Raw genomic sequence first — 144179 nt, forward strand, 5'->3', positions numbered from 1 at the left:
AACCTTTCTCTAAAATCCCTTTGAAACATACTGTAAAACTCTTGGAGTTCTTAGCAAGCAGAACTTTCCTTTCTTCTATCACGGAGTGAACATTTACCCCAAAAATTACTATTATTTTTACTTTAGCAACTCGTTTTTCCTTATTGGGCAACATATGGTCAATTTTGCAAGGCAGTGAGGTTAAGTGACTTGTCCAGGGTCATACATCTAGGTAACTAAGTGTCTGAGGTCAGATTTGAATTCAGGTATTTCTAAGTTCAGGGCAGGTGCTCTCTCCACTGTATCACTTAACTGCCCCTCAGCAAGTATCTCTCTTTTTTTGAATTATAAAGATTTTATTTATTTTGAGTTTTACAATTTTTCCCTGATCTTGCTTCCCTCCCCCCACTCCACAGAAGGCAGTTTGCCAATCTTTACATTGTTTCCATGGTTTACACTGATCCAAATTGAATGTGATGAGAAAGAAATCATATCCTTAAGGAAGAAAAATAAAGTATAAGAGAGAGCAAGATCAGACAACAAGATATCAGTTTTTTCCCCTAAATTAAAGGTAATAATACTTGGTCTTTGTTCCAACTCCACAGTTGTTTCTCTGGATACAGATTGCATTCTCCATCGCAGACAGCCCCAAATTGTCCCTGATTGTTGCCCTGATGGAATGAGCGAGTCCATCAAGGTTGATCATCACCCCCATGTTGCTGTTAGGGTGTACAGTGTGTTTCTGGTTCTCAGCAAATATTTTTTAAGTACCCATTATGTTCCAGACACTATACTAAGAATAACAATAAAAAACATTCTCTTTGCTCTCAAAGAGCTCTTTTTATAATAGAAAGGGCAAAAATGAAAATAATTACATGTGTGCATAGATTTATAGATTCATAGTAAACACAATTAATAAGCTATCATAGGGAGATGACACTTGGCCTAGATGGGAAGAAAGGCATCTAGAAACCTGGAAGACCGCTAAGTGAAAGTTAAATTGAGTTCAGAGAAATCAGCAGAGAGAAGAAGAAAGGATTCCAGGCTTAAATGAAAATCCCACAGTCTGGGAATGAAAGGAGAACAGCAAGGAGGCCAGTGTCACAGGACTGTAGAGTGTAGTGAGATGCAAAAACACTGGGAAGGAATAAGATGTCAAATTCTGAATGCTTTAAAAGTCGAACAGAGGAATTTTTATTTGATACAGTGGGAGTCATTGAGATCTGTTGATTGGGAGGGAGGTTGGCATGGTTAGACCTACACTTCAGGGAAATCACTGTAGCAGCAAGGTAGAAGATAAAAGGGAGTGGGGAGAGACTTGAGCCAGGGAGACCAATCAAAAGGCTATCATAATAGTACAGGCAAGAAGTAATGAGGCTCAGGGGAAGGCAATGGCAGTGGAAGAACGTCAACATATAGATGAGATGTTTTGAAGGTACAAATGGCAGAAGTTGAAGACATGAATAGGTATTCTGAGAGGGAAGTTGTGAGCCTCAGGGATTGGAAAGATGGTGGTCATATCCAGGACAATAAAAGTGAAGTCTGAAAGACTTGAGAGGGAAATGGATATTTAGATCTTAGAATTAACTAGTCAAAACTGATAATTGAAATGGTGAGGGATGTTGAGATCAGTGAGAGGGTATAGGAGAAGAGATGAGGTCTCAGTTCAGAGCCCTGGGGGTATCTACTCATAGACATCTTTTTATTTTTAGTTTTTGTAAGGCAATGGGGTTAAGTGGCTTGCCCAAGGACACTCAGCTAGGTAATGATTAAGTGTCTGAGGTCACATTTGAACTCAGGTCCTCCAGACTCCAGGGTTGGTGCTCTCTCCACTGGGCCACCTAGCCACCCCCTGCCCCCATAGAAATAATCTTTAAGAGGATCCAGCAAAGGCATTTGAGGAGGAACAGACAGGGAAGAGAAGGAATAGAAGATAGAGTCAGAGTTACAGATAGCATGCTGCCATTTCCAGTTTCTTACATGTGAAGTCAAATATGTCTTCTTATAATGATAACCCTAATTTAATCCATTTAAATCCATACATTATACATTTCTATCTATGTAGTGATAATGGCATGGTGCTAAGAATAATAATAAAGATGATGATTAGCATTTCTGTAGCTATCAGGAGATAGAAAGAAGAAAAGAACTCCAGGCTTAAATTCAAAGAGTCTGAAAATGAAGGTTCCTCTGGGAAGAACAGCAAGGAGGCTCATGTCACAGGATTGTAGGATATCCAGAGTGGAGTGAGATGCAAGAAGACTGGGAAGGAATGAAGTCTTTTATGTATGATCTGATTTGAAATTCACAATAACCTTTGAAGTAGATGCAAATATTTCCCCATTTTATAGAAAAGGAAACTGAGGCAGGGGTAAAGTGGCATGTCTAGGATCACACATCTAGTAAGTGTCTAAGGCAAAATTTAAACTCGGTTTTGCTGATTCCAAGTCCAAAAATCTCTCCAATGTGCCAATATCAGCTCTCTTCTTAATTATTATCACCCGTGAATTTCTGATTCTCACTTCCTGTCTTTTCTTGTTGCTTGCTATGCTGTTTGTTTCCAGGCTTGTCAAATGTCTGTGGGTAGATTTTTCCTCCCCCATCCATTTTCAGTTTAAATTCCTATTGATTACCTATACAGGAATCCAGGCAACATTTTCTGGGTCTTTACTAGGTGTATTCTTTCCCTATCCAATAACTCATCATTCCATTTAGCAGGGATTCAGAAATCCATATCCTCAGAATTTCTTTACATGCAATGGCTTAACTTCCTTAAGTCTTCCTTAACTTCAAGTAGGAAGAGTGATGAAAATGCCACCTCTGCAACAGACTCTTCTCTTTGGGGTATGTTTTTGTTTTCTTTTATTGAGTTTTCCCCCAGGACTTTGAAACACTCAGCAATATCTCTACATTCTATTTTTGTTTGTTTGTTTTTATCCCACCCCCCAATAACCACCAGAAATGAGTAGTGGGGAGGTGATTCATCTTGGAAGGCTTTCAATCATTTCTCATATACCTGCTCTAGAGATGGGGTGGACTTGTCTTTCTTTCCATCAAATTATTGAGGTGCAACCTTTGTCCAATCACAACACTTATCTCTTCTACTGACCATACCCTTCCTTAATGGCAGCTTTGGGCTCAATACTATCAGTTCCTGAAGCAGAGAAACTGTTGATCTAGAGTTTATCTACTTCTTTTCTGTACAGAAAGGATGTCAGACCCCTAGACATGTGCAAGGCATGCCAGTGGACATGCATGCACCTATTATATGTGTCTTTCTTCTTCCTTTCCTTCTTGAGGTTCCATTCTTCTCTCTAGCCTTGCTGATTAGTAATAATTCCCTTATTGCTTCACATTTCTTTTCTTCCTCCTTGAGGTTTCCCTTCTATTTAACCAAATAACCCTTCTTTCTCCCTAAAAATCTGGAGAGGAAAAATATATTTTTTATCTTCATATACTCTTGATTATTGTGTGCTACCTGCAGAAACACACCTTTCTTAGGCTTCTTCCTCACTGGTCCATCCCTGGCAAAATCCAAAATCAAGTTAGTTCTTCTGTTGTAGCTCTCATAGTTAAACTTGGTGGCTAACTGCTTTGAGAAACTGCCCTTTTTTGAGAAATGTAAACCAGAAATGGTACAAGAGTCATCCACTTTTTTCCTCCCTTCAATACTCTTTGCCCTATACTTCTTTTGATTTCCTGGGAAGTCGGATTTTCGAATAAGCAAACAAAACACTAGAGAGTGTAGGAACAAATGGACTGTTCCTTAAAATAATTAGCAGTATCTATCTGAAACCATCAACAAGTATTATACTCAATGGAGAGAGGCCAGAGGCATTCCCAATAAGATCAGGGGTGAAACAAGGGTGCCCATTATCACCACTACTATTCAATATTGTATTAGAAATGTTAGCATCAGCAATTAGAGAAGAAAAAGAAAATAAAGGAATTAGAATTGGGAAGGAAGAGACAAAACTCTCACTCTTTGCAGATGACATGATGGTCTACCTAGAGAATCCCAAGAAATCATCTAAAAAACTACTGGAAACAATTAGCAATTTTAGCAAAGTTGCAGGTTATAAAAGAAACCCTCATAAATCCTCAACTTTTCTATATATGTCTAGCAAGAAACAGCAGGAAGAGCTAGAAAGAGAAATCCCATTCAAAGTAACCTCAGACAGTGTAAAATACTTGGGAATCTATTTGCCAAGACAGACTCAGAATCTTTTTGAAAACAATTATAAAACACTTCTCACACAAATTAAATCAGATTTAAATAACTGGGCAAATATCAACAGCTCATGAATAGGGAGAGCTAATATAATAAAAATGACAATTCTACCACAACTAAACTATCTGTTTAGTGCCCTACCAATCAAAATTCCAAAAAATTAATTCAATGAGTTAGAAAAAATTGTAAGCAAATTCATATGGAGAAATAAAAAGTCAAGAATTGCCAAGAGCTTAATGAAAAAAAAAATGCAAACGAAGGTGGCTTAGCACTATCCGATCTAAAATTATATTATAAAGCATCAGTCATCAAAACTGTTTGGTATTGGCTAAGAAATAGAGTGGTGGACCAGTGGAATAGACTAGGGGTAAAAGCAGGAGAGGGTTATAGTAATCTGCTGTTTGATAAATCCAAAGAGTCCAGCCACTGGGATAAAAACTCCCTTTTTGATAAAAACTGCTGGGATAATTGGAAGTTAGTGTGGAAGAAACTTAGATTAGACCAACACCTCACACCCTTTACCAAGATAGGATCCAAATGGTTACAGGACATAGACATAAAAAACAATATTATAAGCAAATTAGAAGATCAAGGACTAGTCTACCTGTCAGATCTATGGAAAGGGGAACAGTTTATGACTAAGGAAGAGTTGGAGAACATCACCAAAAACCAATTAGATGATTTCGATTACATTAAATTAAAAAGCTTTTGCTTTTTGTAACCAAGATAAAAAGAAATGTAGTAAATTGGGAAACGATCTTTACAACTAATGATTCTGACAAAGGTCCCATTTCTAAAATATACAGAGAACTGAGTCATATTTTTTAAAACAAAAAGCCATTCCTACAATTGACAAATGGTCAAAGGATATGCAAAGGCAATTTACAGATGAGGAGATCAAAGTAATCCATAGCCATATGAAAAAATGCTCTAAATCATTAATTATTAGAGAAATGAAAATTAAAGCTTCCCTGAGGTACCACCTCACACCTCTCAGATTGGCCAGTATGACCAAGAAGGATAATGATCATTGTTGGAAGGGATGTGGGAAATGTGGGACACTATTACACTGTTGATGGAGCTGTGAACTCATCCAACCCTTCGGCAGAGCTATTTGGAACTATGCCCAAAGGGCAACAAAAATGTGCATACCCTTTGATCCAGCAATACCACTACTGGGTCTATACCCTGAAGAGATGAGGGAAAAGGGTAAAAAACATTACTTGTACAAAAATATTTATAGCAGCCCTGTTTGTGGTGGCAAAGAATTGGAAATCCAGTAAATGTCCTTCAATTGGGGAATGGTTTAGCAAACTGTGGTCTATGTATGTCATGGAACACTATTGTTCTATTAGAAACCAGGAGGGACGGGGTTTCAGGGAAACCTGGAAGGATTTGCATGAACTCATGCTGAGTGAGATGAGCATAACCAGAAAAACACTGTACACCCTAACAGCAACATGGGAGTGATGTTCAACCTTGAAGGACTTGCTTATTCCATCAGTGCAACAATTGGGAACAATTTTTGGTTGTCTGCAAAGGAGAGTGCCATCTGTATCCAGATAAGGAGCTATGGAATTTGAACAAAGTACAAGGACTATTCCCTTTAATTCAGAAAAAAAAAACCCCAAGATGTCTTATTGTCTGATCTGGTTACCTCTGAGAATTCTGTTCTCTTTAAGGATATGATTTCTCTCTCATCACACCCAATTTGGATGAAGGTACAACATGGAAATAAAGTAAAGACTGATGGAGTGCTATCTGTGGGGTGGGGGTGGGGGGAGGGAAGCAAGATTGGGGGAAAATTGTAAAACTCAAATAATATCTTTAATAAAAATTTATAAAAAAGAAAGAACACTGAACTAAAAGTCATAGGATCTGGGTTCAAATTCCAACTTTTCTACTCACTGGCTCTTAAGATATAGAAAAGTCATTTCCCATCCCTGGTTCTCAGTTTTTCCATCTGTAAAATGAAGGGATTCGATTTAGTGACCTCTAAGATCTCTCTGAGATCTAAATTTCTACTCCTCTGACCACATTCTGCCCTCCAATTCTATGCAGGAAAAGACAAATATTTTCAAACAGCATTTTCAAATGGTTGAAGGTGCTTCTCATCTCCTCATGTCCATTTTTCTTTGGGCTGAATAGCACTTTTTCTTATGACATGCTTTACAGATTTCTCAGCATCACTTTATAGAATTAATCTTCAAAACTGCTTCTTATCCTCATATTAGATCTGCCTGGGGCTTCCCAGGGCTGTTCTGTAGCTTCAGAGTCCAGGGAAGTGCCAAATGGGAGCTCCTTGGATACCCAGACTGTGTTTGCCTTTCTTTATATTCTCACTGCCTGGTGTATAGCAAGAACCAAATGAATTATTGATACTGCTATTGGTATTGGTTTTAAGTCTTATTCTGATCACTGCCCACTTTAGTAGAGGCTTGCTCTGGTTCAGCTCTACAGATAAGCCCTAGTAGAATGGATGGATGGTTGCCAAGTACACAGGGTCAATTGCTCATTCAATATTCATAATATTCTGTGAAGTGGGCAGAACACATGGCATCACACCCATTTTATAGACAAAGGAGATGACATACTACTCAGATTCATGAACTAGAAAGCATCCAAAGCTAAATTCAAACTAAACTCAAAGTTGTCTGGACTTCTGGGCATGGCTTGGCCATAGGATACCTCTGAAATTAGCAAAAGGCTGATCTGAACTTTAGAAAAATGTTGCATGACTTTTTGGGGGAGAGATAGGAACAACAAGTTTGAAGTCATTGAGAATGATTAGGAAACTTTGGCAATAGTTTAGGTGAGAGGGAATGAGAGCCAGAGTTAGGATAGGGACTGGATGAATGGAGAAGGGGGGTGGGGAAGAGGGGAGATAAGGAGAAGGAGAGATTGTAGAGACAGAATAAGCAAAAGCTGAACCTTGACTGGGGAGACAGACAGGAAGGAGAGAGACAAAAGAAAAGCAAAAGAGATTTAGGATGACCTTGAGATTATGGAACTGGTGACTGGAAGGATTGTGGAACCCACAACAGCAGCTACTGAAAAACACCTGGACATGAATCGTATTTCTTATTTCCCAACAGTTGTATCTTGAAAACCCAGCAGGATACCCTTCAGCTTCCTTGATTTCTGGAATCTTGTTTCTCCCTATCTGTCTCCAAAAGCTTCCAGAAGTGTCCAGTTCACTAGAAATTTTGGAGAATTGTGAGGTACCAAAGTGGGGAGAAACCAAGGTGGACCCTGAAGACATCTGAAGGAATCTAACTGGGATTTTTTTTCCCTCAGATTATTGGCTTGATTTTCTTTGGACTTGGGGTGTGTTTTTCTTTCAGGATGGGCTTTGGGAACATCATGAGAGCTTTTCTATCTAGTATTTTTCTTTCATTCTTATTTAATGGCGAGGAGTCACTTTTCCTTGGTCTGCTCCAAACCCACAAAGATGGAAAAGGTTCAAGAAAAGCAAAAAATTTTCCATCTCTTGTCTGTGATTTCACTTCACTTTGGTTCCCAGATGCAGCAATATTCATTCATTCATTCATTTCTCAAGTAATTGTCAAATATACACTAGGTCAGACAGGTGTGCTCAATGTGCTTGTAATCTCACCAGGATCAAATATGGTGGAGGTAACAGGTGGAGGGAATTTGTGCATAAAGGAAGATTTAATCTGAATTTCAAAAGCAGCTGACAACAAGGTGAACCTAATTAGAAGTGCATTCCAGGAATGGAGGAGAAAGAAAACCAGGAAGCAGCCTGGGCAAAATTCCCTGGAAAGAAATTAAGGAAGAGCAAAAATAATCCTTTGCCTGGACCATAGAATCTATGAAGGGCAAGACTATTATCATGAGTTTGGGGGTTCAAATTCCAACTTTTCTACTCACTGGCTCTTAAGATATAGAAAAGTCACCTCCCAGCACTAGTCCTCAGTTTTTCCAACTGTAAAATGACGGGATTGGATTTAACAACCTCTAAGATCTCTCTGAGAGGGCCCACATTAGATCAAGTGGTGAATAGCTCTGAAGGCTAACAAAGAAATTGGTGGGGAGTCATAGAGCGCTCCTGAAGCTTTTTGTCCAGATAAGTGACATGACTAAGTCTGTGTTTTAGGACTATGACTTTGGCAGGGGTGGGGAAAATGGATTAAAATCTTGTCCATTTCCTCCCTAAATGCACAATTCTGCACTGCCTTAATCTGATAGCTCCCTCAAATCCATTAGGAAGTAGGTAGAGCACAAAGCATAAAAAATTACTTAGAACTTTCATGGATTGTGGTTTTGATGTTTTTAGTTATCATCATCATCGCATCCTTTTTACTGATATTTTACTTTTCCAAATACACGTAATGAAAGTTTTTCAACATTCTCCATATGCATATGTATATTTTAAGTTACAAAAATTTTTCCACTCTCCCTTGGTATCCTTTACCCTGCGGTCAGGTTAACATTATACATAACATTATACATACATATTTTTGATAAATGTTTTTATAGATTAATCATTTTTGGCATGAGGAATAAGGACTAAGGGAAAGAGACACGTAAGAGATGATTTTTATAAAATGTTCATCAGATTCTGAAGGGTTTTTTGGTTTGATTTTGTTTTTCTTGGTCTGGATGGAGATACCATTGTCCATAGCCAGTTTAATACAGTTGTCTTAGCTCTCTGAACTGCTGAAAGGAACTGCTTCCATCAAGGTTGATCATCTCACAATGTTGTTGTTAATGTATATATTGTTCTCTTGGTTCTGCTCCCTTCACTCAGCATCAGATCCCCCCAAGTCGTTCCATGCTTCTCTAGAGTCTGACCATTTATAGTTTCTTATAGAACAATAATATTCCATAGCATTCATGTCCCATAACTTGTTTAGCCATTCCTCAATTGATGGGCATCCCCTCAATTTCTAATTCTTTGCCATTATAAAAAGAGCTACTATGACTATTTTGGAACATGTGGATCTCATTTTTTATGATTTTTTTCTGGATATAGACCTAAAATTGGAATTTCTGGGTCAAAGGGAAGGAACAGTTTTATAGCTTTTGGGGCATAGTTCCATTCTGGATATGTTCACAACTCCACCAGCAATATATCGATGTCCCAATCCTTCCAAACCTCCCAATCCTCCACAACCTCTCCAACACTGATCATTTTCGCATTTTCTCATCTTAGCCAATCTATTAAGTGTGAGGTGATACCTCAAAGTTGGGGGGTTTTTTTGCATTTCTCTAATCAATTATGATTTGGAACATTTTTTATGTGATTATATATAACTTGAAAACTGTCTATTCATATCCTTTGATTATATATCAATGGGGAATGACTTGCAACTATATAAATTTGATGCAATTCTCTCTCTCTCTCTCTCTTTCTCTCTCTCTCTCTCTCTCTCTCTCTCTATATATATATATATATATGTATATATATATATATTAGAAATGAGACCTTTATGAGAACTGCTAGTTGTGAAGATTGTTTTCTAGCTTTCTGTTTTCCTTTTAATTTTCACAGCCTTGATTTTATTAATGCAAAAACTTTTTAATTTAATATAGTCAAAATCATTCATCTTGTTTGGTCATAAATTTGTGTAGAGATCTGATAATTTCTTGATCTATTAATTTATCTATGGTATTGCCCTTTATGTCTACATCCTGTATCCATTTTGACCTTTGTATAAGGTATGAGATCGGAATTCACGTCTTGTTTAAGCCACACTATTTTCCAATTTTCACAGCAATTTTTGTCAAAGAGTGGTTTGTCAAACAGAAGATGGCTCTAGTCATTTACTGCAGATAAATTTTATTACTATTTTTTTCTAGCTTGGTAAAATAGTAATTTGGTAGTTTAATTGGTATGGCACTGAATAAGTTATTTCATTTGAGTAGAATTGTCATTTTTATTATATTAGTTTGACCTAACCATGAGCAATTGACATATTTCCATTTATTTAGATCCAGCTTTATTTGGGTGAGAAGTGCTTTATAATTGTGTTCATACACTTTCTGAGTTTGTCTTGGGAGGTAGATTCCCAAGCATTTAATGTTGTCTACAGTATCTCTTGATTTTGGGTTTTGTTGTTCATATATAGAAATGTTGGTGATTTATGTGGGGTTTTTTTTATCCTGCTACTTTACTGAATTTGTTAATTGTTTCAAGGAGTTTTTAGATGATTTTCTCAGGTTCTCTAAGTATACCATTATATCTGGAAAGAGTGAAAGCTTTGCTTCCTCATTGACAATTTTAATTCCTTCCATTTCTTTTTCTTCTCTTACTGTGAAAGCTAGCATTTCTAATAATAAATTGAACAGCAGTGGTGATAATGGGCATCCCTGTTTCACCCCTAATTTCACTGGAATTACTGTTTATTCTTATTACATATAATATTTGTTGATTGTTTTATATATATATATATATGTACTATTTATTATTTTAAGTAAAACTTCATTTATTCCTCAACTTTGTAGTGTTTTAATAGGAATGGATATTATATTTTATCAAAGGCTTTTTTCAGCCTCTATTGAAGATAATCATATGTTTTCTGTTGGTTTTGCTATTGATATGTTCAATTATGTGGAGTGTTTTTCTAATATTGAAACATCCCTACCTACTTGGTGTAAATCCTACCTGATCTTGAAGTATTATCCTAGTAATAACATGCTGCAGTCTCATTGTTAAAATTTTATTTAAGATTTTTGCATCAATATTCATTAGGGAGATTGGTCTATAATTTTCTTTATCTATTTTGGTTCTTTCTGGATTAAGTATCAGCAACATGTTGGAGTCATAAAAGGAATTTGGCAGAACTCCTTCCTCTCCTATTTTATTAAATAGTTTCCTTAAATGTTTGGTAGAATTCATTTGTAAATCCACCTGCACCTGGAGACTTTTTCTCGGGAAGTTTATTGATGGTTTCTTCAATTTCTTTTTCTGAAATAGGGATATTTAAGATTTTATTTCCTCTTCTGTTAATTTGGACAGTTTGTATTTTTGTAAACATTCATTTCACTCTGGTTATCACATTTATTGGCATCTAGTTAGGCAAAGCACTCTGAAATATCACTTTAATTTTCTCCTCATTGATGGTTAGTTCACCCTTTTTTGCTCTTTTGATATTGGTGATTTGGTTATCATCTTTCTTTTTATTAATCAGATTAACCAAAGTTTTGTTTATTTTATTGGCTTTTTTCATAAAACCAACTCAGTTTTATTTATGAGATCATTGATTTCTTGCTATCAATTTTATTAATCTCTTCCTTGATTTTCAGAATTTCTAATTTAATTGGGGGTCTTTAATTTGTCCTTTTATTAACTTTTCTATATATTTTTTCATATATCCAATTTATGATCTCTTTCCTCTATTTTATTCATATAGGCATTTAGAGATATAAAGTTTCCCCTCAAAACTTTCTTGACTGCATTCCATAAATTTCAATATCTTGTCTCATTATTTTATTTTCTTGAATGTAATTATTGATTATTTCCATTATTTGCTATTTGATCCACTCATTTTTAAGATTGTTATCTAGTTTCCAATTAGTTTTTGGTTTATCTTTCCATGACCCTTTATTACATGTAATTTTTACTACATCATGGTCTAAGAAGTGTGTATTTATTATTTCTGTCTTTCTGCATTTGATTATAAGGTTTTTGTGTCCTAGTACATGGCCAAGTTTTTACTATGTACTGCTGAGGGGGAAAAAGGCATATTCTTTTCTATCCCCATTAAGTTTTCTCCAGAGTTCTATCACATCTAAGTTTTCTAAGATTTTATTCACCTTCTTACCTTCCTTCTTGTTTATTATGTGGTTAGATTTATCTAATTCTGAGAGAGGGAGGTTGAGGTTCACCATTATTAAAGTTTGTGTCTTCTTGTAATTCATTCAGCTTTTGTTCTAGGAGACATCTACCATTTTCTTACTCTATCAACTAAGGGTTCATTTTCAAGCAATTCTTGTATGAGCCTCAGATGTTTTCATGTTGGACCTGACTGGAACTTCAGGTAACAGACCTGGGACTTGGTGAGGATGGTGAAATGCTCAATTATCCTCCTATAGATCACCATATAATTTGGCATCTAGACAGCCATCTTCCCTAGTATCTAACCAGACCTGAGTCATTCCCTACAATACAAGGTACCTCTGGGAATATTCTTCCATTAGCTGACCTGTTCCTCTAATTTCTCAAAACTAAATCAAGTCAATGATATGAGAGACATAGACAGAGAGAGAGAGAGAGAGAGAGAGAGAGAGAGAGAGAGAGAGAGAGAGAGAGAGAGAGAGAGTCAAAGACAAACAGTTGGGAGGCATTCTAAATGAAAGGAAACATCACAGTTTTAGTACAATTCTTCATTTCCTAGATATCTAACAGTAGCCCACATTGATAAAATGCCTTATGCAAGGTTAACACTAGTTCAAAGTGATTCTACTAGAATTTGATTGCAGGTCCTTTGACTACAAATCCAGTTCCTATTTCCCTATAACAAGATCACTGAATCATTACAGGCAACAAGGTATACACCATGTTTTCCGGAGGTGAGTAGTGGTGATGGTAGGGTAACATAAATTCCCTAACACTAATAGTTTTTTTTTATATATTTCTTTTTTTAAATTTAAGGCAATGGGGTTGTGACTTGCCTAAGGTCACACAGCTAGGTAATTATTAAGTGTCTGAGGCTGGATTTGAACTCAGGTACTCCTGACTCCAGGGCCAGTGCTCTATCCACTGTACCACCTAGCTGCTCCTAGCACTAATACTTTTGAGGAGTGAGGTGGCATAACTAGAGCACCAAGTCTGAATTCACATCTGGTCTCATATATTAACTGAGTGACCCTTAGCACTTCAATTAGCCATGTTTGCCTCAGTTTACTCATCTATAAAATGAACTGGCAATGGAAATGGCAAACCACTTCAGTATCTTTGCCAAGTAAACTCCAAATGGGATCATGTAGGGTTGAATATAGTTGAACAGCAACCACACTTTGCTTCTTCTAGAGTTCTAGATTTCATTTTTTAGAATTTTCTAAAAGCAGATTCACTCACAATAAACTTGCAGGACACTCAAAAATCCAAAGTTAGTCCTGAGAACTTTTAACTTGTCATACTTTTCTCAGCTAACAAAGTTGATTTTTTAAAAATTCAGATGCCATCATAGATCCAACCATAAGCAATGCTGACTAGTTTGGCAGCATTATTCCCATGACCCACCAGACAGCTTCTGGGAAAGCAAAGTCTTTGGGTTCTGGAGGGGAAGTATAATTGAAGGTCTGAGAGGAAAGGTCACTTTGATGATCAGTCCATTGAGAGATGTGTTTGGAAGACTGTTGTCACAGTCCAGTATTGTTAAAATCCCATGGTGCCTCATCGATTTGTGTGTGTGTGTGTATGTGTGTGTGTGTGTGTGTGTATGTGTGTGTGGTTATACATATATGTTCTTAGAATAGTTTGCATTGCTTCTTTTCTCTTATCTATTACCACCTTCAAAACTATGTGATGTTCAAAAGTTAAATGAACTCATTATCACAATATCTTATCCAACATTTTGTTTTTTGTATCAGACCTGTGATTTCTTTAGTGGAGGAAACTCACAGAAGAAATTTGCCAGAGGACAAAAAAGGGAAAAAAAATACCAAGCCCTTTCTGCCTTCCAGTGAAGATAAGGACCTTCTTTGTCACTGGTTTTCTGAAACCCAAAGAGGGTATTTTCCTTGCCCAGATCCCACAAGTAACGAAAGGCAGACCTGGGATTGGAACTGGTATCTGGTGACTCTACGTTCCGGCTTCTTTCCATTGCAACATAAAGCAACTTCATTGTAAAGTGGAAGTCTTCACTTTGCTGACAATGTTTTTTCTTACTTTCTTACAAACGGAGACAGTGTCCTAAGACAATATCTAAGCTGTTTCATACATTTAAGGGATGGCTGGAGATTTTCCAATGAACCAGAGATATAGAATAAGCTAGTATAAATAACTGGGACAGAAACAGTATTTGAATTTTCCATTTTGGATGACCAGATTCAGAGGATTCTGAAGAGAGTGAGTCTCCATTATTTCCAGATATTTCTACCCAATCCCAGTTGATCTTCTCCTTGCGAATATTACCATTGAATATGCTATACTGACCTTGATTCAGAAGTCTAGTTACTTCTCACTGCTGGCATTTGGAAAGAAATCAAGGAATCCCAGAAAACGTCCAACATTCATATAATGGACGATGCCCTAACCAAATCATCTCAAAATATTCCCCCTTAGTGACCATGAATAATGAGCTGACATTTATGGAATCTGGCACATTTTCCTTTTAACTAGCAAGCATATCTCAATGGTTGATATTTAGAACTCTAAGCTATGTATTTCTGTCCAGTTTTCTGTCTCTAAGTAACCATTTCATAATATCTATATTTTTTTTAATCTTTTAGCATTTGGGTAAATGTCTCCACAACTTTCCCTGAGACTTGGATAGAAAAGAAAACCAGAAAAAGAAATGGTCATCCCATTGAGTAGTGTAATATTTACCTCCTTGCCATCAGGTCTAGTCATTTTAAGATACCTGCCTATCAACATATTTGTAGTGGTTTTCATCTTTTAAAAAATGTCAAAAAGAGGGAAAAGCAGTTTGTGTTGGAGCAATATAGTAATGATAGCTAAAGGAAGAAGAGGAAGGAAGTAGCTCTTTGAAGCCACATGAGAGCACCAGCAAACTTCATTTGATGTCTCACAGTTTATAAACACTCGCTTAAGTTATGCACTGAAGTGCCAAGGACTTTGCTGGATGGTTGACTTAGTTTTTACTTATTTAGGAAACTTAGGACAGATTATCTGCATGGCTTGATGACTTAAGGAAAGAGTGCAATTCCCTGTTCTTAGTTTCACTGGAAACAAATGCCTCTTTCATATTAATGACTGGTGGTTCTGATACGTAATTGAATTGTAGATTTAATCTGTGGCCGTCATTTAATGTTGCCTTCATTATCCAGGTAGTTATTGAGTAAATGAAGGCTCGTGTTATTTTCAACTTTTCTCTGCCCTTTTAATTCTCAGCCTTTCTATTTTATTTGATAGTGCTAATTAGCCCCTCCTCCTTTGGGATTTTGTGACACAACTTCCACCTGGTTCCCCTCCTAGCTACCTGTATGACTAAGCCTTTGGCCTATCATCCATACAGACCTCATCACTGGGCCTAAAACTCAATGCTCTGTCTTCATTTTTGCTCATACCATTTGTCCTGGTGACCTTCTTGGACCCCCATAGACCCCATCATGATGTTCATGAACTTTGTGCAGTAACTACCAGGTTTAAAGCCTACCTAGTCTCTCTTCTGAGGTCCAATATCCCCAGCTATCTATTGAACAATTTCAACTCCTACTCCTACAGATGTTTCAAACTCAAAATATTGAAAACAGAACTCATTATCTTGTAGTCTAAAAATGATCCTTCTTCCTCATTTCCCTATTTCTGTAGCTTCTGTAGTGTGTCAGCATCTTTGGAAACTGAATCATTATTCAACTCTTCATTCCTAAAATCTTAGTGGCTGCCAAATCTTGTCGATTCTGCCTCCATAATATCTCACTTTTTTCTCTTCTCTCTGCTCCCACAATCATTATTACATTGGGGTGCATACAACTATATAGAACCTAATCATGTATAAGTTGGACCACTGTACCAACCGTGACATTGGGCTCTCTGTCCCCAGTCTCTCTCTCTTCTTTGGACACATCCTCCACACAGCTGCCAATGGCACTTCTAAAGCACAAGTCGGACTGTGGAACTCAGGATCTAGGTTCACAAATGGTGGGTTCTTTAACTGTTAAAGCCCTTCTCAGCCTGTCCTCACTTTCTAGGCCTAATCTAAGCTATCTTCCCACACTCTGCAGTCCAATCACATTGACATTCTTGCTGTTTTTTCAAAACATAGTCCATCTCAGAACTTTCTGCCCTTGCAGCTCCTGCTTCCATGTTTGAAGGCTCTCCTCCATTTCACTGGTTAGAATCCCAACCTTCTTAATGGGCCTTCACCTTCCTAATTCACTCCCTATCCCCCTCACCTTAGCAGCTCCTCTAAAGTTTGTCATTCTTCCACAGAACTCCCATTATTCCAACTCCCCTCATCCTCTCAGCTGAAATTTTTGTCTCATTTAATTGGGGGAAAAAATGAAGTAATTTACTGAAAACTTAATCTTCTCTACTTGGTCAGCTCACATCTCTCAACTGCTTTCTATCTCCTTGTTCTTGTATGTCTCAGATAATGAGAATGTCCTTCACTTTTGAACTTTATTGATAGTCATATATTTATCCTTGTAGAATTATAGCAGAAGGATTATATGTTTTGAGAATTAGAGGAGGGCAGAATTGGTTGAATTTGAGGAATCTGTACACCAGTTCCAGAGATCCCTAATTCTCCTTAACATGGAACCACACTTAAAAAGATAAAATTTAAGAAAAAAAAGTTTCTATGGTGATATAAAATGATTAGAATCATGCCAAACCACCAATGAAACTTAAAAATTTCAGGTGATGTGAAAAATGAAAAGGCCATGATACATTACCGGTCTGCACAAAATGGGTCTTAAGGGATGCCATTTGAGAGGTAAGATGGTAGGGTGATTGTTCCTATGGAAAATGAGGATGATAGTTAATTATGTCATGGTGACATAAGTACAGTGCAATGATGGGACCTTGAAGATCTCCTGCCTATTGTATGGATCATATGGGAAGAGTTTATAGGGGGACATTTATAGCATTATGAAAAGCATGGATAAGTCACAACGTGCACCAATATAGGTAGGACTCAAGCAGATGAAATAAAGGATTCATTGAAATGTAAACATCAAACTCCCTACTAGGTTTATTCCAAGTCTTCTACTACAGGAATACTTTCAGAGGCATTACTATGATGAAGCAAAGTAAAGATGGAGACCAGTGCAGTGGCTAAGCAAAAGGACAATTTATTAAGAGAAGAGGGCAAAACTGTTCACCTCAGGAAATAAAGCAGGCTGGTCTACACACATATGACCCTTTGGTTCAAAATATTATTCATTCAATTCAATGTCAGATTTGATTAAAAAAATAGGATGTGACCTATTGAGGGAGGGAGGGAAAAAAGGAGGGAGGGAGGGAAGGAGAGGGGAAAGGGAGAGGGATAGATTGCATAGATGAGTTCTTTTAAGTGTACAATTTACACTGATTGAAGCCCCAGGTTCAAACAAGGGTAAGATAGGATGTTGAACAAACATCCTATTCATCCCACCAGCCATCCAGGAGACACATCTGGTCAGAGTCACAAACAACATAGAAATATTTTGTCTATTTTTCTATTTTTTTTCTATTAAGATCCCAGCAAACACATGGCCAGTATTTGGTGGATGGTAATCAACATACTGGCCATGTTCCCATACAGAAGTTAATCGAAGGAGGTCCATTCATTCTTGTCAGCATTTAAAAAGACACCTGAAAGCTGGTCCCTTTGTTATATTTTTACCTACAGGTAGTTTGGGAGTAAATACCTTTACCAAAATACCTATCATAGTTTCTGCATGTTCCTTATGGAACTGTCAAATAGAGTGGCCATTGAGGCCTGAAGGTTTTGCTTCATTCTGATTTTAAACATGTGAACATCCTAAAATTTCATAAAAGTCTTTTAAAATCACTAAACAGTCCATAAATATCTTTTCACAGTGTATTTATTCAGTGAGTCCTTTCAGATCAAGGTGCCTGAGAAGACACATACACACATTAGAGGGATAGCAGACCACCACATGTCTAAGAATGTCTGCCCTATGCCCACCCCTCTCCCAATTTCTGATGCTTCAGAATTGAAACTTAAGACTTATTCCATCATGGAGCAACTTTTCAATACAAGGCATTAGACAGACACATGTGCAACTCAAAACTCCATTTCTAGGAATCCTTATTTGAAAAAGTCACTACAAACCCCCTTCTCCCATATCCTGTCAACGTTTCACACTTTAGAAACTAAAACTTATTCAAACTTGTAGCTATCAGGCAATACGTTTTTACTACTGCCTTTTGGGATGGGTTGTAATGACTGAAATAGGTCATTTGGCATATTTTATATGAATCAAAGTGACAGCTTCAGAAGTCTTGGAGAACCATTACATCAGGAATAGGAAAAGAAATCTGCTGTTAAAAAGTGACTTTTGAAACACAATAGCTGGATTTAAAAGATTTTGAGCAACTGTAGCACTGTCATTCAATGCAGTAAGAACAAAATCACATTTTCTTCCTAATATTCATCCCCTTGCCACCCCTTCTGTCTTTCTAGGATGGTGGTGGTTCTGAATACTCTACACGATTGTCCCATTTAGTCATTCAATACATCTGCACTCCACAGAACAATCTAGATTAGCAGGAGATAATGTTCAATGTGACATTACTTTATGTAAACTCTTTAATAGTGAGATCATGTGGGGTAAGAATAGATATGCAGGCACTCTCTGCCTCACACATGTGTTAGGGCTAATGCTTCTCCAGATGTCTTGTCAAACTCCTCCATCAGTTCCCAGGTATATGAATCTAATAATGAGTGTGAGACCAGGCGATGCTACTGGATGGCTTTCACAGCAAATTCAGGTGAACAGTTCTTATTACACACATTTTTGTGAGTGAAAGTGATTATTTACATAGTTGTATTTTTTGTGGCACCAATAGAACCATTCAAAAAAAACTCAAGCTCACTACATCTGAGAAAAAAATGGACCTGTTTTTACCTATGAGGACTAACGTTGTGAGTCTCCTTTCTATTCACAATTATTCCACTTGAAATAAAATGAATTCATTCAATCCCACATCACTGGGATGAGTATGAAGTCATCAACAAGAGAACACAGAACACAGAGGAAGGCCTTAATGAGTCCAATCAAAACTCAATTATTTTGGAACTGATTGTATGAAATGTGAGGGACTCAGCCCACTGAACATTCCTCCCTCTTGAAGGTACCACTGCATTCATTCATTTTATATTTTTTTGCTACGTACATGTATTCCTTTAGTAGAACATAAGCTCTTTGAGGGCAGGGACTGTTTCACTTTTACCTTCATATGCTCAGTGCCAAGAAAAATGACTGCTACCTATTAGCTCCTCAATAATTTTGTATACAGCGGGATTCAATTTCTGGTTTTTGTTCATTGAACAATTCATTCAAAAGATCCAAGAAATGAATTGAATAGGGATAAATTATCCAATAGTACAAACATGCTTGTAACTTCCAGAAAAAAAAAAACAATGTCCTAAGGAATAGAGGGGCTGCCCCTGCCCTCCACAAGCATAGGTAATAGAGAGCTGGCTGGGGCTCACAGTTAAGAAGTAAGGTATGTTTGACTGAGAAGTCAAACGAGTTTAAGGCAATACTGCTCTTCAGAGACACTACTCTTTGTCTTAAAGTGCAACTTTCATCAGAAAAGTGACTCTTTTGAAGAGTGTCCTGGTTTCCTCTTCCCTGGCCGACTTCTCTAGACCTCTGTTTGACCATTTTGGAGGACTAGATTGGATTGGCAGCACCAAAGAACGCCTTAGATGTCAACAATTCTCCATCTCTCCCAATGGTTTCCCATTATGTCAGGAAAAAAGAGGAATTGACACTCTGCGCATTGCAGCATTAACAGGACAAGGCCCATCAAGCTCCCCTTTATCATAGGGCACAGAGGAAGAAAAGTATGCTGGTGTCAATAAAAGGGAAGCAAATATGGCTTCATGACCTGCAGGCACCACTGGAGACACAGGAAAGAGAAATCACTTTCCTTAGTCACTTTTCTGACTCTAAGTAGACAGTATAAATAAATAAATGTCATCTGGTCCTAAATGGGTTTACTCCTTTTATAGGGATACCAGTTAACTGTATGTGTGTGAATTTAAAAAAAATGCATTAGGATAAAATAGCAGCAAGCAGGGATACTCGACTATCACACTTGCACTTTGCCTGTCTTTTTGCTGCCCAAAATTGACCCATTTCCTTTCCTTGGACTTGGTCCTACTTTGTTTCTCAGTTGTAAAAAGAAAAATACCATTAAATGGCCCCTGTATAATGGGGTTCCACTATAATACAATGGGGGTTTCACATAGCTATGACTAATAGATTTTGCTTTTTATAAATTAGCACAGGAAACATGAATAATCATTGCAAAGTCAATTGACAAAGAGGCACAGGAAAAATCAAGCCCCTGAATATTAAACAAAAACATACACACCGAAAGCAGAATACCTCCATGATAACAGCAGGTTCTAAAATCAACTATTTGGCACGGAATTCAACATATAGGAGGTCTTCTGTATTTGAAAAAAATACAACAGCAAGAAGATTGGCTAATTTGGTTCCTGCTGAGAAACCCCAAACTAGCAAAATCCCTAAAATGTGGGAAGGTCTGAACAATCATCAGCAACTAGTGATCAGAAGCCATGGTGGTGTTTTCTGCTTTGTCACAGAGATACCGTACTTGATTCTAAACCAATATGGTAGCTGTGATCTGGGAAAGGGCCCCTTCCTTCTTTGGAGTCCTTCCTTTTCCACATGAAACTAGTCTATGCAGTATAGCATATGTCACCAAAGGGAAAGGAACATCAAAGTTTAAGGTTTACAATTTCAAATTTCTTTCCATAGATTTTGCATCAATTAGTTGACCCCAGAAGAGGGGGAAAACAGAGCTGAAAGGATCTTATTTTCCATTTGAAACCTAAATGTCTGATGAACTTCCTGCCATTTTGTCCAGGAGACAGTCCTAGTTGGTTGGCATTGATGCTGAATGAGGTCTCAGTAGGAGGAGAGGACAGCTGGAAGAATGTCAGCAGTAGGTCCTGTGGCTGGGCTGTAATCCCCCCCACAAAAAACCAAAACAAAACACAATCTTACTTTTTCTTAGTGTGGGGGGTAGCAATCCAAGACCCTGAACTACAGAGAAATGAAATCAGGGGCATGCAATATTCCATTCTCCTGAGACCAAGGGACAAAAGCTGATGGCTTGGTTAGTCTGGAGTACTCCATGTAAATCATAGAATTAAAGCATAAAATAATTTGCCTATACAGGTAAGCTTTGCACATATCCTAGGGAAGTGAAGAGACTGCCTCACTGCCCTGGGATTGGGGTAGAACACTGAGGGTTTTGGTACTTCTTATTACAGAGAGGTCTACAAGGGAAGTGGTGTGGGATTTAACTGGATGGACTTAAGTATTTAATCCATCTTTTAAAGGAAAATGAAAAACTCCTTTAAAAAGAGTTTTAGTTCTATATAACAAAGAGACTAATATTTGTTTCAATTCTTCTCTTTCAAAGCCTATTCATTTTATATTGTTCTAAATCGATGGTAAATTCGCTAGCCATCACAGCTGTTTTCTGGGCCTAACCCTAATGCAAGCAGCTGAGTCATGGGCAGAATCAGGGGAGGTGTCCGAGATGCCATGGTCTTCACATCTAAAGCAATCCCCCACTGATACTTCATGAAACTAAACACAACTGGGGGAAATATGAAGGAGACCAGAGAAGACAAGATTTTCCTCAGGAAAATTGTGACTGCTCCTTTGGTAAAAAAAAATAAACATTAATAAAATTTTCAAAGTGTAGATGATATTATTTGCCAAATTGTGAATTTACAAAACCTCCCAAAACAATGTGTTGTATATTTTGTTTCTTGAAAACCATCATAATTGGCTGCTTCCAGAACATGGCATACAAACCACTGGGAAGGTAAACATAATACCTAGATGTTTAGAGTTGGACAATTTCTAGGTTTAGGTATCGGTGGCCTCACTGCAGGTAACCCAGAACTTGGGAGGTTCCATTTTCCTTTCTGCTATCAAATCTTCTCTCCCATCATCCATTGATGTCATCTCCAGAGACCTCAACTGTTCCTGAAGGTTCAATACCACTCTTACTTCTCTCCCCTCAGCAGAGGTTCTGCTCCTGATTCAAGTACCAATTGGCTCTTAAACTCAAAACTCTCAAACTTATAGACAATCACAACCTTCACGTAAAATCAAAGCTTCCTTTAGTCTTTCCAGAAAGGGTGCTCTGATTGTGGGAGGAAAAGTACCAACTTTGAATTCCAAGCTATTTTTCATCCAAAACTTTTCTTTGCTGTCTGGAAAGCACTTGCCAACAGGCAGGGGGCATAACAGAAAAGAAAACTGCAAACAACCAGAATTGATGAGTATCTACCATTGGCTATTTTTCCATTTCCATCTAACAAGCATGGAAGGAAGGTAAGAGCTTCCATGAAAGCAGTATCAAGTCTGGAAGACTGAGTTTCTCTGGGGCATCAATTCATTCCCATTTTCTGAGCATTAAGTGCCCCAAGAAGACTGGTTCTGAATAGTTAGTTTATCCAGACTATTTACTTAGGTATCAGTAAGACTCAGAAGCCAGCAAATGTGGGAAGGTTTGACTGATTTTTATCATCTTTCAGCTCACGTGGAAAGTTGTCACCATCCATCATGATGTGGAAGCAATGAAGAGAAGAGGAACAAAGATCCAGCTAATTCTCACTAGCCAAAGAAAGACTGCATTCTGACATCAGAGAAAGCACTTTTAACAAAATATTTAAGTGAGACTAGAAGGAGAAAGAAACAGAAAAGGATCTTTGAGGGAATTATTAAATTTGAGCCTCAACTCCTCTTCGTGATGTGATAAACTTGGCCTTTTTAGGGAATGAGAAACAGTTTATAAGATATGTGTCAACTTTCCATTGTATCTGTGCAACATGGACAAAACTATCATGGTTGTATATTCATGCCAAGGACTACCCCCAAATAGCTTAAGCTTTGCCCACAGAGAATACACCAAACCTCATCTTTAGTAAACAGTCCAGCTGGGGCTAGAGATCTGTGATATTTTTCCTTTGGGGCTGGAATTTTCTCATTCAAGAAAAAAAGATTCCCATTGTGCCGTCATTTGTCCTTTGGATGGTACGTGGTTTTGGTTTGTTTATACTTCATAAAGGAAGATGTCATTTCTTACAGAGCAGAGTGAACTCTCTCTCACAATACACAAAAAACTAAGGTGATTTCTTCAAGAAATTTGTTCTGTGCAGCTGTAGTCAAAGCTTCCTTTTGCTGGAAAGTGGGGGATGGCAATGCCTACTCTTCTCTCTACTAGTTTGAACCAAAGTGGGATTTCAAATATCTCTGAAACTAATCCCTCACCCAAAGGAGTGGCAACACTGAGGCAGCAGCCCAGCTCTAGAGAGTATTATAAAGCCCAAGTGAGCTGGAGGGATTAGAACCTTTGAAATGAACAAATACTTTGAATGGCCAAAGGAGAATTGAGTGGAAATTGTTCTGGTGATGCAAACTTAGGAGAAAAACAAAACAAAACAAAATGAGGAAGGCATTGGACATAATTCAGTAACATAGACTACAAACAGTCAAATTCAAGGTCAGTTCTTGGTCTTTACTGCTTGGAACGGTGACCTAGAAAGAGAAATGGAGAGGAAAAAAGTCAGTGAATAATCTTTGGTTATAACCTTCCATTATTTAGGTCTAAAGTTAATAAGAACATTTTTTTTTCTCTGACTTCTAGTCAATTTGTTCATGAATCTTTAAGAATTAGCCACAGGTCTGGAACTATGCCCAGAGAACAATAAAACTGATAATACCATTTGACCCAGCAATATCAATACTAGGCCCTTATCCAAAATAAATCATAAAAAATAGGAAAAGTTCACATGTTTAAAAATATTTTATAGCAGCTCTTTTAGTAGTAGCAAAGAATTGGAAATTAAGGGGATGCCCATCAATTGGGGAATGACTAAGTTATGGTATATGAATGCTATGGAATGCTATTGTTCTATAAGAAATTACAAGTTGCCAGACTTCAGAGAAGTATGAAAAGAATTGCCAAGTGAAGGGAGGAGAACCAAGAGAACATTGTCCCCAATAAGAGCAACATTATGAAATGATCAACTATGGTGGATGTAGCTCCTCTAAGTAGCTCAGAGATCACCTGGAGAAACCAGCTATGGGCAAGGTCATACACATCCAGAGAAATAAAAAATGGAATCCGAATACATACTTTGTTCACTTTTTTAAAGTGTCTTTTATATTTTTCCTTCCTATCTCATGGTTTTCTTTCTTTCCCCTTAGTTCTAATTCTTCTTGCACAAAATGACTAATATATATATGAATATGGTAAATGCACATGTATGACTTTGACCAAACTGTTCACCACCATGGGGAGGGTGATAGGAAAATGTGTAACTCATAAATATGCAAAAAAGAATGAATATTAAAAAGCTACCTTAGAATGTAATTGGAAAAATAAAACCAAAATTTTCAATTAAAAAAAAAAGAATTAACCCCAGGATCACTGATTTAGAACTTAAAGGGACCTCAGAGGCCATTTAGTCCATTCCCTCCCATCACCAGTTTTTCACATGAGGAAAATGCGACCCAGAAAGGGTAAATAATTTGCTTAAGGTCACTCAAGAAGTAAATGGCAAAGCTAGGATTCAGATTCAGAGAATTTAACTTCAGTTTGATCACATACTGTACTATACTATTTTATTTCTCAAGTTAAGACCCATCAGATCTATGTTCAAATGACGGGAATCAGGCAAAAGTTGGTTGTCTTTTTTTGGTCATTTAACGGCTTCATTTGGCCTGAGCATCATTTCAGAGAGCTCGCACACCTTTTGTACCCACATTGAGATAGTCATCGATTTGGAGTGCAATAGAAGCCTTAAGGTCATTGAGTTCAAAATTATTTTATAAGTGAGATAACTGAGAGATCACATCAGTAATAAATGCAAATACTGGGGGTTTCAACTCAGCATCTAACAACAGTGTAACTGGTGAAATGGTTTTATGGGAAAAACAAAGGAAAACCCTTGTAATTCCTAGAAATTCTGAAAGGAGCACTTATCTCCAGAATTTATGACAAGGTCTTTCCACTTCCCCCATCTACAAAACTGGAAATAATAAAACTCTACCCAATAGAGGTAAATCACATTTTAAGACACACACAGGTTGGCTTTGTTACTATCATGTTCAGCTTTCTAGACACCTAGAAAAATGATATATTACCAAATTAGAATACCATATATGACTTTTTTTCTGATCTTCTCATTGTATAGTGATATTATCATATCTGTTGCCATTTCTGAAGTTTAGAAAAAAATGTATTAGTTGCTACTAACATTATCAGAAGAGTATAAAAATCAGAGCAAAACAGTTATCAGCAAATCAGGAGACATTCTGCTCCATGAGAGAAAACTCTTGCTCCTCTGTTCTTTATGGAAACAAAGATTAGGCTCTGTTGAATCCAGGCCAGAGTTTCATTGATGCTCAATAAAGCCTCATTGGTTATCCTTTCCTAAGGAAACAAACCCTAACTTTCAAGAGAACTCCAAACAATGCATAATCTCACCTTGGTGAACCCCTAAACAAAACACATCCTCCGTGGAGACCCCAACTGCTCCCAGGCCCTATAGAAACCATACCACCCCTGTTCTCCTATATCCAATACCCTATAAAAAGACTTGCTCTCCTGACTACCCACTGCTGGAGTCTGCTTGGACTCATTAATGGCAGAGGCTAACACCTGGAGAGATTTGGTCTGGTATGTAGCTTTCTTTTCATCTTGATTATTAACGACCAAAAAGGTCACATTGACCAAGTCTCCTATGGGTGTCTGGAGGCTAGTCTCCATCTTCCTCAGTTTTCTATGGATGTCAGGGGCTGACTGAAAAATGATCCTTCAGAAGATTCAGGCTCAATCTAATGAAATTCAAATTAAAATAGATCAAAGATATTTGGGTTTAAATAATCAACTTCATTAGTACAAGATGGGATTCATCATAGTCAAGATAGCAGAGAGGTGATAGGGAGTCTGACCCCAGTTTTCCTCAGAAACAATGTTAAATCAAGCCTCTAAAAGAATTCTGGAGTAACATAATCCACAAAAAAATGGAGTGATACGATTTTCTAGTACATGACATCTTTAGAAGGACCTCGGGAAAGTTCTGCCTCACTTGAGTAAAAGGTGAGTGCAATCCAGTGCAAGCAGTAGGAGTCTCTTAACCATGGTACAGATCAGCAACTGAAGTACCATGGTACTGACTCAATAGACCAGTGACATAGCAGGTCAACTGTGACTCTAACCCCAGAGCAGCAGGTAAACCACCTGTTCCAGAAAACAGGACAAAACAGGCATGACTAGGCCAGGGTACCCTAGCACAATGGGCAAACTACTAACCCCTAAAATCTTAGCACAAAAAGTCAGTGGACAGAACCTGGACCCCCAGTATAAGAAACTCAGGACAGTGTCTTGATCATAGAATCTTGACCACAAAAAGCTACTGTGGAGATAATAAAAGGTCAAAACATAAACTTAGAAGAGGCCAACAATGTCAAAATGTCTACATACAAAGCCTTAAAGGGGAATATGAATTGGTCTCAAGTTTAAAAAGTTCCATTAAAACAGCTCAAAAAGTATTTTAAAAATCAAGTAAGGGGGCAGCTAGGTGGCGTAGTGGATAAAGCACCGGCCCTGGAGTCAGGAGTACCTTGGTTCAAATCCGGTCTCAGACACTTAATAATTACCTAGCTGTGTGGCCTTGGGCAAGCCACTTAACCCCGTTTGCCTTGCAAAAAAAAAAAAAAATCTAAAAAAAATCAAGTAAGAGAGGCTGAAGAAAAACTGGAAAAAGAAATGAGATCTATGCAAAAGAACTACGGGGGAGTCAAAAACTAACTGTAAAAAAGCTGCTTAAAAATAGAATTAGCCAAATTGGGGGGAAAATCCACCAAAGGGAAAAAATAACTTTTGAAAGCAGAATTGGCAAAAGGGAAAAGAAGATATAAAAGCTAAAGGAAGAAAATAGTTCCTTAAAAATTAGAACTGGGTAAGTGGAAGTTAATGACTCAATAAGACATCAGGTATCAGATAAATGAAATCAAAAGAATGAACAAAAATAAAAGAAAAAGGTAAAATTCCTTATTGAAAAAAACAACTGACCTAGAAAATAGCTCAGGAGAGATAATTTAAGAATTATTGTATTAGATGAACATCATGATTAAAGAAGAGTGCTAGAATCTGGACAGCATCTTTCAAGAAATTATCAAGGAAAAATACCGATATCCTAGATCCAGAGGTATAATAGTCATTGAAGAATTTTTTTTTTTAGTTTTTTTGCAAGGCAATAAGGTTAAGTGGCTTGCCCGAAGCCACACAGCTAGGTAATTATTAAGTGTCTGAGGCTGGATTTGAACTCAGGTCTCCTGACTCCAGGGCCGGTGCTCTATCCACTGCACCACCTACCTGCCCCATGTATAATAGTCATTGAAAGGAACCACTGATAACCTCCTAAATGAGATCTCAAAATGAAGATTCCAAAGAGTACTGTAGCAAATTCCAGAACTACCAGATCAAGGAGAAAATGCTGCAAGCAGACAGAAAGAATCAATTAAAATATCAAGGAGCCAGAGTCATGATTACCAAGAATTTAGCAGCTTCTACATTACAAGACTAGTGGGATTGGAATATGACATTCCAGAAGAAAAAGCAGCTTGGATTACAAACAATAATCAACTATTGAGCAAAACTGAGCATAAGCTTTCAGGGAAAAATATGGATATTCAATGAAATAGGTGACTTTCAAAATTCTTAGTTGAAAAGATCAGAGCTCAACATAAAATTCAGTCTTCAAATTCAAGACTTGAGAAACATAAGAAGATTAACAGGAAAGAAAAAAACAACATGGAACTTAGTTAAGTTTAAACTGTTTACATGACTACATGGGAAGACTGTCATTCTTAAAAACTTATGCCCATTAGGACAGTTAGAAGAAGTATATTTAGACAGCGTGTGGGTGTAAGTTGATTTTGATGTGATGATAAAAAAAATTAAGAGGTGAAAAAAAAAGGATTGTCCTGGAAAAAGAGGAAAGGTGGAAGAAAAATGGATTAAATTATGTCACATGAAATAGTATAAAAGAGCTATTAGAGTAGAGGAAAAGAAGATGGGGGGGTAAGCATTGTTTTGTACCTTACTCTGATCAGATTTGGCTCAAAGATGCAACAACACACACTCAATTGAATAAAGAAACCTATCTTTACTTATAAGGAAGGGGGAAAATGGGATGCTAACAGAAGGGAAGACAGAAGAGAAATATTGCTAAGGAGGGACAAGATGAAAGACTAGAAAGAGAAAAGTATAAATGGGAAAAATAGTATGGAGGAAAATATACAGTTAATTAGTATATCTGTGAATGCGAATGGGATAAACTCTCCCATAAAACAGTAGCAGATAACAGAGCTGACTAAAAAACAGAATCTTACAATATGTTGTTTACAAGAAAAACATTTGAAACACAGACCACACAGAATAAAGATAAAAGATTATATTATGCATCAGTATGTTAAATAAAAAAGCAGAGGTAGCAATACTGATCTCAAACAAAGCAAAATCAATAATAGATCTAATTAAAATAGACCAAAAAGGAAACTACATTTTGCTAAAAGATAATATGAAGTTATATGACTACTAAACACATATGCAGCTAGTGGTATAGTACCTCAAAATCAAATGAATAAAGCAGAAATATTAAATACATTTTTTCAGATAGTGCACAATAAAAATTACAAGAAATGAAGGCCCACAGAAACATAAATCGAATATTAATTGTAAACTAATTCTAAAGAATGGGTGGGTGAGACATCAAATCATAGAAACAATCAATTATTTCATCAAAGAGAATGACAGATAAAGAGACAACATTATCAAAATTTGTGGAATGCAACTAAATCAGGACTTGGGTAAATTTTATATCTCTAAATTCTTACAACAAATAAAATAGAGAAAGTGTAGATCAATGAATTCGACATGCAATTTTAAAAGCTAGGAAAGGAATAAATTAAAACTCTCCTATTAAAAAACAAATAAAGAAGGAAACCAAAAAATTGAGAGAAAGCTATTGAACTAATAGAAAAATCTAAGAGTTTATTCTATAAAAAAATAATAAAATATATAATTTTATGGTTAATTTGGTTGAAAAATAAGAAAGAAGAAAGCCAAAATGAAAAGCATAAATTCACCACCAATGAAGAGGAAATTAAAACAATAATTAGGAGCTATTTTGTCCAACTATATACCAATAAATCTAAGTGAAATGAATGAATATTTACAAAAATCTAAAATGCCTAGCTTAATAAAAGAGGAGATAAAATATTTAAATAGCTCAATTTTAGAAAAAATAAATTGAACAAATCAGCAATTAACTCCCTAAGAAAAAATCTCCATGACCAGGAGGATTTACAAGTGAATTCTACCAAACACACAATGATCAATTAATTCTAAAACTTTATAAATTATTTATAAAATATGTTAAGTTCTATCAAATGCCTTTCATGACACAAACATTGTGCTGATACCTAAATCAGGAAGGACCAAAAAAGAGAGAGAAAATTATAATTTCCCTAATGAATAATGAAGTAAAAATTTTAAATAAAATATTAGCAAAGAGATTATAGCAACTGATCTTCAGAATCATAAACTAAAGTCAGTTGAGATTTATACCAGAAACGCAAGACTGATTCAATATTAGGAAAACTTATCAACCTAATTGACTACATCAATAACAAAATTGTAAGAAATCATGATTATCCCAATAGATGCAGAAAAAGTTTTTGACTAAATACAGCACTCATTTGTATTAAAAACACTCAATAACGTAGGAATAAATGGAGTTTTCCTTAAAATGATAAGCAGTATCAATCTAAAACTACTAGCAAGCAATAAGATCAGGGATGAAACAGAAATTCTCATTATCACCATTATTTTTCCATACTAGAAATGTTATCTACCAGAAAATACTAAATTTAGCAATGAGAAGAAAAATAAAATGAAGGAATTGGAAGAAGCAATGAGGAAAGAAAAGTATCACTCTTTGCAAATGACAGAATGTATACTTAGAGAAACCTAGAAAATCAACTAAAACACTACTTAAAATAATTAACAACTTTATCACAGCTGGATATAAAATAAACCCACATAAAGCACCAGCATTTCTATATATTACCAATAAAGTTCAGAAACAAGAGATAGAAAGAGAAATTCCATTTAAAATAACTATACACAATATAAAATATTTGGGAAGCCACTTACTAAGACAAACTCAAGAACTCTATGAGCACAATTAGAAAAATATTTTTCTACAAATAAAGTTAGATCTAAACAAGTGGAAAAGTGGCTCATGGGAAGGCCTAGTAATATAATAAACAAGACAATTCTGCCTAAATTAATTTACTTATTCAGTGTCGTACTACAAATCAACTATCAAAAATTGATAACAAAATTCATCTAGAGAATCCAAAAATCAAGAATATGAAGGGAATGAAAAAATGCAAAGGAAGGTGCTCTAGTTTTCTGAAACATTATAAAGAAGCAACATTAAAATGATTTGGTACAAATAGAGAAATAAAAGAAATGTAAGAAATAGAGATTGATTGCTGTCTTGAGGGTTGGGGGGGAAGAAAAGAAGGGAGAAAAAAAATTGGACCTCAAGATCCTATAAAAGTTAATATTGAAAACTAGTTTTACATGTAATTGGAAACAAAAATAAAATACTTTAAAAGTAAGTACAAGATAGGTGGAGGGATCTGAAAAAACTGTCTGCAGGGGTTTGGTGGCCCAAAGACATCATTAGTGAGTTAGACAGGCAAGCAATGTTAAGACTTTTGATGATAAAAGGCTCCAGTTTCATTAGTCCCAGGGAATTGCCATTCATGTTCAATCCCACTCTGCTTAGGCAGCATCTGGAGTAGTAAGACTGACATTTTAGGATCCCAGTGTGAGCTGGAGAGTGTCCTATAGAGGCTACACCAAATGGTAAAGATTCTTGAGATCATACCATCTAAGCCTCAGTTAAAGACACTTCAGATGTAGCACCTGGAGAAGAGAAGATTAGGTATGTGTAAGAGTTGTCATAAGGAGTGGACTGCCATGTTGAAGCATATTGATACTGGTTCTGTTTGGTCCCAGTGGGCAGAACCGGGAGCTCTAGAAAGAAGCAGCAAGTAGGGCTCTGTACTTTCACGGAAGGAAAGCAAGTTGCTAAAACATGCCTAACAAAAAGTCTAGGGTATATAGCCAAGAATGCACAACCTAGGAGCTGTTCAGCACATAGTCAGTTGACAAGAATTCCATCAGCACTTATTCTATGCAAGTAATCTAGAGACACGGTGGGTGAGGAGATTTAGATAGACATAGATCCTACATTCACTTATGTACACAAGAGGGTGAGAATGAACGTCAAAGCATTTAGTAACTATTTACTAGGTTTCAGACCTGATACACTCACATACTAAAACAGACCTTGGGCAGACACAAGAAATGGATGACCAGGTGGTCTGAGATGGAGAAAAGCTGGATGAGTTTCCTTTCAGGAAAGGCATAATTTTTTTAATGACTCTAAGTTTCTCCTTGAAACTAATGACCCTCCCCGTATTTTTAATTTTTTGGGGGGGTTGAATTTCTCTGGAGATACCATATGATTCAGAGTAATGAAATGCTGAAATCCTTGGTCAAGGATCACACCAAAGATAATGGGCAGGTTCATGACAGACTTGTGGCCACTACAACATGTCACAGTCAAAGAACCAAAGGGACTGTGAAGGTCAAGAAGGTGCTAAAAGGAGAATCAAGATTAAAAAAAAATGAAGTCCAACTAGTTAGTGAACCATGTGCTCCAATAACATCTTCAGAATATCAGGAAGAAATGGGAAAGACCATTTTCCCATCCTTGGTGTCTCTTATGGAAGGACTGAAATGGAGATCCTACAATATATCTGAGTCCCCATGAATGGACTAAGAATCTCATGATAAGCAAGTAAGAAAAAGTCAGTATTGGGGCGGCTAGGTGGCACAGTGGATGGAGCACCGGCCCTGGAGTCAGGAGTACCTGGGTTCAAATCCAGTCTCAGACACTTAATAATTACCTAGCTGTGTGGCCTTGGGCAAGCCATTTAAACCCAATTGCCTTGAAAAATCTAAAAAAAGAAAAAGTCAATATTGTCCCTGATAAGTTCATGGGCGCATAGGATGATGAAAAGCTTCCTACCTATCCAAGAGCTGCATAAGGGAAAAGAGTTTGGGGAGAAGAGGAGATCTATTTCTGGAGGACTCTAAAAGATGTGTGGATGTCTCCATGCCAAACTGAATACTGAAGGGATCCTTGTTCAGGTATGGGATGGACAATTTTGCCTCAAAGGCCCCTTTTCACTCTGGGATCTTGCCTTCTACTAAGCAATTTACTTTCTTTTAAATTCTCAAATATCCAGTACTAGACTAAAGATGTCTAGATCAGTTGATGAGAAAAATAGAACACTACTCTCCAAGCACAGTCCATGGTCCCTGACGGAGAAATGGGTAGAGCACTGGGCCTGGCCTCAGGAGGAACTGGGTTTAAATCTGACCTCAGGCATTTATAAGATATGCAATTTTGAGTAAGTCACTTCATTTCTGCTTACCTCAGTTTCCTCAATTGTAAAATGAAGATAATACTTGCACCTACCTCTCAGACATCTTCTTAGGATTAATTGAGTTAATGTTTGTAAAGTACTCAGCACATTGCCTGGAACACAGTAGGGTACTATAATAAAATACTCATTCCCTTGCCCCATCACTAAAAAATTCCTTTGTAAACTTTAAAGCATGGCCTAGGCTCTCCAGACTCAGGTGAGAAATCATCCTTGACAACCTAGTCATCCCATTCCCAAATGACTTCCCCGGGAAGTGGTTCTCCTTCTTGCTCATACCTTTGTGCGATGACTCAGATTTGGAAAATGGCCGTGTGGAACTATGATGGTTTGTGAAGTGGGTGTAGTCTACATCCTCAGCATCTATCATAGTGGGGGGTGGAGGCCTGGAAGAGAAACCATCATCAAACACTGTTAGTCCACTGTCCTGGCAATGGAAGAGGTCTGAGATGAGAACGTTCTAGACAATGGACTCCAGAGCACTTCTGACTTGCTCCATCTCCAAATCTAATTCTGTTTCCTAACATAAGGCTTTATCATTGGCCATCCTCCATGCCTAAAAGGCTCTCCCTCTTCATCTCTTGATTTCCTTCAAGTTCCAATTAAAATCCTGCTTTCCAGAAGAAGCCTTTTGCAATTCCTGTTATTTCTAGTGAATTCTCTTTATGGATGGTTGACAGTTTATCTTGTACATATTTGGGTGTGCATGTTGTCTCCTCCATAAGACTGGCAACAATTAGAGGACAGGGATTATCTTCTGCTTTTCTTTGCATCCTTGGTATAGTTCTTGGCTCATACATCCTAGCTTCTTGCTATGTGCTTAATGACTGACTGATTGACTTATTTCAACTGGAATCTTTCAAAGATCTTTTAGAGAAAAGAAGTAGGTAGTTTAATATTAAATTGATATTCTACAGGGGCAGCTAGGGGGCACAGTAAATAGAGCACCAGCCCTGGAGTCAGAAGTTCAAATCCAGCCTCAGACACTTAATAGTTACCCAGCTGTGTGGCCTTGGACAAGCCACTTAACCCCATTGCCTTGCAAAAACCTAAAAACAAAAAGATATTCTACAAATGACCGACTTGTGTATTATGCCTAGGGTGGATTCTCAGCGAATGGACTTGCCAAACATCCATTAGAATGTTCTAAGGTATTCCCCCTCTGCTTAAAAAAATAAAGGCAGATGCAGGAGACAAGGATGAATAGTATCATCAACTTCAACAAAACCTAATGGGGCATCAAATGTGTCCCTGCTGGGGATTACCCAAATAGCTTGTACTGAGGGAATATATGCACGGATGCCCACTGAGGTAAACTAGGAAATATGTCTGCCCCAAAACATTGACTTCCTTTGGTCCAGCCAGGGTCTCAAAATTTGAATCGTCTACCTCAGTGAATGATAATTTAGCAAGACTGATCAGATGAAGCAAATTCAAATCAAAAGGAAGGAAAGAAAGAAGGGAAAGAGAAAAAAAGAAGAGAAGAAATGGGAAGAAAATGAAGTGAAGGAAAGAAAAGAAGACATGAACGTAGAAAGGAAAAATTAGGAGATAGGAGGAGAAAGAAAAGGAAAGAAAGCCCATTTGTGGTGGACACGATGAATAAAGCATACTGTCCACTAGATGGCAGTGCAGTACTTAAATTCAAGGCGGTCAGCAAATCACTGAGTAGAAACTTTTGCTTCCTTGATCACCTACAATGACTTAATGACTTCTAGTGCTGGGTCCTGGCAGGTAGTCTAAGTGGCCCAAGTGTGATCTGTGCCCCGTGGATCTTACTGGTCCTGCAGGACAGGAGTCTGAGGCAGCCATAAGAGCAGCACAATGTGGGTTCATTTCCCAGAACTCCCAGAAATGGGACTTTGGAGGGCACACACTTTCCCTGCCGGTGTTTCAAATGTTGATTTTTCTTAACGCACTATTTATTATTAAGAACAATAAAGTATAAAAATCCAACAGCACAAATATCAAAAAATCTTGAGGAGGCCAAAAGGAAGGAAATGGGTAACGGTGGATTGGCAGTTCATGTTGGACCTGGGAAGGAGTTTATTTGGCTTCAAAAAGTTTCTGCACTGACCAGATATATTTTACCACAGCAAAGTAGTCCTTTAATCCCTTTGAGGGTAAGAGCTAAGACTGAATTCAGCATCTTAGACCTCCAGGTTGAAGAAAACCTGCCACCATTTAGTGCCTCTGTAACTTTGGCCAAGTCAGTTTACTTCCTCTTCCCTTATTCAATTTCTTAATCTGTAAAATAAGGGACAAGGTGACCTTCAAGATGTTTTTTAGCTCCCTAAAACCCATGAAAATACAGTCACTGGTTGCACTCCAGGAAGATTCTTTAAAAGGTCAAATCATATTTATAAAATGATTTCACTTCCTGGAAGCAAAAGGCCACCACAATAATATAATATCCCTTGCTAAGGGATATTATAAAGGCAAAAAAGCTTGGACCTTGGAGCAGAGGCTAAAACCTTGTTCCTGTTGTTTTCCCAATTACTAAATCTTTGAATTTCTAAAACGGAATGTTGTATTTCTGTTTTATTAATTTCTTGAGATAGAGTGGGAAGCTTTGAACCAGTTGGAAGAATTGGATTTGCAACCTAAGATGTCACAAGTGTCATTTCTCCCCTGATGGAAGAAAAGTCAGGAGGGAGGCAGGCCCAGATCCTCCAACCACTGTTTGCCATTAGTGTTTCTACTCACAAGACCTCAAAGTCTTTTGCTGATTGGAAAATGGTACAAGAGGGCTCTTCCGTCACTGGCCAAAAGTTGGAAACCCTAGAGCTGCCTCCTCACAAGCTTTACTGCAAGCAATGGCAGAAAGTTCATGGGGATTCTAAAGGTCCTGATAACTCAGTTTGATCAAACATCAGATGACATTTCAAAAAAATATCTCATCACTTACCAGGAAGGTGCACTTTAATATAGGATCACCATACATTTTACCTGGACTATTGAAATAGTCTCTAATGAGTCTCAAGTTCATTGTTCCTAATTTTCCTAAAGCAGAAGTCTCACCAAGCCCCTTCCCTATTCAAGAATGGCCAGGGACTCCCTCTTTTTTCCTAGGAAAGATGTTTCTTCAGCATTGAGAGACCTTTATGGTTTAGTTCTCAGCTTCATTTCCACATTTATTTTAGTCTGAATTCTAGCCTATATACTATTCTTCACATGTGATGTTTCATTTTTCATCTTTGTACCTTTGCCCAGGTTGCTTTAGAACCTAGAAGGCCCTTCCTTCTCCCCTCTACCCCTTAGCTCCCTTTAAATCTGGGCTCATGTGCCACTCCCAAATGAAGCTGTTTGTATTGCCCCTATTTGGTCTTGTTCACCATCCAGTTCTTCCAAGAAATTCTGTATGGACTTGTCTCTGTAGAGGTTAGCAGATTTCAGCTCCATAAGGGTTCTTTTCCACCTCTGCAACCCCGCCCTAGCCTTGTGATTTCATTGTTTGCAGGCATTGCTGGGTGAGGAAACTCCCATCTTCAATGCTCACTGGCTCTGGTTCAGAAACTTCATAGGGTTGCCCTAGGCCTCAAAACATTATAATCTCTTGCATTCATGAAGCCAGGATGTAGCAATGGAAGGCCTTGTCCATGAGTCAGCCCTTCTTCCTGGCATATAGCTGCCCTCAAAAATGTTTACTGAATTGTTACTGCTCTCCAAAAAGACTTGATTTCTCCACCTCCTAGAGTTTGGTTTTGAAATTAAGGATGCTCTGACATAATAATTTAGTTTCCCTTAATGTCTACATTTCTGTTAATAAGCATAGGAGACATAAGAGACAGGGTAGATAGAGCCAGCCTCAAAGACAGGAAGCCCTGAGTTCAAGGCCAGTTACCTGACCAGAGAGGTAGGTCATCTAATCTCTTAGTGACCTGGATGGTTTCGACAATTCTAAGATATGGACAAATGGCCCTGGGTGAGAAGAGTGTTTTCACATCAGGTGGAAGAAATCATGAGTTAGGATTAGAAAAATTCAAGTCAACTCCTGTCTATGAAAGTCCAATTAAACAAACCTTACCAGATAATTTCCGATCTCTACTATCAAATAGTATACTGATGTTATCAAGACCTTGAGAGGCCTTAAAGAGTCCTCTCCCTTCTCACTCCTCACTCCTTTCTCCTCCTCTCTCAGTCTTCTCTACCTTTCTACTCCCTCCAGAAAACACTAATCATTTATTGGGTGTTACAATGGCTAAAACATCAAGATAGATCTTTGGTCCCTGAAAGAAGAGGAACAAGTGATGTTCTCAGTTGCTGATTAGAGGCTGGAAGAATAAAGATGTTCTAGAATCTTCTTAATTTTCCTTTAAAAGAATAAAAACCACAGGGTTGAACATAGGTCTGAACATCAACTATAGTTGAAGCTAAGTTTCTAGGTTCAGAAGAAGTGCCTGGCCACTAAGAATTTCCTGAAGGCATCTCTTTACCTTCTGTCCTTAAAAATGGAAGATGTCCTTGGGAAAAAAACAGTATAAATGAACTTGGTAGAAATCACAGCAAGTGGGTGAGCTTAGAGAGGTCCAAGACTGGACATTATGGTATGAAAGGGAGCTTCCCAGCCAAAATGCCAACATTCCTTCTCATTGACACTGCTCATGTTTAAAAGATTGAAAGATGTTTTATTAATACTATATTAAACCCAGTCCAGAATTTTAATAATTCAGAGTATTTTCAAAGCATGATTACTGGCACTTGGGTCTTATTTCTCCTTAATAATCTCCCCCTCACTGAATCATTCATATATATACATATACATATATATATACATATATATATATTATATATATGTACATATACATATATATATATATTTATATATTTTTTTCCTTTCAGATGGCAATAGAAAGCATCTTAGAGTCTGAACACAGATCACTTCATTGACTCTGAAAAGCATTAGTGACTGCCCTCCTCCATCCATTCTAGCCCTCATGGAAAAAAAGACAGCTCAGAACAGCTGAAGTTACACGCCACAACCATTTAGGACAAGGAAGCAGGAAATGAGGAAGACATCTCCGGCAATCTGAGCCAGGGAGATTGAAATGGGCCCTTGTCTGGGCCAGGGAGCCTTGGGCAGACAGATGGATATAGACACATGAGCCCCAAGGCTGGGGAAACTCAAGAACGCCCAAGAGATTTGATGCTCTGGGTGACAGCCCAGGAGAAAACCATTTGGCTTCTTTTCCCCATGGACTCCACCATCATTTCAGTTCACCTTACTGGAAGGTCAAAGGCACATCCTTTCCCACAATCAATTTTCAAAGATCTGAAACCTCCTTGTTTTGGCCCATATACTCCCACCCAGAATGTTGCCTATGAAAACAAAAATGCTTCAAGACTGAAACCAAAACTCTTGGAGCATTTAGACTGACAGATTTGATTGCCAAGCCATCATCTGGGATCTGTGAATGACCCTGGAGAAGAAGAAATCTAAGGGAATAGAAAGTAGATTGACATTCAAAAAAGGGGAGACAGCAGAGACTGTGAGATTAACCTAGATACCTGACAAAAATTTCAAATGTATTATTAAAGGGAGGGTTAGAGAAGATTTAGAAAAGGAAACAGCAATCACAAGATGACCTGAGGGCTGCCTCAATAAGGGATCAGGCCAGAGTAGAATCAATTTACTTTTAGACCTGGATTTCTTAACTGGTAAGTTTGGGGATTGACAGACTGTTTCTAGAATTTCAGTAATAGATGTGATAAGGGCTGGACTACTCTTCTTATGGAAAAGAAGTAATGGAAGGGGGAATTTTAGCCCAAGCTATCGGCATGTATATATTCAGCCAACAGTCTACATTCTTACTGCAGAATCAAGAAATTTCTCATTAACTTAAGGTAATTTCTGCCTCTTGAGTTTTAAATTATAACACTTGCAAAGTGTGGGAGACTTTCCAAATGATGTTGTCAACAACAGCCTTTTCCTTTCTCCTTCAGAGACTCACCAAAGATACCAGTGTCACCAAGGCAACTTCTTCCCACTATAAGCATTTCCCAAAAGCCACAATCAAAGGCCCCATGTTCCTGGTCAGGAAAATGTCCAAAAGAGCCAAGGATCTTACCGAGATGGTTTCTCATTCTTTGACCAGGGAGTTTCATGGGCATCTCTTGACTTTGACCTCATTGGTTCTGTTGCTTTGGACTAGGAAATAAAAGGGAAGTTAGTTTTGCTTAAGAATGATAGAATTTCTTTATAAAAATACTTTAACTATATGAAAAACAAGTTTTCATATTTGCTTTTCAAAATGTTGAGTTCCAAATTCTCTCTGTCCTTTGCTCCAATATCTCCTTCATTGGGAAGGCAAATAAATGAGTATGTTATACATGTGTAGTCATGCAAAACACTTTAGCCTTGTTGCAAAAGAAACAATAACCCCCCAAAAGATAAATAAATGTTTAAAAAAAATTAAATCTCCTTTCAAACTCCAGTTCATTCTCCAGGCATAGACTATGTTTTTCTCTATGAGGCATTCAGAATTGTCTCAGAGAATTGTATTTCTGAGAATAGTGAAGATGTGCTGATCATTGTATGATGTACAATATTCATCTGGTTCTGCTCATTTTACTCATCATTGGTTCAGCTAAGTCTTTCCAGGCTTTTCTGAAAACATTCTGCTTGTCATCTTTTACTGTCACGATAGTTTTTCATCACTAGCATATACCACAATGTGTCAGTCATTCTCCAATTGATGGACATTTCCTCAGGTCCCAATTCCTTACCACCATAAAAAGAGATTCTCCAAGTATTTCTGTACAAATACTTCCTCTTCTAATTTGTTTTAAATCTCTTGGAAAAACAGATCAAGTAATGGAGCAAAGGCAATGCCCAATTCTAGAGTACTTTGGGCATAGTTCCAAATTGTTCTCCAGAATGGTTGGAGCAGTTCATCAATCAGCTGTGTTCCAATTTTACCCACATCCCATACATTTAGTATTTTCCTTTTCTGTCATGTTAGCCAATCTGCTAAGTGTGAGGTGGTACCTCAGACTCATTTTTAATTTGCATTTCTCGGGGTCATCGGGAAAATGGTCTAGAGGACTTTTTATACAATTATAGATAGCTTTAATTTCTTTCTTCATCTGAAAATTGCCTATTTGTAGCCTTCATTCATTTATCATTTGAGGAGTGACTTGCATTTTTATAAATTTGACTCAGTTTTCTATATATGTAAGAAGTGAGGCCTTTACCAGAAATACTTCCTGAAACTTGTAAAAAAAGTCCTAGTTTTTCTGATGATAGAATTTCATAATTGAAAGGGATCTTAGGCCTTTAGGTGGTCCATGGGCAGATCTGGAATCAGGAGGATCTGGAGTTTGAATTTGGTTTCAGATCCTTACTAAGCTTTGACCTTGGACAAATTATTGAACTGCTCTGTGCCTCAGTTTCCTGAACTATAATAATGTGTTCTTCACTTTCCTAGACTGTTGGAAGGATAAAGAAAGACAATGTATGCAAAGTGTCTCATGAAGCGAGCGTCACCATATTAATGATAGTGACTATTTCTGGAGCTTTGCCACACCCTTTATACATACCATCTCATTGGGTGCTCACAACATCCAGTTCTCCTGGAGAGAGGTACTATTATTCCCATTTCTTGGCTGTTGTTTAGTGACTTCATGCATGTCTGAGTCTTTGCAACTCCATTTGAGTTTTACTTAGCAAAGATACCTGGAATAGTCTGCCACGTCCTTCTCCAGTTCCTCCAGATGAAGAAACTGAGGCCAACAGGGTGGGGTGACTTGCTCAGGGTCACATAGTTATTGTCTGAGGCCAGATTTAAACTCATAAAGGGGAATCTTTCTGTCTTCAAGTCTGGCACTAAACCACTTCACTATCTTAACAAATAGGATAAGGTGACATGTCCAGGGTCACCCAGCTGGTAGATATCTGGATTCCAGAATCACCCAGCTGGTAGGTATCTGGATTTGAACTCAGGTCTTCCTGACTCCAGGTCTAATGCTTTATCCACCAAGTCATTTAGCAGACGGTATAAGATGACTAGGAGGGTAGAAAGGACGAACTTCAAAAGCCTGGCAGATTACTTTATGGAAAAGCCCGGAAGATTACTTTAAGGGCTAATAGAGTTGCCTGAACAGGATCAGGGTCGGGGTTAACTTGGTCCAACTCACACTTTAGGAAGATCACTTTGACAGCTGAGGAGACTGGACCGTCCTAGAGATATATGACCCAAGCACAACGGTGCAGGCAGAAATCAGCAAAGGTCTGCACTGGGGGAGTTGTAGCATCAAAGGAGAGAAGAGCCCTATACAATAGGTTACAAAGGGAGAAATGACAGGATTTGGCAAAGAATTGGATGTGGGAGGGAGAGAGTGAAGAGGTGAGAATGACTCCTAGCTTTCAAACCTGGGTCATTGGGAAGATGGTGGGGCCATCCATAGCTATAGGAAAGTTAAGACAAGAGGAGACTTTGAGGGGAAATATGCTTTTGATTTGTAATTGAAGGTGTTTCTGGAATGTCCACTTTTAGATATCAGTTAGAGACAGCAATCCAGAGGCCAGGAAAGAGCTTAATGATAGACAAATCAATTAGAAAGTCATCTGCATAGAGATGATGGGAGCTCATGAAATCACCAAGTGGAACTGTAGCCAGGGAACAAGAGAAGAGGGTCCAGGATGGAGCCAGAGATGAAGTTCCTTTCAAGCAGTTAGAGAAAACAGTCAGAAAGGAATTAAGAGAGCCCACTGAAGCCAAGATCATCAAGAAGGAAATTTGGGTTCATCTGTAAAAATGGCTTAAGTTTACTAAGAAAGGAATCAGCCCAGACAAATGCAACTACTTACCCTAGAAATGACTTGTTTCTTTGATACCAGAGTCATTGATTATTGAGTCATTCTTTGGAAAGGTCAGTGAAAAGCTGCAGTCCCCAGAAAAGGTAGATTGGAAGGTGATGGGGGTTCTTATCCCATAGAAAGGAAATTAAGAATATTTATCCTTAAGAACAGCAGAATTGAGGGGCGGCTATGTGGCCCTGGAGTCAGGAGTACCTGAGTTCAAATCCAGCCTCAGACACTTAATAATTACCTAGCTGTGTGTCCTTGGGCAAGCCACTTAACCTCATTTGCCCTGCAAAAAATCCTAAAAAATTAAAAATTAAAAAAAAAAGAATAGCAGAATTGGGTATACTGGAGTTGGGAGTTGGGGACATAATGGAAATGAGATTAAGGACACCAAAGACCCATCTTCAAGGTTTGTCTTCCAGAGGAGAGGAGAACTAAGAGAGATGGGTAGAATATGACAGGTAATGAATAAAGACCTGAAGTCAGCAGGAATGAGAGCTGTCCCAAAGGGATATGAGCCAACTCAAGAAAGGAGAGGACACCCTCACTGGAATCAATCAAATAAAGGATGGAGATTCTCTGTGGGGATGCTGTAAAACCAAGCTTAATTCATCCAAGAGTTCGACTAGATGAAGCTTGTGATATTCCTTTGTATAATAGATATACAACTTACAGACAATGTATGACTGTGAATGTCTTTTCTTTCTCTTCCTGATCACTGGACTAGCAGAAAAATGGAGGCCAGGAGAGAGAGAGAGTCAGGGATCATTGAAGAACCAAGGACTAGCCTTGGAACAGGAAGCCCTGTGCCCTGGAATCTTGCCTGTGAAGCTTACAACATCTGAGTTTCAATTTCCTCAAGAGATTTCGTAATAACTTTGATGCACTTCTCAAAGGCTGTGAGAATGAATTCAGATAAGGCAAGTGAAGAGCCAGGAATGAGACTCTTAGGGACTCCCCCAGGCCCTCTTTCATAGAAAACATGACCTGATCCCATAGCTCCTAGTATACTTCTCCCAATATTAGTGGTTCCTCAGTATATAATTATCCATCTACATATGGATTCCATCCTGATAGAATGGAAGCTCCTTGAGGACAGGAGGCATTTCATTTTTTCTCTGAATCCCCATCCCTAATATACAGTAGTGGCCTAGCACAAATGAATGAAGTGATTGATCAATGACTCTGCTGTCTCCATGACAGAATGTAACATCCTGGTTCACTTTTAGTCTTAGGGCATAGCATGCAGCAGTCCAATAAATGCTTGTGGATCAAGCAGCCATGGGTTCTTTGATGACTTTGGCTCCCAGGACATGAACACTTGTGTCTCCTGCTCTGCTGACACCCTACAGGCAGTATCCCAAATGAAAGGGGGAGGATTCAATTACCTTCCAGTCAGAATCCTGCTTCCTCTTTTCCAAGGAGGATTTCTCCCGTTCTTTTGCCTTCTTGTAAGCTTTCTTCTCTTCAGCCATGAGCATTCGGGCAATCTCCTGGAAGACAAAGCCAGGCATGGCTGGGAGAGGCCACCTGGCTGGAGCCAGGGTGTTCTGAGTTCTCACTGGAGCCTTGGGGACTTACCTCATCCTGTGCCACTTGGGCTGCTCTCTTGTCCACCTGATTGGCCTGAGAGAGAAGGAAATGTGAAAATGAAGTGAGCCTGGGCAGCCAGACAGTACAGGGAGGATGGCAGAGGTTGAAGATGCTCCTCCTCTCCCCATTCTGGATTTGGAGAAGTTGAGGTTTGAGAGGCTTGAGGTTAGTATCTCAGATCCCTACAGGGACTTTCATAAGGGGAACTGTAGTAATAACTTTCCTTTACCCAGAATCTCTCCTGACACATGGCTTATTGGTGGAAAATGACACGAAGATGCTATCAGAATCAGGATTAGGAAATGGAATAAGAGAGAACACAGGAGGGGGAGAAGGCCACACCCCTTTTGAACAGCAATGTTTTACTGACTTATCTATATGCAAGAAGAAACCAAGTACCCTCTCCCCTACGACAACTACCACCCTTTCCACCACTACTACTACTGCTTCTAATTTGCCACTACTACTACTATCATTACTACTATTACTACCACCATTATAACTACCACTACTACCACTACCACCACCAGCCCATCTCTTCCCCCCATACACACAAACACACAAACAGAGCTCCAACTTAACAGGGGTAGTAAGCAACAATGAATGATCAGTTTCACTGGGGTTTGCAAAAATAAATCTGTCTAAGGTTTCTGTCTCCATCTTCACTTACCATGATCTCTTCTTCCTGAAGTTTCCTGGCAATTTCTGCATCACACAATTCTTGGTCCCTGTGGGTCATTCGAGGCTGTGTATAGATGGCTTCTTTTGTCCCCCTCGGCTTCATTCCTAGAAAAACTCAATGTTGTTAGTCAGTCTGTTCATTTCCCACCCAGTGAGGAAAATGAAGATGAAGAAGTCTCGCCAGAGCACCTGGCATCCCCTGGCACTATGTACAATGCCTGTCTTTTTTAGTACTAGCACCAGGCTAGTTCTAGCTGTTTGCCCCAAACAAGCACGTAGAAGGGCAGATCCTCATCATTCTCGTGGCCACAGACTCTCCTGGACTCATTTGTAAGAGGGTTGCTTGGAAAGTTATTACCCTCTCACATTCTTTCTTAATGGATATGAAAGCTGCTGATGAATCGGCTGCAACAGGAGCATTCATTCTACCAATTCTGGACCATACAGAAATGGGAAGTGAAAAAAGAAGCATGAAAAAATGAAAGCTACTGCAAGATGAGGGAGTTAGGAAAAAAAAAAAAAAACTTTGAGGAACATTTCCAAATTTCCAAAAGGCTGGGGGATTTTATTTAATCTACCTGCCTCAGGGGGGGATAGAAAGTTACTATTAGAAGTCTCAAATGTAGGTGACACAAATTGCATCATGCAGAAGTGAAAAACCAAACTGTTGATTGTATAGTGAAATCTGGACCCTTCTTAAGGATTACAGCAAGTCCTCAGGTTTAGACACCTAGCTCAAATGTCATTTCCTCCAGGAAGCTTTTTCTAATCCCACTTCAAGCCCTGGGTTGTTATCATTCTACCCCAAAATGATTTTCTATATGTAATATGCAATAGGTTAGTGAACAGCTGCATTTTCCTACTTTTCTTGAAAAAGGGAGCTTGGAATTGTCAATGGGAGAAAGGCTGGCTTTGGAATAAGAAGCCCTGTGCACATGTAAAATGTAACCTCTTTGTAGGCAGGGACTATTTCATTTTTCATTTTCATATCCCTACAATCTTTTAGAGGCAGTTTGGTACATGGAATAAACAACCAACCCAAATTTTTCCTCTGACACTTTGTGGATTATATGATCAAGGTTAAGTCACTTAACCCTTTGGCAGCTTCAGTTAACTCTAAGACTCTTAGTTGTAGAACGATGTCTCATCTGCATTGGTAGAGAAGGTCCCCTCCTTTTTGCCTTACATCAATAAAATAACATATCTGGACAAAAAATAAAAATAAAAATTCCAAGTCCCTAGCACTATGCCAGGCATCATAGGAGGCATTTCATAAATACTTGAATGATAGGATATGGGAGAAAATTCACTTATTTTGTAATGATAAAAGTGATAATAAGCCAAAGCATTTTCCAGGTCAACCTTCAATCCTATCCTGGACATGGTGAGCTCCTTCAAAAGGACATCATCCTTTCCTCCACAGACAGGGAAGTCATCCCCCAGTATACGTGCCCCAACCCACCATGCTGCCACAGAAATCAAGTGACCTATTTTCCCCATGATATTTCTGCTCACCACCGGGGTAAGAGATAGCAGGGCCTAGGTTTCAAATTGTAACTCTGATATTTAACAGTAAGTCACTTGTTTTAGCATGTTAACCATCTTGAAACAGTGGGGCTATATGACTTCAAAAGACTACAATAAAGTTAAGAAGGAGGCCTCCAAAGGAATAATGCATCTCTGGGGACCAGACCTTATTGAATCAAAATCAATGGATTGTTTCATGACAATGAATACTGCCACAGAGAGGCAACATAGTATAGCCAAGGCTGTCCCACTAGAGCAATACTGTGGCAGTGAATTGCCCAGAAGTTGCAGTGACTTGGGGACAATACCAACTGATTTTCAAAGTGCCAATGCACACAGTTTATTGGATCTAGAATTTTGACCATTCTTGTCCCAGGCCCTGGCTAGGGCAGAATCCATCAGATGACGTTGATGCTCTAGAACTCTAATAACAGTCTCCCAGCCATTAAGAGGGCATCCAAGAAGGCAAACTTGATTCCAAGTCCTGACCTACCTGACCATCTTTCATTAGTTAGATCCTTCTGAAACCAGGAAAGGAGAAACATTAAGGGTTTCCTTGCTTATTTTGGGGAGAAAGGGATTTAACCTCATACCAGAATCCATTGAAAGAGCTGCAGAGGTACCAGGCATCTCTCTGACTCTACTTTTGGCTATGAGGCCCTAGCAAGGCAACAGGGCTTCTTCTGTGGGAGGAGAAGATAAGACCCAGAAACACTTTCCCCAACTAAGTTCATTTGCAGAACAAGAAAGGATAGTGTATTGATGAAAGTGACCTTGAAAAATATTTGATCCCAGGAATGTTTTCAAACCCAGCAGCTCACAAACATAGTGGCCTCTCCCAAAGTCACAGACTGCCTATATCACCCAGTCTCAGGGTAGACAGAGGCTTCTAGTTTCTACTGTCTTCCATTACCTGTTTCATTGAAATAGTGCTTTTCCTCACTCTGGGAGGAGAGAGGTGTTCTTGTCCTGTGACCTTCCCTCTTATCTCTTGATTCCCCCATCCCATGGTCTTTCTTATGCCTTTCTTCTTTCCTATGAGACTCTGGCCTCTGGGAGACCTTGGGTGAGAGTCGGTCTTGATGGTGGGATCGAGGATAGTCAGAACGCCTCACAGAACCATGGCCAAGGTTGGAGTCCCAGTCATCAGATTCAGTGCTCAGGAAAACCTCCCCACTGCTCTTGGGAAGGGAAAATTTGGGGACTCTGTCATGAACAGAAGGTTTCCTTTCATGGGGTTCCCAGCTAGTCTGGGGATTGTCCCTTGTCTTGCTAAGCCTGAGGGATGACACGGAACTGTCCACGATGCACCGTTCCTTGCATTCTTCCATGTCTTCTGAAAGCCTCATGGGTCTGTCCCTCCTCCGCCTCCCAGCTCTGTCTTCTTGGTGTCTTTGAGACCTTGAGGGATCAGAACCCAGCTCCCTGTTCCTCCTTGACCTTGGAGGGTCTGAGTATGGAGTGGGGAGGCATGACAAAGAGAGAAGCAAGTTAGCTCAATGTTAGCACACTGGAACAGCCTACACCAACTCATACAATAGGGGAGGAAGGGCCTTTGTTTAACATGCAACAGAACAAAGATGGCTTCATTGAGTTTACAAATCAACCAAGCACTGACACAGGCTGTCAAAGCAGAATGAAAGTCATGAGCATTAGCAGTGTTTGAAGGGAGGTTGGTGAACAATTCAGGAGAAAGCATACTAGACAGTGATGACAGAATTAGTGATAGGGTCTGGCACCTAGATGGGACCTTTGAGGCTTGACTATGGTTGTCTTGTTTTCTTTTGCGGGGGAGAGGACATGATCTGTGATTTCTTTCTTTGAGAAAACTGCCAATGAGGAAATGTCCTCTTAAAAATGCAGGTAATGTAGAATGTCCTATAGAAAATGTTAAAGAGTTGTTCCAATATGGCAATACCTTGGCCATCCTGGTTCTACGATGCACTCTGTCCACTATACCACACATTCATCTCAAGTTATAATACCTAGATATCCCTCCAGAGAGTGATTTCACCATTAGCCTTCCAACTTCAGCTCTCTGTCCCTTCTTTCCTACATGCACATAAACCTGGACATACCTAACCCCTGTTATGAAAAGGTCCCTCCCAGAGGCATCCAAACTCAGTGTAATACTAACTTAATTGGTTGTTCCAATGAGCAACTCATCCTAGGCAAGGAGAGAATCAAACTCCTCATGGAACCCACCAATAGGGAACAGTTCATGTTGGATGCCCCCAATACAGTAGATTTTCAATGCTTCTAACGTATGACTATAGCCTGTAGAAACAGGGATGAAAAACCCAATATTAAAGAGAAATGAACTGAAAATGAACATGGAATGATGGAAGGAGGGCCCAGGGACCATGAAATCTGAACAGGGCTTAGTGGGAATGGAAGTATTGTATATTAGAGGGAACGTCACTATATTTACTAAAAGTTAATAACGGTTTCCTAGATTCAATGTGTATCTTAAGCATGTTGATATCTAAAACTTTTATCAGTCTTTTAATCTTTTTTTCTCTTCAAATCTCTGATGTAATGTGAATGATGCTTGATGGCATGCTAATTTGACAAGTCACTTTCTCTATTCTCATGCAGATTAGAGGGCTGGTGGATAGAGATCCTCAAAGACAGGCCCAGCAGGGCCTATGTCCTGACTCTATGTTCTAGGTATGTGCCCCCAGCAGAATGCTTCCCCTCTCAGCAAGACTCAGTTAGGCAGAGCAGGGCAGGCTCAGATGTCCATTAGCAGAGAGGAAGATCCCCATACCAAGGGAAACTAGCCCACTTACAGGCTCCAAACTAAGAACTTAACCATGTGCAATTGGATGTTTTTGATTTAGAATGAAATTGGGTATATATGAAGTTACAGACAATTTTATGTGTAGATATATATATATATATATATATACATATATATATATATATATATACACACACACACATACATTTGTGTGATGTTTAAAAAGTCTGAAATAATTTCATTTTGTTAATGCTAATATTTTATTAATAAAAGCAATGGTCATTTGACTGCATGGCAGTGGGTTCACTGCCCTTAGAAAGATGAGTGTCCTATGGGTGTCAATCAACGCTGATTAGTTAGCAATTAATGAGAGAATGAATATTACACTGCATTCTAATCAGGGGCTATGGGATATAACTGATGATATCATTTACCTCTAAACTGTTTGACCTTGGGCAATCTAATTACAGAATTTATCCCCATCCAAATCTGTGTAGAGAGAACACCTTATATTAAATGCTTTGGAAGGTTATATTTGGAGAGGGAGTTTCTGAGCAAGATTGAGAAGAAGATTAATTCATTCTCTAATCTAGGTCGTACAGTAAATGGAGCACCAGCCCTGGAGTCAGGAGGACTTGAGTTCAAATCTGGCCTCAGACAGTTACTAGTTTTGTGAGCTTCATTGCCTCACATCCAGGATCATCTCCAGTTCTCCTGATCTACATCTGCCCACTGAATCCAGACAGCTCTAGAGGAGGAAGTGAGGCTGGGGACTTAGCACAACACCCCCTCACTCCAATCCCATTCACTTGCTTGTCATGGTGTCACCTCCCTGAAGTCATAGTCTTCTTCAAGTATGAAGACCAATATCATCACCATCATAATCACTCATCAATTTGTTATCAGTAATGGTCTTCAGATACTGGGGCTTGAAATGAGAGCTTAGGAAAAGGGGGGAACTCTGGATTTCCCCAAATCATTGGATAGTAATAATCATTTCTCTCAAATGCATACACAAATAGAAATAATTCAGGGCTTTCTTAATGGATCTGTTTCATGATCACAAAGACATAATAGGCCTACTTCTAGATCTGGCATTGACCATGGTCAAAGATTATACAGATTTTCTAAGGTGTGTGTGTGTGTGTGTGTGTGTGTGTGTGTGTGTGTCTGTGTCTGTGTCTGTTTACTATATTTTTCTTGACAAATAGCATACCTTATGCTTACATAGGCTGAGAAGAGTGTGGGGTAGTGGACAGAGAGAGCCTCAAAGTCATTTGGACTGCCTTTGCAAGTCCCACCACACACACATACAAATATACTGTGTATATTGATATGTAGGTATTAAAGCTATGTCGTATATAGGTGGACACACAGACAACTGCAAAGACATGTCACTATAAATCTACTTGCACATGAGACAATGTGCACACGAGCCAGTCTCCCCAAGGATTCGCCCTTGGAGCATTCTTTAAGTGGTTTCCATTTGGCAGCTGGTGTCTGGAGGATTCCCAGTTCCAATACAAGCTGCAAATGCTCATTGTGGAAAGAGGCTGCTGCATTTCTTGTAATATGCTGATCGAGGGGAAATGCAATCCAGCAGGAAGAACAAAGAAGAACCTTGGGAGATGGTTAGTCAATTAATCAAGCCAGGCATAGATCAAACTAAGCCAAGTCATCCACACAGGGGGAAAAGCCAAGAAGCCAGAGCAGGGAGGAAGCTGGGAGGGGTTGGAAAGGGCTGATCCCAAGGAAGGAAAGAGAACTGGAGGGGAAGATGAGCTAATGGGAGATGCCCATGGCCAGGATGGCAGGCTGACCTAGATTGAAGGCCAGAAACTTAGAACAGAGATGGGATCTCATTTCCTGGACAGGAACATAGCTGAGGCTAGAAAGCCAAGGAGCACAATGGAATCCAAGGTGTACCAGATTTGTCCAGAGATTGTTGGAGTTCAAAGTCCAGCTCTCCTGTTCCCTAGCTGTGTGACCCGAGACAAGTCATTCAACATTGCTAAAGTTTACACACACACACACACACACACACACACACAAAGTTAGACCTGATGGTATCTGAAGTTCCTTCCAACTCTCAATGTCTGAGATATGAACTCTGATTTCCTCTCTCAACTTTCTCTCATTGGGTTTCTGTATTCCTCAGTTTCTCCAGGTTTCTCTCTTTTCCTCAGAAGGATAAAACACAATATCCCTTCTTCACAAGGGGCTCTGCGAGGCAGCCTTGACCAAGGGATGCATTTTTGGTTTGTAGTTAGGAAGAATTGGATCTGAATCCTGAATCAAGGCCCTTACTGCCTGGTAGTTCTAGGAAAGGGGCTAAATGTGCTCTGTAATGAGAAAAGGTTGGGTGAGATGGGTTCTAGGACACTCATGGTTAACAAGATGCTCAGGAAGTCACTTCACTTTTTTGGGCCTCAATTCCACATCTGGAAAATGAGGCTGCTCACAGACCTGACTCTCCAAGGTTGGGCGTCTTGGAAGAGATGATGCTTCTATGTAAACTTTAAGGCATCGTAGAAAGGAGAGTTATTACTATCATTCATTAAACAAAAAAGGTATGAGATCATTAGACATGAGCTTTATTAACTACTAGCTGACTCTTGGCAGTCTTGGGGTACCAGGTGCTTGCCACTCCATGGTATGGGACAGGACTTTCCCAGCAAGGACTTAGGGAAATCTACTCTGGGTTCTGATGAGTCCCTGAAGGTCATCCTAGAAATATAGGTAAATTCCAACCTCTCCTTTTCAAACACACATGTCAGAAAAAGAGAAGCCCACCACCAGCAAACAGCAGGGAAGAAAGCAAGCACCCAAGGGTGTCTCACCTCTCTCCACCAGAAAACTTTTTTGATTAAACATCAGAGATCATTAAGACCAAGAAATGAAAAACAAATTTGCAAACTGGATATAATATAAAATCATCATTGATATAAAATAAATCAATCTAATGCATCCATATTACAGAAGAAGTAACCCAGGGGAAGCTGCTGGCCCCACATGTTAGTGCCCAGCTCATTAATACCATCTTGGTGTTTAATCACCATGGCACAGGACGGAGAAGGTCACCCACCTCCCTTGATACATACAACTCACCATTTCTGGCTTATATGAGCATGCTTAAAATATGAGTCATATCTCAAGAGGGTGGGAAGGAAGGGAGGGCAGGAAGAAGGCATAATGACCAGCATCCAACCCCAGAGGCTGCTGTGGCAAAGGGTTTTCTATTCCTCTGATCAGCAATTAGACCACTGCTTCATTGATTAGATTGAGACCAAAGGCAGCCCCCTAGCTTTCAGGATCCCAGGACAGGGGAGGGACCATCCTTCCCTAGGCCCTGAGGCCCACCCAAACCAAAAGGAAGTGCTGCTGGTCATGGCCCTAGGAGGATGGGGCACAAGGTTCCTGGAGACCATCATTACCTCCATTGGCCTCGTAATAGCCATCATCGTAAGTGCCAGGCCCAGAGGATGCTGGGGAATGCTTCTTTCGCCTTTTCTCTTCCTGTAGCTCTTTCTCTTGCAAGAGGCGAGCAATGTCCTGGAGAAGAAGAGGGGGGAAAGAAAAGAGAACTCAGGTGTGAGCCCAACTCTTGCTACTTCTATGGCACTTCAAGGTTTTCTCCCAGGCCAACCCTTTGGGGAGGGTGCAAGTATTATTCCCATTTTGTAGAGGAAGAAATTGAAGGAAAATAAAGCTAAAGAGTACCAAGAGGCATTTATGGGAAACTTTAATTTTGAAAACACAAATGCATTTATATCTTTCTATCTGTATATAATGTCATTTAAGACCTCCAAAATTGGTAAGTGGAACCCATTTCTCAGATGAGGATACCAAGAATCAGCCATGGCATCAACATTATATTGAACTTATATATTTTCAAAGTGCTTCACACATTTGATTGTCCCTTGGCCTTATCACAACCCCATGAGGCAGGTGTCATTTTACAGATTTGGATTCTGAGACTGAGAGAGATCCTTGAACTCACAACTTCTGACGGGAAGAATCTGAAGGCATGAGGGCACAATGTCTGATCCAGAGAGGCATTGTGCCAGGTTCTGGAGATTCCAACACAAGAAAGAAACAAGTTCTTTTGGCAGTGAGCTGACATTTTAGGGGAGCTGTTCTTCAGTCATTTTTTTCAAGGCTGTCTGACTCTCCATAACCTCATTGAAGGGATTGTTTTGGGTTTTTTTGACAAAGATATGGAATGATTTGCCATTCTTTCTCCAGCTAATTTTACTGATAAGGAAATTGAAGGAAACTGAGGCAAACAGGGTGAAGTGACATGCCCATTGGCTGTAGCTGGTAAGTATTTGATTCTGAAATTGAACTCAGGTCTTGACTCCAGTGCTCTATCCACTGAACCATCCAGTGGCCCTTAATAGGAGAGACAAGATTGTCTATTTCTCAATATAACATAAATTCAAAGTAAATAAGAACAAATAAAAATTCTTAAGTATGAAGTAATTTGGGAGAGAGGACACAGGCATTGGGGGAGATTGGGGAAGGCTTCCTGCAGGAGATGGGTCAGAGCTCCATCTGAAAGGAAAAGAGAAATCTCCAAGACAGAAGTGAGCTGAGAGAGGCCTGCAGACGTAAAACACTTCTGTGTTTGGAGTGGGGCAAACAATGTGAGAAGAACAGGGTTCCATAACGATGGAATTAGTTTGGAATTAAGTTTTGCAATGCTTCAAAGTTAAAAGGAAGTTTCCTTTTTAACCTCAGAAGCAATTGAAAAACTACTGGACATGTTTGAACAGGGGAGTCACAATCGGGTCTTAGCTGCAGTGAGTATAGTGGTCAGAGAAGACTGGAAGCAATGAGATTGGAGGCTGATGGGATCACCTGGATGGGAGATGATGACAACTTAAACAAAAATGGTGGCTACGAGTAGAAAGGTGACTAGAAATCAGATGATGAGGAAAGAGAAATGAAGAGATGTGACAACTGATTGGATATGTGACATAAAGAAAAATGTGAAGTCAAGGACAGAAAGAAAAAACTAAGATTCTAAGGTTGGTGAAGGTTTGGAAGAGGACAGGAAGCATGGGGAAGAGGGGAAACTATGAGGGGGGTCCTCCCTTCTCCATGGCGGGGTTGTGCTGTCCAGAAAACCTTCACTTTAAATGTCCCATCAGTAGTTGGCAAAATGGAAAGGAAGCTCAAGGGAAACATGTTTTGTCATTTATTCCTTCACCATTCACCTCATCCACTTTCTCTGGAGCTTTGTGGCCACCATTCCATTGTACAGGTCATTTTATTTGTATCTTTAATACAGCTATCACACTATAAACAAAAACCATATCCTCCCCCGCCCCGGGTTCCCACCAGAGATACTTTCTTAATCTTGTTGAAGTCATATTATTTCCATAGGAAGAAAAACAGGGAAAGATAATAAAATTGATCCAACTTGTCAACATCCCCAGCCTGTGTCTTTGTCATGGACTCCTTCCCTCTGGAGTCAAGAAAAACAAATATAATCTCTTTTCCATGGGACAGTCCTGGAAGTACTTGGAGGCAGTTGGCACATTCTCCTCAAAACATACACAATTTAGGGGTGGCTAGGCGGCACAGTGGATAGAGCACAGGCACTGGAGTCAGGAGTACCTGAGTTCAAATCCAGCCTCAGACATTTCATAATTACCTAGCTGTGTGGCCTTGGGCAAGCCACTTAACCCCTTTGCCTTGCCAAAAAAAAAACAAAAAACCATACACAATTCCTTTAATTGGTCCTTCTATGGAACAGTAAAGGCCCCCATAGGAAAATTCTCTGACATATTCTCCAACTTTATGGTATCATAAATCTTTAGTCCATTCATTTCCTTTTACAAATGAAGAAATGAATACCAGGAAGATGAATGACTTCCTCAAGGTCCCACAGCTAGTAAGTGGCAAAGTGGACTTCTTGTCGCTTGAAAAGCACAATGGAGCTCAGTTGTAATCCTCTGAAACACTCTGCTAGTTTCCAGATTGTGATCAAGACCTTTAGCCCTTCAAAGTTTTATCTTTCCCCTTAGTTAAATGGGAAAATAATGGAAGCCACCAGCTAGCACATGCTCCCAACCAGAGAAAGTTCTGCTATCTGGATGCTGTCACAGACTTTAACAAACCCATCATCCTCTGCCCAATTATACTGAAAAGACTCAGATTCTGTAGCTGAAGGAAAGTTTTTGAAAAACTACTTTTGTTTCTCTAAGGGAAATCAAGGATTAATTCAATAAAGAACATAAGTGTGTGTGAGAAGGAGATAGCAAAGACAAAGGAGAGAATTCCAATACTTAGCCAAAATAAGCAAATCTAAAATATGGGAAAAGGTCATGGGGAAGTGTTGGAGGATTGCATGCCTTTCTCTTGGATTTACAGGCATAAATCCCTCTGACCTCATTGTTTCTCCTAATGGGCACCCTGAAAGCATGGTCAGCTCTCCCTCCCTGAGTAAATTTGGGAGAAGATAAAGAGCTGCCAGTGAAGCCTTACCATCTTTGGAGTGTTGTGGCAAGAGACTCATTTCAACAGGAGACTGATAACTCCCCTCCCCCAAATTCCCTTAGATGTTTTATACACTTCTATTTCTCCAGGGTTTCTCCTCTTCATAGAATATGAATGTTCAAAGGAAGGAATCATTTCCTTTCTCTGCTTCCCTGGTGCCTAGGATATTGCCTGCTATAGATTGGCTAATTAAGAAATAGTTCTTGATGGACTGAAATGATAGACTGGTTTCATGAACAGTGGCTGATGGGGGAAAGGTCAAGAATCTCTGAAAGAAGAGATCTCCAAGACTTTGAATGGCTGTTCTCTCAGGAACTCAGAAGACAAAAACTCAATAGGAGCTGGAAGGAATCCCCAGAACTCAATACAAGGGCTGGTACATAGGAAGTTCCTAACAGAGGCTTCGTGCCAGCAGACAACACATATGTGAGCTACATGACATCCCATGTTGCCTTTCCCCATGACTGAGGGACATCTCTGAAGGACAATCCATTGGCAGAATTGTCTGAAAAATTGGACTTCCTCAACCATGGCCAAGGAATCTGAGAGCTGGAAGGAAGGAAACCCCTGTTATCATGGGGTTAAACCAATACTTGGAGAAAGATGTATCTTTGCTGGAAGTCATCCTGGGACAGGGAGCTCTTTACCTGTTGAGACAGCTCCATATTTCCTAGAGCAGCTCTCACTGTGGGAAAGATTGTCCAAAAACAATATCTCAGTCTTCTGTTTGATGTACTCAATGAACAATAAAATCTGAAGACTCAGGTGGGGAGAAGGAACCATCCATTTTCAAAAACAGCCAATGGATTTATAGATATTCATGACAAGGTGGACGGGTTGTAATATGTGGAAGTCAGCAAGAACTAACAATTATGTTTTTTAAAAAACAAAACAGCATCAAGAAGCTTTTCAAATGTTTTCATGGTCATTGAAGACAGAATGGAGAAGCCAATAAAAGTGAGGCAACTTCAACACCTGGAAGACCTCGGTTTTCTCACTCATGCTGGGAGGTGAGACCATGGGTAAGTCATTTCATGTTCACTTGCACAGAAGCTATTAATCTTCATCAGTAAATAGAGTTTTTTTGGCCTGGGAGTTTCCAAGACCAATAAAATCACAGGTCTGGTCCTTGTATTTCTTAGACCAAAATGGAATTTCCTTTCTTATGTATTTCAACTACAGATTATTATCATCTTTGGGGTCAAGTCAAACAAATAAAATTGATTTTTTTTCTACATGATACCCCTGCCCCTGCTCAAAGACAGCTCTCAGGATCCATTTTTCCTACTCCCAAATTCATCCACCCACCCATCCACACATACCCAGAGCCAAGTTTTCTTTTCTCCATGTTGAAGACTGATTTCCTTCCACTCTCTTCATAGAACACAAAAGTTGGCAAGACACAGTGAAAAGAAAATCATGCCCAGATTCAGAGGTTGAGTTTGAATCTAAGCTCTAACCTATTTTAGATGTATGACCCAAGAAAATCCCTTAACCAATCAGAACCTCAGTTTCCTCATCTTTAAAACAGGCATATAAGTGTAATGATGATATATGTAAAATACTTTATAAATGCTAAACTAAATAATACACTAACATTAAATACACTAATAAAACACTAAAATAAATCATTAAAGAGAGTCAGGGTACAATGAAGCGCACCCCTAGCTGCTCTCCTCCAGACATTCTCCAGTCTACCAATGTACCCTGTAAAATGTGGAATCCAGAACTGAACTCAGATAAGGTCTGCCCTGGCCAACATGTACCTGGACTGGAATTGATTAAGGTGCAAGGACAAGAAGGGAAATAGCTCGCGACTTGTCTCTTTTGCAGTTAGAATCATGGATCATCCATGGACCAATGGACCAAGTATCCTGATGGTACAAGAGGTCAATGTGGAGCAATAGAATATTTTCCTTTGACCTTGTGTTTTATTAAAGGGAACGGAAAAAGTACTTTGAAGTCATGAGGGGAGAAACAACTCGTAATCCAACAAACAAATAAATATCTAGTGGGGGGGGGCGTGCCCACTATATATAAGAGCTCTGACCTTGTTTTCCTTGGTATTCTGAGATCTTCAGGTAGGTTTCTGCTTTAATGAATAAGGGACTGTTGGCATAGATGAAAGGAAGGCTGTCAGTCATGTTCTAAGAGCAAAATAAAAACCAGGCTCCGGCTTTGATCTGGCTCCTGAGTCAGCTCTTCAAAGACTTCCATTAAGTTTCTCAATGAAGATAGGAGACAAACATATACTTATGCATATGCATATGCATACACACATACACACATACACACACACACACACCACATATACACACACGTGATTTTTGGGACACCCTGCATGATGTGTGTAGAGTATGAGTGTAGACATGGATGGGTAGTCCAGTGGGCTCCCACACTGGATAGAACCCACCCTAATTCCTGGTCACAAATACTGTTAGCTAAGAAAAACTGGCACATATGGCTCCACCAATAGTCCCCATTTCACACACAAACCACATAGAGGGTGCCCCAAAAGTCTTACTGAAGTTTTAAACTTTAATAGCTTCAAAAATATAAATGCTACAAATGTGTAAAAAAATCTGAAAGAACCAAGTATTGAAAATTTTAAAAGATTATGGTTATTAAAACTCATCACAGGCACCATCTTGGAGCATGTCTTCCTCGCCAGTTTTCAAGCTTTATAGAAACTTTCAACAGCTGCCACTCAGACAAGAGATCAGAAGGGCTGTCTTCTGATCCTCCAAGCAAAGAGTTCTAGAAGTATATGTGACCATTCATCTGTGACTCCACAAGAATGCATCTATCATGTGACTGAGGCAGTCAAGCAAGACACCACCTCTTCTACCAATTCCCTGATCTCAGAGGGTGTTCAGAAAGTTGTGCAAATGAAAATACAGCATAACAAAGTTTCTGATCTTGTTAAATCAAAAGGAAACAGCTATTATTTCAAATTCCCAAAATTGCATAAGTTAAAAGGGAATGAAAATAAACTTTCAAATATTAGGGGTTTTGTAACTTTGTAGCTCTGAGATCTTAGAAGAGATTAAAACTTAAAATTGGCACTAAGACTTTTGGGGTGTGCTGTGTGGGGGTGGGGTAGGGGTGGGAAGGTAGCAAAGTAGCTAATTAACAGTACTTTCTATAAACTAGATGAGCTCCACAGACTTTGTTCTTGAATTGGTTGAGTTCAAAGAGTTCTACCATATAGTCACAAATTTCCTTCCTTGTCTCAGATCAGTGGTTGTAGCCATCAAGGCCCAGGAAAGCGCACTCTTCTGCCGACATTGTTCTTTCCAACATTGGTCCTGAACAGCAACAGTGGTTTCCCTTTCTTCTACTTCTTAGAAAGTGACCTACTGTGAGGATGATCAGAACACAAAAGCATCTAGAGGACTGGACTGGGGGAACTCTACTAAGAGTTCTGGGAGGTTTGCCAGCCCGGTCAGATAGAAGCCAAAGTTTGGGTCTCAGGCATCAGGGTCAGATGTCGGGGAGGACTTGGTCTTAAACCAACTCAGTAAAATGAACAAGTTATTTTTAAACCTCCTACTGTGTGCTAAGTACTAGGAGGTCAGAGCAAGAATATATCGCATCAACCCCTACACCTTCTAGAAGATTCCATTCCAACAAGTGAGACAAGAGAATGCTGACTGAGAGTAGCCTTTGGTGAGTCCTGGTTCTTTGTGGTGACCTGGTATAACCTATGAAGCCTTTCTGAAAAGATTGGGTCTAAATGCAGAAAGTAAAAGTAACAGGATTACAAAGAAAATCAGTTATATTGAAATGTGTGTATCTAAATAATATATGAACATCTATATTCATATTGCTTATCTATAGGTAGACACACAGCCATGAACTGTGGTTGCTAGAGTCTACTCCGGTAGGGTCGCCCTAGTAGGGATGCCATAAATGCTAACTAGGTGAATCAATATTCCACTTGGACAGGGTCTCCTCACCCCCTGGTGTTGGGGTAAAAGCAGCCACAGAATAATCTGGTACATTAGAAAGCCTTTGCCACCCCCTCAAACTCTTCCAGATCCATAGTAGCAGGGACCCCATGGTCAGGCCAGGATTCCAGGAGATGAATCATCTATAGGATTTTATCAGTCGGAAATAGCTTTGGGTCTTGAGGCAGAGGACCCAAGTTCAAAACCAGCCGCTGAGTTTGAGAGTCACATATACAGACTCAATTCAAACAGACTTCCTCGGGGCCAAGTTCCTCATGCAAGCCTCTGGGGGAGAAAAAAAGAGGGGAATTGGGGGAAGAGGTTACTGAGGAGGGAGCAGGGAAGAGGGACTGACAGGGAAGAGGGACTGCTAAGTGGACAAAGGTTGAGGAGTGGAGATGGACTGAAGGAGGAGCAAGATTGGGTAAGACAGGGAATGATTAAAAGAAAAGAAAGGGACAGATGAAGGAGGGGGACTGACGGGAGCATTGGAGAGGGTTGAGGAGCAAGGTTGATGCAGGGAAAGGGATGGGTGAGGGGGAGTGAGGGTTTCATTTCAACTTGAAGGAGATGACATGGGAATGGGGAAATGTTTGGGAGGAACCAGAGCTTCTAGTTGGCATGATATCCCATCCCATTTTTAGGCAACTGCCAAGTGGGCTTCCTTCTCCCCCTCCCTGCAGACTGAACCAACCCAGTTAAGAGGCTGCCAGCAGATGCAACCCCCTCCTCCTGCTCCATGGAAAGTAAGCCTTGATTTTTCCAGTCCTCTCCCTGCTGAAATAATACCCACAGCCCCCTCCTCCTTCCTCTCACTGGTACACTGGGCGTATTGATGGGGACCCGGCTCCTCCCGCTGATATTTTTAAAGACTGGCCTTCCTGTCTCCCAAATACAACCACATCTTTCACTGCCAGTCTGAGGCCCAGGATAAAATCACAAGACTAGGAAGGCCACGCTTCCTTCCACAGAAAGATGCCTTTGACTGATAAAAGAATGGAGTAAAAATAATTTCTAGTCTCTAAATATGCACCTTCCAGTAATCTGGCACATAAATGGTCTGGATTATTTCTCTGGGGAACAAAATAAGTTCCTAAAAACCAAATCCACTATTCAATTGGCTGCTCTGTTGATATCGGGCCTTAAATAGGCATTGGGATGCCAAGTGGATCTTTCAAGGGGAGAAATGATGGGGAGTCACAGGTGCCACACTTTGATTAAAGTAGCCCATAAACAAAGTACAGAGAATAATAGTTAAGAACAGGAAGTCTGGCAAGACCCCACTTGCTGAGATAACCTCTAATGCAGAACAGCTGACCTTGAGAAAAATAAATAGCAGGGGCGGGTAGGTGGCATAGTGGATAAAGCACTGGAGTCAGGAGTACCTGGGTTCAAATCTGGTCTCAGACACTTAATAATTGCCTAGCTGTGTGGCCTTGGGCAAGCCACTTAACCCCATTGCCTTGCAAAAAGAAAAAAACCAACCTAACATAAATAAATAAATAAATAAATGGCAATGCCTGGAAAGGTAACAAAACAGAACAGCATCCATGATAATGATGATGATGCCTATTGTTATTACTATAGAATCTGTATATGGCTTTCATATTTTGTGAGGCACTTAACAAATATCTTATTTCATCATCACAAGAACCCCAAGAGCAATGGAGTATTTTTATTCCCTTTTTTACAGATGAGCAAACTAAAGCAGACAGAAGTGAAGTGACTTGCCCAGAGGCATACAGCTAGTAGGTATCTGGGGCAGGATTTGAACTCAGGTCTCTTTAACTTCAGGTCTAGTGTGCTATCCCCCAGACTTTAGCAATCATATAGTATCACTTCTGCAGTGATTGAGGGACCCCTTTCCCAGAATGCTGTTTCATTTGGATTTGAGGTTCCAGCTCTCTTCCCCCAATCGGACTCTTTTTCTCAGTTGGCACAATGTAAAAGTGACCATGGTCACCTCCTACCTGTGTACCTTCAGTCAGATCTCTTCATTTTTCTGGTCTTAGTTTCTTCCAAATAATAATAATAATAATGATAGTCTAAACGAGGACTGTGCACTGGAGGGGCTCCAAGTTCCTTTCTTACTTCAGATCCATGATCCCCACCCCACAAGCAGGGATTGGGAGCAGAAGGAATGGATCTTGAGGAGTTCTGTAGGCAAGGCAAGGCTGCACAAGGAGCCAGAGACCATGTGTGAACAAAGTGGCCTGGTGCCAGGCTGAAGACAAAGGGGACAGAGGAACCTGGCCCTAGCTCAGGGGCAGCTCTGGGCAAGTTGGAGTCATTTCACATTTCTAACAACCCAGCAACTCCCAAACAAACAGTTATCAAAATCCAATAGTCTGATTTCCTGGTTTTGCTTCTTTAGGAGGGAAGCAGTGAGGAAAAGAAGAAATTTGGGGGTCAACCCAACCCAGGCCTCATCAAGCCCAACAATTTCCCTCCACGACCCCTAAGAACAAGGTACAAAGAGAGCTGAAGCAGACCTAGAGATGAGAGCTTGGGCTCTCATCACCCCCCCCCCAGTTTTATTTCTCTCCAATCTTGAGAGAGGCTCCCCTGACCCCCAGGGGAACCTGTGCTTCTTGTTGGTTCCTCCCAAATGACAAAAGGTTGATTGTCCTTTGGTACCTTTCCATTTGACACTGAAGTGGCAGAAGCCATGGGCCTTCCCAGAGGCCTCCAGTATGGCCACACCCCAAGACCTCACAGTACCTCGTCCTTCTCCTCTTGAAGGCGCCTGCGTTCCGCCTCAATGACCAGCTTCACTTGGATTTCCTGAGCGATTTCACAGTCCTGCTGTTCTCTAAGATGTACAACAGAGACAAAATCATGTTATTCAAAAATCTGAAGCAGTTTGGCCCCCAGGCCCCCCTCCCTTCTCTCAGCTCAGGTGGGGAGCAGCAAGGATTATTTTCCTGGGGGGCCCAGGTCTTGGTGAGCCAGGATTAAGGATCAAGCCTCAGTGCAGGGGTTCTCAGGATGACTAAAGGACCAAAGGAAGAAGCAGTGATACGGCCCTTCTGAGCTTCAGGCTCTGTGGTAAAGGTTTTACAAAGAGCATCTTGTTGGATTCTTACAATGACCCTGCTATTATCCCCATTTTGCAGAAGAGAAAACTGAGGCAAACAGGGTCACACAGGAAGGGTGAGGACAGACCAGAGCTCCTAGCCTTTCTGACTACAGTAAAATAACCAGCTTCCTCTGGGTTCTGCGAACATGATTGGTCAAATTGTGAAGATAACTATTTCAAGAAAGTTGGTTTCCTTTGTAGTATATATGTATCTTTTTCTATGTTTTTAAGAAATTATTCTGAGAAGAGGTCCCTTGGCTTGACCAGACTGCCAAAGGGGTCCAAGCCACAAAAAAGCTTAGGAACTCCAGATCTAACAGGAAATCCAATTAACAAAGTCAACTAGTTTAGGCAGGGAAAGGGAGGCAATTGGTGTGACAAAGGTCTGCTCATCATGTTCAGGTCCCCCCAGAAACCTACAAGTCACCCAAATGTTCATCACTGTACCATTCATAGAGACTGAACCAGCCAAAGCAAGAATGTACAGCATTACCACATGTATAACTGTGTATAACCTTTGATTCAACAATACCACTACTAGGTCTGTATCCCAAAGAGACCATAAGAAAGGGTAAAAAAAAACCCATGTGCAAAAATATTTATAGTAGTTCTTTTCATAGTAGCAAAGAGTTAGAAATTAAAGGATGCCCAAGAATTGGGGAAGGGTTGAACAAATTGCGGTATGTGGATTGATGGAATACTATTGTTCTATAAGAAATCTGGAGTGGCCAAAACTTAGAAACATCTGTTAAGACTTGCATGAACTGATGCTGAGTGAAATGAGCAGAAACAGGAGAGTGCCGTACACACTTTGTGATTATCAGCTGTGATGGATTTGGTGCTATGATCAATGGTAATTCTAAAGGACTTTTGATGGTGAATGCAATCCACATCCAGAGAGGGAGCTGTGGAGTCTGAATGCAGAGCAAAGCAGACTAATGTGAACTTTTAAAAACTTTTTTCTTTGTTTTTTCTTACTTTTTCATATTTCCCCCCTTGGTTCTAATTTTTTTAACAACACAACAAGCATAGAATTATGTTAAACATGATTGTACATGAACAACCTATATCAAATTATTCACAGTATGGAATGAGGAGAGAGAAGGGAGGATAGAAGAAAAATGCCGAGCTCAAAAGTTTATAAAAAGATGGATGCTGAGGGGTGGCTAGGTGGTGCAGTGGATAAGGCACTGACCCTGCAGTCAGGAGTACCTGGGTTCAAATCCTGTCTCACACATTTAATAATGACCTAGCTGTGTGGCCTTGGGCAAGCCACTTAACCCCATTTGCCTTGCAAAAAAAAAATAACAACAACAAAAAAACAAACCTAAAAGATGGATGTTGAAAATTACCTTTGCATGCAATTGGCAAAAATAAACCATTGAAAAAAGAAAGTTAGCATTCCTCCCAAAATTATTGAAAGCTACCCCCCCAAAAGCTTTGGATTAGGTATATGTCTATCTAGATGTGCATATATTTGCCAAATTACCACATATATATGTATCTATCTATATATAGATAGATAGATACATATATATATATACCATATCTATGAATGTGTGTGTACTATATTTAAACTAAAAATGTCATAGTATTATTATGAAAATAGTTTTAAGGTTACAGACTCCTTGACAGGGTCTCCACAGTCCACTTGGAGAGCCACTGCACTAGAATGTGGGAAAGATAATAAAAATTGCTAGTCAAGGATAGAGTTCTGACCAGCTCAACCTTCTAAACTGTCAATAGCTCAGAAATCTTGTAAGATTCCCAGGAAATACTGAGTTTAAGAGGTTACATCCTTCCTTACATAGGAGGGAAACATTGTACATCAGAGACAGATGGACAGGTTGGTCTCTTGTCAGACACTAATGCTAGAGGGCAGTTACTCCCAGAACTGCCTCTCCTGAAGAGGCCAGTCTTGGAGGTGCCCATGTGTTAATACTCTCTCTCTGGATGGGCTGGGCAGTGTTTGCTGCTAGGCTTCCCTGGAGTTAATCTTGGAGAGAGCAGTGGATTCCCAAAGGACAAGAGGACCCCTCAATCTCAGCAGAGAACACTGATGACTGGAGAATGTCCACAAGCCCAGGCTCCCCCAGAAAAAAAGTGTGCGTCCTAAGTGAAATCAAATGGCAGCTACTGAGCTTGGAGAAGTTGTGATGCACCAGGGCCACCATAATGCTATGAATCTTTGTGGATAAGCATATGTGTCTTTCATGTGTCCATATATGTTGATTGTTGCATGCTGTATGTTATATCGTGTTGGGGGGGTTGTGTCTGTTTCTGGAGCTGTGATGTCATTTGGTGAGGAAAACCACCAACTAATAGAAATCAGGAGCAAATTCTCTTCTCTGAGTTGCCTGGGTCCTTGAGTGAGATCTTGTGTGACCTGTTTCAAGGTGGATGTCAGAGGTAGAATTTGAACCCGGTTTGCCTTTCTGATTGTGAGGCCAAATCTCCCCCCACTCTGCCACAAATGTCCAGGGTAACATTTCATTCAAATGTCAGATGTTTTCTATTTGTGTGAATACAGGGACAAAGGAATCTGTTGCTTGGAAAGTAGCAGCAGCAGTATTTCTAGAAAAATCCTTTCCTCAAGTAAGAGGGTGATTCTATGAGCTCCTGCCATTATGACCAGAAGCTGCAGAAAAAGATTGAAAGCTTCGCTCCTCCCATGTTCTTTAGTTTGACTGGGGTCCTAGAATCCTCAGGATCTTATGAAGGAGGGCACTCCCCACTCCCCCAGAGATCAGGATTCTACTGAACAGAGCCTCAATACAGCTGGGGGCAATGGTAGGGTTCAGATGCAGTGATAGAACTTTGCCAGGATGTGCCGCCTAGCTTAGACAAATGCTCGGAGGTAGGAGACTGGGTGGACATAGGGAGAATGGACAGAGCTGACTTTGGAGTCTGGGAGGCCCAGGTTGAGTCCTGGCTTCATGATCCTAGGGATCCAGGGATCTAGGATCTGAGTGGCCCCAGACTCTCTGAGTCTAAGTTACAGAAAAGCATTAGTGGAAGGAATTTGTACCCTATGAGATTCCATTTGAATAAAATAACAGGTTTGTCTCCCCAGAAAAAACCATATGCACACAGATGAACACAGACACACACACACACACATACACACACACACACAGACACACAGACACACACACACACACACACACACACACACACACCAATCTTTCTAAAAAGTCATGATTTGGAAAGTATAGATGCTATGGTGACCAATGGGAATGGCTAATCAGGTCCCCACTGAGGGCTTGCACTCTTTGGGACTTGCCATGGACAAAACAGGCAACCTAGGGCCAACCTGGCCATGAGCCCCTCAGAACATATCCAGGCTGGTTCTCTGATAATGGCAGCTGATCCAGTCCCTAACCAGATCGTCATCGTGGGCATGGTTCTAAGAAGTGGGGATAGGAAGGAAGAGTTTGGCAGAGTTTGCATCCAAGGATCCAAGTCTTTGAAAAGCCAAGGAAGCAATTTTGTCTGTTTTGTCTTGTGGAGGCAGTGGCGGGGGGTGGGGGGGGGTCTATACTGGGACACATGGTTTAAGATGTGTTTAACTCAATTGGTCTCCACTGAACAGAACAGAATCTCTTCTGTACTTTGCCAAGCTGTAGCTTCACCCACTCCCCAATGACCCAGTCTCCCACTTCCAAGCATTTGTCTGAGCTAGGCGGCACACCCTGGCAAGGCTCCATCACTGCATCCCGTGCTGAACCCTACCATTGCCTCCAGCTGTCTTGAGGCTCTGTTCAGTAGAGTCCTGGTCCCTGGGGGAGTGGGGAGTGCCCTCCTCCATAAGATGCTGAGGACTCTGGGACCCAGTTAAACTAAAGAGTACATAATCCACATGAGGAGGAGCAAAGCCTCCCATCTTTTCTGGTCCTGATGGCAGGAGCTCATAGAATCAGCCTCTTACTTGAGGAAAGGATTTTTCTAGAAATGCTGCTGCTCTTTTCCAAGCAATGTATTACTTCACAAATGATTATACTCACAGTGGGGTCCCAATGGTTAGGGACAGCTCACAGTTAGATGGCATATAAGATTTTATAAATGAATAGAACAGAATCCCATGATGGAAGAATGATTGTTACCTATTTTACAAATAAGGAAACCAAGGGAGAGTGGGTTTGGTGACTTGCCCAGGGTAACACAATTAGTGTTGTGGATCTGAAGTGGGAATGGAATCCAGATCTCCTTGACTGCAAGGCTAGTCCCCCATTCACAGGGGTGGCCCTGTCTGTCTTGGCAGCTAGCCAAGGGAATTAGACAGGGAGATACCTGACCTTCCTGGCTTTGTAGCATCTCAGTCAATCAGCTTCCTTCCTCTGCTGGCCTGCCTGTCCCACCTTTGGCTGCTTCTAAGAACTCACATTTGTCATGGGCAGGAGGAGGGAGCTAAGTGAGCATCCTGAGGAAGGAAAGTGAGGGACATTATGGGACAGTCAGCAGATCTGCTGGCAACTGGCTCAGTCCAAGCTCCCAGGTGGGCTGAGATCAGAGGCCTCCTGCCACTGGGAGGCAGGGGCCAGTTGAGGCACAGATGAAAATGACAGCAGAGTCACATAGCCACTTGCCCATCTGTATACTGGGTATTCATTCAATCAGATCTGAAGAATTGAGCGATGCCTTCTTATGGAGGAGGGAAAGACCCAGTGTGTAGTGGGGCAGGGGTCTGCCGCGGAACATGCCAGGGCCTTCCACACACTGCCACCCTCTCAGTGAAGGCTCCAGAGCATGGAGGGAGTTTCCCCACCAGAAAGATATCATGAGCCTGGACCAAAAACTAAAACAGATAGTTTACTGGGGAGAGCAAGACTAAAGGGATCCCAGTCCTGCCTTTGGGGAGCTACCATCCTTGGGGCCCAGAAACCCTCAGAGGGGAGTAAGAGACAAGTAAAGATCCAAGAAAATTGGCAGTTGGGCAGGGTTGGGTCAAACCAAGAGAGGAGGGAGTAGGAAGAAAGAGGGAGGAGATGAGGCCCGAAAGACACTGGAACAAAGACAGGAAGAGGCAGGCAGGTTTTCCTAGACCTGGGGACAGTCTGTAGGGAAGCAGAGTAGCAGAGATGGCAACTGAGGAACAGGCAGCAGCAGCTTCTCCAACTGAGAGCATGTGGTAAGCAATGGCCAATAAGGATGGTAAGTGAGGCTGACGTCAAATTGTGCCAAATACTGATAATTAAATTAGAATTCTGAATTTTATACCATAGGCAGTAGGGAGCCATGGAAGGTTTCTGATCTAAGAGGAGAAAGCTTCAGAGGGGAGATCCTAGAGCTCCACCTGCAGTCTTGAAAGATGGACCTTCCAAATACACAGAACAATGGCATCAAAGGCAGCCCAGGGAAGAGGAAAGGAAATGGTCTGGGGGTCAGTACAGCAAGACCACACAGGCACAGGGAAGAAGTAATGGGAGTAGCTTGGCACCAGATTGGGAGGGGAGGGATCAAATGCCAAGACAGGGGATTAGATCAGTGTTCAGGGAGTCAATGACTGACAGCATGAGAGATGTCCCAAAGACTGTCCTGAGAGAGTGAGCTGCCCAGCCTTGGAGGTCTTCACACTGGGGCTTGACAACATCTCAGGCATAGTGTCTGAAACATTGTGATTTAGGTAAACTCTGGACTAGGTGGCCACTGAAGGCCCATTCATTTCTGCGGTTTGGATTCTAAACTGCCCCAGAGTAAGGGTCCAAACAAGGTCAACGTGGGATCAAAGAACTTCTGTGTAGACTCATCCAATTGATGGGGGGGGGGGGGGGCTTGATGTTGCATCTTAAGTAGCTGCGATATTTCAGAATCCTATAAATCCAGGAGAGCTTGGACCCCGAGGCCTTGACTAGCTGAGCTCTCTCAAATGAAATAAGAACTTGGAGTACTCATCTCAGGGGGTTGCTGTTCTGCTTACCTGAGTGTGTGTGTGGGGGGTATATGTGTATGTGTGGCGTGGTGTGTGTGTGTGTGTGTGTGTGTGTGTGTGTGTGTGTGTAGGTAGGAAAATGATCCAAGGTATCAGTTTCTGGGAAGGACTGTCCCAGAGTCTGCAGCACTGGACAGATGGCCAGAGGCACTGGGTTAGGGCAAAGGTCAGCGTCCTCTGGACTCCGCTTCCAACTCACATGTCTTTGTAGCGTTTCTGGATCTGGGCACGGGCCTTCAGGTCCTCCTCCTCCTGCAGCTGCTTGGCCACCTGAAGGTCATACTGAACCAGGCGGTTTCGCTGGACATTGGAGGCCAAGTGATGTTCAACTGAAACAAGACAGGGAGAGGTTAGGGGTTGCCGTCACCCCACCTATCCTGAATTGCATTTGGGTTCTTAGCTGTTCTTTTGAGTCTGCATTCCAATTTCATTGCTTTGGGAAAGTCCCAGTGAGAAAATGGTCCCTTCCTGTTCCAAACGAAGCCTGCCCCACACTCTATCTGGGTGTGAGATATGTTTCAAAGAAAGCTATGAACAATGGCAAATTAGGGCACATTAGTTAGGTATATTAGGAGCTACTCATCTGGGTTGGCTTCTCCCTAGAATCACACACACACACACACACACACACACACACACACACACACACACACACAGAGGAAAGGAAGACTCCTTAACAGCACCTGCTCTGAGAGGTGGGCACAGTCCTTCCCCCCAACCTTTTGCATCATTTCCACCAATCTTAGCAGCCCCTGTTCTCCAGGCCCAAAAGGGAACAGCCCTGTTGCCTGTCTTTATTTCTTCCACAGATGACCCCCACCCCAGACCCAAGTGGCTTTCTGTGCTCCCAGTCATCAGCCTCTTATTTCTCCTCTCCCGGGCCTGGATGACTACAAGGGTCAATAATCACCTCCACTCTTCTCTGATCCCATCTGGGAACTATCAGTATTGGAAGGGTCCTGGGCCTTGCAAGCTGCCTCTCAGTGGCAGCTTCTGAAAGTGGGATTACCCAAAGTCTACCAAGAGAGAAGGCGGCCTGGGTCACAACTCACTTTCTTGTTCCTGTAGATTGTGGGCCAGCGTATGGTCCTCTAACACAGCAAAGTCCCGGCACACTGTGGGAGAGAGAGAGAGACAGGGAGAACGAGCTATTAGGGCTTGACAGTCACAGGTCAGGCCTGGGATTTCAGCTTTAGGACTCTGTTCATGATGGTAGGGGGCTGGCATCCTCATCTGGCACAGGAGTTTCCTTCCCCAAGAGTAGGTGGAGGGGGCGGCTAGGTGGCACAGTGGATTAAGCACCAGCCCTGGAGTCAGGAGTACCTGGGTTCAAATCCGGTCTCAGACACTTAATAATGACCTAGCTGTGTGGCCTTGGGCAAGCTACTTACCCCCATTGCCTTACAAAAACCTAAAAAAAAAAAAGTAGGTGGCGAGTAGAAAGACGTCCAGAGGTCAGAAGTTCAGCCACTTCATCTTACACATAAGGAAACTAAGACCCATAAAGGAGTACAATGACTTGCCCATAGTCACTCGGATAATGGTCAAGCTGGGATTCACCTAGATCTTTGGACTCTTGAATTCGAATTCTTGCCACTTGTCATTGAATATCTGTGATTATTTATCATCAGTGACCTTCTCCCTTCTTAATGAAGGTATTTACCAAAGAAGTAACATATTGGCCCCTGTCCTCAAGAGGGTTACAGACCCCAAGGCACCAGCTCTAGAATTCCCAGTCCATTGTCCAGACTCCTTCCCACACTTCCCTATCCCCAGTGATGGGGGGCACCAAGGATGAACAACTTCCCACACCCTGCTTTGGTTCCAGGAATCCTCTGCCTTTCCAGTATGGGCCTACCCCTAATGTCAGGGGCCACACCTGGGCAGAGGGAGCCACAGAGAAGAAAGTGTACGAGGAACACCTTGTGAGAGCTAGCAGGTGGACTCTTACTAAAAAACAAAACAGAACAGACAAGAAAAACATCTGTGGGAGCCTGAGGCCCCACCTGGGAATAGGCCAGACTCTGCTCTCCATCATCCCTCCTAGCCAGCCAGCTGGAATTGAGTAATCACCTACTCTGGACCAAGAGTTATGTTAGACCCTAAGGATCAACAAAACAAATCTGAAATATTGAAGAGGAAAAGAAATTCTGTGCCCAGGGACCAGGCCTTTGTCCTTTGCTGCCTTTACTCCTCTCCTTCCCTTTCCCACTCATATGGGATCACCAATCTACTTCAAACCCTCCTCTCAACTGTTCCATGGTATGGTTTAATCGCAATCCCAATAATGCCAATGGCCAACATAGGCCTTGAGAGTTGGAGTCCACAGAGACCCTGGCAGTCGGCATCTGTGCCTCACCATGACCCTGAGAGGTACAAGCTGCTGGTATGACTACCATCACTCTACAGGCAAGGAAACAGACTGTGAGATATAAAGTGATCTCTCCCAGGTCATCCAGTGACCTTGGTCACCCAGGCCTCTCTTGAGATCTTACTTGCCCTGGCCATGAATGACTCTCTCAAAGATCCTAGATCAGGCAGTTCTAAGAAATTGGAGTGGCTCCCAGGCAGTTGCCAGTTCAGAGAATGAGCAGGAAACATTTTCTTCCTCTCACATAAATGTCAGAATGCAACCTTGTAAGCTTGAGGGTGGCAGAAAAACTGCCAGCCTGCATTGGCCAAGGGGGCTCTATCATGGCAGAGTTTGCTCCAGGAACACAGCTCTAATTCCAATTTTAGTTCTGTGTATATAGAGAGTGTCTTTGTTGGCATGTATTATGGGTGTGCATGAATGTATGAGTGTGTCTATATGTGTATGAGTATGGCAGTCCAGGTCCATGTGTAAACTGAATTATAAGTGTGCATGTGTCTACATAGGGTGTAGAAATGTATATATATATGTCAAGTTTATAAAGACCAAGTTGAAGGGCCTGACACACTTCACTGCTAAGCAACCTTGAGACCAAGGGAAAATTTCCTGAAATGTCTCAGATCCAGGAAGTCGAGTCACTCTCAGATCTGAAAATACCTAAGATACCCAAGTAGTGACAACGAGAATTCTTGAGATAACTCCAGGCTTTAAAGCTATGCTCTTTGTTTTTAAACCACATATCCAGACTCCCCAGCTGCCCTCCCCTGCACATAAGCTCCCTCTGTTCCTTCCCTCCCTTCTTTGCTTTCTCTCAGTTACACATTTGTAAGCCTCCTTCACAACTTGGGGTGCCTTGAGGTGCTACTAGAGACATCACAACTTAACAACTGCAAGCCTTCCTAGGTTAATAATGGGGGGGGGGGGGGGCAGATAGGTGGTGCAGTGGATAGAGCATAAGCCCTGGAGTCAGGAGACCAGAGTTCAAATGGCCTCAGACACTTAATAATTACCTAGCCCTGTGGCCTTGGGCAAGCCACTTAACCCCATTGTCTCGCAAAAAAACCCCCCAACAAAACATTGTGCAGCTAGATGGTGCTGTGGAGACAAAGGACAGGAACTGGAATCCAGCCTCAGACACTTGATACTCACTAGCTGTGTGACCTTGGGCAAGTCACTTAACCCTAATTGCCTCTTATCCAGGACCATCTCCAGTCATCCTGATTTATATCTGGACACTGGACCTAGAGAAAATGAGTCTGGTGACTAGCCCAGAACCTCCTCACTCCAATCTAATCCATGTCCTTGTCATGGCATCAGCCCCCTGATATCAAGGTCTTCTTTGAGAACAAAGGATACATACCATCATCACCAACAACAGGGCTTTCACTTTGGGGAAAAAAGTCATCTTAAAAGCAAAGCCACAGAAGTGACTCCACTGGACACATTGCTCCACCTTGCTGTAGCAGCATAGGTCAAAGTTTGAAGATTTTGATAAGAGGAGAAAAAGAAGGGAGCACCAGGTTTCAATAAAATTACAATATGTTAGTCATCTCCTTGCAAATCCTACTTTATCTCAGGATGTGAATAAATGCTTTTCTTAAAAAAGCTAATATGGTCACAATGAAAGTCTCACTGGATTTGGGACAAAATGAATATGGGGGCAGCTAGGAGGGGCAGTAGATAAAGCACAGGTTCTGAAGTCAGGAGGGCGTGAGTTCAAATCCAACCTCAGACACTTAATAATTACCTAGCTGTGTGGCCTTGGGCAAGCCACTTAACCCCATTGCCTTCCAAAAAAACTAAAAAACTAAAAACTAAAAAATAAAAATAAAATGAATGTGATACGGAAGTGAAAATATAACAGAGGTTTTAAGTCCACAGAGGATTTCTATTTTTCCCCCTCCTAACTGAATCCACATTGCCAGGTGACTGATAATTCATTGAGTACAAAGGTCAAGGTTGAGTCAGAGAATGCTGGCAGTGAGCCAGAGAAGCATCTGGGTCTTCCCAGGGTTTGTTCAGTGTGTGTGTGTGTGTGTGTGTGTCCATCCCCCACACCCACACCCACCTTGCCCCATTAGGCACAGACTCCCTGTCACCATTTCCCTTGAGTTGGGCACCAAAGAAGCTGAAGAGAATGGTCTACACAAGCTCTGATGTCACTTCTCCAATTCTCCAGTTATCCAACCTATTTCTAACATGAGTCAACCAGAAATTGATCAATTAAACATGTATGAAGCTCCTACTGGGTGCCAGGTGCTAGAATTTGAAAAGAAAAGATAATAGTTCTGGTCTTCAAGGAAGGAGTAGGAGAGAGGTGGAAGGATACATAAAAACAGATATGATGGAAGACATACATGAAAGATGGCTAGATGATAGTTGAATAAAATAGATCACAAGATAAATAGATGGGTAGAAAGATAGATGATAGATGAAGAGAGAAATGGAGAAAGGGCAAAAAGGAGGGAGAAATAGGCAGACAGACACAGATAATATGTACAAAAGAGCTATAGCAGTTTGGGGAGGGAGGTCTCTAGTAACTGAGGTTGTGAGGTAAAAATAAGAAAGGAGGCAGAAACATGGAAGGCGGCATATTAACTGAATCCTGAAGGAAACTGGATTAGAAGAGGAAAACATGGGGAAAGAAGAACAGAAACAGGCAATACAAAGGCAGAAAGCAAAATAATGTGACTGAATCGACCAAAGAGTAGGGGAAGGGAGACCAATGAAAAGACAGGAGAGGTGGGCTAGAGCCAGGTTGGGGAGAGGTACCAAGGTCAACGAGAGTTTATATTTGATCCTAGAGGTAATTGAGGCTAGTTGAATTTTCTCTAGAATGTGTGCAGGCAGTGGAGAAGGGCAGGAGATTGGAATTTTATATTTGGACTCTGAGTGGAGGATGAATTGGAAAGAGGAGAGGCTTGAGGCATGAAGACCAAAGAGGAGGCTAGTATAAGACGCTGGCCAAGAGACAGTGGAGAGCCTGAACCTGGGGAGGCTCTGAGAGAGGAGAGGGAAGGAGCCATGTGAGAGATTCTGTGGAGACAGAAACAAGCTCTGGCATTTTAGTAGAATGGGGACTGAGGAAAAGAAAGAAGGTCAGAGTTGAAAAGAGGTGGATCTCCCAAGTGCCTGAGAAGATGGCGGCCCCTTCAACAATAGGAAAGTTCAGAAGAGGGATGGGTGGGGTAGAAAGAGAATTTTTCTTTTAGACTTGCTGGTTTGTAAATGGCTATAAGCCATCCCAATGCAAAATGTCCAATAGGCAAAGGGAAATGGGAAGTGGGAGCTCAGGAGACAGATTAAAGGGGCAGGCATAAATCTGGGAATCATCTACACAAAGAAGAAACCTTGGGAGCAGATGTCATTAGAGAAAAGATTTCTCCCTATGTGGGTGGTTGTACAGGATGACCTTTAGGGTTCTTTCCATTTTAGTGTCTCATATTCTGCAAAACCACAAAACCCACCGTGAAGCTGTTTTCAAAAACTAGGTCAAAGCTCACTGGTCCATTCCCCAGCCTCATTTGGATCCAATCTCAGGTCTACATCTGTGCTTGTCTGCATGACAGTTCTAATACATGTGTGAAAAGATTCTGATAACCAAACATGCCTATTGCTCTGGAACCTTCCACTGAAGCTGCAATAACACCACAAAGTCTGGCCAGGTTAGACCTTTGCTCCTGTTATCTTCCCTTCTCCACCCCAGACAGATACTTAAGTTTCAAATGAAGGTAAAAGAACACATATTTACCCCCACACCCCAATATACACACCCCATACCCCATATATCCACACCCCATATATCCACAAACATACACCCCAACCCCCCACACACACTCCTTTGAAATAACAAACAACTCAATTATCTTCATTTTTGATAATTTCCATGCCTCCTTCTCTCTTCAGGCCATTCATGGCTTCCCAAGCTGACTTGTGACTCAAATAACTGACTTCCACTCTGTTATCAGCAGATTCTGCCACATGCTTCCCAACTACCCAGAAAGCCCTCAAACCCTTTTGCTCAAAATAAAAAAAAATGGTGCCTTCTATTTTCATATTTCCAATCCAAGTCACCAATCCATCAACAAAGTATATCAAGAATCTGCTGGGAAAGGCAGTGGATGCTAAACATTGAGTCCCAGAGGATAAAATGATGGAAATGGATTAGCTCATCTTTCAGGGATCTTCCATTCTGCCAGAGGAAAGAGCATCCACGGAACTACAACATCCCTACAGAGTCATTGCACTATAGGGGAAGGGAAACATTACAGACTGCTTCTACAGAAGCACCCAGATAGGAGAAGAAATGACGCACATGAGGGAGGTCTGGGACTTCAATCAGTTTGGCTGAGTGGCAAAAGTGACAGGGCAATATGCTGGGAGAATAGCAAATATCAAGATGAGGAATTTGCAATTTGGTCCAGAGGCAATAGGGAGCCGCTAGAGCTGTATAAGCCAGGGAGGGACATAGTCTGACTTGTGCGTTAGGAAATCTCCCTGATGGATGTGGGGGAGACAATTGAAATAGAGACTCCTAGCTAGGAGGTCATCACCATCATCAGGGTGAGAAGGGATGAAGATCTGAATTAGGCCAAGAGAAGGGACAGATGCTAGACATGGGATAGAGGGAGGTTAGGCAGTGGGGCGAGCTCTGGGTGCCAATGGAAAATGAAGGGAAGGAGAAGATGGAAGGGACATGATGAGGCTGAGAACTTGGACAAGAGCCATGGCCTCAACAGAAAGAGAGGGATGTCTACTCCATACAAAGCCCAGATCCGAGAGCAATTCTCCAGCCCCCAGTCTGTTCTCAAGGAGGTCGCATTCTGCTTGGGGGGAAGGTGGGGAGGAGACCCAACACTAACACAGGAAAATCATGGACACAGATCAAGTGTTCAAGGGAAGGTGCTACTAAGTGGGAAGAGCAGGAATGGACTTGTCTCTGGCAGAGCAGGGGGCCAAGCTATCCTCTGAAAGAAGCACATGGGACAGCTAGGTGGTGTAGTGGCCAGAGCATCATCTCTGGAGTTAGGAGGACCTGAGTTCAAATCCGGCCTCAGACACTTGAAACAATTACTTAGCTGTGACCTTGGGCAAGTCACTCAACCCCATTGCCTTGCAAAAACCAAAAAAAGAAAAAAAAAAGCAAGGATGCAGATCCATATACCACAGAGGCAACCACCTCCTGCTTCAGCTACATGAAATCATTTCTGAAGGTCTGACTGAGACTTTCAAAAAAAAACACATCAAACATTGGTACCTGCAGATGCTGATTCAGCATACCTTCAACTTCCAAGTTCTGGGTAGGAGAAAAGGGCTTTCTATCCATTCATTCTATCTTGCTGATGATGTGGGGAGCCAACAGGGGTTAGCCTTTGTTATGGTCTGAGTTTGATATGGGAAAGCAGGGATGCTGGGGACCAGGATAAAGGGGGGGGGAGAGAGAGAGAGAGAGAGAGAGAGAGAGAGAGTCAGTGAAGAAGGACATGAAGAAAGACAGAGGGAGGGAGGGGAAGACAGAGAGCAAGCTGTGGAGATTGAGGCAGAGGACACACTTTGGATCACCATTGGCTTGAACTTGGTAGTCAATCACATCCCAATCTGAGCCTCCAATTTTTTATCTACCAAATGAGGGACCCAGATGGGATGACTGCTAAAGTGATTTCCCTATGCAGAGTCTAGGACATGAAGGGAGGAGAAGAAGATGGTGAGAAAAGAAAGTTCTTCAAGCTCTTAGGTTGTTCTAAAAACTTCTAGACTCCAGGTCAACTTTCCAGGATGCCAGAATGAAGGGCCAGAGGTCCAGCTGCTCAATCTTGAGTTGTGTTTATTTACACATCTCTGATGTCAACCCTTTTACTTGAAATTAAGTGAGGAAAAGGCTACTGGGACTACTGAGGAAGGACTGAGAAGCCAGAGGAAGCCATTGGGCTGTCTCATAATAGGATCCTCAGCAGATTCAGATAAAGGCACAATTTGAGGTTTGGGGGAAGATTCCCCACATGGAACCTCGGCCTGTCTTCTAGGTCAGATTCCACTTTTTTTGCATATCTCTACCTTGCTGTGGCAGAGAATTCAAACCAAACCCCACAGGACATAGCTCCCTTCCCCTCTGGGCCTGAAGATCAGCTGGGAGGCCCAAGAGGCTAGCCAGGACCCAGGAGGCCAGGCTAGTTTTACCAAGGGATCATGGAACCACTGAGGTGGAGCTCCCAAGGGACTGAAGGGAAGAGGTCAGTGCTTTCTGAATTACACGACAGCTGCATCCTGTGTGGGCAGCTCATGGCTATGGAGACAGTCAAACAAATATGGGAAGGAGATAATGCAAAGATTTCACCTTCTTGGAGTAAGTTTGGAGAGAAAGGGAAGCAGGCCAAATAGATCAAGAAAACTTTTTTAAAGACCTTAAGAACCCCATTAAATGGATAAAAGTCCCTGGTCCCTTGGATGAACTCAAAGATGGGCTTGGGGGGTGACAAGGAGAGGAGTCTCCCAGACTAGGGGAGCAGGAAGGCAAAGATGGCCCACAAGCTGTGATACCAGAAAAAATGTCCAGATGGAAGAGATCAAACGGCATCATTTGACTTGAGTTTGAATGATTTTTCTTTTTAATTGGGAATCTGAGAACTGTAATAAGTCCGTGAAGGAATAGAAACCAAACAGCTGTGCTTCTGACCTTTCTCCCTGCCCCACAGGCAGTCCCCCTATGGCTCAGCATTTAGTGACTAAAATTTTGGCCATGGATAGGGGAAAATTCATCCAAATTCTAATAAGCATCTATGCCCACAGGATAATCCCCCTCCCAGCTTGCCAAGAAGAAAAGAAGAGGATGCTACCCTCATCTTTGGTCAGCCATTGCCTTCACAATTAAAAAAAATGCACACGTCATCTTCATCATAATCTTGAGGCCTGATTGTTCCCAAGAGTTAGTTCAGAGTCAAAGAGCTTGGCACCCCTGAAGATAGTTTCAGAGCCATGTCCTTGCACTGGCTGTGCCACCTTGCTCAAGTCCCTTCTTTTCCCTTATCTCTCAGAAAGGTTTGGGCTAGGTGGCCCTTGAGGTCCATTAAGCTCCATAAACATCTTTTACTTTAGAATCAGAGAGGACTAAATTGGAAGGGGTGATGGACAATGGACAATCTTAGCAGATCCCATCTCAGTACACTGAGAGGTGGCCACTCAGCCTCTCTTAAATGCAGCCAGTGAGAGGGAAGTCACTCCAAGAAGCCCATTTCCCATTGCCTTCTCACCCAGAGGGATCTCTCTGCTAGACCAGCCCCTCCTGCCACTGGCCTGTTCTTCCTGGGGCTTCCATTTTGGAAAACTCCCAAATCAAAGTGCCCTTTATTCCCCTTCTGGTTCTTCTGCCTTGTGTCTGAGATCTCACTGGAATTCAGATTCTCCCAGTCCTCTTTCCACCACACACTGTCAAGTGTTTCAAAGTCCTGGAGACATAACCATAGAGGTTGGCCAGTCTGGTTGGAACAGAGGATTATATGAGGTAGAGTAGAGCATTCCATCTTGCCTCTCATGAGCCGAATCCTTTCATGTCCCAGTGCCCCTCCACCATCCCTGGGGCTCATTTACAAGTCAGAAGAGGCTTCATCTGCTTTGGTGGAAGGAATGCCCACACTGAGAGTCCTCAGCAACCCCCTCCCCAGCCCCCAGCTCTCCCACATACTTGCCTTTGCACACACTATGCTGATCAGAGGGTTTTGAAAGTGCTGAAGTGAAACCACAAGATAATTTCTTGGAAGGGAGAAGGCTGAGTCAAAAATCTACTTCTGACAGGGTAAAATCACCAGGGGATGGTGGGTAGAGGAAGAAAAAGGGGGAGAAGAGAAATGACAATGCAGCTGAGCAGAAGCTTTGGCCCATGAGAAAGTCAAGGAAGGAAACTGAGGATCCAGTTTGGCTGATTGAGAACAGGAGGGTCTCTAGCACAAAGACAGGGAGATAAAGGTGGGAGGAGAGGTCCTGACCTGTAGGCTTCCTTGAGACCTCCCCACCTGGAAGAGAAGGAAGCCTATGCTCTTCACTTGCTCATTTTCTGCCCCAAGTCAGAACTTGGGTTTGAGTTCTACCTGGGCCAATTTATCTTGGCTTCATCTGTAAAATGAGGTGGGGATTTTATTATGTAATTTTGCTGTCTCTTAGACTTTATGTTTCTTCTTTAAAGATATTTCTCTCTCCTCACATTCAACTGAGATCAATGTATACCATGGAAACAATGGAGGGAAGAGAGATGGGGGGGATTGTAAAATTCAAAATAAATAAATAAAATCAGGAAAAAAATTTAAACAAATAAATAAAATGAGGGATTGGACTTGATGGCACTTTAGGTTTCTCCCAGCTCTAAATTGAAGATTCACAGAAACTGAATTTGGGAACTTGGGATTTGGGGGGCCCAGAGGGGTCATTTTTGGCAGAGCTGACCCCTGAAGCAGATCTGGGTCTGGATTTTCACCAGCCTCCCCTCTGGTTCCTCTTCCTGGGCTCTGCTGTGGGGGCAGATCACTACCTCAGCCCAGGTGAGAAGTCAAACAGACTTTGTCAGATAAATGAGCTAGGCCACTGGATGGGAGGGGAAACTGTCAGCTGGTTCTAGGCTAAGGAGCAGAAGGCCTCCTTACCAGAGAAATCCAACCAAGCCTTGAGCTACACGGAAAGGAATTCAGTCCCAGGAGGGGCAGCTGCTGTTGGCTGAATCTGCTCCACTTGGGATGGCTTCATGGGCCTGCACTCACAGAAATGTGCTCCCCCACCCCCTCCTTTCCTCAAGTCCTCTCTTGCTCAATGTCTGGATGGAGGCTATAGGGAATGGTTCAGGCTCCTGGGGTCAGTTAGAGAAGAATCTTGGCTCCACTGAGTCATACCACGGGGCAGAGGCCCTAGTGAGGGGCCAGTCTGACCCAGCCTGGACATCATCCTTCCAAGGGGGGCTGAAGAGGCCAATTCACCAAGTGTTCACTGGACTGATAAGGAAGCAGTTTTATTTGGTGTTCCTTTAGGAGAAACAAGTGTCTTTGATAGAAAGTGAGCCCTGGGAGAAGCAGACTCCTTCATTTCTGTTGAGATAAGAGAACAATTAGTAAATGGGGCTTGGGGTGGGGGAGCTACAGTGGGCGCTTACCAAATAGAGGCCTGTTGGCTGGCCAACTGATAAAGAAGGCATCACAAATCCAGTGTGGCAATAGATAGAGAACTAGACTGGGAATCCTGAGGTCAAATCTAGATGCAGATGCTAAATACCTGGGTGATGTCTCAGCAAGTCATTTAACTTCTGCTTACCTCAATGTCCTCATCTCTAAAATAGGAATACAAATAGCACCTACTCGCAGAATTGTTGTAAAGAGCAAATGAGCTAAGACCTATAAAGTGTCTGTCACAGGACCTGGCACACTGTGGTTCTCCTATCCCCATCTGGGGCTTTCTTGGCCGAGATGCTGGATTGCTTTGTCATTTCCTTCTCCAGCTCATTTTACAGTAGAGAAAATTGAGGCCAGGGTCACATTGCTAGTAAGTATCTGAGGCTGGATTTGAATTCAGGTCTTCTTGCCTCCAAGTCCAGAGCTCCATCCACTGAGTCACCTAGCTTCCCTCAGCCCATTTTAGACACTATAAAATGATAACTATTATTAAGCCTGAGGTGACTGGGTGGTGGCAAGGGAATTTTTCATTTTATTTGTTTGTATTTTGGAGGCATGGGCAGAGGTTGGACTGGATGCTCCCCTCCAGATCACAAGTCTCAGGTTCTAGGTAGACATAGTAGAAGATACAGAATGACAGGAAAACAGGAGTTGTATTTCCTCCCTTCACAATGGGGGATCATTTAATGACCCATTCTGTGATGGTGCCCCTGTCCATGGGCGACAGGCATGAATAGGGGTGAGCTCTTTGGCGGGAGTCCTGACCTTGATTACCTCTGACCCATATTGCTGCAGCAACTATGAATGGACCTCCAGTCTTGTATGTTCCGCACTCCGACTCACCCATATACCACTACCAAAGTCTTATGACTCCTTAACCAATTCTACTTGTTTCCTAGTCTCTCCAAAATCTGCTGTACACTCCTTCATTTAGTTTTGCAAGACCTTCACCACATGGCCCCAACCCAACTCGGTCCTCACAATATGGCATTTCTCCCTTCCAAAGCCTTGAACTAGCCTTTCAGACCTGGAATATACCCCATCCAGGTCTTTGCCTCAGGGGTCCCACCCCACTTCCTTGAAGATCAATCCCTTGGCCCTACAACCCAGTCCATCTGGTTAGATTTGTCTGAATTATTTCTGTGCTTATTTCCTGGCCAATAGAATTATAAACTCCTGGCCAGAAGGGATTGTTTCATTCTTTGAATTTCTACCTCCCTGACCCATCTCCAGGGCTTACCTAACCCTAGATCATTTGCTGATTGATTGGAGGGTTACTTCATATACAGGCCTTTCTTTTTTACAATTAAATTATTAGTCTCGGATGTGATACAGAATTTAAAAATGGAAGAGAACTGGGGGCTCAATAGTACAGAGGTGGGCAGTCTGGGGAAGCCTAAGGACCCCTTCTCAAAAGAATGATTTTAATGCAAAAAAATAAGATCAAAAAGAAGTCACTGTTTAATGAAAATAAAGTTGGTTTTATTTTATTTTTCTTTTGTGCAAAAAGGGGCCCCTCAAACTCATCCATAGGCCTCCTTCCTGGAATTCAGGTTAAAAAACCCCTATTCTAGCCCAACCCTCTCATTTCAAAAATGGAGAAACTGATTCTAAATGTATTAATTTACTCCCCTTTTCCCCTTCTGCCACCACGGGCTAGTAGCCAAGTAAGCATTGAACCTAGGCAGTCTGACTCCAGCCCCAACCACTGTTCACAAAAACCTACTGATCCCTCATTTTTCAGGTTTCTTTTCTTCTGAAATGTCTTCAGTGGCTCCCTGTGGCCTTTCAGAGAGAAAAGGGCATAAGAGGAAAAGCATTAGTGACAGCAGACATAGGTCTTGAATAGTTGATTTATTCAATTCTGAAATGAGGCAGACATGCCCAGGCCCTTGGGTTCTCACTGGGATGACCATGTTGGCCGTGGAGAGTAAGGCTCTAATCACATATGAATAAGGCACAAAGTTGTGTGGGAGGAACAGGCACAGAAAGTACAGGGACAAGTGGTGAAAAGAGGTCCCAAGGCAGATGGGGTGAAGACAGGGTGAACAAAGGCAGACAGTGGAAGGGAAGAGGATGCTGAGGGGAGGAATCACTTATGTCACTTCAGGATTGGATTTGGGGGCACCCAAGCAGCTTGGCACCTTAGGAGATAGAAGTGGACTATGGCACAGGGAAGACAGAGCTTCAGAGGCTCCTTTTAGAGGGTTTGGGAGTGACCAGACTAAACCGTATCTCTACCATCTTGGAGTTAGTTCGTTTATCAAAAATAGATCATCAAAACTGACTTTCAAGTCTACATGCCATCCCAAAGTCAATAATAATATTTGATGTCCCATTGGACTTATGGCTGTCCAGAAAGTATCTAAGCTGTACATATCATAGGAATAAAAGGGCCTGAGAGCAAGGGCTCCCCTGCTTCAGCACAGAGTCTCGGGATGTGATTTTTTGGTTTATCTACGACATAGTTTGCAAATTTGATCTTGTGGCCGGTCTGGATTTGGAATTTCCCCTTTGCCATTGTGTTTCCTTCTCTGGTTGCCTTATGCTGCCTTCATAAAGAATGTTCTTACTATACCAATTAGGAGCAGGATGATCTTGGGGAATGATTTGAACCCAGGTTTGAATCCTTGCTTCTGCCCCTTTCTTCACTTCAGTTCACAGACCTCTAATTTCTCAACTGGAAATGAAGGTGTTCCACTGTGTATCTCCCAACTCCCAATTCTAGAGTTTGAGGAAAAGACTTAGTGAGTGTCTTTCATTCTTCAGCTGCTACTTCCTTTCCTGCTTTGGTTTTTATACCTTCCTTTCCCCATCAAAGTGGTCTACAAGCTAAACTTCCTGGGCACAACGTCGTATTCCCTGGTCCTGGTCTCTGGCCTCAACAAGCACTCACCTCACCTCACCACAGAGAGTCCCCAGTTTGCTTCACAGGATAATTCAGGTGCAACACTTGTATGATATGACCAGGCCAGAACTAGTCAAGGAACCCTTCCTCTAAATTCCTTTGCAAAAAATGTTGGTTGATTGTTGGCTTCTGAATGCTTTGCCCTTAGTTGTGACCCAACACATAGTAAAATGTAAAAAGCATTTATTTAATTCATTCACATTTTCAAAATGGCACAAAATAAATCTTGCCTGCCCACCTACCCACCTACCTGTCAACTACCTACTTGCCTATTCACCTGTATTTATTTGCTTGCCCACCTATCTTCCTGCCTATTCACCTGTCTGCCCACCTACCCACATGCTATTTACTTGCCTGCCCACCTACCTGCCTATTCACCTGTCTGCCTATTTCCTTGACTATCTATCTACTTGTGCATTCACCTGTCTGCCCACCTTCTATTTACTTGCCAGCCCAACTACCTGCCTGCCTATTCATCTGCCTACCCACCTCCCTACCTATTTACTTGCTTGCCCACTTGTGTACCTGCCCTTCTGCTTGCCCATCTACCAGAAGGCCTACCCAGGTTCCTGCCTTAATCGATATCTATACAACACTTCAGAGGTCTATGACTTTGTTAGAGGGAATATTCCCTCTGCTGACAAGGTCCCAAATTGCCCTAGATCTTTGGAGATGGTTCTGGAAGTTTGCTGCAAACAGGAGAGAATGCCCAAGTAGTTGCCTCTTTCACTCACCACCCCCCCAGCCTCTATCACCTAATCCAGAAGACCCTTTTTTTTCACCATCATCATGTTGAATGGACACCCAGGAGAGAGACAACCAGGTCACTACTAGCACCAGCCTTCCCAGATCATTTTTGTTTGTTTCTCTCAGTAGATACATGGGTTTTGTCTACCAGATAGTCTTAAGCAAGGAAAAGTTCCACCAACAAAATATTATTAAAAAAAACCAGTCAAGCAAGATTACCTAAAAAGCAATTTTGTACTGAATAATAGTCACCATTTTCTCCCTTTTTCAGTTTATAGGTGGCTAATAAGAATGACATATAGTTTAATATAATATTTTTAATCTCGTCTGTCACCCTGGCATCCAGATCCTTTGACTCTTAGCCACATCTTTATTTACATGATTGGAATCTTTGAGTCGTGCTCTCTTGGCATGGCTTCCTTCACTCTGCATCATTCTCCAACAATCAAGTCAAAATGATAAAAGTTGGTCCAAATTTTTCTGAATTCCCCTTATCTGCCATCAGGTGACACAGTAACCACTCATCAAACTCAGATGTTCACCAGTCCCCAATTGTTGACCATATGCTTTGTCAGTGGCCCAGCTGGTGCAGGAAGCACCACAATAGGCAGACATATGGAACTTTTCTTTTCAATCATTTCCAGGCAAAGAATTTCAGTGGTGGGATCTCTAGGTCAAAGAACATAGAGGGCTTTGATTTTCTTGAATGATTTAAAATTGTTTTCAAGATTAGATCCAACAGTGAACTACCTGCCTGTCTTCCCACAGTCCTTCCAATACTGACTTTTTCATTAGAGATCATGTAGTATAGTGGGTAGACACCTGGTCCCAGAGTCAGAAATATTCAGGTTTCTGATTCATGAATTCCTTCTGGGAACTCTCTGGTCCAGGAATACCAGCCAACAACCCCACTTACCATCTCTGTGATTTTACACTGTGTCCACCAGGCCTCCAATGGTCTTTTCTACTCAATTCCATTTGTCTCCTTTGAAGATTCAGCTCAAGTCTCCTCCACCCCTTTCCTTAAGCTACGTCCATTTATTTATTAATTGGGTAACCATTAGTCCAGTACACTTAGTACTTGGCACAGATCTCATCATAGAGGAAGTGTTTAATAAAGGATTGTTGATTAATTGATTGATACTGGCTGAGTGACTCTGAGTAAGTCACTTAACTTCTCCAATGATTCAAGCAACTTTCTAAATCTCAGACTTGGAAAGTTCAGTGCAGGTGCTGATAAGAAGCCCTAGTGTGTGGGAAATCAAACAGAGATAGACAGACAGACAGATAGATAGATAGGGAATGAACAGGAGAATGGAAGGACAGATGGATGAAAGATGAATAAGCAAATACATAATAAATGAATTTTTTACACTCATCTGTCACACTGGCATCAAGATTCTTTGTCTCTTAGCCACATCTTTATTTATATGATTGGAATCTTTGAGTAGAATGCTCTCTTCCCATAGCTCCCATTGCTAAATCTAAATCAGAGATGAACAAGAGTCAGTCCAACTGCCTTTCTGATTGTTAAATTTTCACTGTGAGTATATACACCTCAGAAATTAGCCAATACTACACACACAATAAGTCATGGGAGCATTGTTCAATTATCTAGCATTTAGACTTTAAAGACTAAAAATTAAAATTTGGGGTTTTTTTTAGAGAGCTTGGTGCTAAACATTTACTGGCATATGCCTTTTATTCCCTAAAATAGTACCTTCTAATTTTACCAACTATTTGATAAAAAAAAGTCTTTTCCCAAGAGATATAAGGAGGCAGAACCCCTTCCTCTTCTCAAAGGAGGCAGAGGACTATGGGTTTAGATTACTACACAAAATCTGAGACCATGGTATAATGTTGGGTGGTGAATCTTTTTTGTCCACACTCATTTTATTTTTGATCTTTGTTAGAATTCCTCTCTCTCTGGGAGGGGATAGAGACAATGGGAAACATAGATTAGGTTAAACAGGTTAAAGAAATCAATTTCCAACTGTGTGTGTGGTCTTGGATTGGGTGAAAACTAGTCTACACAGGTTTTCATTGCTTCTTTCCCATTTGATTGCTTCCATTAAGTAATATTTCCATTTCATTTTTCAAAACAGCCATACACAGCTTTGAAATATCATTTAAAATGAGTTAAGTCATGTCTCACATTGTTTTAAAGATTCTTCTGTGGCCCTCACTAGGTTGGACTGAAATTCATTTTTAAAACAGAGTCATGAAAGGCACTGTGTAAGCCAAGACATTGGAAAGGATATATACAGAGACAGAAGAAATGTCTTTTATACTCAAGGATAATCAAAGGGGGAAAAAAGGGAAGAAAAACCAGGAATCTAATATATAACATTAACAGTTGAGAATATTATACAAGCTGTTATCATAAAGGTGAACATGTATTTTTTTCTCAAAGGAACAATTGGTCACAAATGAGTGCTGATATCAGGGAGATGGCACTGTTGGAGGTCTGAATCACAGCCTCCTTCCTGATTGGCATCATGGTGCCTAGAGATCCCCGCCCCCCAAATCATGTTCCAAAGCATCACAGTCAAAGTCAAGATAATCAAGGATCAAGGTATTTGAATCCTTGAACAAAAGATGTCATTTGGAAAGACAAAGGAACCAAGACCTAAGAATTCAGTGACCCCACTTAAATTGAATAATCCTCCTTTATGGATTGGAAATGGCTTTTCCTCTGACACTTCAACATGCCCTCTAATGGTTTGGCAACTAGCAATTTGTTTGCTTTACCCAGAAGAGAAAAACCACCTCTCTTCTGTAATCCCAGAAGCATCAACACCAGTGGTGGTTGTGAAAACCCCAAAGACCACGGTCAGCCCAGTTTGCAACAAGAGTGGAAAACCATTTTGCTTTATTGGCTTCACATGAAAGGAGAGTTGTTTCAACACAAGTTGCCACAGGTTGTTTGGGCACATTTTCCATTTCATATTTTCTCTGCAAATAAAGACCTAACTTGCCCTTTCCTTTCTATATAAATTCAAATCTCTTTCAGAAGGCCCATGGTTATTAATGGAGTTTCAGAATATTGATGGAATTGCAGATTTAGGGCTAAAAGTGACCTTAAAGTTATCCACTCCAATCTTCTCATTTTATCGATGACCAAGGTCATTTGGGAGTATAATGGCAAGCAATAAAGTCAAGATTTGAACTTGGTCCTTTGACACCTAATTCAGTGCTACCTTTACGGCCTACTCCTATAAGAAAGAGCAAAAACAAATTTTCTTGACATCACCAGAAACAAGTTTTGGTGCTTAAATCTCAATCTAGATCCCATTTGCCACCACTTGATTCTGATTAGATTTTTCCAGTGATTTCAGACCTTAAGAATCTCCAAGACTAGATTTCTGAAGTTCTCAGATGGACTACAAAAGGACTTTTGACATCTCTCTGCCTCTCCCCTTATCAGCACACATATACACACACACATACTCTCTATCTCTCTCTCTCCTGAAATTACATTGCATTTGCTTTGTAACTACTTACTTATAGAGAGATTCATTGTACTAAGTTCAAATATGACTTAATGCCAATGTGACCCTGAGCAAGTCCCTTAACCCTGTCTCCTCATCCATAAAATGAGCTGGACAAGTGGCAATCCACTCCATCATCTTTGAAAAGAAAACCCTCAATTGAACTGACTAAACAATTACATTGAAATGGCTGAACAATCAACACACGTATATTCCTATGTGTCTAGGTACCTGCAGTACCACCTTTCCATCACTGCTATGTCAGATCATTGAGGCAGGGCCTCTTTCCTTGATAATATTTATATCAGTGGTAGCTGGCACAGTGCCTCCTCCATAACGCAGCTTCAGAAATGTTTCCTGAATTTCAATGAATGACAAAGTCTTAAATCTCTTTGCTCCAATAGTTACCCACTTGTGAGAGACTCTGAAGGGGATAATTAAATTTCAAACGTGGACCATTGGAACTCAAGAAACACAGTGGCCAGGACACCTCTGTACATGGACATAGAGACATGCAGATAGATAGATAGATAGATAGAGAGAGAGAGAGAGAGAGAGAGAGAGAGAGAGAGAGAGAGAGATGGAGAAATGTGTCTGTGTCTATAGAGAAAGACATATGTTTTTATATCTAGAGATAGACACATACATACAGATATTGTTAGGGTCTGAGAAAAGTCCCCAATTACAGAACAGAGGCACTCGACACGATGGAGATGCAATAGCAAGGGTTTATTAAACTAGCTCGAGCTAGGGTTCCATCCTAGGACAGGGCTAGGATCCTGGAACCCCGAGTAGAATCAGGAAAGTCCTTATATATGGTTCAGTAGGGGAGTTTTCAAGCATCTGCTGGTTGTCTTGAGATAGTGTGGTGCGTTATCATTGAATGCAGGTCCTCGGGGAGGTTCCCCGTTGCATGGTCTGATAGATAACCAGGCAGAAATTTAAGAGCAAAATTTAGGCAAAAGTTCACAGGTTTCAACATTCAGGGTCTTACAGGCATTCAGGGAAAAGTTCACAGGTTTCGACACTCAAGGTCTTACAATATACATATTTACAACTAAATGTGTATATAATATATACATGAGTTTAATCATGGGAGTTGGAGATATAATATATATAATATATAAACATATATATGCATATATATAAGAGTTTAATCATGGAGCTATTTTATATATACATAATATATACATATTATATATGTATATGTAATATACATATTAAAAATTTTAATTATGGGAGCTATTATATATGTTATATATAATATATAAACCTATATTATATGCATATGTGTGTATATATTATATATATGAGTTTAAACAAGGGAGCTATTATTATATATTGTTATGTATATATGTATATCTCCACATATATTATATGTATATATATATATATATATATATATACATACATACATACATATAAGAGCTTACTCATGGGGGGCTATTATTGTTAAACTTCTTGTAATGTATCCTAAGATACCAGGAGTTTCCTGGAAGACTGCACAAGGACCACTCATCCTAAACTGAAAATCCAATAATGTGCCTTGTTGGTTCCCATATGTCTAGATACCTGATGAACTATGATCTTAATGAATCTATTTCAAACCATAAAATCACACATCTGAACTAATGAAGCAGATGAACAAAAATTCTCTCTTTCATCTTCAGAAGGCTATTTTTACTACTACTTTGCAGTCTGCATAGGAGATTTGCCATTCTGGCTCGATTTTACTTGCAATGAAATTAAACTCAGCTCCCATTCTGAGCTGAAGATGGTAGCAGGGGAGGGAAGCTACCATATGATTCGAAGTTCAACACAGAGACTTCCCAGACAGATAACTAAGGGTTGTCTAGGTTGAGAGGAGATGGCCTAATAGTGCTCAACAATGATACCGCCTCATGTCAATCAAACTTGCACTCGCCATCCTCAACAACAGCAATAGCAGACCAAAACACAGCATGCAGAAAATGGCGCACTTGTATATTGCTGGTAGAGTTCTAAGTCTGAAGATGTCTCTTTGGCAGTCCAGGAGAGGAAGCATCCCAGCAAGCCAGCAGCAGGCCCCATCTCAGTAAACCAGTGGAAGATGCAGAACCCTCGTATGGCGGAGTAAGTAAGATCAGCATCAGGACCCCCCTCCCCCACATGCTGGGCATAGCAGGGAAACCATCAGACTGCAAGCTCTACCATGTACGTCAAACAGACAATCTTCAGTGGCCAATCCACCAGGTCCTTCAGGGTAGGTCCAGAAAACCAAAAGATACCCCACAGGTCTCAACCCCTGCCAGACACTAGCACTGGGACCCTGGCTCAGGACTGGGTAAGCTGCCAGACCACTATGACCTCCAGCAGGACCAGTCCCACCACCCCCCATCCCATTTCCAATCCTTTTTTCACTCCACTTTATTCTTTTTCATGTTTTTTTCCTTTGTTGTTTTTCTTTCACAACAGTAACTAATAAGGAAATGTTATACAGCATAGAACATGTATAATCTATTTCAAATTGCCTCTCATTTTCAGAAGAGAGAGGAGGAAGGGAGAGAGAAAAGTTTGTAACTTAAAATCATGTATAAAAAGAATATAAAAGATTATATTAACATGTAATTGGGGAAATATAAAATACTATTAAAAGTGAATTCACTTTGAAAGGCATTCTGACAACATATTGATAAAATGATTTTTATAAATGATACCAATTGACTCCCAGAATCCAGTTCTTAAGAATTAAACTGAGAGTTAAAATGAGGTGTACAAAGGAAAACAGAAACAGAGCAGTCCTTGCTTAATAGAAGAGAACTCAATACAAAGTAACCTCGATACAAATTGATTTGCATAAAGTCAATTTGTCCATAGATATGAGGGAGGGTAGCAGGAAAGGCACCATGCAGTAACATGGGGATCTGACCAAACTCAGACTAAGAACATACTGGGTGGGGAGGGGCAGGACAGATGGGGGACAAACCTGGGCAGACAGGTGGCAATGGCAAGATGGTTCTATGCAGGCTAGGAATAGACAGGGGCCCAGCTAAACATACTAGTCATGGATTGAACCTACAAAGGTCTCCTCTCTCATTTCTGGAAATCTCAAATCAAGTTTACCAGTGGAGGCCTTGGGGCTCTCTCTTCCATTCTGTTGTCCTGCTTTTACTTGGAGGGTTTTGTTAACTTACTTTTTTTTTTTTGAGGGCAGGGAGAGGGAGCCATAGAAGACTGAGTAGGGAGAGAGCAAAAATAGGGCCAAGTTAATGCAGGTGTTTTTTGGAATGCAGATTTCTTTCAGAATTATTTATATAAATTCAAATTTGAATAACATGAATTGATGTAAAGGGAAAACTGCTTCTGCGTTTGTGTATGAATGTGCGCATAAATATGTATGCACAGATAATAAGAATATTGCTCTAACTTTCCATACATCCCTATAAATGTTTGCATATATGTATTTATTTATTTAGCATACCAAGCTATATACACATATGTGCATTTGTGTGGGTATGAAAGGAGAGAGACAGACAGACAAATAGAACCCCAAAGAGAGGAAGGCAAGCAGGTGGTGCAGAAGGGAGGGAAAGACAAGGAGAGGAAGAGGAAAGACAGGGAGAGTACCTAAATCTTGAACAACTGAGGTAAAGAGAGATCTAATTGGTGTAAAAAAATACATCTCTTAAAGAGATTAGATGATTAAAATTTACACTTGCACATTTTCATTGGGTTGGAAACAATGGCCATATCTTATGTTATTTTTGTATACATATCACTTCAAATAGTATGAATTGGTATACGTGTGACCATTTCACATGGGATTCATTTTTCTCAGTAATAATCCACAAAAAGTGATTGATTGGCCCTTCTAAGAAGAGGAATACAGATGCCTATTAAGACTGAAAAAACACTTTAATACATCTACAGACTCATTCTTAGAGATATTCATTTTCTTGGTGCAACCCTTTGTGGCTTCTTGTCCTACACAGTTCTGGTCTATGTTCTTGCAGAGATGTTCTGCAAAAGATCTACCAAGAATGTCAAAGGACCTTCTCTGGGTTTTCTTATATTTCATGAATATTTACTACTAATGAAATCTGCAGATTGTACACCAGTTTGCCTCTGTTCCTGCCAGACTTTTCCCAGTTCCTAGATGATGGACACTTCAGTCATTTCTTAGGCATAGATTATCACAAATACATTACCACACTAAAACCAACATGAACATCCTATGTGACTCTCTACTGTTGTATGAGTCACCCTAGTCTTCAAAGATGGTGGTGTTCCATTTAGCCAGCCATTCAGCATCACAGAGAAGATATTTCTTTTTTTATAATATTTTTTCTTTTTTTAAGATTCTATTTATTTTGAGTTTTACAATTTCCTCACCAATCTTCCTTCCCTCCCTGCCAAAAGGCAGTCTGTTAGTCTTTACAATATTTCCATAGTATACATTAATCTAAGTTGAATGTGATGAGAGAGAAATCATATCCTTAAGGAGAAAAAATAAAGTATAAGAGATAGCAAAGTGACATAATAAGATAATGGGGATTTTTTTCTAAGTTAAAAGTAATAGTTTTTGGTCTTTGTTCAAACTCCACAATTCTTTCTCTGGATACAGATGGTATTCTGCATTCCAGATACCCCCAAAATGTCCCTGATTGTTGCATTGATGGAATGAGCAAGTCCATCAAGGCTGGTCATCACTCCCATGTTGCTGTTAGGGTGTACAATATTTTATCTGGTTCTGCTCATCTCACTCAGCATCAGTTCATGCAAATCCTTTCAGGCTTCCCTGAATTCCCATCCCTCCTGGTTTCTAATAGAACAATAGTGTTCCATGACATACATAGACCACAGTTTGCTAAGCCATTCCCCAACTGAAGGACATTTACTTGATTTCCAATTCTTTGCCACCACAAACAGGGCTGCTAGGAATATTTTTGTACAAGTGATGTTTTCACCCTTTTTCATGATCTGTTCAGAGTATAGACCCAGTAGTAGTGTTGCTAGATCAAAGGGGATGCACTTTTTTGTTGCCCTTTGGGCATAATTCCAAATTTCTCACAGAGAAGATATTTCAATAGAAAAGGTAAACTTCAGTGGCAGGGAGCACTTTGGGAGAAAAGCTTAAAAGGACAGCAGAGACCTCCCCAATGTGATCAACTCCCTGTCCTCTTCCTCTTCAATGTCTGTTCCCAGTTCACTGTCTATAATTTTGCTCATCCCAAATAGAGATGCTAATGAACTAATAATCATTGGACTTACCATCTGACTAAAGGAAGGTTGTCTATACTATACTTTTCATCTCTTTATTTTTTTCTAAGATAACCACGAGCACATAATGAAACTTAGAAATAATATGAAGGGGAAAAAACTATTCAGTAATGAAAAAGATAACACATATCTGAATTTTTGAAAATTCAGTAATTTTGTTACCTTGCAGAATTCCTTCTATATAGGGAAACATTCTTCCTAGATGTGATAAGCACACCCAAAAACCCCTTACTTGATAAGCCCTAGACAACTGATAAGCTGAGGTTAGGGGACCTTCCCAAGGTGACACTGAACAATTACAAACTGAGTTTCCTTGGCTCTAGGCCCAGTATCTGATCCACAATAACACAATTCTACAAAAGGGGGGAAATGACTTGAGAAAAATCAACAGCAAGAAAACTAGAGGAGAATCAGAGCAGGTGATTTAAATGTGCACTGTGTGTATTGAAATTTATTTATTCAGATGTAAAAGCCCTAAGGTACCATTTAATTGGTTTTGCTGAGGTTTCTAGTTAAATATAAGCTAAATCATTCATCTAAAAAGAGGAGAAAAAGAAATCAGAGCTGCATCTGGGCTCCACATTTTGTTTATAAGGAACATTTTTTTCCTTTTAAAAGAGTTTTATTGAAAACACTGGGAGTTTGGTTAACTGTGAACTTTGGCCTGCCCCCTGCAATGCTGGAAGTCCCAGTGGGCTGACTGTGGGAAGTCACCACCTCCAGAGCTCAGCCAGAGTTGAGGCCCAGACCCAAGAAAGAAGACAGAGGCCTCACAAACCCAAACTGAGAGCAGACCAAGGGACTCAGCTACTGCTTTCACTTTCTCTGGACTGTTTATGTTCATAACAAGAGTTAATGAGTTATAACAAGTGTCTCTGGCCAAAACTCCTTTCCAAGTTCAGCTTGGGAGAGTCATCATGGACTGTCATTTACCTAAGAAACAGACACACAAGTGAGGCACCCTACAAAGAGGCCAGCATCCATTCTCCTTTATTCCGAACACAGGAAAGTTCTCTTTAATGTACCCTCTTTTTCAAGACTCCAACCCAGCTGAACATCTGAATCTGGAGGTAGGAGATCTGGGTGACAGATTTGGTCTTGCCCACAATCTGCTCAAATGAGTTATATGGATTTTTGTCTCATGCTCAAATCAGAAAGAAAGATCCCAGTTGGCCTCAGTTTCTTCATTTGAGAAAAAGGTGTTGGCCAAGGATGGTATTAAATTGTATTCAGTGCCTGTCTCATAGAGCAGGAAGTAGAGTCTGTCAGTAAGCATTTTATGAAAAACTAAGTGCTGGAGATGCAAATACAAGAAGGAAGACCATCCCTGGCCTTGGCCTAAGGAGCTTATCATCTGATGAAATAAGCTGCAAAGGGGAAGGTGGGAGAGAGACACAAGAACCCAGTGGGACACAAAGGAGAGAAAGTATCATAGAGAGAAATGGAACTTTAGACAAGAGAACCAGGGCCTAGAACTTGGCAAAAAATGTATAGAGAAAGATTAATGGCTCCTCCCCAACTTGCTGCCCTCATCTAGGGAATGTCAACATCCCTAGAACCTTCCAGGTCTTCACTTCCCATGACGTCCTCCAGCTCACCTCAGCTCCACAGGATGGCCAATCCCTAGATCATGTCCTCACCCACAAATGCATAATTGTTCAGGAGCCCAGAAATTCCTAGATCTGATACTCTATTACCATTCCAACTCTTCCTTAGTTGTGCACCCCCAAACTCTATTTTCCATCATACCATGACCTCCAGACTCCTCAAAGCCTCTCTTCTTTTGAAGGACATTACCCTCATACTGGCTTTAAGTTCCCTTCCCATCCTGATCACATCTACTCTCTACTATTTTCTTTTCCCCTCAAATCCTCTGATCCTCTTATCCTACCATGAATCTTTTCCTATCAAGTCCGGATAATTATATCTATTTTCTGCAAAAGAAGATGGAGAAAATCACAAAAAACAAGTCAACTGAATTTATTCCAAATTTATGTCACATCATCTCAACTGGGTTCTCACTGTAATAAGGCCTCATCCCTCTCACAACTAAAGCCTTTGCAAAAGAATTCATCCTTCCTCAAAACATTCCTTCTTCAGTAGTCTTCCCACAAATCCCCCAGAATCAGAGTCAACACAATCAGCCTCATGAAATCATAGCTCTAACACCTAGGCAGTTAGGTCCAGACCCGTTGCTATTCTCTGAGAGGGATTCCTGGGAGTGACCCACCAGGCCCATGGCCCAGGCTGGAGAGTCCCAGCCTGGGGAAGCCCAGTGCTCAAATGGCCCATGAGCACCCTGGGTTTCTGTCTCTACCCCCACTGGGGACTTCTCCTAATGATTCCCTCGGCTCCACTAGTCTGTGTTCTATGGAATGTTGATTCACTACTCCCTGGTGTCGATTTAAAATCATGCCTGGAAATCTAATTTCCCCATAGAGGAAGTGAAAATACCCCAGCTTCTCTCTGACCTGAGGAACAACCTGCCCAACCCTTTTTCTGTTTTCTTTCACTTTTTACCAAGGTATTTTCAGAATGAGACTAACATTCACCCAGATGTTTCACATCTGGGCTCAGAAATAAAGTGAAAGTGAAAAAGACAGAGACTTTTTTTTTTCTTTGCTCAGACCACTCTTGCTCATATTGCATAAATGATGATCTCTGTTTCATGATATGATCTGGATAGAGAAATATAGGTTTTTCTGTTTCAGTTTTAAATGACATGACTGAACTCTACTCATTCCCATACACACATTTATGTGATATAAGGTAATAATAATATATTATATAATGTTTTATAATATAATATGTTATATAATATAATATATAATATAATAATATAATATATATAATATAATATAATATAAAGGGGAAGGAGAGGGAAAGGGGGAAGGGTGACTGAGCAAATGATCATCCCTTCAACCCCTAAAGGATGTGACACTAAACCTAATTCCACAAGAGAGAGGGGAGCAGGGCAGACAGAAGAGCACCTGCTCCACAGGGTCCCTTCCTAGAAGTTCATTCTGCAATCCGATCCCATAATTCCTCTACCAAAACTTCTGGTTACTTCCTACTGCTTGATAGCAGTAAAATCCAAGCAACTCAGTTTGGCATTCAAGCCCCTCCACCATTGGATACCAGGCCAACTTTCTCATCTCCAGTCTTCCTTGTGCTCTTTACTCTGAAATGTCCTCCCACCCATCAGTCTAAACCATTCTATCTATCCAGCAAAATGTAGCATATAGGTCACTCTTTGCAGATGATTTTCCTTTGCCAGCTCCTGTAAGAAAGTATCTTTTCCTTTTGTAGAACTCATGAATCTTTGAGCATTGTATGCACCAACATTTGTTTCTTTTTTGCATTATTTCATATAGTGCATATCGAATCATTTCTCCTGAAGGATGAGGCCAGGGCTCCATTGCTTTGAACCCTTGGGATCTTGGCTCTTTATCTATGACTTTAAAAGTCATTATGTTTTAGAAGAAAAGAATAGCACCTGAATACTTTAATTGGCCCTGTCCTCTTTGTGCCTCTGTCCTTGGTTCTGTCTGCGACTCCTCTTCTGTTTCACTGACCCATTTTCCTACTTTCTTTTTCTTCACTCAGCAGAAGGTTGTACTGAGAACAGCTTTATCATTAAGTCAAGTTAACAGGATCTCAGATTTGGAAAGAGTCTCATCTCAGGGGCAACTTAACCCACCCCAGTTTTATTCAAATTTATGTGCCAAGTGGTCTTTTCTCCTGTGTTTGACAGGGGAACCACCATCTCACCACCCCAAGGTAGCCCATTCTTCTTTGACATGGCTCTAAGTGGGAGGAAATCTTTCCTAACATCAAGTCAAACTCTGGCCTACTCTAGAAGGTCATGCTTTTGTTCTAAGCTCTGTCCTCTGGAATCTAGGAGAGTTACTGATATCCCTCTCTTCCTTCCCAGGCTTTCTCTTCTTCTGGCTAAACTACTCTAGCTCCTTCAATTTATAGCATAGGGAAAAGGTAGAATTTTAAGGCAGGCCAACAAAACTCCCTAAGTTTAGACTAGATTAAAATATAATTAGAAATGTTTGACAAAATAAATAAAAATATAATACAATATAGATAATGTTCATCTGTGGCTTTCTCAGTCAACATGAAGCCACAGAGATCCATTCCTATTTAACACCACCATTTTACCGCATGACCTCAGTCCCATCTAAGAAACTGTAACTCTCTATTTGGGAGTGACAAAGTAGCATCTTACTGGGCTGAAGAATGCCCCCTCCAAATAAAAAAAAGAAAAATCTAGGGAAACACATATGTATCTTTTTTGTGTATTCAAAGAATCTCAATTTAAATAAGATACTGTTAACAAAACCTAGCTAACAAGCTTGATAAGTAAGGATCATGCCCTGCAAGTCAACTTCACAGATAAATATGTTAGGAATACAATCCAATAGGCATTTAATAAGAACCCGCTAGATGCCAGCCACTATGATAGATAATAGGAATATTAAAGAAAAGAAGGGCATATTCCCTGCCTTCAAGGAGTCTATAATTTGGGGAGTGCCAGAAGGAAGGAGGGAGAGACTGGTCCTAAGGTTTCCAATCAAGGAACAGCTAGGTGATGGAGTGGCTACACTGGTCTTGAAGACTCCTGTTCCTGAGTTCAAATCTAGTCTTAGACTCTTAATTAGCTGTGACCCTGTTTGCCTCAGTTTTCCCATTTACTAAATAATCTGGAGAAGGACAAAGCAAACCATATTCATCAAGAAAATGCCAAATGAGTTCAGTCACAAAAGAGTCAGACGACTGGAAAAACAGCTGAACAACAGCCACAACAACTGCAAAATAATGAAAATCAGCTGTCTGTAGGAGTCTTCCAGGGTGCTGAAGAACAGAAAAATTTCTCATGGGCTTGTTATGAAGAAAGCCTTGGTAAATTATAACCCAGCATGCTCATGCTAGGTATTTTTAGTAACCTTGTCATTGTTTGTCCGACTAGTATCCATCCTGATGCACAACACCTCTCTCTCCTCCCTCTCCTCCCCGGTTCACTTTCTTTTGAAAGAGACAAATGAGGCTTCTTTCCCCCCAACAAACAAAAGCCACAGGTACTAAGATGGTGCTTTAAAGGTTGCAAAGTGCTACATAGACACTGTCACAATTTATCATCACAACAACCCTGGGAAGTAGGGACTTATCCCCATTTTACAAATAAGCAAACTGAGGCAGGGAAAATTGCCCAGGTAGCATATAGCTAGGAAGTATAGGCTGGATTTGAACTCGCCTTGATGGTGATGATGGTGATGTGGATATTGATGATGGTGATGATGATACAGTGAAGATGGTGATGGTGATTCATGATAACTACCATTTATATAATGCTTTAAGATTTGCAAATAACCCAAATAGTATCCTTTCAGATTTGTTGGGGGCATCAAATGACACAGCATAGACATGATGTCTCACAAACATTATATCAATCTAAAAATAGGGTTTATCATTATCATAATTAATGAAAACATACCCTCTGAATATGAGTTCAACTAGAATAAAGAGGAAGCCCAGTTAGGTGTCAAGTATCTTAAAAGAGTCTAACCTTCCAGGCTTGTCCAATTGTTCAGTTCCTCTAACCCTCCTCCTCTTCTCAAAAGGGGAATAGTTCCAATTCTAAAATAGGGAGACTGGGGCAGCTAGGTGGCACAATGGATAGAGCACCGGCCCTAGAATCAAGAGGACCTGAGTTCAAATATGACCTTGGACACTTAATAATGACCTAGCTGTGTGGCCGTGGGCAAGCCACTTAACCCCATTGCCTTGCAAAAACCTAAAAAAATAAAAATAAAATAAAAAAATAAAATAGGGAGATCTCTCACCAAACAAGCCCAAAGTCTGAAGTAGGGGAAAAACAGGCATCCCCTGGTGCTGCCCTTTGAAATGAAAATGATGAAGATGACAATGGGACTGTCAGCTCTATTTGGTTGGTTTGGGCCCGAAGAAGCCTTGGCTCTAGGTTCCCTTCTGCTCAGCAGCTGTTTTCCCACTTTTCTTGAGAACTCATGTGCTCAGGGTAAGAAAAGGAAAGTGCTGTTGACTCTACTCATTATAGAGGAAGGAGGGGAGGAGCAGTGAAAAGAAAGGGAGTGATGATTTCAAAAAGGAAACAGAAAGAAAGAAAAGGTCAATGAACCATTTACATATACACAAAAATACAGGGGGCCTGATTTCCATGTGAAATGGAATCTATATTTTCTAAAAATCAAGTCGATATTTTCTAACAAACAATCATCCTTTGTGTTCTTTACATATGGAAATTTTATGATGGTTTTTGCTGGTTGACTTTTCGACTTAAAAACAAACTAAGAAATATCAAAAACTCTAGCAGGAAGACCTCTAACCCTGGTAACATCAGGAAGATCCTAACATTCATGTGCAAACCTCCTAGGCAGTGGCATGAGACCAGGTGGATGACTGTCCGTTGAGGAAAAACCAAGTCTAGAAACTGCAGTGTGACCTCAGGGATGCGTCACAAATGGCAGCTAGAACAGGGGACAGTGTGCTCAAGCCCAGGGCAGATTCAAGGTGCCCGGAGGACCAGATGTGTCTGAGCCTGCAAAGGGCCACTGTATGGGGATCTTGAGTCTAGATATCATGACCAGCTTCCTAATGGGTCACACATGAATCCGAGAGAACAGTAAGTGATGAGCGGAGGCAGGGCCAGGGGCCAAAAATTATCTGCCCAGCTGCAGCAGAATGACCACACACAGGACAGACAGAAAAAAATGTGTTAGGGACACACAATGGAGCTTCAGTTGTGCAAGGAGGCTCAGCTGTGGGATAATCCTTCAGATGAAGGAGCCCCACTCAGTTGGTCCCACTAGGTGTGGGAGTGGAGGTCTGGGGATCCGGAAAACAGAGTACAACAAACTAACCCAGGTGCATGATGGAAGAATGGCTGTAGTTAATCAGTCAGTTAGTGATCATTATTAAGTGCCCAGGTCATGCCAAGTCCTATAGTAAGTTCTGTAGGGACTGGAGGGAATATCCAGGGAGGCAGAATAACCAAAATCCAAACTCATCATTCAACTGAACAGATATCCAGTAAGGTAGAAGGGGGTGGCTAGGTGAGGAAATAGAGGCAGCTAGGTGGCGCAGTGGATAGAGCACCAGCCCTGCAGTCAGAAGGACCTGAGTCCAAATCTGGCCTCAGACACTTAATAATGACCTAGCCGTGTGGCCTTGGGCAAGTCACTTATCCTCATTGCCTTGCAAAAACTAAAAAAAGAATGAAGAAGGTTTGTGGTCCAGTAGAGCAGTTTACCTACTATTGGACCTTCCTAGAGAGAGCAACAGTAGACAGAACGTTCTCCAACTTGCAGATCAATTCTAGAACATTATCTGTGGGGCCTGAGGGATACACAATCTGATGTTTACTTTAGTTCTTTAGGGGAATCCTTTTAAAACTTCAGGAAATACAGACAGACATTCTATCTTGAAAAAGAAAATTTTACTATGTGCTAAAAACAGAAAATTATCCAGTAAAAAGTCCACAGTTTGATATTCAATGCCTTTTCTGCTCTTCTTTGGATTTTGAAATGCTAATATTTCTAGATGGCTATTATTTTCAAATAAAATTTTTTTTAAATTAAAATTACTAGTTCATCTGAAAAGAATACAGACACTCAGATTCACCTTGGCTGGCAAGAGACCAGGCTTCCCTCCTGGCTTTGCCACTCTGTACCTACCACTTGTAGTGGCCCCAGGAAAGGATCTTCTTTAGGTTTCAAACACCTCATTACTGTAATGAAAGAGTACCAGACTCAATGATTCCTGCCAACACCAAATCTTATGCCCTATAGACTGAGACTATAGCACCAGACCACATGGAGCAAGTTTTCCTTGTGGCCATTTCTTAACACTTGTGAATCATGAGCAAAGGCTAGAGCAAAAGGCAGAAGAGACCAGTGGTGACTCCTGTCCCATTTGGCTGGCAAGTATGTTATGATCTGGAAGAGCAGGGATTTGGCAGGCACCAGTGATCCTGCTGAGTGCCAGGGAAGTGCAATGACCTTTCACATTTTCAGTTACTATTTAAAATAACATCAATATAAGGACTAAACAAACAGGTTCCTAAATAGCTAAAAGATGGTCCAAAGTACACGCCTCAATTTCATGTACTGCCCATATCAGAATAGTTCTCGGCCAATGTCTATTTGCTCTTATTTGACCCACAAATATATAGTCTTTTTCTTGGGAAGCCCATTTACTTATTACTTATCTCTCTAGAGATGACTTCTACATTTAAATATCCAACCCTAGCCTCTCTCTCTTTGGCTCAGATGTTGCAATTTCAACTGTTTACTCACCAGCTCTGCATGGATGCCCTACTAATATCTCAAATTCATCACATCCAAAATCTTCTCCCTTAAACCAATTCTTCCCAGCAAATTCCCTTTGTAGATTGATGGCTCTACTATCTTTCCAGTGATTCAGGTTCACAAAAGCCAAAGAAGACCTGACTGTTCCCTCTTCTATCCTAGGTCCCTTGTCCAGTCTGTTGAGCTGTTATATTGATACTTTGCCCACTATGTACCTCAAGCTTGACTCCTCACCAAGGTAGCCCCTCTTTCCAGAACTTTCTTAGACATCTCCTACAAAACCTACCGACTCTTTCTAGACTATTCTTTTTTATTTCTTTAGATTTTTTAAGGCAATGGGGTTAAGTGGCTTGCTCAAGGCCACATGGCTAGGTCATTATTAAGTGCCTGAGACCAGATTTGAACCCAGGTACTCCTGACTCCAAGGCTGGTGCTCTACTCACTGTGCCACCTAGCTGCCCCTAGACTATTCTTTTTAATCCCTTTTCTAGACAGCTTTCAAAATATTCCTCTGATGGAATTAGACAAACACCTCACTCCCTCATTTCCACAAACTCCTTGGTCTGGTATTTAAAGGCCCCCCATAATCTTGTGCCAGTTTTATTTCCCAGTCTTATTGCAAAATACTGAAAGGTCCAAAAAAGTGGAATCCAAGGACCTTGGCTTGAATCTTGGTTTGGAACACATATATGACCTTAGACAAGTTGGTTAACTGCTGTGGATCTCAATTTCTCCACCTGCTAAATTAGAAAGTTCGCCCAATGTCCCCTGACTTCTCTGTCTCTGAATATACAATTCTAGGTCACTTTTATGCAAAAAATATTTCATTGAGTTAAAGAAGCTTCCGGGGTTCTAGTCCCCAATTCTTCTGAAGGGGGAAAGGTATTATGATTAATACTAGAAGGCAAGCAGTGATAGATGACAGTTTGGCTTTCTTGCCTATAAAGGGACACACCAAGACGTGATCCTCCAAGAAAAGGCTCCATCTGCCCTCCCCATCACAAGAGAGTCTTCTCAAAGCTCCCACTGATAAGCCAGAACACTCATCAGACCAAGTTGGACCTATGACCCATGTCTTCATTTTACCAAGGTCAAAGAAAGATGGCTAGATTAAGATTGAGAGGAATCCCCCCACCACCACCACCATGGAAGCTAGGAATCTTGAGGCATCAGGAGGAGGTACTTGGGAGGAAAGTCTTTCAAAATGCAAATGCTGGAGAAAACCAGCACTGGTGCAATCCAAAGCTCAGCCCAGAAAGGCCTCCTGTCCTGAAAGATCTCTATCATTGCTCCATCCTTCATTCATCCAGTCAAGATTGATTGATTAAGACTCTGCTGAGGGCAGAGGTTTGAGGTCCCTTCCCATTCGAAAATTCTAAGGGAATTTCAGATCCTTGTTCAATCTACCTTAGGATAACCAAGGCTAAGAGCCCGAAAGGAGCAAGGGATACTTGCTTAATAACCATTGCCAAGAAAAAACAGAGATGAACTCCAGTTTTTATGAAGCAGGTGGGGAGACATTCTCACACCTGAAGTTCATTCTCCCACTATCCTCTCTAATCCATGAAGAGGTTACTGACCAAATAGGATGAAATCTTGGGAGAGGCTTCCAGAATAATGAAACCCCGTCCTTTTATTTCTCTCAAATACTGCTCCTTTCAAAGATGTTTTTTAGGAAGCTAGATCTTCAATTCCATGCCCTTTTTGCATCATCATTTTTACAAATGGAGAAACTGAGGCAGGGGTATGTCTCTCTAAATAGTCACAGGCTATCAGCTGCTGAGTCAAAAACAAAACCTTAGTCCACCAAATACATCCCTCCCCTACCCAAAAGAACCAAAAAAAAAAATGGACACCTTCTATATTTAATTACCTGGGCATTAGAGTGAAATGTTTTAATGCTACTGAAAATGTAAAAGAATGAATCACACTTATATATATTATCTAGTGAAAGGTTAAGCTAAAAATAAGGAGGGAGGTCAGTTCTACAAGTCACCAGTGCCACTAGGGTCCAAGCCCTAGGCCCTGGTATGGAGACGCCAGCAGGGCAGAGTAGAGAGACAAACAGGAAGAGCTGAATTTAAGTTCAGTCCATGGCATCCCTGGCTCTGAGACTCTGGGCAAATCTTTGAAACTCCTCATGTCCCCAAGGAACACTCTGAGACTTAGCTGCTCCGCTGCTACATGGGGAGGAGAAATGTCCTTACCACGAATTTCCTATGTTAATAATGTAGTCCCAGATCCACCCACCCCACCCTTCTCTCCAAAATGACCCTTCATTCATTCCACCTCATGCTCTTGTGGGACAGCTCCACAAGTGTTCACCTCTCCTCCTATGGGAAACAGCCTGTCATCTCCCTTGAGAAGAGAGTGAGGACCATGTCTTGAGGTTTTCCTTTAAACAACAATATTCTTTTGCTTTGAGTATGTGGTGGTGAGTTCTAGAATGCAATGGGAAACAGACAACTGCTGAAGAAGTAAAGCCGACCCAAAGAACAATGGGCCATCCTAGGGAAAATGGACAGGCTCAAGGGGGCATGAGCAGGCACCAATCTGATACCAGTCAAGAATTGTGGGAGAGAATTGGCATCTGGGATGCCAATAGGGGGGCTGCCTAGAAAAGAAGGTGAGTCTGCATTCCTGGTGTCTGAACATCAAAAGAAGTCAAGGAAAACCCCTTGCACCTTGCGCAGAAGAACAGATTCCCTGACGTGAAACTTGAACAAGGAATCTTAAAAGATGGAAGGGTTAGGAGGGTTTGCAATCTGTATCATTGGAGGGAGTAGCAGCATGAGTTAGACCAAGGGGCAAGGGGAACCTGGGACCTCTCATGCTGGGAACAGAAATAGTGCTTTGCTTTTGGGAGAAATTCAATAAATAGCCACAGGAGCTTCTACTTAAATTTATTTCACTTCAAGGTGATACAACAACTTTGGAAAGGAATTGCTTTCATTATCCCTATGTTACAGATGACAAAACAGAGGCTGAGATATGCTCAGCAATTTCCTTTGTTGTCTATAAGGAATCAGTGAGTGAGATAGGATGTGAACTCTGGCCTTCCAGCCTCAGGATTAGCCTCTGGCCTCTACCCCAGTCAGCTGCCCCCTCCCTCTACACCCAATCCATTATCATTAAGTAATTAAATCCATGGTCAGCTGCAATCTAGGTTTAGAAACTACTGCTTGTGCTTGGCCAGAAGTTAAATGGATAGGAGATGAATTCTGACAAACTGGGACCCTTGCTATTCCCAGAGCTCTTCAAAAGCCTCTGCTGCTGCCAAGTACATCACAGATCCTTCCTCCTTCATGGACTGCCCAGTTAACGGTTCAATATCTCTTACCCCTAATTACCACTCTTAAAATTCACAGATTCACAAACCCCAACTTCCTCCTTTACGAGATAAGGAAAAAGACTCAGATTGGTGAGGGGACTTGCCCCAAATCACACAGCTAGAGTCCAAAAGATTGCAAAGATCTGCTTCTTCGCCTAGTCCCCTTCCCATGGAATCCCACAACCTCCTCCTACGACCTTATGGAGATTCTGCACTGTTGGTTTTCGTGTAGTGTGTAAACTTTCTGAAGACAGAAAAGGTTGGTTTTCTGTTTCCTTTCTATCCCCAGACCCTAGTGCAAGATCTTGCAAAAAGGAGACATGTATGAAGTACATGTTGACTCACAGGCTCACAGATAAAGAGCTAGAAGGCCCAGAAGAGATGACCAAGTCCAGCCTTCTCATTACTCTATGCTTATATCTATATCTATCTATCTATAGCTATGTTTTACTAAAAATTGCCTAAAAAAATTTGCCACATATGTGTAGAAATATATATATATATATATATATATACAAATTTAAATTTTGAGTTCCAAATTCTCTCCTTCTCTTCTACCCCTTCCCACCTTGAAAAGACAAGCCCTCTGCAGAGAGCACACCCAACTGAATTTTCATGTTGCAAGATTTAACCATGTTACAGAAACCACACACAAACAAAATAAACATGTTCCAGAAGTCTACTTCAACCTGAATTCAGAGTTCACCCATTCCCTCTCGGGAGGAGGAGAGCATTTTCCATCCTTAGTCCTTTAGAACTCTCTTGGATCATGGGCTTGAGCAGGCTAGGGAAGTCTTTGAAGGTTGATCATCATGACAATAGTATTGATACTATGTCCAAGGTTCTGATTCTGTTTACTTCACTTTCCTGAATCCATCTAAGTCTTCCCAGGCTTCTCAGAAAACATTCTGCTGTTCATCTCTCAGGGCCCAATTGTATTTCATTCTAATCATATATCACAAGTGTTTAGCCAGTCCACAATTCATGGGCATTTCCTCAATGTCCAATTATTTACCACCCCAAAAAGAGCTGCTATAAATATTTTTCTATAAATAGGCTTTCCCCCTTTTCTTGCTCTCTTTAGGAGCCAGACCAATAGTGGTAATGAAGGGTCATGGTCAGTCTTATAGAATGTTGGGCATGCTTCCAAATTTCTCTCTAGAATGTCAACCCCCCATTTTACAGAGAAGGAAACTAAACCCTGTTAAATAACTTGCCCAAGGTCACTTGGGGATAAGAAATAGCGAAGTCAAGGAGTAAACCAGGCCCTGAGTGCCCCATCCATGGTATCTCATTGCTCCCATCCATGATATCTCAATGACACCCCCCCACCCTCCTCCCCAATCCCCAGATCACGTGTTCAACCAGCACTTGGTGGCCAACAGGTATATATCATGTGAAAAGAAGAATGACTGAACACATGTCCCTGTGGAATCAAAACCACAGCCCTGGTCAGTCTAGGTGAGGGAAGCAGGGAGAGCTGGGACATTTCAAGGTGTGCCCAGAGTCCTAGAGTCAGGAGCTAGCAATTAGGAAAAATCCAAAGCTGTTAATTATTTAAAAATAAGCACACCACTGGATATCAGTAAAGATTGCCAAGTACAACTGTATTAATAAGACTGTTCCCACATCATGCATGCTTTTCACTCTCTCTAAAAGGTCCACAGAAGCACAGACTAGACTTGAGGAGAGAAAACTAAACATCTCTCTTTTCTGTTCTCAGTTTCTGGATGTTGCCATTCTGTGACATCACTGAAGGCCCTTCTAAAGAAAGGTGCCAGATGGTCAAGGTCCTTTTGAGGAGCCTGTCTCCCAAGTCCGATGCCAGCCAGAACTGCCAGGGTAACCTTGAAGATAAACCTCCAAGAGAGGCCATTTTGCTAAAACACCCCATGGGGGCTAGAAGGGGAAGGGGCTAGGGAAAGCAGGCCTTTCTTTTAATCAGATTCAGAACCTGCCTATTAACAGAATTGCCAAACATCCTTCCCAAACTAGGTTAGAATTTCCCTTATCAGAACAGCCCCAGCATCACCTTCCCAGAGCACTGTGGTCCCCAGATGCTGCCATCTATTTCTTTTAATTAGGTTGTTAGGGAAGGACAGGAGAAAAATGAAAGGCTCTCCTTTACCCACCCCAGAAGGACCAAGTGTGACTCCTGCACAATCACAACCATCCCTACTAGCCTGCTCCTCCCAAAGTGCACATCCTTGGATTTTGGCAATCAACTAAAGGGTAATTCTTAGGAGAAATGTTAATTTTAAAAAATCCATTAAACCACAACAGCATTCTATTAAATATCTGTATGGACATCCCCTACCAAATCCAATGAAATGTTCACTAGAAGATGCCAAACCTTATGGGATCAGCAACCATTTGTTAAAGACCTAGTATGTGCTAGGTCTCTCTGTCTCTAACTTGGGCTGAACACTTAATTTTGATGGGCCTTGGTCTCTTGAGTTCAGGAAAATACCCAGTGTGGTCAAGTGGAGAGAGTTCAATCAAAAAGAAATGGCCTCAGGGGGCAGCTAGGTGGCAGTGGATAAAGCACCAGCCCTGGAGTCAGGAGTACCTGGGTTCCAATCAGGGTCTCAGACACTTGATAATGACCTACCTGTGTGGCCTTGGGCAAGCCACTTAACCCCATTTGCCTTGCAAAAAACCCCTAAAAAAATGGCCTTAACTCCAGTCTCAGCCTCAGGCCTACATGATCTACACCTGCACAAGTCATATGCCCTCTCTGAGTCTCAGTTTCCCCATTTTTAAAATGAAGACAGTTGAACTCTGTGATCTCTAAGGTTCCTTCTCGTTCCAGATTTATGATTCCATGATCCCTGCCTTCAAGGAGCTCACTTTCTACAAAGTGATAATGAAGGAAATTCTGCCCCTTCTAGGTGTTGACTGCACCTATCCATGTGCCAGGTTACTCCTCTCTAAAGATTCAGATTAAGAGAGATGCTGATTGATCCCTTACTGAGGAGTGCCCAGTACCTAGGAAATCACAGGTCCAGTCTGCTAGCAGGAAGCACAAAGCAACTTAGGTGGCACAGTGAATAATCCAGACCTGGAGTCAGGAAGATTTATCTTATTGAGGTCAAATCCAGTCTCCCACTTACTAGCCTGCATGACCCTGGAGGAGTCACTTCACCCTGTTGCCTCAGTTTCCTCAACTGTACGATGAGCTGAAGAAGGAAATGACAAACCATTCCAGTATTTCTGCCAAGAAAAGCCCAAATCGGGTCACAGAATGAGGCATAGGATTGAAATAACTGAACAACAACAAAGCAGCCACCCCAACCTTAACAGCTGGGAGCAATTAGGGAACAGGCCTCAAGTAGGAGGAGGTACTACAGCTGACCTTTCAAGGGAGCCAGAAATTCTAAGAGAGGGAGAAGGCAAAATAGCTTCATCCAAAGTTGGGACAGAAAAAGGGGCAAATTGAATATGGCATAGTGGGCACCCCCTGAGACTGAGTGGGAACATCGGCCCCCACAATGCCCTATGGCCTCATTTGGGGGGTGGGGGTGCTAAAGGAGCCAAACCAAAGTCCAAGGGCTAGAAAAGCAACCCATAGCTGGGGTTTCTCCAAGTGGGGAGCCCACTGGAAGGGGGAGGGAGGGGTCAACTGCCCTTTGAGCTCGGGCAACTCTACCCAGCTAGGCCAGGCAAGGGGTGGGGGGGCTTTCCAAGCTCCAGTCACTCTATGGCATTTGCAAGTCAAAGGCCAGAGCCCTCCCCAGGCCCTGGGCAGCAGGCTGTGGCTGCCAGGCCAGCTGGGAAGCCAAGGATGCTCTCTAACCTCTGGCAAACAATGGCCTGCCCAGGCCCCAGGGAAGGGACTTCCCAGGAAAGCCACCCCCCCCCCCCAGCCTGCTCCACCAAGGCTTTGTCCAGGGAGGCCAGAGTGAACAAAGGGGCCAGGGCTCCCAGCCCACCTCCCCAAGACCCTCAGTCTGGCGCCCCCCGGAGAGGAGGGACTCCAGAGGGCTGGCTCCCCAGCATTTCCTGGGGGCCTCAACCCCGTGGGGGGGCTATGCATACCCGTGGGTCCACGGTGGAATCCGGCCTGGGGGGAAGAGGGGCTCCTTGCTCTTGGGGGTCTGGGGAGCCCCCCAAAGTCAAGTCCGCCCCCCTCCCCCGCGGCCTCCAGGAGGGGCCCCCGGGTGGGGGGGTGACAGCCTCTCTGCCCTTCGGGCCAGAACGTCCCAGGTGGCAACTTTCCGAAAAGCCTGGAGCTTGGGGGGGGTCTTCCCAGACCCCACCCCGGGGGCTGCTAGGGGAGAGGGAGGCCCCCGGAGCGGCTGCCTCACTTGCTCCCACCCAGCTTACAGGGAGGGTGGGGAGCCCCAGGGACGCCGAGTCTGGGCTCGGCCGGAGAGCTCCTGGGCAGCACCCTAGGGTGCGGAGGGGGCAGGGGCCTTACCTTCTTTGACCCCGGGAAGCTTGGACTGGTCGATGCTGATTTCAGCCATGTTGGGGGCTCCGGCTTCTGCCTGGCCCCGGGCTGTGCTCACGGCGGGGAGCCGGGGAAGGAGCGGGGAGCCGAGGGGCTGGGGGCAGCGGGGCAGCCCCGGCAGGGCTTGGGGAACAAAAGCGGGCAGGAGGCTGCGCGTGCCCACCTTCCTCCCCTCCCTCCGCGGGCCCTGGGCGCTGGGGGCCGCAGCCACCTGGACCCCCGGCTCCTCCTCGGCTCGGCTCGGCTCGGCTCCCCGCGGACACAAAGTAAGCCGAGCCAGGAAACTGACACAAAGCGTCCGGTACGGCGAGAGAGAGAGGCCAGAAAGCGCCGCGGAGCGCGGCCGGGAGGCGGGGAAAGTCGCCCCAGCCCGGCCTGGCCCGGCCCGGAGACGGCGGCGGGCTCCGGGCCCAGCCTCCCCTGCCGGCCCCTGCCTGCTACTGCAGCCCCCCCCAGCCGGATCCGGCCCAGGAGCTGCCTGGGGGGCTGGGGGGGGGCGGCTGGGCACCCCTCCTGGCGGATCCGTCGCTGCCCCCAGCCCAGAGCCTCCAGGTGGGCGTGGTGCCCCGCCCTAGGGCCCCCAGAGAGCCCGCAAGGGGAGACCAGCTGGAAGGAGCCGGCCCTCAGGCTGAAACTGGAAGCCCCCCCTTCTGCTAGGCTGGCTCATCGACTGGGGGGGGGGAGGTAGGACATGCCTTCAAACCCCACCTGGGAGGCTTGGGCGAGTCAGGAAACATCGCAGGCCTCAGTTTCCTCCATTGTAAGATGGGGGAGGAGTGGAGGAATGGGAGCAGGTGGTCCCTGAGAAGTCTGGCACCTGCTTTTGTGGCCTTAGATCCTCTGCAGTCTGTGGAATTCTCTGGAGCCCTTCTGGGACATTCGAAAATGCATAAAATACAAATAGGTAGAATTCCAGTGGCAAAAGGCGGACTGAGCTAGTGTCATGTGGCTCCCAATGCCCGACTACATATGGAGCTCTAAAGAGACACCCACCCACAGGGCCATGGGTGTGCCGGGATGTACATCAAGGTAAGAAGCTAGCTGGAGACCTGAGGCTCCAGGGCCAGCAGCCCCAGGCCAGAGTCTCCCAGGCTGCCGGAAGAATTCTGGATTTCACACTTGGATGGGCCTTAGGACTCACAGACACCATCCCTTCTGTTCTGCAGGTCAGGTGGCAGAGAGGTTTGGTGACCTGCGGTGGCAGCTCACTGAGATGGTAAAATAGAGCCCGGGTCGGGGGCAAGTCAAATTCCTAGCCTGAGAGGTGACTTCAGAGCCCAGCCTGTCTGACCCCTTCCTGGTAAAGATGGAAGAACCAAGAGATGGATAGATCAAAAAGACAAAAGAGAAAGAAGGAAGAGAGGAAGGAAGGAAGGGAGGGAGGAGGGAAGGGAGGGAGGAAGGAAGGAAGGGAGGAAGGAAGGGAGGGAGGGAGGAGGAAAGGAAAGAAGGAAGGGAGGGAGGAAGGAAGGATGGAATGAAGGAAGGGAAGGAGGAAGGAAGGATGAAAGGGAGCAAGGATGGAAAGAAGGAAGGGAAGGAGGAAAGTATAGAGAGAGGGAGGGAGGAGGAAAGGAATGAAGGAAGGAAGGAGGAAAGGGCTAGAGGAAGGAAGGAAGGGAGGAAGGAAAGAAGGAAGGAAGGAAGGAAGGAAGGAAGGAAGGAAGGAAGGAAGGAAGGAAGGAAGGCAGGCTGGCTAACTATCCAAGCAGATGAAAAGACAAGCAAGGACGGGGTTGAGTGGCAAAAAATTTCTACCATAAACTTGGGAGATGTGTGGGAGGGGTGGAGGATAAGCTAGAAATATGAAGAAAACCAGACCTGGTCCTGGCCTTGCCCTAGACTGTCGGTAAGTGAGGCCTTTCTCTGAATCTCAGTTTCCTGATATATAAAACCAGTTGATTGAACTGAGTTCTAAAACCATACTCAGTACTAAGTTCACAGATCTGGGGCCAAATAGTTCTCAAAGGGCAGCAGTTCAACCATTGAGGAAACTGAGACTCAGGTCACTCAGAGAAGGGTCAGAAGCACAATGTGGAGCCCTACCTTCTAACCCTTTGCAGTTTCCCATGATGCTTCTCTGTCCTGTGTGGTGAATCCAATAGATTATATTCTATTCAGCCTCACTTCCCATGATTCTTATTCTCTCCCTTCACTCAAATTTGAAGACTAGCTTTTCTCTGAATAGAACATATCATCTCCCAGCTCCATGCCTTTGCCAGGCTTGCCCCTATTCCTGGTATGCACTTACTCTGTATGTGCTTGGTGTTCTCCTTTGATGCCTGAGGCTAGGTCCTCAGTCATTGATATTACCTTTGGGCCTGACAGTTCTTTGCATCTGAATATATTTGTGTGTATACCTCTGTGTTTCTCAGTAATAGAGTGATGATATAGCATTGTGATATAGGGTTGTATGATACAGGCATGTATTATGTTACATGTATAATATGCTGTGCTATTCCTAGCTTACAGGTGCACTGACTTGGCTCACCCCACAGGTTTCAGAAACCTTGCTCCAAATTCTGTCTCTCACTACTCCTGCAAAATTGAGCAAATACATTTGAATCTGGAAATAAATTTCTTCATGGATATATGGTTAGGGAGGGGTCTCCAGGAACATGGATATTCTATGGTTAGGGAGGGGTCTCCAGGAACATGGATATTCTATGGTTGGGGAGGAGCATCCAACAACAAGCATATATGGTGAGGAGGAGCATCCAGGAACCTGTATGATTTTATTGTGGGGGAAACTCCTAGTTAGAAACCCCCTTCAATGCAGATCTGCTACTTATGCATAACTCAGAATCTTAGAAAGGAACCTCAGATGCTATGAGGTTGTAACTCACCAAGGACCAGATCACTTATATGAACCCATGATTCCTGAGTTAAGTCTTCCATTCTTTCTAATCTGCCAAACTGACTTTCTCATTAGAACCTTCCATGTACTACAAGAAATTCCTAATTAATGTTGGTTACAAGAAATTCCTAATTAATGTTGGTTAAATGAGAAGCAGTGATGTTGAGTGGAAAGTATATTGGAGTATTGTCTATGAGGCCTTGAGTAAATCACTCAAACTAGATTACAATTTCTTCACATGTCAAACGAGGTGGGTCTATATGTCCATTAAGGTTCCTTTCACTTCTAAACCTATGTGCAAACTTTTGATAAATTTGCCAAAACTATGGATCTTGCTCCTCTTTGGTGGAGATTGATTCCATAATGCAACATATCTCCATGAGGGGCAGCCAGAGTTGGTAAGAACAAAAAGATGACTTCTGGCTCTTCTGGCAAAAGAAATTTCTAACTTTTCTTTAAGTCACTGAAAGGAGAAAAAGACACCAGAAAGAATGAGGGAGGCCAGCAATGTCTAGCATGCCCCTATCCCTGGCTTGCTACATCAGAAACTTTAGGGGATTTCCCTTTGAACAAGCTCTAGAAAGAGCTCATTCTATCTGGTTGGGTTGGCATAAATTCTCATGTGTACACTTTCTCTGTTTTGCTATTTTCTTGGGTAAATGGGTTTCTTTGTTATTTGCTTTGTCCGTTTATTGTGGAACAGGCATCTGCTGGGAATCGAGATAAGCCTTGGATCTGTAGTTGTTCCTCTCCTATTAGAAATAGAGATCAGTTTATCTTAATCCACAAATTCAATGCCCTAGACTGAGAATCTTCCAAGGCATAGACAAATAGAACTCTTGGTAGGTACCCCCTTCCTCTGAGGAGAACAGAGCAGCCAACTCGGGTCCAAAGCTCTTTGGTTCCTTTCCAGTCAGGAATCAAAATCTCCTTTGGTCAACGGTGGAGTTGCTAAAGATGCCTATTCTTGCCTCTCTAGACAGATCCGTGTGGATCCACATAACCTTCAGGGGCAAAACAAAATATTATTCATATAAGCCTATAGGCTACATATGCTCCTGGGAAAGTTTTTGTGCAAATTAGCATTGGAAGGGACCTTAGAAATGTCAGTTCACTCCCATGATTCTTTAAGACAAGGAAACTTCAGCTAAGGGAGACTTCCCCAAGGTCATAAGATGAACATATAACAGAATGGGACCTTGTAAGACTAGAATTCGGGTCCCCTCACTCCCAATCAGGTCAAACTCTGTCTACTAAAATAGTAATAGAACAAAATAAAGCAAATTGGGGCAATGTTAAGAAATGAGGCTGAATATGTGCAGAAACCAGAAAAGAGATAATATTGAGGTGTTTGAATGAGGTTGGGTGGCAGAGGGAGGGAGGGAGGAAGAATAGAAAAGTAGGTCAGGGAATGCCAGACAGGATTTGTACATGTACAATCCCAGCTTTGGATGACCTGTATCTTAAGGAATTTGGGCCTGAACTTCCCCAAGAGAGAAGAACATTTGGGCATGAACATTCTTGAAGCTTGACATCTTGATCCAAACAGGGAATGGCAAATACTCATTATGAAAACATGAGCACTTTAACAGGATGGGAACTAAAAAAGACAGGTTTTGTTGTTGGGTTTTTGAAAATGTTCTGTCACAGAGCAGGGGCTGATGACACCTTGCAATAGATACCTACCTCTGTGGTAGGCATACCCCACCATCAAGTTTGATTTTGTCCCCCCAAATATCCTCTGATTTAGTGGTGTTAGGAGTTTATTTTATTACTGCCCTTCCTTTCCAAAGAGCCATAGTAAAAGGACCCATACCTAACATAGCAAGGTAGAATTGCCCATTAACACCTGAGTGCCCATTAAATCACTAGAATTAGTTAATCATTCAGCCCAGTGAGACCTTGAACCAGTGGAATGTAAACAATTTGAGTTGAAACACTATTTTCACTTTGCCTTTGTCTCCTCATCATCCCCATTCTGGAGTGGGTCCATAGTCCAGTCAGTAACAGATGATGAACAAATCCTTGTTGAATTATTATGGGTCAAAGAGAGAGTGGGCTCAAAGAGGGGAGCCAGCAAGAAGCCTACATTGTGATGGGGAAAGGAGAAAAGCATTCATCTGAAGATGGTGGTTGCAAATAAGAAAAAAGCTTGAATGGAGCCATCAACTTTGTGAATCTCGGGCAGTTGTATATAACATGAGTTTGGAACGAGGGCACTTGGTTGGAAGATGGAAACCTTAAAAATGGAAGCAATCTCAACATCAGCCATCCAGTTCAAACTGCACTCAACAAAACTAAAACAACTCGAAGAAGTTATCATCCACTTTATTCTTGAAAGCACCCAATAAAGGAAAGTGCACCAACTGCTGCAGCATATTTGATAACACTTTTAATTACATCAAGACAGAATTGAGACTTCTCCATTTCTACATACCTTTTTCTTGAAGTCTCTAGGCCTATAGACACTGGAATTAAGGAGCATACCTGAGGCCGACTTCTCCACATATCTGTACATCAGGGATTTCCTACCTGCCTCTCAAGAATCTGTACCTTACCCTTCTCAACTCCTTCTCTTGGAGTCCTGTAGTAAACCAAAATCACATATGATTTAGGTAAACCATAATCAATACTGATATAGTAGAGATCTCTCACCCAATCAGTGCTCATGTTCTCTTCCATTTATGCAGCCTAAAATTGCTGACCTTTAGGGAATACTGACCCAGACTTGAGGAGATGTGAAAATATATCAATACGGATGAAATTGGGTGGAGAGATATGCACTGGCATCTATGGCAATCAAGCAGGTAACATTTGGATAATTTTCAAACAAATTTGAAATTCTATGAAGTAGAGATAAGGAAGAAGTGCATTCTGTCCTAGGGAACAGCTTGGACAAAGGCAAAGAGGTGGGAATAAAAGGTCAGCAATAAAAATACCAGGTTAGTTATGGGATATGGGGAGAAATGCACACTTAGTCTACAAAAGAAGAATGTGGTCAAATTGGAAAAGGTTTTCAATGTCAAACAAAGATTTTATTGATCTTAGTAGCAATAAGGAGGAGCTGGAGCTTATTGAGTAAGAGAGATATAGTCAGATCTATGATTATGGAAAAAATTGTCACTATTTAGATATTAGAGAAATCAGAGACATGAATCAGGGAAATCAATGAGGAAGCTATCATAATAATAAAGGAGAGATGTGATGAGAGATTAGGCTCAAAATTGGTGGTGATAGGAAGACAGAAGAGATTTCTGAGAAACATTTTTTTTTGGAGGTAGAACCAACAAAACTTGACCATAGATTTGATCCATGATGTGAATAAATAGCGACTTGCTTTTGAGCCTGAGAGACTGGAAGGATGATGGTGCACTCAACAGAAATAGAGAAGTTAGGAAGAAGAGTGAGTGAGTTAGTTTTGGACACTTTGAAGTTGAAATATTTCTAGGACATGAAGTTTGAACTGTTGGTGATGATGATGGACCTGACTGGCAATATAAAAGTATAGGCAATAGCCTAGTATGGATCTTTGAGTCACTTGTATTGAGATGATAGCAAAATCCATGGGACTTAATGATAATCATTGAAGAAAAGAGGACCCATGATGGAGGCTGGTACAGTGTGGAAAATGGATTGTGAAGATACTAAAGAGCAATCCAAGAGGAAGGAGAATCAAGAGAAAGCAGTGCTACAAGAGCTGAGAAAGGAGAATACTTAGGAGGGAGTGGTTCAGAAATATCATTTCCTGCAAAGATGTCAAGAAGGATGAAAACTGTGGCTAGCTCAATGGATTTGACCGATAAGAAATCACTGGAAACTTTGGAGAGAGTGATTTTAGTTGAATGGGTTAAGGAATAAGAAACAGGAGAGGAAGTGGCAAAAATAAGTGAAGGCAACTTTTTCTTTGAATTTCCACTATTTCTCAGGCTCCTTTCCTTGCTCATCACCTTCTTCATTGATCTTCTGATGTAAATCAACTGAGTTTCTGAGCTGAAGGCTACTCTATTAGCCCCACTTTAGTATTTGGAGACTTCAACAACAACTATTGACTTATGCATCATCTTTATACAGATGATCCATAGAACTCTCTATGGTTTATTGATGAGGATATTGAGGCAAGGTCAAGTGACTTACCTTGGGTTATACAACTAGTGTGTGTGTGAGTACAGATTTGAACTCAGCTCTTCCTGATTCCAGATTTAGTGCTCTCTCTTTTGCATATTGTAGCTGTGTAACTCCTGGAGAAAAGCAACCCCAGCTGACTCCCAATACGGTGACATTATATGCTATGTTATAATATACTGTAATTTATATAATGTAATGACATGATAATGACATGATGTGATATACCATGACATAACACAGCAGAATGTAACATGATCTGCTATATTTATATGATATAACAGCAAAATACAACACAATCCCCAAAATACAATGGAGTGATAACTTTGCTACTTCTCGTATCCAGTGTTTTGCTGAAAGTTTTTTCTGTTTTGTTCTCCCCCTCTTTCGGTTCTCACTCTGACAACCATTTTTAGCTGTGAGCAAAAAAGGAAAAAGTTGGATTTCTGATCACAACATTTCTAGTGGGGAATGACAAAAATGACAGGAAAAGTCTGCAAAATGTAGAATGACTCAAAGTCTGTAGTTCATCTAGAGATGGTTTCATTTTAGCCAGAATTGGAGACTTGGCTTAGATCATCTGAATAGTCACTTTACTTCTGTTAGAAATTCAAATAACCCTTTTGTTCTCCAAGTCCTTGAATTCCCAAAGACAGTGGTTTCCTTTTGAATTCCCTTCTCCCAAAGAATTGTGGACTGTTCCTTCTGCTCCAGGGTCACTGAGTAGATCTAAGAAATGAAACTACTATGAGTGATAAAAACACATTCCGAAAGGATGTGGTTGTTTGACCTCAACCCCTGAACCCCAGGAGGGCTCAAGTTTGAAAATGGTGATAAGGTATAGGAGCGTGGGTCGGGGATATCTTTTCCTCTTCTACTCTAGAATAAAACTGGGAGATCATTCTACTGTTGCCATGCTAGCTGGTGGGCAAGAATTTTGTATTTCACATGGACTAGCTCATCTGTCAATGTAGAGAAGCCTCAGAGTATCACTGTGGGAAGCAGCTGCCAACTATGTCCTGGGTGTTTGTTGAGACCATGGAAGTTGTAATGAATATGACTTGCCAGTATTAGGGTCTGGATTATCTCTGAGAAAACATGGTGGGTTTTTTTTTTTTTTTTTTTGCTAAATAGTGGGGGGAAAGACAGGCAAGCTTCCTTATTTTTTGTTTCTTCTCAACCTCCATGAACCAAACCCAAGGCTGTGTCTGTGTCTATCCCCTCAGCCTAAGTTTGCAGGAGCTGTTTGGGCTCTCATAGCAGGATGTTGACTCACTGACATTTTTTTTAATCTAAAAATTTTCAAGAACTTATTCTTTCTCACAAAACTTGCTGAATCCAGTTTTTCCATCCTGTAAATATGCAGTTGGTTTTTAAAAAATATACAACCATGGGATTCTAGTTTTATCTTAATTATATTTTACTGTATTTAATTTGGCTGATGATTCCAGATTGCTGAGATGTTGGCAGAGAGGAGAGAGTTACTAACTGTGTCATCCATTGGGCTGGTAATTCCCAATGTCCTGCACTCCTAGGTCAATGCCTCTGCATAGCCCAGGTATCTGGAGTTCACAGGAGATCCTAGACCAGCAAAAACGTAATGATCATTTCACGGTCACAGCTGTTCACTGGTTGCCTTGTCACCCCTGAGGTTATAGGCAGGCTATGAATCAGTGAGAAAGCTGGCAGCTTCCAGTCTGGAATATTTCAGTTTGAGAAGGTTCCAGATGTGTGTGGGGGAAGGGTTGTAGAGAAGAGTCAGGGTAGAGGGATTGGGATATTAGGCTGGAGCATGGACATAATAAAGGAATGCAATCTGTGGATAGTTTGGGCAAAGAAAGACTAGGCCATGTTAGTGGAGAGAGACAGAGAGACAGAGAGAGAGAGACATAGAGACAGAGACAGACATAGAGATACACACATACATACAGATAGAGACAGAGACAGTTAGAGTTTCTGAACTACAACTAGAGTCCTATCTTTATCTCCCCAGCTCTCTTCCCCTAAAATTATTTTGCATTTATGTATCAGTTTCCACATTGACATCTTAGTGTCTAGTATAGTCCTCATAGAGTAAACCATTAGTGTTTGCTGCATTTCAGACACTTTGACCACTAAGTTATGTTTCTGACCAATTTCCTGATCCTTTTCATAATTAAGAGACAAGTGCTTTTAATTGCATCCCCCCCAGTTATTTCCTTCTATCTCCATAGTTTTTAATTATATATTTTTTACATTTTTATTTAAAGTTTTAGTTCCAACATCTATCCTTCTTTTCATTCCCTGCCCTCCCCTGTCCCTGTGATGGCAAGCAATCTATATATCTTATACATGTAGAATAATGTGAAACATTACCATATTCAGTTTTTCTATATTAGGCTCAAATAAAAAAAAAGAAAGTCAAAAATAGCATGATTCAGCTTGTGTTCAATCAACGTCAGTTCTTTCTTTAGAGGCAGATAGAGTGTTCATGGATAATAAATAGCTAAGTTGAGAATAGCTAAGTCATTCACAGTTTTTATTAAATAATATTGCTTTTGTTCTGTACAGCATTCTGTTGGTTCTTTTCTCTTTTTAATTTTATTTTTATTTAAGGCAATTAGATGATTTACCCAAGGTCACACAGCTAGGTAATTATCAAGTGTCTGAGGTTGGATTTGGACTCAGGTCCTCTTGACTCCAGGGCCAGTGCTCTATCCACTGCCACCCATCTGTCCCTCTTGGTTCTTTTCACTTCACCATGCATCAGTTCATGTAAGTTTTTTCCAGATTTTTCTGAAATCATCCTGCTTGTCACTTTTTCCAGCACAATAATATTCCATTACAATCATTCTACAGATTGTTTAGTCATTCCCAATTGATTGACATTCCTTTCATTTCCATTTCTTAGCCACCAAAAAATCTGATATAAATATTTTATTTATATATGTCCTTTTCCATTTTTTTTACTGGAATAAAAGGTGTTCACATTTTATATCCTTTGGTCATAACTTCAAATTTCTCCCCAGAAGTCTACAATTTCACCAACAATGCATTAATTAGTTCCAGTTTTCCCATATCCTTTCCAACATCCAAAAATCTGACCTTTTTTGTCATAATAACCATTCTGATAGGTGTGAGATGGTGTCTCAGAGTTATCTCAATTGCCTTTCTCTAATCAATAGTGATTTAGAGCATTTTTTCATATGACTATAGATAAGATCAATTTCTTTGAAAATTGCCTGTTGATATCTTTTGAACATTTGTCAATTGGGGAATGACTTGATTTTTAAAATAAAAAATTTCACTCATATTTCAGGAATTAGATGCTTATGTTTTCATCATTTTCTGCTTTCCTTAAAATTTTGCTTGCATTGGTTTTGTTTGTGCAACAACTTTTAAATTTTATATGTTATCTATTTTACATTTTGTAATGTTCTCTATATCTTCTTTTGTTATGAAATATTGCCTTAATCATATTTCTGACAGATAAACTATCCCATGCTTTCTTAATTTGCTTATGATATCACTCTTTATATGTAAATCATATACCCATAATGATTTTATCTTGGAGTATGTTGTGAGATGATGGTGTGTACCTAGGTTCTGCCATATTGTTTTCCAGTTTTCACAGCAGGTTTTGTCAATTAGTTTTTGTTCCAAAAGTTGGATCTTTGTATTTTTCATATGCTAGATTAAAACGTTCATTTACAACAAAGTAATTTGTACCTAATATATCCCACAATCCACTGATAGCTCTTAACTGTATCAGATTGTTTTGATAATTACTTTATAATACTGTTTGAGTATGACTAGATCACCTTCTTTTATGTTTTTTAAATAGATTCCTTTGATATCCTTGAGCATTTGTTCTTGCAGATGAATTTGATTATTATTTTTTCTAATTCTATAAAACAATTTGTTGATAGTTTGATAGGTATGGTAATGAATAAATAGATTAATTTAGGTAGAATTGTCATTTTTTTATTATATTGACTAGGCCTACTCACAAGTAATTAATATTATCCCAACTGTTTAATTTGATTTTATTTGTATCAAAAGTGTTTTATAATGGGGTGGCTAGGTGGCCCAGAGGATAAAGCACTGGCCCTGGAGTCAGGAGTACCTGGGTTCAAATCCAGTCTCAGACACTTAATAATTACCTAGCTGTGTGGCCTTGGGCAAGCCACTTAACCCCGTTTGCCTTGCAAAAACCTAACAAAAAAAAAGTGTTTTATAGTTGTGTTTCTATAGTTCCTGGGTTTGTCTTGGTGGATACACTCCAAAGTATTTTATTTTTTCTATAGTTATTTTGCAAGTAATTTATCTTTATATCTCTAGACTGTTGGTGATAAATAGAAATGCTAATGATTTATGTGGGGTTATTTTGTATCTTGCAACTTTGCTAAAGTTGCTAATTGTTTCAAAGAAGTTTCTTTAAGTTGATTTCCTAGGATTTTCTAAGTATAGCATCATATCATCTACAAAGTGATAGTTTTGTTTCCTCATTGACTATTATAATTGTTTTAATTTTTCTCATTGCTATAACTAATATTTCTAGTACTATTTTCAATAATGGTAATGATAATAGTAATTCTTTTCACCCTATATTGTATTTATAAAACTTCTAGTTTATCCCTATTAAAGATAGTTTGTTGATGGTTTAGATAAACTATTACTCATCATTTTAAAGTAAACTCCATTTATTCTTATGCACTTTTCATTTTTTAAAATAGGAATGGGTGTTATATTTTATCAAAGACTTGTTCTGCATGTATTGAAATGATCATATTATTTCTATTGGTTTTATGATTGAAATGGGACATTATACTGATAGTTTTCCTGATTTTGAACCAGTCCTGCATTCTACCTGTTCATAATATAGGAATCTTGTGATTTATTGCTCTAATCGCTTTGCTACTATTTTATTTAATATTTTTACATGAGTATTCATTGGGGAAATGGGTCAATAATTTTTTTCTTTTGTTTTGGCTCTTCCTGGTTTGGGTATCAGCACCATATTTAGGTCTTAAGAGGAATTTGGTAAGATTCCTTTATCTATTTTTCCAAATATAGAATTGGAATGAATTGTCCTTTCAATATTTGGTAGAATTTTCTTATAAATTCATCTCCTGGGGATTCTTTTTCCTAGGAAATTCATTGATGGATTATTCAATTTATTTTTCAAGATAGGGTTAAGTTTTTATTTCTTTTTCTGTTAATCTGGGAAATTTACATTTTTATAGGTATTCATCCATTTCATTTCAACTGTCAAGTTTAGGGTCGAATAATTGGACAAAATAGATCCTTAGAATTGTCTAATTTTCCTCTTCATTAATGGTGAATTCACCCTTTCATTTCTGGTACTAGTAATTTGGTTTTATTTCCTTTGTTTAATCAAATTAACCAATATTTTATATATATATTCTTTTCATAAAATCAACTTGTAATTTTATTGATTTGTTCAATTTTTTTAAAAAATATTTCCATTTTATCAATCTCTCCTTTGATTTTCAGGCTTTCCAATTTTGTGTTTAATTGAAGATTTGTTGCTTTTATTTTTAGTTGGATGATCAGTTGATTAATCTGCTTTTTCTATATTTTATTGATATAAGCAATTGCCCCCTAAGACCTGCTTTAGTTTCATTACATAAATGTTGGTATGTTGTCTCATTATTGTCATTTACTTTAATGAAATTATAGATTGTTTCTGTGATTTGCTCTCTGACTTCATTTTTTTTGGGGGGGGGTTGCAAGGCAGTGGGGTTAAGTGACTTGCCCAAGGTCACAGAGCTAGGTAATTATTAAGTGTCTGAGGGCAAATTGACTCCAGGGCCAGTGCTCTATCTACTGCACCACCTAGCTGCCCCCAACTTCATTTTTTTTAGAATAAGATTAATTAATGTCCAATTAATTTTAATCTTTTTATTGTCATTATTCGATATAATTTTTAATGTATTATAATCTGAATTTATATATTTACTATATATGTATATATACTTTTCTGCATTTGGTTTTGAGGTTTTTATGTCCTAATATTTGATCAATTTTTGTGTAGGTGTCATGTACTGACAAGAAAAAGGTATATTCTTTCTATTCCCACTCTACTTTCTCCAGAGATCTAGTGTATCTAATTGGGCAAGAAGCGTAATAGCCTCTTTAACCTTTTTCTTGTTTTTTTTTAATTAGATTTATCTAGTTCTGAGAGGGGAAAGTTGAGTTCCCCCACGAACTTAGTTTTATCTCTTTCCTCCTGCAACTCATTCAACTTATTTAAAAATTTAGATGTTGGATGGTTGGTTGGTTGGTTCTTGTCCTTCATTATGTAAGAAGACTAAAATGACATCACTTTGAAACATATTACAGCATGTCCTACTGTGGCTTGTCAGACCAATACAAGCTTGGAATGTTCTACCATAGGTTGGACACAAATAGACCATGTGAACACCTGGGGTGGGTACTCTAAAGTAATGTATGTCACATTTCCTTTGAACTGTTTCAACTGTGTCTTCCTCATAGAGTTTAGCATACTCACTGATGAGGGCACACCATGCTGGGTTAACCTGTGCCAGTGTCTCCCATGCTGTACAATCAGTTCTAAAGTTCTTGAATGAAACCTTTAGAGTTTTCTCAGGATCACTTCTTCTGATTGTTTTGTAAGTCCTTGCCCTGCACGAGTTCTCCATAAAATAGATTTTTTTGGCCAGCATATATCTGACATTCTAACAATGTGCCCAGACCATTGTAGTTGCACTCTCTGTAGGAATGCTGGAATGCTAGGCAGTTTAGCTTGAGAAAGGACCTCCATGTCTGGTATCTTCTCCTGCCAAGTGATCTTCAGAATCTTCCTAAAACAGACATTTGATACATATGTGGTTAGGATTGATATGACTTAATTGTCTATGGTAACTTTCAGCAGGATATTTGTTTCCTTCTTTATTTCTACAAATCAAAGCTATTTTTTTTTGTTTTTACTGTGTCTGAATTTAGGATTGCTACACCTGCTTTCTTTGCTCAGCTAAAGCATAATCAATTCTGTAGCCACTTCACTTTACCCTGTGCGAATCTGTCTATTTCAAATGTATTTCTTGTAGTTGGGATGACTGGTGGATTCTCTCAATTTCTGTATTTCCCTCAATTTCTAACATATCAGGAAAGTTTTTTTTTAATTTCTTGAAAAATGTTGTCCAGGCCTTTTTTTTTTCAATTTTAGGGCTTTCAATTAGTCCAATAATTCTTATATTACCTCTCTTGCATCTATTTTCTAGATCACTTGTTTTTCCAGTGAAACATTTCATATTTTCTTCTGTTTTTTATTTTTAAAATTTTGTTTTATCATATTTTATTGTGTTATAGACTCATTAATTCCCACTTGTTCAGTTTTAATTTTTAAGAAATTATTTTTTATTTTTTATCTTTTTTTAGGTTTTTGCAAGGCAAACAGGGTTAAGTGGCTTGCCCAAGGCCACACAGCTAGATAATTATTAAGTGTCTGAGATCGGATTTGAACCCAGCTACTCCTGACTCCAAGGCTGGTGCTTTATCCATTATGCCACCTAGCCACCCCAAGAAATTATTTTCTTTAGTGAGCTTTTTTCCTTTTCTTTTCCATTTGACCAATTTTGTTCTTAAAAGTTTTTTTTTTCCAAGGCAAATATTTTTGTATGTTTTTTCCCATGCTAAGGAACTTTTAAAGATTCTTTTGAATTGCTTTCATTTCTTTTCCCCATTATCTTCTAAATTCGCTTAATAAAATAATTTTTTTTTAAATTGAGGGCATGCCCATCAATTGAGGAATGATTGAACAAGTTGTGATACATGAATGTAATGGAATACCATTGTTCTATAAGTGATGATGAACTGAGGCTGAGTGAAGTGATCAGAACCAGGAGAATATTATACACAGTAAGAGCAGCATTCTATCATGATCATTTGTGAAAGTCTTAGCTCTTCTTAGCAATATAGTGATCAGATATAATTCTAAAACATTTGTGATGGAAAATATCATCCAAAGAAAAGAAGAATTGTAGTCTGAATGAATACCAAAGCAGTCGATTTTTCACTTTTTATTGTGTGTGAATCCTGTGTGCTTCACTCAGGATCTGCTACATGGTAGGGGATCATTAAGTTCTAGTTGTATATTCAGTGAATGAGCTTCCCTAGCATCACCCTCTGCTTAGCACTCTGGCCTCTCACTAGACCAGGTCTTCTCTACTAAGGGTCCAGATACCACCAATTCTGAGGGAGTGCCACCAAGTTGGACTGGCTTCCTTTTCTCAGAAAGAAACAAATTTACTTGTGTGTTGTGCATACTGGGTTCATTTGCAGTTAGATGACACATTGAGTAGAGTGTTGGCCCCTGAAATAAGGAGGACCTAAGTTCAAAATCCAGCCTTAGACATTTACTAGCTGTGTGATCTTGGGCAATCACTCAATTCTGATTGTTTCAGGTCTGTTTCCAGTCATCCTGATTTATTGTGGCCATTGGACGCAGGTGACTCCAGAAGAGAAAGTGAGGCTGCTGACTCATCACATACTCCTTCATTCAAATCCAATTTATATGCATACCATAGCATCATCTCTGTAATGCCAGTCTTCTTCAACAATGAAGGAGAAGCATCATCATCATCATCATCATTATCCAACTTCTTTTTTCTTTCTTTTTAGGCATTTTTGCAAGGTAAATGGGGTTAAGTAGCTTGTCCAAGGCCACACAGCTAAGTAATTATTAAGTGTCTGAGACCGGATTTGAACCCAGGTACTCCTGACTCCAGGGCCGGTGCTTTATCCACTATGCCACCTAGCCTCCCCATGTACAGAGCCATTGTGCTGACCTCACTGTTATATTCCGGTGAAACCTGAACAGTCAACCACTGCCATGGCAGGAAACTGAATCATTTCCATTTAAATTGTCTTAGGAAGATTCTGAAGATCACCTGGTAAGAGAAGATCCCAGACACTGAGGTCCTTTCTCAGCTAAACTGCTGAGCATTCCAACATTACTACAGAGAGTGCAACTACCATAGACTGGACACATTGTTAGAATGTAGATGTTCACTTGCCAAAAAAAAAAGCTATTTTTATGGAGAACTCCCACAGGCAAGCACTCACAAGGTCGGAAGAAATGACACTGAGACACCCTGAAGGTCTCTGAAGAACTTTAGAATTGACTGTTCAGCATGGGAGACCCTGGCCCAGGACCTCCCAGCAGGGCAGCCCTCATCAGTGAGGGGGCTGCACTCTATGAGGAAGGCAGAATGGAAGCAGCTCAAAGGAAAAGGACATTAAGAAGTTTAGAAGACGCACCCCAGGGGTTCACATGGACTATTTGTGCCCAACCTAAGGTAGAGTATGCTGAGCTCATATGGGTCTATATAGAGTAACTGGGTGACATAATAAATAGAGTACTAAGTTCAAATAAGACCTCAGACACTGACTAACTGTGTGACTCTGGACAACTCACTTAACTCTCTTTGTATCATTTTCCTTATCTAGAATATGGCAAAATACAGACATGACTGAAAAATAACTGAAATAATATTGCTCCATAATCATTAAACATTGTCTTTACATTTTTTGATAAATTGTTTTTATATAATTTTATTTCTAAATATACACACACCCCTCCCATGAGCCGATTCTTTAATTAAAACATAAAAATGTATGGGAAAAAGGGGGCAAAAAAGCAAGCCACCAGAGCAAACCCTATCAACTGAGTCTGACATAATCTAGAATGTTCCACATTCATAATTCCCCACATCTTCAAAGGATGGCAGGGCTCATTTTCTTACATCTCTTTTTAGCAACTAACTTTATTCTCATAGACACATTATACTTGGTTTCATTTTTTTGCTCTGATTTACATTGTTGTTGGTGGTATATATGGTTTCCCTGAATCTACTCAGTTCACTTTGTGTGAGTTCATAGAGATCTTGCCACATTTTTCTTTTTGTTGTTTCTAAAGGCAGAGTAGCAGTGTGGCACATTCACAAGCCATTACTTGCTTAGCCATTCCTCAATTGGTAGACAGCTATTTTTCTTCATTCCTTTGATGTTACAAAATGTGCTACTGAAAGAATTTTCATCATTCTATCTTCTACTGTCTGGATTCAATGAACCCTCAACAAACTCCCATGTCTAAGAAGGAGATACACGTATGAAAAATGAAACATACCCTACCCTCAAAAAGCATACATCCTATAGATGGAGGGACATGACATTTACTAAGGTAAATTAGCAGGAGATCATTTGAGGAGGATGATAATAACAACCATGAGGGGGAATCAGGCATAATTTTATATAAGAGATATCCCTTGAAACATGGAGCATTTGGAGATAATATGTTGTCTTATACATTAGATCGGGGTTTTGGTATTTTCCTTGAGTCAATCACAAGGTGTTTCCCAGGTGACATTTTCTTTCTTTTTTTCTTTCTTTTTTTTTTTAATGACCAAAGCTTTTTAATCCTGTCCAATTGACTTAGGATTTTTTCTCTCCCAGGAGTTTACACATTTGATTCATTGATTCAATTGAGTTGTTTGGGTTTTCTGTGATTGTTAATGGGGGGGCTATATAGACACCTTCACCCCTCTACTCTATCAAAAATACTAAGCATGAGTGTTTGTTCACTTCTTCCCTTCTTTCCCCAGGTTATCATCACTTTCTGAGGAGTCACCAGTTCCCCTTTCCAATTCTAGGTCTATCTAACATATATTTTATGTCCATATTACTAAACCATCTTGGAAGATTCTGCTTTGTTTTTCCAATTTATAATTTTAAAAAGTGCACTACCACTGATTAACTTGCAATAGGACTTAAGAGAATGAATGATGAGTATGGAATTCCAATCGAAAGTTCAGTGATTTCCTTTTGAGAAGAAGGCTATGATAGTGATGATGATGAAGATGATGATGATGATGATGATAATGATGATAGGGAGGAGAAGGAAGAGAAATAGGGGAATGAGGAGAAAGCAGAGAATGGTATTGATAAAGATGATGATGATGATGATGATGATTGAAATGATGATGATCCTGAGAAGGAAAAGGGTGGAGATCTTATTATAGATACTGGATCATAACCAAACAAGTATTACAAGATAGTCAGAGTTAGGCCATACACAAAAGTGAAAATTCAAAAGAGGATCACCTTTTCTACACAATTCCTGAGAGATCACCTCCAGGAATGCTGAATTCATATTTCCTTAATATTTCCTTATCCAGAAGATGAAAGGAGACTAGAAGAGACATATTTACAGATGATAGGGTCTCTCTCTCTCTCTCTCTCTCTCTCTCTCTCTCTCTCTATATATATATATATATATATATATATATATATATATATATATATACACACACATATATACAGAATGATTAAGGGATAACAATACTCCTAAGAATAGGCTGAGTAAAAAACAACAATGCATTTTAAAATTTCAGTGCTAAAAATGCAGTAAGGAAGGGGTAAAATTCAGAGAGTAATAGAGGGAAAGAATGGGATATCCTAATAATATGCAAAGGAAGCCCTATAGCTGTGACAACAAAAATCTATGACCTAATTTCAGTTCATTGATATTCAAAATTTGCATAAAAGTTTTGTTTCATTGTTATCACAAATTCTACATATAATTTACAAAAAGAAAATTAAAAATAATATAAATAGGATGAATGAGCTGGTACAATTACAGGGTAGGTTTTCCATGGTGGCCACCAGAGAGCAGGCAGAGACAAGGTCTGGAGAAGGTCGGAAGACCTGGTTAGGAAGCCAGTAGGAAGGCAAGAGACTTGGCAGGGAACATGGCAGAATGTCAGTAATAAGATTCTTGTGCATTGGCAATCATCACCAACTGGCACTGGTATATTATACTTTGCACTGAAGTTAAAACCTATGAGCAAAGAAGAGCTCATCAAAGTGGACAATGTCCTAAGGTCACATTGTGGCCAAATGAAGGGCCTCATAAACAAAGCTGTGGGGGAAATAAAATGGCTTCTGCAAAAACCAATGGAGAATGGTCTTTTCTTTCTTCTACTGTATCTAATCTTTAAAGCTTATCTGTGTTTATGAGTTCCTCCTTTCCCTGAAGCCAATGAAGGGTGTTTTGTCTGGGTTCAACTCACCACCTGTTGGAGGACACAAACCCCAGAGTCATGACTCATAGTCAGGTCTGGATACAGTAAAGGATCCACGTCAACCTCTCAGTTCCTTTGCCCAAAGACTAGAGCCACAGATAAATTCCTGTGCATCTTGGTTCATATTGCTCTTTTGAAAATACCTCTATGACCATGGGCAAGTCATGTAACATTTCCTGGGCCTCAGTTTCCTCAAAAATGAAAATAAACAGCTGAGACCAAATGATCTTACTCTTTCAAACTATATCTTCATTATTTGCTGATCTTAGACACTCCTTTGAGAGGTCTCAGCTATGTTTGGGGTTCATCAAAAATTCTTTAAGCAGACATCCATAGAGTGCCTATATCAACAGTACTGATTATTGTATTGGATGCAAAGTTCCATAAGCAATAGGTCTTATCCTCGACAAACTGAAAGTCTAGAAGGAAAACAAAAAAATGAAAGTTGGAATTCATGGAATAGATGGTATCTGAAATGAACTATAAAGATGGGAGGCTTTTAACTAAATGGTGTTTGGGAGAAGAGTATTCCAAAGAGGTCTCCTGGGAGACTGGAAAGAGGTCTGCATTTAAGACCTACCACCACCTCTTACTAGGTGTAAGACCATGAGGAAGTAAACTTCCCCTCAGTTTCCTCATCTGTACAATAGAAATAATAATAATGTCTAATACTTAATGTAGAGGGTTGCTAAAATGATTAAATGTGCTAATGAAAGTAGTGGACTTGGCAAACCACTCTATAAGGACTATGGCAATTATAATAGTATTATTTACCAATCACACAACATTTGTTGAGTGCCTAAATAGGGCACCGTGGAGCCCTGTGATTATAAAAATAGGCAAAAGCATGTTCTGGTCCAAAGGAGTTACCAATTGAATGGGGGAAGGGGAGGCAACATGCAAGCCAATAATGGACAAAGCAAGCTACAGCCAGGATAAAATCGAGATGATTACAAGAGGGAAGTCACTAGCATTACAAGAGATGGGGAAAGTTTCCTGTTAAAGATGGAATTTCAGCTGGTACTAAAAGAAAGGCAGGGAAATCAGGAGATAGAGGTGAGGTAGATCATTTCAGAACTGGGGAATAACCAGAGTAAATGTCGAAAACTGGGTGGGGGGAGAGTGTGAGATTTAGCCAGGAGGCTATTGGATGGTGTCAGTGGTTTGGAAAGTACATGGCAATGAGTGATGTATAAAGAGGCTAGAAAGGTAGGAGGGGTCTGGAGTATGAAGGATTTTGAAGGTCAAGTGGAACAGTTGTTATTTAACCCTCTAGGCAACAGGGAGTCACAGGTGCTTATTGGATGGGGGTGGGGGGAACATGGTCAAAACTGCTCTAAGACAATCACTTTCGTGGTTGAATGGAGGGGTGGTTTGACCTAGGGAGAAACTGGAGGAACTCCTAGCAGGCGTGAAGTATTGAGGGTCTACACTAGACTACCAGTAGTCAGAGTAGAGAAGGAGGCTTATTATTGTCATTGTTATTTTTATTGCTACTACTACCACTACTGTTGCTGCTGCTGCTGTTAGTTCTACTGTTATAGTTACTGCTCCTGTCACCATTGCTACTATTGCTAGCACCACCACAAGCACCACTACTACTACAACTACTGCTGCTGCTGCTGCTGCTGCTGCTGCTGCTGCTGCTGCTGCTGCTGCTGCTGCTGCTGCTGCTGCTGCTGCTGCTGCTGCTGCTGCTGCTGCTGCTGCTACCGTTACTATTACTGCTCCTACAGCTACTATTTCTATTACTACTACTGAACTACAGATGGGTGCAATAGCTAGAGCTTAGGAGGTCTGGGGAGTGGAATAATGGAAGAGAAGACTAGAGAAGGAGCCGGCCCCTGGATGGTGGTCAAGGAGCCAAGAACTGTATTGACTTTCATAGTTCTAGTTCTATGATTGTAATAAAGTGGACAACTTCAGGATAGAGAGAAAAAAGATAAAAAGAGGAACCTAAGTTAGGGCAAAGAAAAGGCTTATTTATTCTTTAGTCAACGTATCAAAATCTGGGCAATAAGGGAATTCATGTAGCCTCTATCCCTAGGGCTATTTTGATGTCTTTGAAGGTTCTCCTACTGGCTGCCCTAGGTAACTTTTCAAGATCTTATCATGGCATTTTCAAGATTCCCAGATGTAATTATGCCCCAAGAATACCTCAACTGCAAAAAGGCTCTGAGCCAAAGGGACCAAGCATCCATTTGCTAATTGCATTTTGTTGAGCGGAGGAGGTAATATTCTTCTATTAAGTAAAGTGGACTGTACCTTTCACCCATCTCCTAGAGTCTTTTTTTTATTGAATGACTCTGGCCAAGAATGTCCTTGGCTTCCCATCACTCACCACTCACTCAGTGCTTTTTAGAGAGAATACCTGCCATGTTTCTGCATTGAATTAGAGAATGAGAAACCCACAGCAACTCAGAATTTGAAGACTTCCTTTTTTTCAATCTTCAAACCAACCAGTCAGTTAATTGACAATATTTATTCAGCACTCATTACTGTATGTGCCAAACCCATTAGTCACTGACAGTAGAAGTGCAAAAGTGAGACAGCCAGTGCCTGCCCTCAAGGAGGTGACATTCCTTTAGGAACTTTGGTACCTCACTTAATTTTTAGGAACTTTGGTTTTCTCCTGTGCAAGGAGGAGATAATACCTGTAGCATTTACTTAAAAAAATTTTTTTGACGTCCAAATAAATTAGGAAGACCTGAATTCAATCTAATCTCAGAAACTTAACAAATTGAATGACTGAGCAAGTCACATAATCTCTGATTACCTCAGTTTCCTAAAATATAAGGTGAGCATAAAAATAACTTCCAGGATGGTGGTGAGATTTGTTATATAATTTTATATTAAAATTTATAGAATGTATTTGGCAAGCCTTAAAATACTCAACAAATGTCAGAAAAAAATCATTTTCATTGTATACTGCCTATAATGATATCACAAGATGAGGGATCAGGATCAAAAGCCTTGATGTATATTTGATAACAAGATCTGTCCCAGGAAGCCTGTTAATGTTTTCTCATAGGACCCTAGATTTAGAGCTAGATGGGCCTCAATGAACCCTCTAGAAATTTTACACAGGAAGAAACTGAGGTCTGTTTTCCTCCCTGGACTCCCCTCCTAACTATCCTCTTTCTCCACAAATAGAGAATCAGTAATTTGACAAGTATCTATGACAAGAACATGTCAGAAGTGGAATTATTCAGAGTCCATGTGAAGCATCTCTGCCCTCCTTCATGGTTGACTTTCCTTTGGGATCATTTGGACAAGGGAGAATCCTAACCAATTCCACAGGTTATCTTTGGAACTCAGATGTGACCCATTCTTTGCAGTCTGGATGCTGTTACTTATGGGACAGTGAACAAATGCTGAAGTTGGTGTATGGAAAACCTCATTTTGACCCATGTGACCATGGACAGATCTCATCAGTTGAGTCTGTTTGCTCATCTCTAAAATGGAGATAATGGGACTACAGTTATTTATCTCCAAGGATTGTTGGGAGATTCTAATGAGATAATATATCTGAAGGGGAAGGGAATAAGCATTTACATAGTGCCTACCATGGCAGAGATGTGAGATATAGTGGCTAGAGCATCAGGTCTGGAGGTACCAAGACTCAGTTCCATAAGTTCAAATCTGGTCTCCGATACATCCTAGTGATGTGAACCTGGGTAAGTAACACTTCATCTTGTTTACCTCAGTTTCCTCAACTATAAAATGAACTGGAGAAGAAGATGGCAAAGTCCTCTGGGATCTTTGCCAAGAAAACCTCAAACAGGGTCACAAAGAGTTACACAGGAGTAAAAATGACTGAAAAACAGCAACAAACCCTATGTCCCAGGCACTGTGTGAACTACAATGAAAATGATACCAACAATAATGATAGTTATGAGTTAGACACTATTCCAAGGATTTTGCAAATCTTATCTCACTTATGCTTTACAATAATCCAGGAAGGTGGATGTTGAGACAGATTAATGTTAAATGATCTGCCCTGAGTCACACAACTTGTTAAGTGTCTGAACCAAATTTGAACACTATTCTCTTTGACTTAAGCCTGATGCACTGGTTGTTGGTTCTTGTCCTTCATTATTTTTTTTTTTAGCTTTTTTTGCAAGGCAAATGGGGTTAAGTGACTTGCCCAAAGCCACACAGCTAGGTAATTATTAAGTGTCTAAGGCCGGATTTGAACTCAGGTCCTCCTGACTCCAGGGCTGGTGCTCTATCCACTGAGCCACCTAGCTGCCCTTTTTGTCCTTCATTATTGAAGAAGATCAAAATAACATCACTATGTTTGAGACAAATTACAGTGTGTCCAACTGTGGATGATCAGACCAATAGGTGCTTGGAATGTTCTACCACGGGCTGGGCACAAATAGTCCATGTGAACATCTGCAGTGGATACTCTAAACTTATATATATCACATTTCCTTCGAGCTACTTCAATTCTGCCTTCCTCATAGGGTCCCTCACTGGTGAGGTCACACCATGTTGGAGAAGGAGCCTATCTTCTACTCTAAAGAGCTGTTTCTAGTCTGGGAGAAGGACTTTACCTTTGTAACTTGAAGTAGCATAAAAAAGTCTGTTCTTTCTCCTTCTTCTTTCCCTCCTCCTGGAGCTGCTTCTATTTTTAATACTAACACTACTGTTATTATTGTTGCTTCTGCTACCACCACCACCACCACCATCACCACCACCCCACCACCCCCATCACTACTGTACTACCATCACTACCACCACCACCACCACCACCATCACCACCACCCCACCACCACTATTACAGTACAAAGATAGAGCAGATCCTAGCAATCTGGAAATACTGCCACACCTTTGTAGTAATGTGACCTGATCTTTGTGCTTTTAAATGTCTAGCCTAATTAAGAAGAGGGTAGCCTGCATTATGGAAACTAAAGAAAAAGGAGCAAATTCTAAAAGTTCTCAGTCTTTGATGTCCCTCTTTGGCCTTTACAATGTTGGGACAGTATGACAAAAAGAGAGGAAGAAATAGGGAGGCTCACAGGAGTTTTAATTTGCTGAGCAAAAATTAATGGATCAAGCAGACCTGTCTCTTTCAAAGAACTAGGTTTGCTTGCCAATCTAGGGAATGTGGAAAGGGTAGATTTTGCTGTTCAGGTTAGCTGAGCAGGTTACCTCCAGACAAAATTCGACTTTTCTCCTGAACTTGCCAAATTTCCCCAAATCCTGAGACATTCGGTCTAGTCATACCAGAACTGACTCTTTGCAGTAATAGAGAAATATAGTTCTGCAATGTGGCAAGTCATGGGGCACACACACACACATACACACACCTCCATGCATGTTACCAAGACAAGGACTTGAGGAACCTCACTCATTCATTCTAACCTGCCTTCACCCTGGAAGATTTAGGATTCCAGAGACCTACAGCCTTCATATAATTATATTCAAATTCTTTTCAAGTCCTCAGGTTAATCTGGTAGAAGGAAAATCTCCTTCTCCTAACCACTCTAGCTCTTGAACCCCCATTCAAAGCATTTTCTCTCCTCGTGGCCAGTCACTCAGAAAGTAACACATCACATAATATGTGATATTTATACACCCAGCCATATATAAACACAGATAATTATGCACACTTAGAGAAATGACACTGTGATATTTTAAACACAATAATTTTAACAAAAAGAAAAATATATATTAAAATATTCAAGAAAATAAATCTTTTCTTTTTTAAATACCATTATCCTTTAAAGGTCACTTAGAAAGTTAACAGTGCTTGACTTTTGATAAAACTAAATAGCAGTAATGTCTAATAACACATTCATTATAATGTGTTCAGTTACATGGGTTCCTCTAAGCCCAATCAAGTCATTGATTGCATATTTCTCTGAAGTCAAGATTTCTAGGGAAGAAATGTTTTGGTGTATGTTCCCAGGTCTGTTCCTGTTGCAAGAGGGCAAGGGAGTAGCAATGCAACACACTCCCCAAAGGATCCCACTTTCTACTGAGTCAATCTTTTGAGGAAGATTCCAAAACTCTGGACCCAGACATCAAGGATTTTCTTGGTTCAGTGCACAATGACTCAGTGTACACCGAAATTCTGTAAGCTGATTCTTTTCCATATCGTAGCCTGTTCCTGAATGGCACCCCGCCTCCAGTCCTTGATGGAGCTAACTCATCACTTGTGGAACAGGTGGTAAGAACTCAGTGTCAGGCCCTGGCAAAGAGAGACCTAAAACTATTCACCTTATTCTCTATGCAGTGAACTTTTGATCATAACTGACAAATAGAACCCATCTGCTATGGTCTCTGTGTCTGAGGGCACCAGAATGCCCTCCTCAGCTGCAAAATCTAATGACTTTTCATTTTCAACCTGGTTTTTCCCCACCATCCCCTCTGAGCAACCCAATCTGAGCCCTCTAAAAAGCAAGAGGGCACCATGTTTAAATTTAACCCTTGGTCCACTAAAAGTGGAAGTGGACAAACAACTGCAGAAAGTAAGCCCCGTCCATGTTGGCATCTTTCTAATACTGAAACCAGAAGATAGAGAAGTTGCAGAGAAATGGAAAGATGGCCAACTAAAGCTTTGAGACATTGGTTTCTTCATATAAGTGAAGGAAATTTGAAAGGCCATCTTATGGGACACGTGATATTCTTACCTTTGATGGTATATCATAAACTCAGAGCTTAAAAGGTCATCACAATTGATGTGCCAATATACATTGGGAACATTATGAGATGCTGTCAAGATTTCAAACGATCATCGAAACAAAGACTTCACATCCCCTGGGACGAGGGGGTTATAATGTGAAACCGGCTATAGGGGCAGAGTGGGATCTTTTTGGTTTTTGGTATTGAGCCTCCTGTGATGTCTCGGTGGGAGACATGAGTCCCAGTATATCATTGATCTCCCCAGGGTGGGTACCCATGTCCATGAATGTGTATATCCTTTGCATCTGGCAGACCTCTCCCCTCTTGCTGCTCTCACTTCCGTCATCATTTAGCGAGGACTTTACTCTCTGAAACCACCATGGTTTCTCTTTCCCATTCAGTTCTGTCATGCAAATGCACACCTGCAGGCCACTCTTACCATAACCACAGGACTCAAAACTGCACTGCTTTAATCTCAGCCCCAAATCTGTGCTGGTTACTTTCTTTTGGGTCCAAGACCATAACTGGCCCACATTGGCCTTCTTGGACTTTTCTCGGTGTTCAGTTTTCCTAAGGACACATTATCTAAGAATATCTAGAGATCACCATCAACTTGCATTCTTCAGTCTTGCCGAAAATAGCTGATGAAGAGGAACTTTTACACAGAAAAAGCAAAACCTATGTTTTCTTTTTCTACCTCCTCTTCCTCCCCCAGATCTTCAGGCCTGTAGGATGTGTTTCTGTTAATGCTACTGGAGACAGTCCATAGCCAGGGGAGCACTTGGAGAGCTATCAGAATTTATATCAGTGAAGGGAAGGGGCAAGATACCAAGTAGGAACTTTCTTCCCCCAGTTCTATCCAAGGGAGTCCCATTTCCCTCTCATGTGTTGCCTCTTCCCTTTAGAATAGAAACTTTTTAAGGAAACTGGCTTTCTTTTGATTACATTTATACCCACAGGATAAATTTACTTGCAATTAAGATAAATGCTTAATAATTGATTATTGAATCTATATGTTGAGTACTCCAATTAGTAATGTTGATGGTGAAAAGGGAGCCAGGCTAGCCTTCCACTCTGGGCTTCCCAACTTGGCTCTTTCCTCATTCACACTGACCCTTATCCATATACTCATCAAGACCTCTGCTCTTGGCTGTTCTCTGATCTCCCTTTCCATCTCCCCCAGCCCAGCTTCATTTGTCTCTATCCCAACTTGGAACACAAGTGTCCACTCTCACAACCCCATCTCCCCTTCCCTCTAATCTCAGCCTCAGCCTCTATTCTTCTAGTTTTTTCCCTTAGTAAACCAGTCTCATGATCAAGTCAGAGTATTATAGATTGTAGAACTGAGAGGGGCCTTAGCAGTCACTGAATCCAACCCCTTCATTTTACACTTGGGCAAATTGAGGCCATGTTAATTAAAATCTATACACAGATGACTCCCCAATATAGATGTATATCTCAGACCTCTTCCCAGAGTTCCAGGTCTCAACTCCCAGTTATCTTCAGGTCATTTCTCAGTTGCCTGACAGAAAACTCTCAATGGCCACAACTGAATTTATTTATTCTGCCTTAATTTTTAATTTCTTCTTTCCCACTTCAAATCAAGCTTATGGAAGCTAGGTGCTGTCTTTGGTAGAGCATGAAGTGGGAAGACTTGTGTCCAAAGCTGATCTCAGATATTTATTACCTGTGAGAACTTGTTCAAGTTACTTAAACTCTTGTCTCAGATACATTACTATTGTTGTTGCTGATGGTGGTCAGTTAGTATTAGTAGCAGTAGTGGTGGATAGAGTGGTGGTGGTGGTGGTGGTTGTGGTAGTAGTAGTAGTAGTAGTAGTAGTAGTAGTAGTAGTAGTAATAGTAGGGAAGAGGGTACTTGCAGATCATCACAGACAGAATGCTCTAGTGTAAAGGAGGATGAGAGAATGTGGGACTTTGCTGGGACTGGAAAGAAGTCAGATGGAGCAACTGTGTTTTGTTTCTTGCTCCCTTTGCCATCCATCAGGTTGCTCCACAAGTTGTAGCTAGTTCCTAGCAATGTTCCCTCCACTCTCTATATTCTCCCTGCTGCGTTTCAGTTTCTCAGCTGCTTTTATCCTCCTCGCATCCTCCCAAGGCTTTGTGATTTCATCAATCCAGGAGTTCTCTGAAATAATTTTGCCCTCATGTCATCCTAGTCAGCCTATCCTTGGATCCTCTTGTCCTTTTACATGTTTGCCACATGGGTCCAATCAATCTGCTGGGAACTTTCTTTACTTCACCCAGCTGTAGATTACCAGGCCAACACTTGGCCAGCTGGTCAGTAGCTATACCATGTGTCCATCTTTCCCTTTGTGCAATTCCTTGGCGACATTGTATAGTGGTGGTTCTCTTCTTTTCTGTTATCAAAGAAGATCAAAATGACTTCACTATGTTTAAGCCAAATTACAGCATTTCCAACTATGGCCAATCAGCCCAATGTAAGCTCGAAATGCTCTTCCACAGGTTGGGCACAAATAGTCCATGTGAACACCTGGGCTGGGTACTCTCAACTTATAGATGTCGTGTTTCCTTTGAGCTGCTTCAATTCTGCCTTCCTCAAGGTTGTGCAGCCCCTCACTGATGAGGGCAAAACATCGCACCCTAGTTAAACCACTAAAAATGTAGAAAGTTTTCTTATTCAGTTAGAAGTTGCATGAGTTAAGCCCTGAGGTCTCTACCAACAGTCCTTTCTGTTACCACAATTTCCCTTCTTTCTGAAGTATTCCCTAATTCCTGTGAAACTTACTAATTACTCCCTCTTCCCTATGTTCCTGCTAAATGTTATTGTTTGGGTCCCCCAACTCCCCTCTCTTGTATATTCTCTTGGAATCCTCCAATTTTCTGAACTGAATGGGGCATACAGTTGATCTATTATACTCTTCATTTTACAAATGATACTACTCCCCTATTATGACATTAGCTTCTGGACCTCAGGGTCAACTGCATTTTTCTTTCTCTCTTTGTATCTACAGTGGCTAGAGAGTGTCTGACCCATAGTAGGTGCTTAAAAATAGTTCTTAATAAATTGAGTGATCAATGAAATAACTGCCCAAGGTTGAAGAGAGCAAGGATTCTCATCAATTATTCCTAGCTTTCATTCTGGTGTTTTCCCACTCTCACTGATGGCCTTTTTTCCTACCTTTAATGCCATCTCCCTCTAGAACCCTGAAGTATCTTCAAAGGCAAGGGTCATTTTCCATATAACTCTTCTGTCTTCCACCACACTTGCTCAGTAAAACTTCCTTGATGGTTTGATTTGGGGTTTCTTTGGAGGAATAGAACCTCTGAAATCACTTCCTCTTAACGCTTGGCAATGACTCTCCAGCATGATATCCCACCCTGAATGTGGGGGGTTTGAGCTTCCTGTCCCTTCATCTTGGGATGAGTCCCAGGGAAAGAGATATCCCTTGACCATTTAGCTCTGTGTTTGCTGATTTTTAAAGAATCATTTTTCCATCTCTCCCAGCACAGCTCCCAACAGGGCTATTAAATCTCAGCCCATTATTCTAAACCAATTAATGGGTATAAGGACAGCTGAGCCCTGAACACAGGACTCAGGAAGAAGCTACAAATTACATGAGTCAGGTTAAAAGCTTCATAAATATTGATTCCATTTAATGGTTCCCAATGGAAGAGGAAATCTCACTCAGAAATGTCATCTTTCTCTCAGACACTATCCTGAGGTCTGAGGTTAAATGTCTGTGGAAAGACCTTTGTTCTCCCATTAAGGTAAACCTAAATAGTCTGAGATCTTCAGAATTGAACTTAATAAATTGTGCATTTTAAATGGATGAAAGGAAACATACCCTTTTCCAAAAATATCTTCCTTTTCCTGTTTTTTTAAAGGTTTGTTTTTTACAGGAGCTTCCCATAATGGTTCCTATTTTGTTTCTTCATGATCATTTTTCAAGGGTGCTTTGCTAGAAGTTTGAGCAATTAACCCACTAGGCTAAAAAAAGCTATCTGGTATGCCAGACCCAGCAAGGGATAATCTTCCTGTATCCTGACATCCTGTCCTAATCAGATTGCCCCAGGACCAATAGATTTTACTCTGGATAGAACTTTTTTTAAAAAAGTCAATGGAAGACTGGATTACATCTAATGGAGAATGGTCAGGGTGATGATAGGACTCTGGATCAAGGCATGTGAGGGTTAGGGTGAAAGAATAACTTTGATGCTAACAACACCAACCAACCAACCAACCAATCAACAAAACACTGCAAAGGGTCTCTCTTGCCTCTCGGGTCTCATCCTGATGCCTTAATCTGAGACTTGAAGGTGTATCCACTCTGGCCAAGATCACCTTTTCAATTTTCTTAGATGGTTCCACTCAAACTGGATTCCTTGTTTTGTTTCTCATGTACATCTGCTTTACACTGATTTCTTGCCATGCCTGAAATGTATTCTCTCCTCATTTTCATCTCATAGACTCACAAACTCCATTCAAAGAGCACCTTGAATGTATTTCTTGCTTACACAAAATGTTTTTTATCTTATTCTGAGATGCCTCCCACTACCAGCTGGTAGTGAAGACTGAAACTTCTGTGTCTATATTTTGGATGAAGTTTGCCCATTGCTCAGATTTCAAATTTCATTTGGATGAATGGCATCTGGCGCTTATTCAAAAGAATATGAGAGGAAAATGAGGGCATGAGCACACTGCCACACATATTCCCTTGATCCTCATGTAATACTGGGAGACTTTCTGAGACAGAGGAAGTCAGTAAACATGGAGAATGAGTTTGGCTCCTGACTCCAAACTTGTGATATAAGGATCAACTTTTTCCTATAAATGTCTTACTAGCATTGGTATACTCCTGAGAGATATGGAACCACAGCCAAAAGAGAAGACATGATGGGCATGAACAGACTGCCATCTATTCCTTTGACCCTCCTGGGAAACCTACTGTGACAGAGGAAGTCTCCTGAGATGGAGGACAAGCACCTGGTAGAATACTAGTGAGAGCAAAGTTCATATCTGGTAGAAGAAGCTTAGATGCAGCCTTAGATTCATCATTAAAATGAATATTCAAACCAGTGTGACAAGGATCCAGGGTTTTATTTAATTGTGGAATCCAACCCAAATGAGGAATGGAAGTATAAACGATTACGGTTAAAGGGTTAAATCCTTTTACTCTTGAGATGCCCCATCTTGCTCCACCAAACTCCATCACAATGGTATCCTTTGTTCTAGTACTCTACCCTCAAGGGGGGTTCCCCATCTTCATGAGGAAGTATGCATCCTCATTGACTTTCTTTCAGGTTGTACACACTGATGCTGCCCTTGCTCTCCTTAGGGACCATGGGAGACCCCAAGGCTTGTGTCCTTAGCTAGAAAGCTAAGGGACAGTGAATTCACCCTCCATGAGTCCAATCATAAACAACATAATGACTTCCCTTTCAACTGTGCCCAAGTGAATTGAGTTTCATCTTCTTCAATGCCAGTTCAGGTGTCTTCGCTTGTCAACCTGTCCTATACCCACCTTCTAGATGAGCCCAAAAGAGGGGTAGAGAGTGAGTCTTAGTTTACTGGCACAGTTGTACCTTTATATAGGCAGAAGAGTTCGTTAATTCCATGGTCAGACTATCAATGAACCCTAATTATGTAACTGCTCCTATGAGTCAGACACCATCCTAGGCACTGGGGATATAAAGAAAAATAATGACTCATCTCAGCCTTTAGGGAGCTGATAATCTATGGGTGGGATGAAAACAAACAAATGGCTGTTTAGCTAGGTGCTATTTATGTGTATATGTGTGTGTGTGTGTGTGTATATATATATATATGTATGTATGTATGTATGTATATGTGTGAGACAGAGAAGGTAAATTGGTAGGATACTGGATAGAATCAAGAAAGGAAGGCCTCACTTTAGTATCTGAAAACGTTGCTCTTTTTTTGACCACTTTCCTAGCAGGCTATTGGTGGGTTTCCCTTTCATGATGATGAGCATAATCCCTTCTAAACTTCAGCGCTCTCAAGGGAGGGTTCAGGGGCCCCCAGCACAAGTCCCCTTGGGACCTAAGGACCCTATCTGGTCTTCCCCAGAGTTCTGTGTTTCATGACAAACATAGCCTCTGGGGAGGACCAAAGCTTGTCCCAAGAGTTGATCTGTATGCTCCCAAAGAGGGAACTAGAGCATATCTACTGACAGAATAGCAGAGGTACAACCTGTGTCTTGGCATTTGTAATTGATGTGATGACCTCTGACCTGATCTTCAGTTATCTTCCTGGGCTTCTACTGAACTAGTCACTCATCTACTAAACTCAGGGCTTCCCAGCCCACTTTCACCATTACTGATCTCTTTACCTGGTGAGCAGTAAACAGCCCTGAATGTCCCCTTGTTGCCTCTGGGATTGACCACTGCCTCCTTATGTAGATCATTAGAATATTACCATGCCTCCAGGCCAGCCCTGCAGGCTACTGACCAAAGCATGGCCAATCTCCTGAGAGATGTGGCTGCTAAGGGGGCAGGGACCACATCTCCAAGGCAGGTTCTATTTGATGGTCCACTGGACCTACTGTCCAGCTTTTTCTCCTCTATCCTAAGTTTCACATTCACCCTGCTTCCTATTCCATTGAGATTCAAGAGAAGTATTCTCTGTAACTGGGCTGAAATTGGAGGAAAGAAGGCTATTGGGTGGAGTGAACCCCGCCCCATACCTATCTTTCTGATGGAGCAGGCATTATGGTAGCCATCCCAACCCTATACTCCAAATGGGTAACAAATAGGAGTGGGGATAGCTCCATTAAAGACAATACTATAAAGAGGGGCAACTAGAAAGTGCAATGGAGAGAGCATCAATCCTGAAGTCAGGAGGACCTGAATTCAAATGTGACCTCAGAAATGTAGGAGTGATGTCATCTTGGACAAATCACTTAACACTGATTGCCTCCCATCCAGGGCCATCTCCAGTTGATTCATATCTGGTCACCAGACCCAGATGGCTCTGGAGGAGAAAATGAGACTGGGGACCTAGCACAGCACCCCCCTCAAATCCAGTTCATGAGCTTGTGGTGTCATCACCTCCCTGATGTCAAGGTCCTCTTCCAGAAAGAAGGACAAATATCCTCATCATTCTACTTAGAAGTAATCCTGGTTTTCTCTCCCACTTGATTTTTTTTATTTGTTTGATCACTTTGAGTGACAAAGGGTAGGAAATCAAGTTGTAGTAGTTAGATGCTGAAACAGGACCAATCCCTGATAATATTTTACCAGTCCAAAACCAGAGGTCAATCTTCCAACTGAGCAAGGTCTCTCGCTTTGACTTTTCTTCTATTCTTTTCAAGTTGTGGGCCTCACTGTTGACCAACTCCTGAAGAAGAGGTAGGGACAGAGTGAGACAAGAAGAAATCTATCACTTCTCCTACTTAGGGGCTTAAGGAAACTATTGCATTTGATAATATCACAAAAACAGAGGCTAGTCTTATTTTGCTTATCTAAAGAGGGCAGAACCAGAAAAAAGGTGAGGGAAGGGGGTGAGTCACATTACAAAGACGTAGATGAGAAATTGAAGAAACAAATCTCCCAAGAATGACTAGGTGGCTAGGTGGTCTCTGGAGGTGATTTCCCCCTTGCTAGTGGTTTGAAAGTCAAGTCTTGGCCCACATTTGTCCAGTATTCTTTTCTAGGTTTGGTTTGAACTAGCAATCCTTTGAGATCCCTTCCAAATCTGGAATATTTTCTTCTGTAGAGAGAATTAAAAATGAGTTTGGGCATAGGTACAGACATGTTTATGGCAATGCTTGGGTCTGGTCATCACCAGAGAAATGGCAGAATCAGTGATGAATGAATGAATGGAATAGAAAATGATTGTGCCTGAGAAGTGAGGAAAGAAAAAGCTTCTCAGAAAAGTAATAATGTTGGGGTGGCTAGGTGGCACAGTGGATAAAGCACTGGCCCTGGAGTCAGGAGTACCTGGGTTCAAATCCGGTCTTGGACACTTAATAATCACCCAGCTGTGTGGCCTTGGGCAAGCCACTTAACCCCATTGCCTTGCAAAAAACCTAAAAAATAATAATAATAATATTTGTCCATTTTCTTTTTTTTAAATAATTATTTTTTAAATTTTTTTATTTATTTAAGGCAATGGATTTAAGAGTGACTTGGCCAAGATAACACAGCTAGGCAATTATTAAGTGTCTGAGGCTAGATTTGAACTCCAGGGCTGGTGCTCTATCCACTGTACCACTTAGCTGCCCCCATCCTTCATTTTCAAAGAAAACCACATCAGGGAGGTAATGCCATGACAAGCACATGAACTGGAAAATAGCAGAGCCTTTTATGAGCTGAAAAAAAGAGAGGAAGGTAGAGTCAAAAAAATAGTTTATTAAAGGAGAAAAATTGCCCAGGGCAAGAAACAGATGTTACATGTTTGCACATGGCTCACAAGGAGGTGAACAGCCTAAGGTCTAGCAGGAAATTAGTACATTTTGGGGGAGGGGGGTTGCAAGGCAATAGGGTTAAGTGACTTGCCCAAGAGGGAATTATGTATGAAGTGTCTGAGGTCGCATTTGAACTCGGAGCCTTCTGACTCCAGGGCCAGTGTGGTATCCACTGCACCACCCACCTACCCTGATGAGTATTTTCCCATGTGTTTCACGTGTGGGATTCTCTTACTGGATTACATTTGTTTCTTCTAAGGGAGGGCTTTATAGTTTTTGCTTGGAAAAGAGATTTTGGGCAGCTGGAGAGTGGTGCTAGGGAGGGCTAAAAAAGGAAAAGAAATAAAAATGGGCCACTGACATTTTTTTTAAGATAGAAAAAAAGATGGAAAGAAAATCTGAAAGGGGCCACAGACAAGCAAGGAAATATAAATACTACCACATTAATTTTAATACTACTTATAAATAAGCCAAGAATAGAGATTGATGAATTCATTTGTAAACCTCTTTGTTCTTTGCAGAAGGAAATAATCAAATTGGCTGATATTTGTTAGGTTCATAATAAGAAAAAGCTTTAAAGATGATTTTGGGATTTTTTTTACAATAGCCTTCATCCTCTTTCCATCTTTCCTTAAAAGTGAAAATGGAGATCTCAGTGAGCACAAGAATGACCTCTTGGGTTTTGAGATTAATGCAATATGAGAGTTTCTGACTTTGTGAAATGGGAAGAATGGTGAATCCTGGGTAGCTGCTGTACACACACAGCCAAATCACTTCTGTTTTTTGAGAGTTTCCACTGGCATAAAATAGAAATAAGGTTGCTCAAGTGAGAGACAAGGCTTTGGGAAAGCCCCAAGGTCTTGAGAAATGGTACCACTTAGCGTTATTGTTACTTTGCAGGGATATTTTCAGGGCTTCAAGGCAATGCTACATTATCATAGAGGACAAACTCCATTGGTGGACAGTGGTTATTCATTATAGTTTCCTATACTAACAAAATAATTATTTACATAGATGATATATAATATGAATATTAAAAATATATTTGCAATTACTATACACTTATACCTCCCTCAATACAATAGATAGATAGATAGATAGATAGATAGATAGATAGATATAGTTATATATTTGTGTCTGTCTATATATCTACCTGTATGTACATACCTTTTTCAAGATAGATTGATCTGGGTTTTACAATGGTAATGGAGTAATGGAGTAATTCTGGGAAGTGAAATGAGATCATGGCATTCTAAATCTAGAAGATGACAGATCCCAGAAGACAATGAACCCAAGTTCCTTACTTTACAGCTAAGATCACTGAGGCCACAGTGGGTTAAGTGACTTGTCAAAGGTCACATTGGTATCTATGGCAGGGGCACTCTCAAAACCAGGTCCTCCTTGTCCAGAGGCAGGATTCTTTCCTCTTCTTACAGCAGGTTGCTTTACTTCTTTCCTCCTGAGGCATTGCATTAAACTTAGTCTATCAATGTGGTTAGGTTTCTGGACTTGCTTCCAAAGGAGTTGCAATGCTTTTTCTTGATTTGGCAGACTCATTTTTTTTTGTTTTAGATTCAGGGGAAATGGGGACATAATGAGCTTCCTTCAGAGCTTCCCCTGAATGCAGTGGAGCATGGGACAGAATTCGGGCATTGGTCTCTGACAGTTCATTATGGGGCATTCCAAGTTATTATTGCTAAGGAAATTGGACTGAACAAATAAAACTACAAAACATGGGGTCTCATAACTGACGCATGTTCAAAGAGCTTGGGTCCAAGGCCCAGGCTTGGAGGTAGACCTGACTGGGAGGCCTAGGCTGAGATTTCATTTTGGGGCTAGTCATTTCCTTCTTAGAACCCAAAGTCTGAGAATGTGTGCATTGGAATGATGATTGTTACACCATTTGCCATAGAGAGTATATTAGTGGGAACTTTTGTGTTCGTTCTGGTCTAGTGCTTCAGGGTCATCTCTTGGAAAGAAAGAAATCCCTTCAAAGTTGAGACCAAGATCACTTGGGAGAAGAAATAGAAATGGAGACCAAAAACAACATCACATTTTCTTTGGACTCATAAAATTGGTATGGAATGTGTGTCTTCACAACAGAAATAGGTTAAAAAAAACCACTTAGCAAGATGAAGCCAAGTCACTAAGAAAAACGTTGACGGAACGCTGCCAATTCAGGATGAATTTGCTTCATCCTTCCTTTTTTAAAGTGCATGTGTACTAACATGTATTCATTATCCTGTCCCCAGTTAGGGATTTATTTGTAGCCTGAACATCCCTACCTGGATCTGTTTGGTTAAAGATGAAGTGATGACCAGAAGAAGCCCCAAACTTCAGGAATTAGTACAAAGAGAGTGAATTGTTCTCTCTTGTGCTTTCTTAATTCTATTTTCCATTTTGGAATTAATTAGGTAGGAAGTGAATTTATTCAGACTTAAGGAAATTAAAAAATAAAATCAGAGAGTTGTATGGCTTTCACTATTCATTT

At 40.9% G+C, this 144179-nt stretch overlaps 1 protein-coding gene across 3 annotated transcripts; it reads right to left on the reverse strand.

The window, feature by feature from the left end:
- Positions 1–17874: 17874 nt before the first annotated feature.
- On the reverse strand, positions 17875–107918 carry CCDC50 (coiled-coil domain containing 50). 3 transcript variants are annotated; one of them, XM_074190635.1, is made up of 12 exons: positions 107529–107918; positions 68554–68616; positions 67701–67830; positions 61215–61305; positions 51474–51591; positions 46210–46746; positions 43759–43874; positions 43077–43121; positions 42884–42988; positions 38758–38837; positions 32969–33075; positions 17875–23626 (listed from the first exon to the last, which is right to left on the reverse strand). In XM_074190635.1, the coding sequence occupies exons 1-12, from the start codon at positions 107575–107577 to the stop codon at positions 23607–23609; spliced, it is 1461 nt and encodes a 486-aa protein (XP_074046736.1). In that variant the 5' UTR covers positions 107578–107918; the 3' UTR covers positions 17875–23606. The 3 variants fall into 3 exon arrangements, with proteins under 3 accessions (XP_074046736.1, XP_074046738.1, XP_074046737.1); XM_074190637.1 differs by lacking the exon at positions 46210–46746; XM_074190636.1 differs by lacking the exon at positions 32969–33075 and having other exon boundaries at positions 107529–107712.
- Between the last annotated feature and the right edge of the window lie 36261 nt (positions 107919–144179).

Source organism: Macrotis lagotis, chromosome 6, assembly GCF_037893015.1.
Source record: "Macrotis lagotis isolate mMagLag1 chromosome 6, bilby.v1.9.chrom.fasta, whole genome shotgun sequence".
NCBI lineage: Eukaryota > Metazoa > Chordata > Mammalia > Peramelemorphia > Peramelidae > Macrotis > Macrotis lagotis.

Bases quoted from the DNA above. Each gene is read 5' to 3' on its own strand.
- CCDC50 (XM_074190635.1), bottom strand. From the start codon at position 107,577: ATGGCTGAAATCAGCATCGACCAGTCCAAGCTTCCCGGGGTCAAAGAA. The intron at 43,875-46,209 runs GTAATGGAAGAC...GAGTTTTTCTAG, and splicing joins GCACTATTTCAATGAAACAG to GAATGAAGCCGAGGGGGACA. The intron at 33,076-38,757 runs GTAAGATCCTTG...TTTCTCTTCCAG, and splicing joins AAGAATGAGAAACCATCTCG to GCCTCCACCCCCCACTATGA.